At 38.6% G+C, this 139726-nt stretch overlaps 17 protein-coding genes and 2 pseudogenes across 17 annotated transcripts in view; 10 read left to right on the top strand and 9 right to left on the bottom strand.

The window, feature by feature from the left end:
- The window catches only part of LOC137129433 (extracellular calcium-sensing receptor-like), a 4978-nt gene extending 3276 nt beyond the window's left edge, over nt 1-1702 (bottom strand). The window contains exons 1-4 of the mRNA XM_067508571.1: nt 1491-1702; nt 878-1172; nt 454-743; nt 1-223 (exon numbers count right to left, since the gene is read on the bottom strand). The exon at nt 1-223 is cut by the window's left edge and continues 73 nt beyond it. Of these exons, the coding sequence (XP_067364672.1) occupies nt 1-223; nt 454-743; nt 878-1172; nt 1491-1597 (915 nt within the window). The 5' untranslated portion in view covers nt 1598-1702. The remainder of the gene's footprint in view (nt 224-453; nt 744-877; nt 1173-1490) is intronic.
- Nucleotides 1703-4504: 2802 nt separating this feature from the next.
- Nucleotides 4505-10084, bottom strand: LOC137129182 (extracellular calcium-sensing receptor-like). Its single transcript, XM_067508113.1, has 8 exons — nt 9963-10084; nt 9320-9614; nt 8906-9195; nt 8343-8638; nt 6217-6422; nt 5681-5902; nt 5490-5613; nt 4505-5409 (listed from the first exon to the last, which is right to left on the bottom strand). The coding sequence occupies exons 1-8, from the start codon at nt 10067-10069 to the stop codon at nt 4505-4507; spliced, it is 2445 nt and encodes an 814-aa protein (XP_067364214.1). The 5' UTR covers nt 10070-10084.
- Nucleotides 10085-13081: 2997 nt separating this feature from the next.
- Nucleotides 13082-19471, bottom strand: LOC137129329 (extracellular calcium-sensing receptor-like). Its single transcript, XM_067508348.1, has 8 exons — nt 19365-19471; nt 18718-19012; nt 18306-18595; nt 17743-18038; nt 15954-16159; nt 14273-14494; nt 14062-14185; nt 13082-13980 (listed from the first exon to the last, which is right to left on the bottom strand). Exons 1-8 carry the CDS (start codon nt 19469-19471, stop codon nt 13082-13084), a joined length of 2439 nt encoding a protein of 812 aa, XP_067364449.1.
- A 6331-nt stretch (nt 19472-25802) lies between these two features.
- Nucleotides 25803-30936, bottom strand: LOC137129018 (extracellular calcium-sensing receptor-like; annotated as a pseudogene).
- Nucleotides 30937-32007: 1071 nt separating this feature from the next.
- On the bottom strand, nt 32008-35927 carry LOC137129084 (extracellular calcium-sensing receptor-like). Its single transcript, XM_067507922.1, has 8 exons — nt 35788-35927; nt 35142-35436; nt 34745-35034; nt 34066-34364; nt 33739-33944; nt 33404-33625; nt 33191-33314; nt 32008-33109 (listed from the first exon to the last, which is right to left on the bottom strand). Exons 1-8 carry the CDS (start codon nt 35892-35894, stop codon nt 32205-32207), a joined length of 2448 nt encoding a protein of 815 aa, XP_067364023.1. The 5' UTR covers nt 35895-35927; the 3' UTR covers nt 32008-32204.
- Nucleotides 35928-38583: 2656 nt separating this feature from the next.
- Nucleotides 38584-43832, bottom strand: LOC137128996 (extracellular calcium-sensing receptor-like). The gene is made up of 8 exons (XM_067507745.1): nt 43614-43832; nt 43111-43405; nt 42724-43013; nt 42199-42494; nt 41570-41775; nt 40445-40666; nt 40236-40359; nt 38584-40052 (listed from the first exon to the last, which is right to left on the bottom strand). The coding sequence occupies exons 1-8, from the start codon at nt 43718-43720 to the stop codon at nt 39148-39150; spliced, it is 2445 nt and encodes an 814-aa protein (XP_067363846.1). The 5' UTR covers nt 43721-43832; the 3' UTR covers nt 38584-39147.
- A 1524-nt stretch (nt 43833-45356) lies between these two features.
- LOC137129432 (extracellular calcium-sensing receptor-like) lies at nt 45357-52122 on the bottom strand. The gene is made up of 8 exons (XM_067508570.1): nt 50010-52122; nt 49290-49584; nt 48911-49200; nt 48356-48651; nt 47503-47708; nt 46626-46847; nt 46420-46543; nt 45357-46341 (listed from the first exon to the last, which is right to left on the bottom strand). Exons 1-8 carry the CDS (start codon nt 50318-50320, stop codon nt 45431-45433), a joined length of 2655 nt encoding a protein of 884 aa, XP_067364671.1. The 5' UTR covers nt 50321-52122; the 3' UTR covers nt 45357-45430.
- Nucleotides 52123-52235: 113 nt separating this feature from the next.
- LOC137129181 (extracellular calcium-sensing receptor-like) lies at nt 52236-59975 on the bottom strand. Its single transcript, XM_067508112.1, has 8 exons — nt 59854-59975; nt 59237-59531; nt 58855-59144; nt 58314-58609; nt 54753-54958; nt 53433-53654; nt 53219-53342; nt 52236-53140 (listed from the first exon to the last, which is right to left on the bottom strand). Exons 1-8 carry the CDS (start codon nt 59958-59960, stop codon nt 52236-52238), a joined length of 2445 nt encoding a protein of 814 aa, XP_067364213.1. The 5' UTR covers nt 59961-59975.
- Nucleotides 59976-61785: 1810 nt separating this feature from the next.
- On the top strand, nt 61786-65432 carry LOC137129431 (extracellular calcium-sensing receptor-like). Its single transcript, XM_067508569.1, has 8 exons — nt 61786-61829; nt 62210-62504; nt 62590-62879; nt 63109-63404; nt 63697-63902; nt 64030-64251; nt 64327-64450; nt 64528-65432. The coding sequence occupies exons 1-8, from the start codon at nt 61801-61803 to the stop codon at nt 65430-65432; spliced, it is 2367 nt and encodes a 788-aa protein (XP_067364670.1). The 5' UTR covers nt 61786-61800.
- Nucleotides 65433-67992: 2560 nt separating this feature from the next.
- LOC137129180 (extracellular calcium-sensing receptor-like) lies at nt 67993-72957 on the top strand. Its single transcript, XM_067508110.1, has 9 exons — nt 67993-68006; nt 68143-68319; nt 68433-68766; nt 69208-69495; nt 70040-70591; nt 70699-70920; nt 71603-71726; nt 71849-72321; nt 72541-72957. Exons 1-9 carry the CDS (start codon nt 67993-67995, stop codon nt 72955-72957), a joined length of 2601 nt encoding a protein of 866 aa, XP_067364211.1.
- Nucleotides 72958-75339: 2382 nt separating this feature from the next.
- On the top strand, nt 75340-81346 carry LOC137129179 (extracellular calcium-sensing receptor-like). The gene is made up of 8 exons (XM_067508109.1): nt 75340-75482; nt 76159-76453; nt 76546-76835; nt 77080-77375; nt 77815-78020; nt 78123-78344; nt 80234-80357; nt 80442-81346. The coding sequence occupies exons 1-8, from the start codon at nt 75376-75378 to the stop codon at nt 81344-81346; spliced, it is 2445 nt and encodes an 814-aa protein (XP_067364210.1). The 5' UTR covers nt 75340-75375.
- Nucleotides 81347-85489: 4143 nt separating this feature from the next.
- On the top strand, nt 85490-89448 carry LOC137129178 (extracellular calcium-sensing receptor-like). Its single transcript, XM_067508108.1, has 8 exons — nt 85490-85596; nt 86143-86437; nt 86528-86817; nt 87075-87370; nt 87736-87944; nt 88038-88259; nt 88347-88470; nt 88544-89448. The coding sequence occupies exons 1-8, from the start codon at nt 85490-85492 to the stop codon at nt 89446-89448; spliced, it is 2448 nt and encodes an 815-aa protein (XP_067364209.1).
- A 3292-nt stretch (nt 89449-92740) lies between these two features.
- LOC137129177 (extracellular calcium-sensing receptor-like) lies at nt 92741-96703 on the top strand. Its single transcript, XM_067508107.1, has 8 exons — nt 92741-92862; nt 93384-93678; nt 93768-94057; nt 94334-94629; nt 94992-95216; nt 95318-95514; nt 95602-95725; nt 95799-96703. The coding sequence occupies exons 1-8, from the start codon at nt 92756-92758 to the stop codon at nt 96701-96703; spliced, it is 2439 nt and encodes an 812-aa protein (XP_067364208.1). The 5' UTR covers nt 92741-92755.
- A 3337-nt stretch (nt 96704-100040) lies between these two features.
- On the top strand, nt 100041-102417 carry LOC137129176 (extracellular calcium-sensing receptor-like). The gene is made up of 5 exons (XM_067508106.1): nt 100041-100293; nt 100644-100849; nt 101006-101227; nt 101315-101438; nt 101513-102417. Exons 1-5 carry the CDS (start codon nt 100041-100043, stop codon nt 102415-102417), a joined length of 1710 nt encoding a protein of 569 aa, XP_067364207.1.
- A 3105-nt stretch (nt 102418-105522) lies between these two features.
- On the top strand, nt 105523-109822 carry LOC137129175 (extracellular calcium-sensing receptor-like). Its single transcript, XM_067508105.1, has 8 exons — nt 105523-105823; nt 106364-106658; nt 106749-107038; nt 107345-107640; nt 108093-108298; nt 108416-108631; nt 108721-108844; nt 108918-109822. Exons 1-8 carry the CDS (start codon nt 105567-105569, stop codon nt 109820-109822), a joined length of 2589 nt encoding a protein of 862 aa, XP_067364206.1. The 5' UTR covers nt 105523-105566.
- A 3389-nt stretch (nt 109823-113211) lies between these two features.
- On the bottom strand, nt 113212-116978 carry LOC137129174 (extracellular calcium-sensing receptor-like). Its single transcript, XM_067508104.1, has 8 exons — nt 116935-116978; nt 116327-116621; nt 115954-116243; nt 115354-115649; nt 114741-114946; nt 114413-114634; nt 114197-114320; nt 113212-114116 (listed from the first exon to the last, which is right to left on the bottom strand). The coding sequence occupies exons 1-8, from the start codon at nt 116961-116963 to the stop codon at nt 113212-113214; spliced, it is 2367 nt and encodes a 788-aa protein (XP_067364205.1). The 5' UTR covers nt 116964-116978.
- Nucleotides 116979-120424: 3446 nt separating this feature from the next.
- Nucleotides 120425-124633, top strand: LOC137128891 (extracellular calcium-sensing receptor-like). The gene is made up of 8 exons (XM_067507560.1): nt 120425-120706; nt 120862-120948; nt 121104-121373; nt 121572-121775; nt 121862-122137; nt 122867-123091; nt 123190-123313; nt 123720-124633. Exons 1-8 carry the CDS (start codon nt 120440-120442, stop codon nt 124631-124633), a joined length of 2367 nt encoding a protein of 788 aa, XP_067363661.1. The 5' UTR covers nt 120425-120439.
- Nucleotides 124634-126277: 1644 nt separating this feature from the next.
- On the top strand, nt 126278-130671 carry LOC137128919 (extracellular calcium-sensing receptor-like). Its single transcript, XM_067507605.1, has 9 exons — nt 126278-126504; nt 126605-126899; nt 127122-127208; nt 127453-127722; nt 127966-128172; nt 128256-128531; nt 128824-129051; nt 129333-129456; nt 129758-130671. The coding sequence occupies exons 1-9, from the start codon at nt 126278-126280 to the stop codon at nt 130669-130671; spliced, it is 2628 nt and encodes an 875-aa protein (XP_067363706.1).
- Nucleotides 130672-131823: 1152 nt separating this feature from the next.
- LOC137129173 (extracellular calcium-sensing receptor-like) lies at nt 131824-136915 on the top strand (annotated as a pseudogene).
- The last annotated feature ends 2811 nt before the right edge of the window (nt 136916-139726 follow it).

The following is a 139726-nucleotide window of genomic DNA, read 5'->3' as shown; positions in this document are numbered from 1 at the left end:
AGACAGATCCAGCAGGAAGTCTCTCAGACCTGGGATCACAGACCGTGGAATACCAAATCCAATGGCTCCAACACATAATGTGAACCTTAACATGTCTGGGTCAGTCACCCAGCCCTCACTGCCTATCCACTGGCGAGGTGGAGAAGGTTCACGTGACAACTCCTCCATTAGTAACGTCATTTCTCCAAATGAAGCAAATGCCACAACAACCATAGCTGTTGACCTGGACAGTATTGATATAGACAAAGATAGATATATATCTCACAAAACACTCATTATGATGGTTTTGAATTTAAATTACTAGTATACTGAATATATTTACTGCATATGACATCAACAAAAATAATGGTGTCAGAATGGCAAATCTGACACCAAATAAAATTGTTTGACAATGGTTTTGTGTAAAGGAGAATAGTTTAAAGGATAGGAAACAAGAATAGGTGATGTAAAAACCTGCGGATCACATCAGCCACTCTCTGGATCCTGCTACGTGGGTGGGTACGGTAGAATGATTCAGAGTATTCAACACAGATTCCCTCTTTGTATGCTGCTTTAAGGAAAGATGCCATGCCATTATTTCCATAGTCTGAATCTGAACGAACTGCACCTATCCAAGTCCAGCCAAACTGTTTCACCAGCTTTGCCAGTGCAATAGCTTGGAACTGGTCACTGGGGATGGTTCTGAAGAAATTGGGATACTGCTGCTTATTGGACAAACAGGCACAAGTGGCAAAGTGACTCACCTAAAGAAAAAAAGAAAAAAATACACTCTATAAATCTTTAACAATCTTTGTCACAACCCAAAAATCTGCTCATGCACAATTTTACCACGGTTCACTAAAAACAAAACAAAAATAAATTATTTGAATATATTTACTTGAGGGATGGTAAAGGACCCAGTAATACGTGACATGCTGATAGATGACGTGGACCCAGAATCACCAACAACAGCCATCACCATACCAGATTGGGAGCAATTGTCACCAGTATAAAACACATGGTCCAGGCCATTTGTAAGCTGGAATGCTACTTTCACTGCCATGGGAACTGCAGAACATGAGTCATGGATCTGATAACCGAGTCTGATGCCTGGAAGCAGCTTTGAACTGTTGTTAATCTCCTCTATGGCAAAAATCATTGCTCGTGAGAAGCGGAGTTCACGGGAGTGAATTCTGTACAAAGACACTTGTACATATTTAAATGTGCATATCATCAGGAAAGTTAAGAAGTTCAATATAAATATGCAGTAAACAATAACTATTTTTATCCTCTCTGCAAAAAGCTGCACTGCTACTGAAATCGGACCACTAAAATGTATCTTTTAATTTAGTAAGTTAACACAAAAGTGCTTGTTTCAAATATTAATTTCACAAAAGGGATAAACTAATATTTTATGAACATTAATTGTCGCACAGAATCATTGCAACAAGTGTATAACATCAGGTTAATTTGAGTCAAACATTTGTCACCACAAACTCTTTCATACTGACCTTCCTGTGCACCTCAGTGGCTCAGGCATTGTGGTGTAGTTATGCTCTAGTGCCTGCGTGTTGTAGTGTATGAAGAAAGCACCACCGATTATGTAGTCACCATCCATTTGGAATGCAGGTAGATGAGCTGTACCTTGTAGTTTACATATGACAGATGAATCCTCAGTAGTAACTTTACCAGCAGCCCTGGCCTCTGTGCAGAGAGCCCTTTGTTTCAGACCATCCCCAGGATAATTCAATGCAAGACCCAAGTTCAGCTCAAAGAAACCTAGAGTTAATCTCAGACCAATAATTAGAATTGAGATCTCCATCCCTCAAGTGTAGGCATTGGAACACAAGTGTGATGGTTTTTATAGCTGTTCAGACAAAGGTTCCCTCCTCACTGTAGGCTGTCAGTACAATATACACCAAAATAAATGTGCCCTGCCCCGTGGCCTTTTTTTGGCACTAATGTGAATATAGTGACGTGTTGCACAAAGTTTTCTAATCTTAAAAAAGGGTCTTGTTTGTTGTTGCTTAAACATATTTTAATGAAGTCACCTTATTTGTATAAAAAGGTAAAATCTTGCTTAAACCTTTACACGTTAGGTTGGATCGACGCCTAGTATTGGCTAAAATTAACCTGATCATACTTCAGTGCTGTTTGAAGATTAAATACAATTAACAGCTATCTTTAGGCCATAAATAGGCCTCGTTTGCACGACTTTAACATTAGTATTACTAAACTTCCAATTTGTAATTTGGTTTAGCACGCTTACCTCTTTTACAACAATCTTTCTGATTATAGTGACCGGATATAGCTTGTGATCACCAGTTATACAGTGAATGTGGCTGTAAAGAGACACATACTGTAAAAACCAGCAAAAATAGCAGGAGTGGGGTTTTTGTTGATGAATTTTATGCTGCAGAATAAAATAACTAATTATGTTATTTTAGGAACTTAACCCAATACCATAAGATCACCACATTTCAGATCATTCATTGTTCTCACTTACCCCTAATTTTCAGCTCCACTTGGTTATTAAAGCACAACCTGTAAAGGGCTAGTTTTTAGGATTGGACCCAATAAGGTGCTTGACACAACTTCTCAGTTTTAATTACGTTTATTAAAGAAAGTTATTGTTGGCAACGCAGGATGGTGATGTGGTTGCCCTCCAACTCGCTAGGTGGCGCTGATCTCCAGTCTATGAGGGAGGACACACAGATGAGTACTTAATACTGACTTGTGGGGAAATGGAGTCTAAAACAAAAGGCAGGACTTACTGGGGTGCGTACGTGGGCAGAAGAGCTGAGTCTGGAGGGGAGATAAGGATCTGGTCCTGGCAGTGTAGCCGTGGTGGATCTCCAATCCCTGATGTGAAAAGAACTCTAAAAACCTCTTAGTGACACAATATCTAATAAATCCAAAATCCTTTTCAGTGAACATATACACTTAGTAACACTGAAGAAGTCCGTGATGCTTGGTTTAATACTCAGTGTTAATACACATGGGCACATAGACAAACACCAGTCTGAGCTTCACAGGTGGGAAATTGCATGGAGTCAAACATGGGCATAGAAGTCATTCTCTTCCTGACGGCATGGTTACAAGGGTCCGTAATGAACCTTGATTTCTTACTGGCATTTAGCAATACTCATAATCCTTAGCGTAAGTTACAAAGTCGGCAACAGAGGGAACAATAGGTAGCAGTTACTCACTAAACCAGAGCAGCAGGCAGAGTCAGGTCAATAAACGTCACGTGGTCCAAACCATAGATAGCAACGACGAATTCTCATGAAGGCTGGAAGGTCACAGTGATCAAGCAGACAACCTGGCAGCTTAGTGAGGGAACTGAGGAGGTATATAAGCAAAGTTATGAGAGCAGGTGAAACTGATTAACGGCGATTAGGAAAGTGAACAACGTGACGAAACCAGGAAACAGGAAGTGGGCGCAAAATAAAAGTCCTGAGGGAGGAAATGAAGTCGGGGATCCTGACACAACCCTCTGTTAGACTGGAGTTCTAGTAAGATTATGAGTTGCGGGAAGGAGTCCTGCTTATCAGCATGTCTTCGAGCAGCCGCTGTGCCATCCTACCTGCCCTGAGAAAATTTTCACCTGGATGGCTGATTGCCTGGCTACCTTCAGACCCCCTATTTGTCCACTACATCTGCTTTTTCTTCCGTCCTCAGGTTCAAAGTCTTTTGGGTCCTAGTTTCTCCCGTCACAGCCTTTGCATTCTATTGTTACAACAGCAGCTCCACATGTTACAGTAGATTTATTCTAGACAGTGATTTTTTAAAAGAGCTGAGCAGCATCAACTTATCATGACATACACACTTTAGACATGAAAAAAACCTTAACCAGCGACTGTAGTTATCAACTTAAAGGTAGGTGCATGGACTGAAGTGTATTAATATGCATCGGGTCATGTGATGGTGTGTATAGCAATGGGATTTAGTGGGAAATTGCGTGCCAAATTGAGAAAAGGAATTAAATGCTAGGTTTCAAAATGTTAAACAAAACAGCCACTGGGTAACTTGTTGCCTTGGTCTTTACAATCAAATGCATGGTCATATTTTGGTGGCCTATTATGATGTTGGCCTGTCATCATCTATCCAACAATTATATGTGATAAATACTTAATGAGCCTTCTGCTACAGTTATAAAAGTCTAAAAAGAAATCTGAAATGTTCTCAACTGGGAAATATGCATTTAATCAAAATATAACCAGCTTTTATTTGTATTGTCATACATATATATATATATATATATATATATATATATATATATAATTAAGCCCCCTTAACCTGGGGTGAACTACTATTACAATAGCAACTTCCAAAACTCATAACTTTGGTAAGAATTTTGACTTTATTTATTTTGACATTTTTAGTATGTGATAGAAAAAAATCTTTAAATGTAATGACATAAACATTCAAAAAATTCTCACATTAATTATACAATGTTAAAAAGTGTAATTTGTGTTATATGCACAAAGCAAAATCTGTATTTATCCTGTCATTTCCAGTAAACTTAATATTGATTTTTGTTCATCAAATGTTTCTTGGTGTTCTTCTCTGGTTTAAATAAGATGATAAAACACTTTGGAGCAAATATACACAGTATTAGTCCAAAACTAGAGGCCAGAATGGCAAAGATTTCTACAGCTACAGTAAATTTCCCAGGAGAGCTGACATAAGCTGGGATAAATGTGATCCAGACTGCACAGAATATCAACATGCTGAAGGTGATAAACTTGGCTTCATTAAAATTATCAGGCAGTTTTCGGGCCAGAACAGCTAACACAAAGCAAAACACAGCCAGTAGACCTATGTACCCAAGCACAGCCCAGAATCCAAGAGCTGAACCTAATGCACACTCCAGGATGATTCTATCTTTGTATGTGATGAGGTTTTTCATTGGAAAAGGAGGACTAACAACCAACCAAACTGTACATATTAGAACTTGGATGAGTGTGAAAGACACTACAGTCAGTCTTTGCTGTAGAGGACCAAACCATTTCATGATGTTACTACCTGGAAGTGTAGCTTTGAAGGCCATTAACACAACTATAGTTTTCCCAAGAACACAAGAGATGCAGAGGACAAAGGTGATCCCAAATGCTGTGTGGCGCAGCATGCAGGACCACTCAGAGGGTGCTCCAATGAAAGTTAATGAACATAAGAAACACAGAGTCAAGGAGAAGAGCAGCAGGAAGCTCAGCTCAGAGTTGTTGGCCTTAACAATCGGGGAGGTTCTGTGATGAAAGAATATGATTGCTATTGTAATGGAGAGAGAGGCACCACCAATTGAGAATGCAGCCAGGATGATTCCTAGTACTTCATCAATGAAAAGAAACTCTACGGGCTTCGGGAAACATGTGTCTCTTTCAGCATTAGGCCATAGTTCGTTGGGGCAAGGGAAACAATTAGGTGAATCTGAGAAAACAGATCACAAAAAAATGTTAGCAGTCTTATATTTTATGTATTACAGTTATGTGAAAAACAAGATATTTTACCTGTAGCATTGCTGATCTCTCTCTCAGGACATGGTATACAGTCATAACAGCAGATGGGTTTTCCTTTCTGCAGCACTTTATGAGTTCCTGGAGGACAGCTGTCACTGCACACTGACACTGGTACCTGCCATAAACAGTATATAAACACAAACTCACAGATATCAAGTTTTGGAAAAAGATTCCTTCTTTACCTGTGTCCTATCCTCCATCCAGGTGATGTTTGTGTTGATATGAAATTCCTGGCCCACCGGCAGTGACGCATCATAATATCCTACTGTCACAAACTCAAGGCTGCCACTTTTACTTTTCTGCCAGTTAACCAGCTCATATGTGGCTACAGGATCCCCATTAGCATCAAATGACACATGATAACCATTTTGAGAGAAATTTACTTTCTTCAGCTGAGTGAGAACCTGTGTTATAATCAGGGACAGAAATAAAGCATGTAGACTCACTGGCCACTTTATTAGGTACACCTTTACAATCTATAATATGATCTATAAGTATAATCCAATGCGATTCTACTCTTTGTTCTCTTTGGTGTTATCATAGACACTCATACACTTATCATAGACAGCTCCTAAATATTTTTACTTATTCTTGGTAAATTGCTAAGATGGACGCCTCGAACCTTCGTAGCCATTTACCAAGAATAAGTAAAGTGCTTTCTGAAAGTATGTATTGTTAAAAATATTTAGGAGCTATCCTAGTATTTATTACAACTGACCTGTTTGGACTCTGTCCTGGAGAGTTTGTCACACTGAGTTGTAGAATTTGTCTCCTGACACACAGCATTATGAATGGCATGAGCTACAGCATAAACAGCTTTGTACACCATATTGGTGATGCGGAGCTGAGATGTGTCAGTGTATGGGCTCTGGAGTTTTTTTATGTCTTCACCTCCATCACACAATCTCTTGTCTGTGACAGCACCTATAAATATAATAAAACAAATACAAGGCTTTTTAAAGGTCATGACTCACTAAACTGACATCAAAAACTAGCAGCAATGAAGACCAAGTGCTGTGTTGTCCAGTCAGCAAAGTGACACTTGAACACACAACAAAAACATAATCAATATGTAGCATTTAGTATCTCTACATGAGAAGAAGAGAAAACAACAGAGCTGGGACAAACTGTAAACAAACCAGCCATAGCCTATAAATTTCTCACCACACTTGCTCATCACAGATGGTTTAAAGCTTCTTTGATTTGAAAATATGAATTAGTTCCAAGTTACAAATTAGTTACAAAAGTTAAATTAGAAATTGTAGTCGCGTTGTTAATTCTTTGGTCTCTTCTCTTCCACCGATTCTCTGAGCTCATAGCTAATCAGTGTGGTCTTTGTCAATGAGGGGATCAACGCAATTTGAGATGTTGAATAAGTTAAAAAGCCACCGACAGGGGTCACACTAGTGCAGACGGTTGAAAACACACCTCCATGAGAAGGCAGATTGACAGGAATAGCCCGACACTGACCATCACATTGGTGTGTCACAGATGACAATAATGCATTTTTTAATTTCTTTGCTTTGACACGAAAAAATGGTCAGTAAATTCAACTTTGTGCAAATTATCCGACTTTTTGTGTGTCCTAATTTTTAAATTCTGTTTTTGTTTTACATCTATGTACATTTCAAAGCAATATTTTGCATATAACAAGAGTTTTAATTACATTTATTGCCATAGACCTGACCCTGGACTCTGCCCACCTTTTTTCTTTGGCCCTCCTTGCACCAGTCTTCCCACTCATGCAGCCAACACACTGTCTGTTTCTAGACTTGCACTTTCCCTCTCCACCTCTCCTCCTCGGTCCCTTTCTCCCTTTCCCTTAGTCTTTGCCCTTACTTCTCCCTCTTTCTGTGGCTCGCACTCTCCTGTCCTCTTTCACCCTGTTTCCCCAGTCCTGCTTCCTGTTTCCCGGCATTTGTTTTGTAGTTTCTTAGTCCTTCTTCCGGTCTGTAGTTACGTCGCTCACTTTACCATGATTGTTTGCACCTGTGCCCATCTACTTTACCCTCTGTTAGAGTCACTGCCTTCCGGATCCTCATCTAAACTTACACGACCTGGATCTTCTGTTCTGAGCCCAGCAATCCCACGTCCCATTTTCGTGGACTCTTAAAGTATCTTTTTGTGTAGTTACTTTTTTGTGTGTGTTTAGTCTTTGCTTAGTCCATTGTTGTATGTTAGCCTTTAAGTTCACTTCACTCAGGTGTATGCTTATTCCCCTAGTTCATTCTGCATGGGTCAAGCTTAGATTGTATAATTATTTATTTTGGTTAGTTTCTCTCTCTGTTTTTGTTTTAGTTAATGTAGCCATGATAAAAATGTCAAATTCTGTCTTCACTCTCCTTTTTTCCATACATATAAACTAAAATTGTAACATACCTATAGATGTTTTACTTAAATTACCAATTCAAATTATGTTGTATTTTGAAATAAAATGTAAAACATAAAATAAAGGGTCAGTTCAACATTATTAGCATTATTGTGCATATGTTAAGAGAAGGTAATGAGTGTCTAAGTACTGTCTGTGTGGGTGTTTAGGCTTAATTTTTTTGGCATTTTCTTATTTTATGGTTCATAAAATCTCTGCCACACCATCTTTATATTAAGTAAGACTAAGTGTTAAACTACTCATAATTCCATCATTCACCTATATCAACAGATAAAAATAAAACACGAATAGTGTTTGGTCTTGATGTTTTCGATTCATTTTTAAACACAGGAAACTCCACAACACCAACACAATGGCCCAACAATAAATCTATGTACATTAAGAATGCACTACAAGACAGCATCTTAATTTCAAGTAATTCCAGTGGTATTTAAGACTCAATACAAGTGTCTCACCTTTTTCCAGTCTGCAGTTAAATGCATCCTCCCAGAACTCAGTAAGTATTGGCGAGGCTGCCACTTCACTGAGAGAGAGACCCAGCAGGAAGTCTCTCAGACCTGGGATCACAGATCGTGGAATACCAAATCCAATGGCTCCAGCACAAAAGGTGAACTTCAGCATGTCTGGGTGAGTCACCCAGCCCTCACTGCCTATCCACTGGCGAGGTGGGAAAGGCTTGAGAGACAACTCCTCCATCAGTAATGTCATTTCTCCAAACGAAGCAAATGCCACAACAACGATAGCTGTTGACCTGGACAGATGTTATACAGTATTTATATAGACAAAGGTATGTATAAAGAATATATCAATCACCAAACACATATCATTCAACGTCATGAATATATATCACTAGTATACTGAATATATTTACTGCATATGACATGAACAAAAATGATGAAAAAGTATTAGAATGGGAAATCTGACACTAAATGAAATAATTCTTCTCCTTTTGACAGTGCTTTTGTATGTAGGAGAGTAGTTTAAAGACAGGAAATACAAGAATAAATGATTTAAAAACCTGCGGATCACATCAGCCACTCTCTGGATCCTGCTACGTGGGTGAGTACGGTAGAATGATTCAGAGTATTCAACACAGATTCCCTCTTTGTATGCTGCTTTAAGGAAAGATGCCATGCCATTATTTCCATAGTCTGAATCTGAACGAACTGCACCTATCCAAGTCCAGCCGAATTGTTTGACCAGCTTGGCCAGTGCATCAGCCTGGAACTGGTCACTGGGGATGGTTCTGAAGAAATTGGGATACTGCTGCTTATTGGACAAGCAGGCACAAGTGGCAAAGTGACTCACCTAATGAAAAAAAAACACTCTATAAATCTTTAACAATCTTTGTCACAACCCAAAAATAAGCTCATGCACATTTTTACCACGGTTCACTAAAAACATAACAAACAAAATATTTCAAAATATTTACTTGAGGGATGTTAAAGCGCCCAATAATACGTGACATGCTGATGGACGGTGTAGACCCAGAATCACCTACAACAGCCATCACCATACCAGACTGTGAACAATTGTCACCAGTATAAAACACGGGGTCCAGGCCATTTGTAAGCTGGAATGCTACTTTCACTGCCATGGGAACTGCAGCACATGAGTCATGGATCTGAAAACCAAGTCTGATGCCTGGAAGCAACTTTGAACTGTTGTTAATCTCCTCTACGGCAAAGATCATTGCTCGTGAGAAGCGAAGGTTACGGGAATCAATTCTGTACAAAAACATTGTTATGTGTGAATATTTAAGTGTACATATCATCAGTCAATTCGATAGAATCATGCAGTAAACAAGAAAAATGTATTTTTATTTTCTGGACAAAAAGCTGCACTGCATCTGTAAATTTTTTTATTGAAACCTAACCCAACGTTTTACAATGTATCTGTTCAATCTTAATGTAACAAATGGAGAAAAAAGAAAAGCAAATATTGATTTGATCATTAAAGTGAAAAAATAATATTTCATAAACATTAAATGTCACACAAATTCATTGCAACGAGTTTATAACATCAGGTTAATTTGAGTCAAACATTTGTCACCACAAACTCTTTTTCATACTGACCTTCCTGTGCACCTCAGTGGCTCAGGCACTGTGGTGTAGTTATGCTCTAGTGCCTGCATGTTATAGTGTATGAAGAAAGCACCACCAATAATGTAGTCACCATCCATTGAGAATGCAGGTAGATGAGCTGTACCTTGTAGTTTACATATGACAGATGAATCCTCAGTAGTAACTTTACCAGCAGCCCTGGCCTCTGTGCAGAGAGCCCTTTGTTTCAGACCATCCCCAGAATAATTCAATTTAAGACCTGAGTTCAGCTCAAAGAAACCTAGAGTTAATCTCAGGCCAATAAATAGAACTGAGATCTCCATCCCTCAAGTGTAGGCATGGGAACAAAAGTGTGATGGTTTTTATAGCTGTTCAGACAAAGGTTCCCTCCTCACTGTAGGCTGTCAGTACAATATACACCAAAATAAATGTGCCCTGCCCCGTGGCACTAGTGTGAATATAGTGACGTGTTGCACAAAGTTTTCTAATCTTAAAAAAGGATCTTGTTTGTTGTTGCTTAAACATATTTTATTAAAGTCTATTTACTTATGTCACTTTATTTGTATAAAAAGGTAAAATCTTGCTTAAACCTTTACACATTAGGTTGGATTGATGCTTAGTATTGGCTAAAATGAACCTGATCATACTTCAGTGCTGTTTGAAGATTAAATACAATCAACAGGTATTGTTGGGCCATAAACAGAACTCATTTGCACAACTTTAGAGTTACTAAACTTCCAATTTGTAATTTGGTTTAGCACTCTTCTACAAAAATATTTTTTCTTATAGTGCCCAGATACAGCTAGTGATCACCAGTTATAAAGTGAACGTGGCTGTAATGAGACACATACTGTAAAGGCCAACAAAAATAGCAGAAGTGGGATATTTTGTTGATGAATTTTATGCTCGATAATAAAATGACTACAGACGTTATTTCACGTATTTAACCAAATACCCATTAAAAAAATACAAATACAAAAAAAAAAACAGACTTTGCACTCCATTGTTACAACAGCACCTACAAATTTTACAGCAGAATAAATTCTAGACAGCTATTTTCTGATGGAGCTGAGCAGATACAAGTAGCATCAACTCGTCATGACATACACACTTCACACGACAAAAACATTATACATCCTGAATGTTTTTACCTTTATATGATCAAGGTGACATAACACACAAAGAGTTAGTCATCTGCAATTTGAAATAACCGGCCACTGTTATGCACCTAAAGGTAGATGCATGGACTGAAGTGTATTAATATGCATTGGGTCATGTGTTTGTGTGTATAGCAATGGGATTTAGTGGGAATAATGCGTGCGAAATTGAGAAAAGAAATTAAATGTTATGTTTCAAAATGTTAAACAAAACAGCCACTGGGTAACTTGTTGCCTTGGTCTTTACAATCGAATGCATGGTCATATTTTGGTGGCCTATTATGATGTTGGCCTTTCATCATCTATCCAACAGTGGCTTATGAATTTTATGCTTTGTAAGTCCACTAAAGATTTTGGTAATTGGTTATGGCACAGAGCAGCAGATACCAGACTGGAATTATATGTGATAAATACTTAATGAGCCTTCTGGCACAGTTCATAAAAGTCTAAAACGAAATCTGAAGTGTTCTCAACTGGGAAATACGCATTTAATCAAAATATAACCAGCTTTTCTTTGGATTGTACTGTATATATTAAATTATTACAGAGCCCCCTCAACCTCTCTTTACCTCAAACATAAAACAAATCTCTAGAACAGCTTCCACCTACGGAACATTGCCAAAATTAGGAGCATCCTGTCTCAAAGTGATGCCGAAAAACTGGTCCATGCATTTGTTACCTCTAGGTTGGACTGCTGTAATTCCCTACTTTCAGGATGCCCCAGTAACTCCCTAAAGAACCTGCAATTAATCCAAAATGATGCAGCAAGAGTGCTGACTGGAACTAGCAAGAGAGATCATATTTCACCTTCACTAGCTTCTCGCCATTGGCTTCCCATTAAATCCAGAATAGAATTTAAAACCCTGCTTCTTACATATAAAGCTCTGAAATGTCAGGCTCCATCATATATAGAAGACCTCATAGCACCATATCATCCCAGTAGACCACTTCGATTTCAGAATGCAAGCCTACTTGTGGTTCCCAGAATTTCCAAAGGTAGAATAGGAGGCAGAGCCTTTATATATCAAGCTCCTCTTGTGGGGAACCAGCTCCCAGCTCTGATTCAGGAAGCAGACACCCTCTCTACTTTTAAGTCTAGGCTTAAAACCTTCCTCTTTAATAAAGCTTATCGTTAGTTATAGTTATGCTGCTATAGGCTTAGACTCCTGGGGGACCCACCCCCCGATACACTTAGCTCCTTTCCTCCTTCCTTTTCCCCCTTCTTATCCCTTCCACTGCTCTCACACTAAGATTGTCAACACTGTATGTCATCAACTCTGTGTGTTTTCTCCCGTAGTTGTCTTTGTCCTTATCTGTCCCCCTCTCTCTGTCCCTTTCTGCAGGTGTCCCCGGCTTTGAAGCTGTGTGTCTTCCAGTGTGTAGCTACTGGTCTTACCAACCTGCCCGATGTTTTGTTGTTGCTTTTTTTCTTTTCTTTTCTCTATTTACATTCCACTTACCCCAACCGGTCAAGGCAGATGGCCGTCTACCCTGAGCCTGGTTCTGCTGGAGGTTTCTTCCGTTAAAGGAAGTTTTTCCTCTCAACTGTTGCCTAGGACTTGCTCAAGGGGGAATTGTTGGGTTCTCTCTATACATCTTTATAATCTTGACTTTATTCTGCAAAGTGCCCTGAGAAGACTTTGTTGTGAATTGGCGCTATATAAATAAAATTGAATTGAATTCAACCTGCCTTGAAATTCCATTCAAAGTTTTTTGCTAATTGTTGATTCATGAGAGAACTACTATTATCAGAAAAGCAACTTCCGTAAAATGCTGAGACAGAACTCATAGTTTTGGTGGGAATTTTGACTTTAATATCTTTGTATGTGATAGAAAATATCTTAATTAATTTGATGACATAATGAAAACATTCTCAAATTCACAATAAATGTTCAAAAGTGTTAAGTGTAATTTGTTTTTTATGCACAAAACAAAATCTGTATTTATCCTCAACCATTTCCAATAATCCTAGTATTAATTTTTGTTCATCAAATGTTTCTTGGTGTTCTTCTCTGGCTTAAATAAGATGATAAAACACTTTGGAGCAAATATACACAGTATTAGTCCAAAACTAGAGGCCAGAATGGCAAAGATTTCTACAGCTACAGTAAATTTCCCAGGAGAGCTGACATAATCTTGGATAAAGGTGATCCAGACTGCACAGAATATCAACATGCTAAAGGTGATAAACTTGGCTTCATTAAAATTATCAGGCAATTTTCGGGCTAGAACAGCTAACACAAAGCAAAACACAGCCAGTAGACCTATGTACCCAAGCACAGCCCAGAATCCAAGAGCTGAACCTAATGCACACTCCAGGATGATTCTATCTTTGTATGTGATGAGGTTTTTCATTGGAAAAGGAGGACTAACAACCAACCAAATTGTACATATTAGAACTTGGATGAATGTAAAAGACACTACAGTCAGTCTTTGCTGTAGAGGACCAAACCATTTCATGATGTTACTACCTGGAAGTGTAGCTTTGAAGGCCATTAACACAACTATAGTTTTCCCAAGAACACAAGAGATGCAGAGGACAAAGGTGATCCCAAATGCTGTGTGGCGCAGCATGCAGGACCACTCAGAGGGTGCTCCAATGAAAGTTAATGAGCATAAGAAACACAGAGTCAAGGAGAAGAGCAGCAGGAAGCTCAGCTCAGAGTTGTTGGCCTTAACAATCGGGGAGGTTCTGTGATGAAAGAATATGATTGCTATAGTAATGGAGAGAGAGGCACCACTAATTGAGAATGCAGCCAGGATGATTCCTAGTACTTCATCAATAAAAAGAAACTCTACGGGCTTCAGGAAACATGTGTCTTTTTCAGAATTAGGCCAGAATTCGTTGGGGCAAGGGAAACAATTAGGTGAATCTGAGAAAACAGATCACAAAAAAATGTTAGCAGTCTTATATTTTATGTATTACAGTTATGTGAGAAAACATGATATTTTACCTGTAGCATTGCTGATCTCTCCCTCAGGACATGGTATACAGTCATAACAGCAGATGGGTTTTCCTTTCTGCAGCACTTTATGAGTTCCTGGAGGACAGCTGTCACTGCACACTGACACTGGTACCTGCCATAAACAGTATATAAACACAAACTTACAGATATCAATTTTTTTAACAGCTGTTAAGAAAATGGGCAAAGATTCCATCTTTACCTGTGTCCTCTCCTCCATCCAGGTGATGTTTGTGTTCATGTGAAATTCCTGGCCCACCGGCAGTGACGCATCATAATATCCTACTGTCACAAACTCAAGTCTGCCACTTTTACTTTTCTGCCAGTTAACCAGCTCGTATGTGGCCACAGGATCCCCATTAGCATCAAATGACACATGATAACCATTTTGGGAAAAATGTACTTTCTTCAGTTGAGTGAGAACCTGTGTTATAGTCAGGGACAGAAATAAAGCATTTACACTCACTGGCTTCTTTATTAGCTACACCTGTACAATGTAATGCGATTCTAATATAGCAGTTCTGCCATGTATCTTTACTTTTATAATGTTATTATTTCAAAATCTTTTTGTTGAAAGGTGACAATTCACCTCTATTATTGAGGACATAGTGGTTGGTGGTGTCATAAAATAATATCTCATATATATACAGTATATGAATATATCAAGCCCCAATAACAACAGAAGAACCTAATGCAAGAGCAGCTGACATGAGATTGAAGGTCATGGCTAATATAGACACCTGGAACCTCCGTAGCCATTTACCAAAAATAAGTAAACTGGATTCTGAACGCCTACTAGGGGATGTGAACACAACACTACAAATAATCCAACCTACGACCATCACTGTGACCAAAAATCTGAAATACACCATAGCAACCGTGATCTTTGAGATGCTATCTAAACCTTACAATGCAGGGATGGTGTCACCCCAAATCCAGCATACTGAGACTTTACAATAAATAAAAGGAAGTATCAGAACCTCTATCCACGATGAAACAACCAAGGTCCATGAATACATCAGGATAATGGCCCCATTTGATGACATGCTGAGTGAATTCCTCAGGCAGAAGAAACCAGAGGAACAAGGGAAAGAAAAACAGGAATCCTCATGGAAGGACAAACCCCTGCATGGTAGGTCCCACCATCAGATAAAGGAAGCTGATATAAAAAAAAAAAACATACCAGTGGCTGGACAAAGATGTACTGAAAGAAAGCACAGAGCCACTAATACTAGTAGCACAGGAGCAGGCTCTAAGTACAAGATCAATAGAGGCTGGGGTCTACCATAACAGGCAGGTCTCCAGGTGCAAGCTATGAAAAGAAGCCCCTGAGACAATCCAGCGCATCACAGTGGGGTGCAGGATGCTAGCAGGCAGGGCATACATGGAACGCCATAACCAAGTGGTTGGCATATTGTACCAAAACATTTGTGCTAAGTACGGGCTGGAAGTCCCAAAGTCAAAATGGGACACACCTCCAAAGGTGGTGGAGAATGACAGAGCTAATATCCTGTGGGAATTCCAGATAAAGACTGACAAACTTGTAATGGTCAATGGTAGTTTTGGACAGCACAACAAAGCATGTAGTAATTGCAAGCTATAGCAACATCAGGAGGGAGGAACACGAGAAGTTTGAGAAATACCAAGGGCTGAAAGAGGAGTTAGAAAAGAAGTGGAAGGTGAAGGCACAAGTGGTACCCATGATATTAGGAATACTGGGAGCTGTGACCCCAAGACTGGGAGAATGGCTCCAGCAGATTCCAGGAACAACATCTGACATCTCTGTCCAGAAGTGTGCAGTATATGTATGTGTATATATGTATATGTATTTATGTATAATACTAAAATATTGAGTAGCTGTACTAGTATTCATTACAACTGACCTGTTTGGATTCTGTCCTGGAGAGTTTGTCACACTGAGTTGTAGAATTTGTCTCCTGACACACAGCATTATGAATGGCATGAGCTACAGCATAAACAGCTTTGTACACCATGTTGGTGATGCGGAGCTGGGATGTGTCAGTGTACGGACTCTGGAGCTTTGTTATGTCTTCACCTCCATCACACAATCTCTTATCTGTGACAGCACCTATAAATATAATAAAACAAATACAAGGCTTTTTAAAGGTCATGACTCACTAAGCTGACGTCAAAAACTTGCAGCAATGAAGACCAAGTGCTGTGTTGTCCAGTCAGCAAAGTGACACTTGAACACACAACAATAACAGAATCAGTATAATATGTAGCATTTAGTATCTCTACATGAGAAGAAGAGAAAACAACAGAGCTGGGACATCCGAAATGCAAACTGTAAAGAAAGCCACCTTGGCTTATAATTTTCTCACCACACTTGCTCATCACAGATGCTTTAAAGCTTCTTTGATTTGAGGATATGAATTATTTACATGATAAAAATTAGTTACAAAAGTTAAATTTGAAATTGTAGTCGCGTTGTTAATTCTTTGGTCTCTTCTCTTCCACCGATTCTCTGAGCTCATAGCTAATCAGTGTGGTCTTTGTCAATGAGGAGACCAACGCAATTTGAGATGTTGAATAAGTTAAAAAGCCACCGACAGGGGTCACACTAGTTCAGACGGTTGAAAACACACCTCCATGAGAAGGCAGATTGACAGCAATAGCCCGACACTGACCATCACATTGGTGTGTCACAGATGACAATAATGCATTTTTTAATTTCTTTGCTTTGACACGAAAAAATGGTCAGTAAATTCAACTTTGTGCAAATTATCCGACTTTTTGTGTATCGTAATTTTTAAATTCTGTTTTTGTTTTACATCTATGTACATTTCAAAGCAATATTTTGCATATAACAAGAGTTTTAATTACATTTATTGCCATAGACCTGACCCTGGACTCTGCCCACCTTTTTTCTTTGGCCCTCCTTGCACCAGTCTTCCCACTCATGCAGCCAACACACTGTCTGTTTCTAGACTTGCACTTTCCCTCTCCACCTCTCCTCCTCGGTCCCTTTCTCCCTTTCCCTTAGTCTTTGCCCTTACTTCTCCCTCTTTCTGTGGCTCGCACTCTCCTGTCCTCTTTCACCCTGTCTCCCCAGTCCTGCTTCCTGTTTCCCGGCATTTGTTTTTTAGTTTCTTAGTCCTTCTTCCGGTCTGTAGTTACGTCGCTCACTTTACTTACCTCATCTACCATGATTGTTTGCACCTGTGCCCATCTACTTTAACCCTCTGCTAGAGCCACTCCCTGCCGGATCCTCACCAGAACTCACGCAACCTGGATCTCCTGTTCTAACCCCAGCAAACCCACGTCCCCTTTTTCATGGACTGTTTGTGTATTACTATGCATATATTAAGAGGAAGTGTCTGAGGAATATCTATTTGCCGTGTACATGTTTAGGGCTTATTTTTTTGCTATTTTCATATTTTTATGGTTCATAAAAGCTTCTCTGCTACAGCACCTTTATATCAAATAAGATTAATTGTTAAACTATTCATAATTCCACCATTCATCTATATCAACAAATATACAAATAGTGTCTACACAAATAGATTAGTTTTAGATTAGATTAGAAACTACACAACATGACCTCAATGGCCCAACAATAAATCTATGTACCTTTGAAATCCACTACAAGACAGCATCTTAATTTCAAATAATTCAAGTGGTATTTAAGACTCAATACAAGTGTCTCACTTTTTTCCAGGCTGCAGTTGAATGCATCCTCCCAGAACTCAGTAAGTATTGGCGAAGCTGCCACTTCAGTGGGAGAGAGATCCAGCAGGAAGTCTCTCAGACCTGGGATCACAGATCGTTGAATACCAAATCCAATGGCTCCAGCACAAAAGGTGAACTTCAGCATGTCTGGGTCAGTCACCCAGCCCTCACTGCCTATCCACTGGCGAGGTGGGGAAGGCTCACGAGACAACTCCTCCATCAGTAATGTCATGTCTCCAAACGAAGCAAATGCCACAACAACCACTGCTGTTGACCTGGACAGATGTTATACAGTGTTATATTAATATAGACAAAAATATGGATGAAGAATATAACAATCACAAAACACACATGATTATGGTGTTGAATATAAATCACTAGTATACTGAATATATTTACTGGATATGACATCAACAAAAATTATGAAAAAGTGTCAGAATATCAAATCTGACACTAAATGAAATAATTCTTCTCCTTTTGACAGTGATTTTGTATGTAGGAGCTTAGTTTAAAGAAAGTAAATACTAGAATAAGTGAAAAACCTTCGGATCACATCAGCCACTCTCTGGATCCTGCTACGTGGGTGGGTACGGTAGAATGATTCAGAGTATTCAACACAGATTCCCTCTTTGTATGCTGCTTTAAGGAAAGAAGCCATGCCATTATTTCCATAGTCTGAATCTGAACGAACTGCACCTATCCAAGTCCAGCCAAATTGTTTGACCAGCTTGGCCAGTGCAATAGCTTGGAACTGGTCACTGGGGATGGTTCTGAAGAAATTGGGATACTGCTGCTTATTGGACAAGCAGGCACAAGTGGCAAAGTGACTCACCTAAAGAAAAAACAACACTATAAATCTTTAACAATCTTTGTAACAACCCAAAAATCAGCTCATGTACATTTTTACCACGGTTCACTAAAAATTAAACAAACAAAATATTTCTATATATTTACTTGAGGGATGTTAAAGCGCCCAATAATACGTGACATGCTGATGGATGGTGTAGACCCAGAATCACCTACAATGGCCATCACCATACCAGATTGGGAACAATTGTCACCAGTATAAAACACAGGGTCCAGGCCATTTGTAAGCTGGAATGCAACTTTCACTGCCATGGGAACTGCAGCACATGAGTCATGGATCTGAAAACCAAGTCTGATGCCTGGAAGCAGCTTTGAACTGTTGTTAATCTCTTCTATGGCAAAAATCATTGCACGTGAGAAGCGAAGTTCACGGGAATCAATTCTGTACAAAAAAAATTGTTATGTGTGAATATTTAAATGTATATATCATCAGTCAATTCGATAGAAACATGCAGTAAACAAGAAAAATGTATTTTTATGTTCTGGACAAAAAGCTGCACTGCGTCTGTAAATTTTTTAAATTGAAACCTGAACACCAACGTTTTACAATGTATCTGTTCAATATTAATGTAACAAATGGAGAAAAAAGAAAAGCAAATATTGATTTGATCATTAAAGTGAAAAACTAATATTTCATAAACATTAAATGTTGCACAAAATCATTGCAACGAGTTTATAACATCAGGTTAATTTGAGTCAAACATTTGTCACCACATACTCTTTTTCATACTGACCTTCCTGTGCACCTCAGTGGCTCAGGCATTGTGGTGTAGTTATGCTCTAGTGCCTGCATGTTGTAGTGTATGAAGAAAGCACCACCGATTATGTAGTCACCATCCATTGAGAATGCAGGTAGGTGAGCTGTACCTTGTAGTTTACATATGACAGATGAATCATCAGTAGTAACTTTAACAGCAGCCCTGGCCTCTGTGCAGAGAGCCCTTTGTTTCAGACCATCCCCAGAATAATTCAATTCAAGACCTGAGTTAAGCTCAAAGAAACCTAGAGTTAATCTCAGGCCAATAAATAGAACTGAGATCTCCATCCCTCAAGTGTAGGCATGGGAACAAAAGTGTGATGGTTTTTATAGCTTTTCAGACAAAGGTTCCCTCCTCACTGTAGGCTGTCAGTACACTATAAACCAAAAGGAGAGTGCCCTGCCTCGTTTTTTCTAATGTTTCAAAAAATATGTATGTTGTTGATGAAGTTAATTTAAGTATATAACCTTATTAGTACAAAAAGTAATATCTCACTGAAACGTTAACACAGTTAAAAATAAAAACAAACAGGAGCGGGGTATGTATTGCTTAGTTTTATTCTGAAGAATAAAATATATATGTATAGTATAGTATAATATGAAAATATATATTTATAACTTTGTATTAACCACGAACGTTATTTCCAAATTCTCATTCAAAAAAAAAAAAAAAAACAGACATTGGGACAAAGGAAGCAGAAATGCTAAAATGCAAAGTTTTGTCAAAGTTTTAGAAAACATTCCTTACTGGCATTATATTGTTACAACAGCAACTACATGTTATTGTAGCTTAACTCTAGGCTGCAATTTTCCGACAGAGCTGGGGCACTAATCAACTAATCAAAAAGTATTCTAGGTCCCAAATGCAGAACAGATACAATTACACAGAGTTGATTTAGGATTTGGTTTGCTGAAGTAAATAGCAGCTAATAGGTGGTGGGGAAACAAGAGGGTGACTTGCAAGGTGGCTGGGGAGTAAGGGGATGTGTCAGGAAGGTGAGGAGATGTGGTCGTCCAGCTGGCAAGTGACTGTAGAGGTAGTGGCTTGTCAGGCGGTTGAAAGGCATCCTTCTTGTCGATGATGAGGTGAGGTAGGCAGCAGGTGAACATTGAAAACAGCTCAACTATAACAAAAATCCAGCCCAAGGTGATACACACGAAAGCGACAAATCCAATAATCCTCTCCACTGAGCTAAAAACAACACGCAATCAGAGTTTGTAGTTTCAATACAAAGGTAAAAGCACCAAACTAGGACAAGAGATATACTCAACAAGTAAGTTCTATTTGAAATTTGTTTGTTGGTTTCAGAGGTAGCTGAGTCATTTTTCTTGAGTTTGCTGATTTAGCCTGTTTCTAATAGAGTTAAGAACTATAGGTAGAAAGTTTTTCTCTTCCGGTGAAGTGGATATTTGGTCTATTATTGGTGGTAGTTTCAGCTTAGTAATCACCGAGCGTTCACACCTTTGACCTAACAAAGGCTCATAAATTAGTTCGGTTTCAACGAGGGGGCGGTTTCGGCTGTAGCCAATTAAGACCATATATAAGGCACCTGTTGGCCTAATGCGTCAGCCCATGTGTTCAGCCCTCCTTGTGTGAAGACCGGCAGTGTAAAGATGAGCGAGTCTACCTGCACGAGTCCACCGAGCGAGGACATTAGGTCTGTTCTCCTCTGCAGACGCAGGACATGGCGTCCTACTAGAAGACGACATGTTTCTCACCTGCGCACTCTCACCCAGACCATTTTGATACCAGCCTCTTTTTTTCTAGGCCTGTGGAACTGCCAGTCTGCAGTGACTGCAGTGCACTTACAGAAACCTGGATCATGCCACAAAACACGGCCACCCCAGCTGCACTTTCCACCAATTTTTCATTCTCTCACACTCCTCGCTCATCAGGTCGGGGGGGTGGGACTGGAGTTCTCATTAATGATACCTGGAAGTTTTCCCCGACAGCACCCCTCAGCAATCTGTCATCTCTGGAATATCATGCCATTAGGATCACAGCAGCGATTGCAGTCCAGGTGATATCGACCACCAGGCCAGCTGGGGAACTTCTGCGATGATGTTGCTGTCCCACTTCCCGGAAGTGTCTTCATCGTGTCTGGATTGTCTCTGTCCCGTGTCTTCGAGAACCGCTTGTCCCTCAGCTTCTAATCCATGGCTTACTGACTGGATCCGTGAACAACGCACCACGCTCAGGCCGTCAGCCCTTGCTAAGTATAAGGATCTGCTTGGACATTTTTCTGACAGTGTCACCAGGGCAAAGATCAATTACTACCAAGAGACGTTCAGCAACACCTCGGACACCAGAAAGCTGTTCTCCACTCATCTTCCCACCTTCACCTCAGCCATCTACCTCTGTCACTGCTGACAACTTTGCCGACTTCTTTACCAACAAGGTGGCAGCTCACAGTTCTCTCGTCCAGATGATGACATCTGTCTAACTTCTTCCAACACTGCATTGCTCTCATCATTTGCAATTCTGAGGATGACGTATCCACCCTCCTCCTTTCTAACCCTCTGATCACCTGCTCTCTGGATCTAATCCCTTCCACTCTTCTTCAAGCAGTTACACTCGCTCTAATGCCAGCTATCACACAAGTCATCAACAAATCTCTCAAAGCAGGGACTTTTCCAACCTCTTTCAAGCAGGCCTTGATTACCCCACTGCTCAAAAAGCCTTCTCTTGATCCCTCTGTAGTGGAGAACTACCGACCTGTCTCCCTCCTTACTTTTCTAGCCAAAACAATGGAACAAGCGGTCTTCAACCAACTCTCATACTTCCTTTGCAAGAACCACTTCCTCGATGTCAACCAGTCTGGCTTCAAGAGGGGTCATTCCACGGAAACAGCACTCGTGGAATATCTTCGAGCTGCAAAAGCCACAGGTCAGTCTTCTGTCTTAATCCTACTTGATCTATCTTCAGCCTTTGACACTGAGAACCATCAGATCCTCTTGTCCACACTCTCTGACTTATACATCTCTGGATCAGCTCTAGACTGGCTTGGTTCTTACCTATCGGGAAGAACCTTCAAGGTATCCTGGCGGGGGCATCTTTCTCACTCTCATAGCCTCTCTACCGGTGTGCCACAGGGCTCAGTTCTTGGTCCTCTTCTTTTTTCTATCTATACTGCATCCGTAGGTGCCATCATTCACTCACATTGTCTTTCCTATCACTGCTACGCTGATGACTCACAGCTCTTCCTGTCCTTTCCACCGAATAACTCCACTGTCTCATCACGCATTTCTGCCTGTCTCTCAGACATCTCAGCCTAGATGAGTGAGAGACATCTTCACCTCAACCTCTCCAAGTCCAAAGTCCTTGTCTTCCCAGCCAGACCTTCGACACAACACAATTATGATCCAAAACACAGCAGCTCGCCTCATTTTAATCAGCCAAAAAAGACCCATGTCACACCGCTCTTTAGATCTCTGCACTGGCTTCCTGTAGCTGCTCGCATCAGGTTTAAAGCTCTGTCTCTTGCTCACTATGTGGTTAACTCAACAGCTCCCGCTTACCTTAACTGACTCATTGAAGTCTGCACAATCCTTCCCGTCCAATGCGGTCTGCCAACGAATGACGTCTGGTGGTCCCAGCACCGCACAGAAGACACCAAGCAAAACTTTTTAACGCAATGATCCCACGATGGTGGAATGAGCTACCAAACTCTGCACGCTCAGCAGATTCTCTCCCAATATTTAAAAAACTGCTGAAAACAGAAGTCTTCCGCATCTTTCTATGCACTTAAATGTATATATTTTTTAATACCTTTCTGCTCTTTCTCGCACTTGCATCTTGTGAACTGTGAACACATTTCTGATAGGATTTTGCTTTGATGTTTTCTCCTTGACTTAGATTTTTGCTTGCCTTGTACCTCACTTGTAAGTTGGTTTAGATAAAAGTGTCTGCTAAATGACTAAAAATGACTAAATGAGGTGACTGGGGAACAAAGTGTCAGCAGGTTAGGATGGATGTGCTCATATTTCCACACCCTCATAAGGATGCTGACAGGACTGTTTTGAATGCTTTAGAAGGCTCCTGCCAGAGATCCCAATGAGGAGTAGGAGTAGGAGTGCATTACAATAGTCTAGCTTGGAGGAGACAAAGACATGGCACAGCCTTTTAGCATCACACAGGGAGAGCAAGGGGAAGAGTTTGGCTATGTTGCTATGTCTGAGATGGAAGAATGCAATTTTACATAGGTGTTTGACATGTCTTTCAAATGACAGGTAGGGGTAAAACCTGACCCCCAGGTTGTTAACAGAGTAGGAGAGGGTAATGGTTTGGCCAGAAAAGGAAATACAGTTAATGGGGGAGGAATAAAGCTGGTTGAGGTGACCAATTAGAAGGGTTTTGTGCTGTTCAATTGAAGGAAGTTCTTTGATATCCATGCTCTCCTCCAGGCAGCAGGTGAGAGCTGATGAAAGTGTTGGAAAGGTCGGGTTCAATCTTACTTAGAGCTAAGTATCATCAGCATAGCAGTGGAATGAGACCTCGTGCTTGCTGAAGACATGGCCCTAAGCAGCATGTAGATGCTGAAAATGGTCGACCCAAGGACCTGTGGGTCACCACAGATGTCCGAATAGGATTGCAATTTGGCATCCTCCAGGACCACAAACACCACTTTATTTGTGAGATAGGACCCAAAGTACTTCAGAGAAGTGCCAGAAATCCAACCAAATGCTGGAGACAGTGAAGGAGAAGTTTGTGGTAGATCGTATCGAACACAGCTTTGAGATCCTGGATGAAAGATAAGAATTAGGAGTTGTTGGCAGCCTAGGTCAGCAGCCATCGGGGGGTCATTGGTGACCCTGACCAGAGTTGTCTCTGTGCTGTGGGAGGGGCAGAAGCCAATTTGAAAATGTTCAAACAGATTTTTTTATTTGACAGGAATGCAAGGTTTGGGACTGCACAAAAGCTTGCCATAACTTCAGAGTCCAGGGAGCATATTTTTAGATCTGGTCCAATTATCAACACCAAGGTGTCTACCTTGGTGTTAAAATGTACAATGAAACTATTGTACTGCCCCTTGAGCTGTCCCTGCCTGGGGCAGCTGGTGCGGCGTTGAGCCTGGGGTCTGAGGGGACAACAAGAAGGGCCCTCCGGGGGCGGGGAGGCCGGCTGGTACCAACCAGCAAAGGACCAGGGGGTGGGCCTAAAGGGATAGCAAATAGCTAAACGGGTGCCCTCAAAACTATTAAAGGGAGGGGGCTGAGGTTTGGTCTGAGTCTTGGGGTTTTCCTTGCGGCGGGGTCCCACACCTGGAGGACAAAAGGCTAACCAGTTAAGCCTCTGGCCCGGTTATGAGCCTGGGGTCTGTACCCCAAGAAGGACCAAAAAGAGAAGAAAAAAAAAGAAAAACCACTTGCACGTCCCTCAGTCCTATTCCTGGCCAGATTGTTATGTCACACTTACGAAGTGCTGTTAATTTTGGTAGAACCCAAAAAGGAGGAGACGGCAAGGGAAGTGGATGGAATCCACTGGAAAGGCTGCTTGTAGGAGTTAAGTTGGTGGAGGTGAGCAGCAATGTAGCTATTGTTCCAGATGAACCACCTAAAGTTGGCAAACCCCAGGAAATGTGTTGGTATATGTGCGGGACTCAGGAGTTGGCCACCCCTTGTCCCGCTTATCCTAATGCTGGTCTGGTCCAAAACACTTGCATAGAAACACATATAAGACAGGATGACAAACCATTAACCCCTATCCTCAAATACTCCCTGACACCCAGTCAATGTGAGGATTATGTTTCTTTAACCAAGAGTTACCAGAATCCTCCCACTCACTGCTGAGCTAGCCCTTTTAGTGGACAATAGCTAACCACATGTCCAGGTTTCTCGCAATAAAGTCAGAAATTATCTAAGAATCGCCATTCCCAAGGGAGATACAATGATGCTCAATCTATATAGACTTGCTGGAGTTGTGATACTGCCTCTTTACAGCTCGCGAAAGCCTGGGCTGCGAGGAAGATCAGGCTCACAACTGGAAGCTTTTGACCACAGTGACTAGAGTGAGGGGGGGAAACCAGTCCTTGGCCAGTAGCTAAAGCTTGATTTGTTCAACAAAAGTTGTGCAAGTCTAACTGCTGAGTTATCTGGTTTAGGTCAGTTAGTTGGTGTTGTATCCCTGCAAAAACCCCAGCCTGGTGCTCAACCTGCCTACAAAAGCCATCTGATTCTGTAGGGTCCATTCTTGCTAGATTGTCCTGTCAGAAAAAGTATTATAAGACCCAAATGGAGAACAGATACAATTACAAAGGGTAGGTTAGTTAGGAAGTGCCATGGCAAAAACTGTAAGGCAAGTTTAGGTGGCTCACAGTCTTGGTTATGACGAGTTTATTCAGCAAGAGGGAGAAACACACACGGAACAGAACTTCACTCTAGAGTGGGCCAAATCAGATTGACCGCGCTGTGTAGGTTGTTCAGCCTTTTTAAACATTTATCTCAACAGCTGGGTTTACACAAAGAATAAAGGGATGAGTAAATGCAAATTGACTTCATACAACATACATACTTGTGGTCAGGAGTCTAATTAGCAAGTTCTTGTCACTTTGTCCTTTTTATGCCTTTTAAGTCCTTGAGACTGATCACCTGAACTGGTTCTTGTGTGTTCCCTGCTACGAAGCAAATGTTCAGATGTAGGTAGTTTTATGGTTGAAGTAAAAATAATCTGAAGTAAAAAAAATCCAGAGAGCCTCAGACTTCCAGTACCGGTCATCAGTCAGGCTGGCTCAGACTATCAGGAACAGGAAATAAAAATTGGGTTAGGAGCCAAAAATATAAATGATTAGAAATAACCCAGAGATGGGAAGCTGAGCAGTCAGAGTAAGATGGTAAGTTGGATACTCCACAACAGGAAGTCAGGCAGAATCATGAGATGGGCTGTGTCTAAAATCACCCCCTACTCAATCATTCTCTATTTTATACATGTCATGTACGCTATTTTTATTGTTGCATTGTGGGATACTTTGAGTTCAATCCACATTCGGACACTGCTGCAAAATTAAACACACTATATAGTGAGTACGGGATGATTTCAGACACAGCAATGATCTTTACATTAGAATACATGGTCACATTTCGCTGGCCTATTATGAAGTGGTGTGTTATCATCTTACAGTTGCTTATGATTTTTGCATATTGCAAGTCCACTAAAAAGTTTGATAATTGAATATAGCACAGTCCAACACATACTAGACTGGAGTTACATTTAATAAATACTTAATAAACCTCCAAGCACTGTTCATAAAGTCGAAAATGACTCGGACAAATCTCAGACTTGCATTTAATGCATTTAATAGTAATGTAACCAGCTTGTCTTTTCAATTAGATTGTGTATTGTTACAGATCCCAATAAAACTGGCTCAAAATTACATTGAAAATTGTTTTCCTACTTGTTGTTCAGAATTCACGGGGAACTACTATTAGAATAGCAACTTTATGAAAATGTTGAGGCAGACTAAAATTTTTTGACGTTTTAAGCACTGACCACGGGGTCAGTGGTTCGATCTCCAGATCCGACACTGAACCCCAAGTTGCTCCCAGTTGGTCAGGTGAGCACCTTGCATGGCATCCACTGCCATTGGTGTGTGTGAATGGGAATCAACATTGTAGAGTGCATTTGGTAAAAGTGCTATATAAGTGGCCGTTTAACATTTATATGTAGACGGCATAAGCTGTATTTATCCCCCTTAACCATTTCCAAAGGTCCTAGTTTTTACTTTTGTTCATTAAATGTTTCTTTGTGTTCATTTCTGGTTTAAATAATATGATGAAACACTTTGGAGCAAATATACACAGTATTAGTCCAAAACTAGAGGCAAGAATGGCAAATATCTCCACAGCTACAGTAAATTTCCCAGGAGAGCTGACATAAGCTGGAATAAAGGTGATCCAGACTGCACAGAATATCAACATGCTGAAGGTGATAAACTTGGCTTCATTAAAATTATCAGGCAGTTTTCGGGCTAGAACAGCTAACACAAAGCAAAACACAGCCAGTAGACCTATGTACCCAAGCACAGCCCAGAATCCAACAGCTGAACCTAATGCACAGTCCAGGATGATTCTATCTTTGTATGTGATGAGGTTTTTCATTGGAAAAGGAGGACTAACAACCAACCAAACTGTACATATTAGAACTTGGATGAATGTAAAAGACACTACAGTCATTCTTTGCTGTAGAGGACCAAACCATTTCATGATGTTACTACCTGGAAGTGTAGCTTTGAAGGCCATTAACACAACTATAGTTTTCCCAAGAACACAAGAGATGCAGAGGACAAAGGTGATCCCAAATGCTGTGTGGCGCAGCATGCAGGACCACTCAGAGGGTGCTCCAATGAAAGTTAATGAACATAAGAAACACAGAGTCAAGGAGAAGAGCAGCAGGAAGCTCAGCTCAGAGTTGTTGGCCTTAACAATCGGGGAGGTTCTGTGACGCAAGAAAACAGTTCCTGTTATAATGGCCAAACAGGCTCCACCAACTGAGAATGCAGACAAGATGATTCCTAGAACATCATCAAAGGAAAGAAACTCTACAGGCTTTGGGAAGCAAGTGTCTCTTCTTGCATTAGGCCAAAATTCATTAGGGCATGGGAAACAATTTGGTAGATCTGAAAAAAAAAATACAAAGACATTTTAGCACTCGTGTATATATAATGTCTTAGAGTTATATGAGAAAACAAGATATTTTACCTGTAGCATTGCTGATCTCTCCTTCAGGACATGGTATACAGTCATAACAGCAGATGGGTTTTCCTTTCTGCAGCACTTTATGAGTTCCTGGAGGACAGCTGTCACTGCATACTGACACTCGTACCTGCCAAAAACAGTATATAAACACAAACTCACAGATTTTTTCAATTTTTTTAAAATGCTGTTAAGAAAATTAAAATTATTCCTTCTTTACCTGTGCCCCGCCCTCCATCCAAGTGAGGTTCTTGATGATATGGAAGTCCTGGCCCACTGTTAGCGATGCATCATAGTATCCTACTGTTACTATCTCAAGGCTGTCACTCATACTTTTCTGCCAGTTAACCAGCTCATATGTGGCCACAGGATCCCCATTAGCATCAAATGACACATGATAACCATTTTGGGAAAAATTTACATTTTTGAGCTGAATGAGAACCTGTGTCATAGTGAGGGACAGAAATAAAGCATGTACAAGAAGTGATTATTTAATATCATAAAAGGTATAAAGTAGCTAAGGAAAGTCACTGGAGTGTTTATTTATTCATTACAATTTACCTTTTTGGACTCTGTCCTGGAGAGTTTGTCACACTGAGTTGTAGAATTTGTCTCCTGACACACAGCATTATGAATGGCATGAGCTACAGCATAAACAGCTTTTTACACCATGTTGGTGATGCGGAGCTGAGATGTGTCAGTGTACGGAGTCTGGAGCTGTTGTATTTCTTCAGTTCCATCACACAATCTCTTGTCTGTAACGGCACCTAAAATATACAGAAAGACATAGCAACAATGACTGTATGTAACTTAGGAATCTTCTGCAAGACACAGACAATGCAGACAAGTTATTCAAGGTTTATTTAAGAATCAGCACACTTTTCTTACTTTTTTCCAGCCTGCAGTTAAATGCATCCTCCCAGAACTCAGCAAGTACTGGGGAGGCTGCAACTTTAGTGGGAGAAAGATCCAAAAGGAAGTCTCTCAGACCTGGGATCACAGATCGTGGAATACCAAATGCAATGGCTCCAGCACAGAAGGTGAACTTCAACATGTCTTGGTGAGACACCCAGCCCTCACTGCCTATCCACTGGCGAGGTGGGGAAGGCTCAAGAGACAACTCCTCCATCAGTAATGTCATTTCTCAAACTGAAGCAAATGCAACAACAACCATAGCTGTCGACCTGGAGAGACATTATACAGTATTGTATCAATATAGACAAATTTCCATCCCCAGCTGTGCAGTGCCGGTCCAAGCCTTGTAGAACTTGGCGAGGGTTGCGTCAGGAAGGGCATCCAGCATTAAAAACTGTGCCAAATCAACATGCGGACAATGATCTGCTCTGGTGAGCCTGAACTCACGGGATACGTCGAAAGGACAAAATAAATAAATAAATATATCAATATCGACAATGATATGTATAAAGAATATAACAAACAATAACAAAAACACATCATTATGATGCATTGAATTGACAATCTGACACTGAATAATTCCTATTTAGTCTTTTCTTTGGTTTTGTATAAAGTAGATTAGTTTCAAAACTGAAAACACATGAATAAGTGATGTAAAAACCTGCGGATGATATCAGCCACTCTCTGGATCCTGCTACATGGATGAGTACGATAGAATGATTCAGAGTATTCAACACAGATTCCCTCTTTGTATGCTGCTTTAAGGAAAGAAGCCATGCCATTACTTCCATAGTCTGAATCTGAGCGGACAGCACCTATCCAAGTCCAGCCAAACTGTTTCACCAGCTTGGCCAGTGCTTCAGCCTGGAACTGATCACTGGGGATGGTTCTGAAGAAACTGGGAAACTGCTGCTTATTGGACAAGCAGGCACAAGTGGCAAAATGACTCACCTAATGGAAAAAAAAACATAAATCTTCAATATCACAACAAGTAAGCTTGTGCATATTTCAAACAGTTCACAAATAAAGAAACAAACAAAATGCTTCACTATATTTACTTGAGGGATGTTAAAGGATCCAATAATGTGTGACATGCTGATGGATGGCGTGGACCCAGAATCACCAACAACAGCCATCACCATACCAGATCGGGAGCAATTGTCACCAGTATAAAACACATGGTCCAGGCCATTTGTAAGCTGGAATGCTATTTTCACTGCCATGGGAACTGAGGCACATGAGTCATGGATCTGATAACCAAGTCTGATGCCTGGAAGGAGCTTTGTACTGTTGTTGATCTCCTCAATGGCAAAGATCATTGCACGTGGGAAGCTCAATTCCTCTGAGTCAATTCTGCACAAAGACACACATCAGTGTTGAAATTTATATATAAAATGTACAAAATCGAAAAAACAAACAAACAAAATAAAAAAATCAATGAAACTACAATTAAGAGTTACGAACAATAACTGATCGCTGCACTGCTTTGGTAAGCTGAATGTACGAGTGTCCTGGCCAACAAAATGTAACAACATGACTAAGATTTAATGAAAGAAAAAAGTTCTCTTTTCCATATAATAACAATCTGCTCTTGGTCTATATCCTTTGTCATTCACACAGGCAAATACTTACAAATACAACATTAAAAAAATTTTTGTACCTGTTGTTTCACATTCTTACATTACCCACTTCTACTTACTAACCTCCCTGTGCACTTCAGTGCCTCAGGCATGGTGGTGTAGTTATGTTTCACTGTGTCCATGTACATGTGTATTGAAAAAACACCCCCAATAACATAATCACCATCCATTGAAAATGCCGGTAAACAGGCACTACCCTGCAGCTGACAAATAACAAATGAAGCTTCAGGACTGACCCCAGCACCGGTTGAAGCATGTGTGTCACCAGCACTTTGTTTCTCTAAATTGTTCACAGTTACAGCTAAGTGTATCTCAAACAAACATAGGACTAAGGTCAGACCAAAAAATAGAGCTAAAATCACCATCTCTTAGTTATGCTTATGTGTTTTAAAGTGTTTTTTTTGTCTGTTTTTTATTAGCTTTTCAGATAAAGACTTCCCTCCTTCTAAGAGAGCGAGAGAGAGAGAAGAGAGAGAGAGAGAGAGAGAGAGAGAGAGAGAGAGAGAGAGAGAGAGAGAGAAAGAGGACTGGGGAAACCAGTCCTTGGCCAGTAGCCAAAGCTTGATTTGTTCAACAAAAGTTGTGCAAGTCTAACTGCTGAGTTATCTGGGTTAGGTCAGTTAGTTGGTGTATCCCTGCAAAAACCCCAGCCAAGTGCTCAACCTGCCTACAAAAGCCACCTGATTCTGTAGGGTCCATTCTTGCTAGATTGTCCTCTGTCTGAAATCACCCCCTACTCAATGATTCCCTATTCCCTACATGTCATGTACGCTACTTTTATTGTTGCATTGTGGGATACTTTGAGTTCAATCAACATTTGGACACTACTGCAAAATTAAACACACTATATAGTGAGTACGGGATGATTTCAGATACAGCAATGATCTTTACATTAGAATACATGGTCACATTTCGCCGGCCTATTATGAAGCAGCGTGTTATCATCTTACAGTTGATTATGATTTTTGCGTATTGCAAGTCCAATAAAAACTTTGATAATTGAATATAGCACAGTCCAACACATACTAGACTGGAGTTACATTTAAAAAATACTTAATAAACCTCCAAGCACAGTTAATAAAGTCGAAAATGACTAAGACAAATCTCAGACTTGCATTTAATGCATTTAATAAAAATGTAACCAGCTTGTCTTTTCAATTAGATTGTATATATAACTATTACAGATCCCAATAAAACTGGCTCAAAATTACATTGAAAATTTTTTTACTAATTGTTGTTCAGAATTCAGGGGGAACTACTATTAGAATAGCGACTTTATGAAAATGTTGAGACAGACTTAATTGTTTTGACATTTTAAGCACTGACCAGGGTCAGTGTTTCGATCTCCAGATCCCGACTACGTGTTGAAGTGTCCTTGGGTGAGACACTGAACCCCAAGCTGCTCCCGGTGGTTCAGTTGAGCACCTTGCATGGCACCCACCGCCATTGGTGTGTGTGAATAGGAATCAAAATTGTAGAGTGCATTTGATAAAAGTGCTATATAGGTGGCCGTTTAACATTTATATGTAGACGGCATAAGCTGTATTTATCCCCCTTAACCATTTCCAAAGATCCTAGTTTTTACTTTTGTTCATTAAATGTTTCTTGGTGTTCTTTTCTGGTTTAAATAAGATGATAAAACACTTTGGAGCAAATATACACAGTATTAGTCCAAAACTAGAGGCCAGAATGGCAAATATCTCCACAGCCACAGTAAATTTCCCAGGAGAGCTGACATAAGCTGGGATAAAGGTGATCCAGACTGCACAGAATATCAACATGCTGAAGGTGATAAACTTGGCTTCATTAAAATTATCAGGCAGTTTTCGGGCTAGAACAGCTAACACAAAGCAAAACACAGCCAGTAGACCTATGTACCCAAGCACAGCCCAGAATCCAAGAGCTGAACCTAATGCACACTCCAGGATGATTCTATCTTTGTATGTGGTGAGGTTTTTCATTGGAAAAGGAGGACTAACAACCAACCAAACTGTACATATTAGAACTTGGATGAATGTGAAAGACACTACAGTCATTCTTTGCTGTAGAGGACCAAACCATTTCATGATGTTACTACCTGGAAGTGTAGCTTTGAAGGCCATTAACACAACTATAGTTTTCCCAAGAACACAAGAGATGCAGAGGACAAAGGTGATCCCAAATGCTGTGTGGCGCAGCATGCAGGACCACTCAGAGGGTGCTCCAATGAAAGTTAATGAACATAAGAAACACAGAGTCAAGGAGAAGAGCAGCAGGAAGCTCAGCTCAGAGTTGTTGGCCCTGACTATTGGGGAGGTTCTGTGACGAAAGAATACAATGGCTATTGTAATGGAGAGAAAAGCACCACAAACAGAGAATGCAGCCAGTATGATGCCCAGGACCTCACGGAAGGAAAGAAACTCTACAGGCTTTGGGATGCAAGTGTCTCTTCTTGCATTAGGCCAAAATTCATTAGGGCATGGGAAACAATTTGGTAGATCTGAAAAAAAAATACAAAGACATTTTAGCACTTGTGTATATATAATGTCTTAGAGTTATATGAGAAAACAAGATATTTTACCTGTAGCATTGCTGATCTCTCCTTCAGGACATGGTATACAGTCATAACAGCAGATGGGTTTTCCTTTCTGCAGCACTTTATGAGTTCCTGGAGGACAGCTGTCACTGCATACTGACGCTGGTACCTGCCATAAAAAGTATATAAACACAAACTCACAGATTTTTTCAATTTTTTAACAGCTGTTGTGAAAATTGAGAAAGATTCCTTTTTTACCTGTGTCCAGCCCTCCATCCAAGTGAGGTTCTTGTTGATATGGAACTCCTGGCCCACTGATAGCGATGCATCATAGTATCCTACTGTTACTATCTCAAGGCTGTCACTCTTACTTTTCTGCCAGTTAACCAGCTCATATGTGGCCACAGGATCCCCGTTAGCATCAAATGACACATGATAACCATTTTGGGAAAAATTTACATTTTTGAGCTGAATGAGAACCTGTGTCATAGTGAAAGACAGAAATAAAGCATGTACAAGAAGTGATTATTTAATATGATAAAAGGTATAAAGTAGCTAAAGAAAGTCACTGGAGTGTGTTCATTAGAATTGACCTGTTTGGACTCTATCCTGGATAGTTTGTCACACTGAGTTATAGAATTTGTCTCCTGACACACAGCATTATGAATGGCATGAGCTATTGCATAAACAGCTTTGTACACCATGTTGGTGATGCGGAGCTGAGATGTGTCAGTGTACGGAGTCTGGAGCTGTTGTATGTCTTCAGTTCCATCACACAATCTCTTGTCTGTAACGGCACCTAAAATATACAGAAAGACATAGCAACAATGATTGTATGTAACTTAAGAGTCTTCTGCAAGACACAGACAATGCAGACAAGTTATGCAAGGTTTATTTAAGAATCAACACAATTTTCTCACTTTTTTCCAGCCTGCAGTTAAATGCATCCTCCCAGAACTCAGCAAGTATCGGGGAAGATGCCACTTTAGTGGGAGAGAGATCCAAAAGGAAGTCTCTCAGACCTGGGATCACAGATCGTGGAATACCAAATCCAATGGCTCCAGCACAAAAGGTGTATTTCAACATGTCTCGGTCAGTCACCCAGCCCTCACTGCCTATCCACTGACGAGGTGGAGGTGAAGGTTCATGAGACAGCTCCTCCATCAGTAATGTCATATCTCCAAACGAAGCAAATGCCACAACAACGATAGCTGTTGACCTGGAGAGACATTAGACAATATTGTATCAATATAGACAAATATCCATCCCCAGCTGTGCAGTTCCGGTCCAAGCCTTGTAGAACTTGGCGAGGGTTGCGTCAGGAAGGGCATCCAGCATTAAAAATTGTGCCAAATCAACATGCAGACAATGATCTGCTCTGGTGAGCCTGAACTCACGGGATACGTCGAAAGGACAAAATAAATAAATAAATAAATAAATAAATATATCAATATAGGCAATGATATGTATAAAGAATATAACCAACAATCACAAAAAACACATCATTATGATGCCTTGAAGTGACAATCTGACACTGAATAATTCCTATTTAGTCTTTTCTTTGGTTTCAGAAAACACAAGAATAAGTGATGTAAAAACCTGCGGATGACATCAGCCACTCTCTGGATCCTGCTACGTGGATAAGTACGATAGAATGACTCAGAGTATTCAACACAGATTCCCTCTTTGTACGCTGCTTTCAAAAAAGATGCCATGCCATTATTTCCATAGTCTGAATCTGAGTGGACAGCACCTATCCAAGTCCAGCCAAACTGTTTCACCAGCTTGGCCAGTGCTTCAGCCTGGAACTGATCACTGGGGATGGTTCTGAAGAAACTGGGAAACTGCTGCTTATTGGACAAGCAGGCACAAGTGGCAAAATGACTCACCTAATGGAAAAAAAAACATAAATCTTCAATATCACAACAAGTAAGCTTGTGCATATTTCAAACAGTTCACAAATAAAGAAACAAACAAAATGCTTCACTATATTTACTTGAGGGATGTTAAAGGATCCAATAATGCGTGACATGCTGATGGATGGCGTGGACCCTGAATCACCAACTACAGCCATCACCATACCAGATCGGGAGCAATTGTCACCAGTATAAAACACATGGTCCAGGCCATTTGTAAGCTGGAATGCTATTTTCACTGCCATGGGAACTGCAGCACATGAGTCATGGATCTGATAACCAAGTCTGATGCCTGGAAGGAGCTTTGTACTGTTGTTGATCTCCTCAATGGCAAAGATCATTGCACGTGACGAGCCCAATTCCTCTGAGTCAATTCTGCACAAAGACACACATCAGTGTTGAAATGTATATATAAAATGTACAAAATCAGAAAAAACAAACAAACAAAATAAAAAAATCAATATAACTACAATTAAGAGTTATGGACAATAACTGATCGCTGCACTGCTATAGTAAGCTGAATGTACGAGTGTCCTGGCCAACAAAATGTAACAACACGACTAAGATTTAATGAAAGAAAAAAGTTCTCTTTTCCATATAATAACAATCTGCTCTTGGTCTACATCCTTTGTCATTCACACAGGCAAATACTTACAAATACAACATTAAAAACATTTTTGTACCTGTTGTTTCACATTCTTACATTACCCACTTCTACTTACTAACCTCCCTGTGCACTTCAGTGCCTCAGGCATGGTGGTGTAGTTATGTTTCACTGTGTCCATGTACATGTGTATTGAAAAAACACCCCCAATAACATAATCACCATCCATTGAAAATGCCGGTAAACAGGCACTCCCCTGCAGCTGACAAATAACAAATGAAGCTTCAGGACTGACCCCAGCACCGGTTGAAGCATGTGTGTCACCAGCACTTTGTTTCTCTAAATTGTTCACAGTTACAGCTAAGTGTATCTCAAACAAACATAGGACTAAGGTCAGACCAAAAAATAGAGATAAAATCCCCATCACTCAATAATGCTTATGTGTTTTAAAGTCTGTTTTTTGTCTGGTTTTTATTAGCTTTTCAGATAAAGACTTCCCTCCTTCTAAGAGAGCGAGAGAGAGGGAGAGAGAAAGAGAGAGAGAGAGAGAGCGAGAGAGAGAGCAAGAGAGAGAAAGAGAGAGAGAGAGAGAGAGAGAGAGAAAGAGAGAGAGAGAGAAAGAGAGAGAGAGAAAGAGAGAGAGAAAGAGAGAGAGAGAGAGAGAAAGAGAGAGAGAGAGAGAGAGAGAGAGAGAGAGCATTTGCCTAGTGGACTATGTTTAATTTCCGGTGTTTTAGTTCTTTGGGCTGTGTGTATTGTGTAATACTCTCTTCAATTTAATCTTTCGTTAATTTTGTTTTATGTTTTTGCAGTTAAAAACAAACATTGTGGTTGTCCAACTAAGCTATGGCAAAGTCATATCATTTAAATGATGACAGTATGGCTTATTGTATGCAGCACCAGTTTTTATTGTAATGCAGTACAGATCTGCAAGAGCACCTGACATATCCTCACATTTTTTAAGAAGAAGCAGAGACAAGGGGTAAGGTGGCCCATCAGTTTGAATCAATGTGTGTTTAGTATTTGAATTTTCTTTTTAGTAACAGAAACAAACAAAAAATATCTTGTTCAAAACAACAGACAGTCTTAAAATTAAACTTAAATTTTATTCTTCAATGTAATTGTAGTGGGAGATCGTCAGAATCAGAACAATTCTCATGGACGAAGCTTGGCTTAATAACAGTGATGGACTTTCTTTTTGGATTCTCAAAGTCAGGAGAATTTCAGGTTTCCAGTACATGTGTGAAAGAGATTTAAGGTTTCAAAAGAAATTTCAAATAAGACAAAACCTACAATCCATACCATCATTAAGATGGACATGATAATTAAACATTGAGTTAAACAGATCTGACTGATAGTTTTCCCACTAATGCTAAGGTTGGTGGTTCAATCGCTGCCTGCTGTTATTTAGTCTGTCCTTGGGTAAGACACGTTTCCCCCGTCGGGTCAGGCCAGCATGGATGGTGCTGGCCAGGTATAAAAAGCTATATTAGTGCAGATCATTTACCTTTTTTCAGCTTTACCATATTCCCATCTTAGATATAGATTGCAGTTATAAATTCCAGTTATTGGTCATAAATTATTTATCAATCATCTGTAACCGATTATCTTATTTAGGGTCAAGGGGGGGGTGGAGGGGAGCATGTCCCAACTGTCATGGGAAAGAGGCGGGGTAAACCCTGGACAGATCACCAGTTTATATCAGGGCCAACACAGAGAGACATACACAGACAGACAACCAGACAGCTGGCCAGGGATTTTAACAGGGGACCTCCTAGCTGTGAAGCAGCAGCATCTGCCACTACATCACCATGCTGCCTCATAGATTATCTAAACAACTTGTTCATTATATGGTTTGGTTGGGGAGAGGGGATGGAGAGTGGGCTACTGGAGCTGATGACAGGTTACCAAAGTATATCAAGGCTGACACACTCATACGGACACCTAAGAGCAATTTAGAGCATGGGAAGAAGTTGGAGTACCAAGGGAAAACCCATAGAAGCACAGAGAAAATGTACAACCTCCACACAGAAAATATCAGGCTGTTTCTACGTGGCAGTCTAAAAAGGTGGCAGTGTAATCCTACAGTTTTTCTTTCTTTTCTTTTTAAGGCATGGTAAACCAGAGAGTTGCTCTACTTATTCCTCAAATTCTGGCTCCTCCATATCATAGATTTGATAGTCCACATCCCTAGATACAGTTGTTGCAGCTTTGCAGCAGCACAGCATTATCCTCTCCTTCACCTGCTCCCCAAACAGAAACTCAGTACTAAAATGTAGACAAATTTACAGTCTACATTTAGATGAACTAAAGAACTGTAACCATGTATGTCAGCTGGCCCTCTGTTTCTGAAATAATGGCAATGATACATATGGTTACTGGATGTCTGCATATACAGTATATGCGATAGATGGGTAATCTAGTTTCTCTTGTACCTACAACTTATTTAGAAAAATGTTTAGCAGATTTCTTCTTAATATATAAGAGGAAATATATATTTATATATTTTGGCTTTGTTAAACCTTAATCTATATCACATCAAACCTCAGCAAAGTGTAACAAGAATGTAATAGCATTTTAACCAGTTTGCCTTTTAATCTTATTGTAATGTTTATAAAATACTATGACTGAGCTCTCTCAACCTGCCTCTACCTTGTTTACAATTTATTTTATTTATTAAAAAACATTAATTTATTACTAAACAAAATGTTTGGACAGAAGTCAGAAAGCATAGCTTTATTTTTAAAAACATTTTTAACAAAGAAATGTTTTATGAACATTATGACAATAACATAAATTATAATAAATAACTTAAATTCTAAAAAATACATAAAAAATATGTATTAAACAATTTTGACAAAGTCTTTACAGTAGTAGCTGGGCCAAAAAAGTCTACCACAAGCTCTTGATGTGTGGGGGAATAGAGTAAATTTAGTCATACAGTTGGATTATTAGCAAACAGTCAACCAATATCGGCTTATTGAAGAAGTCACAAAGAGGACAAGAAGTCACAGGGTGTGTCATGTATAGAAGACTGCTTAAGATGACAGGAGGCACTTTGTTGTTAAAAGGCCCAAAGCAATGTAGTAGATAATGAGTCCTGGGGTTCACAAGATCTACAAGAAGGTGCAATAAAAGGGTTTTAGTGCTTCTCAACTGACATCTTCAGATAACCTAGAAAGGGACAAGAGTGATGACTCTCAGGTTTCGTCATTCATGTTTTGTGAGGGTGGTTGCTTTCTTGAGTTTGAGTATAAATAGAAGGGGTTTGAGAGATACAAGTCACAAGAAGAAGACACCAACATCCATGTGTTCTTCTCCATGCCGGCATGTATTAAACTGAGATGGTTCATCACGCTGAGTTCTGTCTACAATTCTTCCAAGAGGGAAAATTTCTATCACAGATGTCAGCAGTTAAAGTGTACTTTCACTTGTTACTGTAGTCTGTCTGGCCATTTCCTTGCATGGGGGAGTTCTGGATCCTAGTATTGATTTTTGTTCATTAAATGTTTCTTGGTGTTCTTCTCTGGCTTTAACAAGATGATAAAACACTTTGGAGCAAATATACACAGTATTAGTCCAAAACTAGAGGCCAGAATGGCAAATATCTCCACAGCCACAGTAAATTTCCCAGGAGAGCTGACATAAGCTGGAATAAAGGTGATCCAGACTGCACAGAATATCAACATGCTGAAGGTGATAAACTTGGCTTCATTAAAATTATCAGGTAGTTTTCGGGCTAGAACAGCTAACACAAAGCAAAACACAGCCAGTAGACCTATGTACCCAAGCACAGCCCAGAATCCAAGAGCTGAACCTAATGCACACTCCAGGATGATTCTATCTTTGTATGTTATTAGGTTTTTCATTGGAAAAGGAGGACTAACAACCAACCAAATTGTACATATTAGAACTTGAATGACTGTGAAAGACACTACAGTCAGTCTTTGCTGTAGAGGACCAAACCATTTCATGATGTTACTACCTGGAAGTGTAGCTTTGAAGGCCATTAACACAACTATAGTTTTCCCAAGAACACAAGAGATGCAGAGGACAAAGGTGATCCCAAATGCTGTGTGGCGCAGCATGCAGGACCACTCAGAGGGTGCTCCAATGAAAGTTAATGAACATAAGAAACACAGAGTCAAGGAGAAGAGCAGCAGGAAGCTCAGCTCAGAGTTGTTGGCCTTAACAATCGGGGAGGTTCTGTGATGAAAGAATACGATTGCTATTGTAAGGGCCAGACAGGCACCACCAATGGAGAATGCAGCCAGCATGATTCCTAGGACCTCACTGAAGGAAAGAAACTCTACGGGCTTTGGGAAGCAAGTGTCTCTTTCTGCATTTGGCCAGAACTCTTTGGGGCAAAGGAAACAATTTGGGGAATCTGAAACAAACAAGCAAAATTACTTTTAGTGTTTATATGTTTATCGTCGTGGATACCCATCCATCTATTATCTGTAACCATTTATCATGGGGACATTTGAGCCTATCCCAGCTGCCATGGGGTGAGAAGCAGGGTGCACCCTGGACATGTGCTTTGATATGCATGAGAACATTTTTATTTTACCTGTAGCATTGCTGATCTCTCCCTCAGGACATGGTATACAGTCATAACAGCAGATGGGTTTTCCTTTCTGCAGCACTTTATGAGTTCCTGGAGGACAGCTGTCACTGCACACTGACACTGGTACCTGCCATAAACAGAATATAGACAAGTTCATACAGACATCCATCTTGACCACACAGCTTTTATGATGTTGAAACATTGCTTCTTACCTGCATCCTTTCATCCATCCAGGTGATGTTCTTGTTAATATGGAACTCCTGGCCCACTGGTAGTGATGCATCATAGTACCCTACTGTTACTATCTCAAGGCTGCCACTCTTACTTTTCTGCCAGTTAACCAGCTCATATGCGGCCACAGGATCCCCATTAGCATCAAATGACACAGGATATCCATTTTGGGAAATATTTACTTTCTTTAGCTGAGTGAGGACCTGTGAGGATGATATCAAGTCTGATAGTGAGGGAGGGAAAGGAACTAATTTAAAATAAAGTGATAGTTTAAAGCCAAAATATTTAGCTGAAGCCACCACTTGCGTTTTTCTTTTTTCCTTGTTATTACCTATTTATATTACAAACGGAAAAACATATAACTACTGGAACATCGATCCAATGGATAGTTCAACTTCTGCTCACTGTGGAATGTGGATAGCGTCAGTGTCAAGCAGACATTGAAAGGGGCAGTGGTGGCCTAAAGTTTAGAAAAACAAGCTTGTAGCCAGAAGGTCCACACTTCAATCCCTGGACAGACAGGGTGAAATACTCTTGTTTGTGGTGTAAGTATGTGTAACTATGTGAATTTACCATCCAACTTGTGCCTTGATTAAATCACATGCAAATGCTACCAGCTTATTTCAAAAAGACATATTACCAAGACTCATAAATCCCATGCCACAGACTTTTCTATCTTTGCAGTATTTTTGTTCACGATTTATATTGATTTATTCTCTTTACAGCAGTTTTGAAGATACGATATCAATTTTTTATAAGAGAATGAAGGACAGAGGCAGAACTTGAACTGTCTATTTGATGGATGTGTTCAGACTAAGAAAAACCTCAGAATAAAAAAACTGATGAAAAATGCCCTTTAGGTGGAAGTGGCACCTGCTTCTTTCTTTTCTTCTTAAATGCCTTTAGAAGTCTTTAAGTGACACTTAAGTGTCTCACTTAAGAAGAAATGAGTCTGTGTCACAGATAACTTTTACACCACCTCTCCACATAGTTAAAATAGGTAAAGATAAAAGTTTTTTATGTCGAAAAAATACATATTGATACACACTAGTAAAGGTACCATACAAAACAATAATTTCATGAAAGGTTCACCATAAGTAATTGACCTGTTTAGAGTCCATCCTGGAGAGTTTGTCACACTGAGTTGTAGAATTTGTCTCCTGACACACAGCATTATGAATGGCATGAGCTACAGCATAAATAGCTTTGTACACCATGTTGGTGATGCGGAGCTGAGATGTATCAGTGTACGGACTCCGGAGTTTTTGTATTTCTTCAGTTCCATCACACAATCTCTTCTCTGTAACGGCACCTAAAATATGCAGAAAGACATAGCAACAGTGAATGTATGCACTTCCATCACACAATCTCTTGTCTGTGGCCACACCTAGAAGTAAACAGAAACAGAAAACGTTAATGTTTTTTGGTTTTCTTCTGTTTAATTTTAACAAACAAAATAAATGCCAGTATCTTAAAAGTTTTGATATTTGTGTCTAATATATGTCTACTTTAAATTTCAAAGAACTACCAAACTAACATTTACATAAGTAAGTCATGAGAAACAAAGGGGTATTTAATAAAGAATCAATCAATGTTATAACCAAATGAATCTGTTCCCTGACTTAAAGCAGCTGATTACTTTTTAATACATGTATTCATTAAAACAACATCACAAAACCACAAAGATGAAAATTATACTATTACAATAATGTTCAAAATCAGCCTAATCTTTTACTTTTTTCCAGCCTGCAGTTGAATACATCCTCCCAGAACTCAGTAAGTATTGGGGAGGTTGCTACTTTAGTGGGAGAAAGATCCAGCAGGAAGTCTCTCAGACCTGGGATGACAGACTGAGGAATACCAAATCCAATGGCTCCACGACAAATGGGGAACCTTGGTACATCCAGGTGAGTTACCCAGCCCTCACTGCCTATCCACTGGCGAGGTGGCAAAAGCTCACGAGACAACTCCTCCAGCAGTAATCTCATGTCTCCAAAAGCTACAAATGCTACAATAACCATAGCTGTGGACCTGTAGAGACATTAAATAGTATATGTATGAATTTTACAACAACCATAGTTGTGTACAATGTACAGTACTGGTAAGTACAACCACAATACAAGCAAAAGGAAAGATGCTGCTTTACTCTTTGACAATAAAACAGTTTCCCACTGATCTTTGATTCATTATCTGTGTGGCTTTAGGTGAATAAGGTTGGTGTAAAGAAATAAAACACAAGTACAATGAGTGATTTAGAAACCTGCGAATAACATCAGCCACTCTCTGGATCCTGCTAGGTGGTTGATAACGATTGAAAGATTCAGAGTATTCAACACAGATCCCCTCTTTGTGCGCTGTGGCCAGAAAAGATGCCATGCCATTATTTCCATAGTCTGAATCTGAACGGACTGCACCTATCCATGTCCAGCCAAACTGCTTCACCAGCTTGGCCAGTGCTTCAGCCTGGAACTGGTCACTGGGGATAGTTCTGAAAAAATTGGGGTACTGCTGCTTATTGGACAAGCAGGCACAAGTGGCAAAGTGGCTCACCTAAGCAATAAAAAAAAAAACACAGGCAAATCATGTAATGACACAATCTAAAAATCTGCATGCAGAAATTTAAAATGCTATTTGTCAAGATATTTACTTGTGGAATATTAAAGGGTCCAATGATACGTGACATGCTGATGGAGGGTGTGGATGCAGAGCCACCAACAACAGCCATCACCATACGAGATTTCGAGCAATTGTTGCTGGTGTAAAACACTTGATCCAGACCATTTGTAAGCTGAAATGCTACTTTCACAGCCATTGGAACTGAGGCGCACGAGTCATGAATCTGATAACCAAGTCTGATGCCTGGCAGCAGCTTTGTACTGTTGTTAATCTCCTCTATAGCAAAGATCATTGCATGTGAGAAGTGCAGTTCCTCTGAGTTAATTCTGCACACAGACATTTTAGAAGTTAACATTTCTTTTTAATACAACCGCATTCTTCTCTTTTGTTAGCATTATCTGCCATTCATATGAGCAGAAATTTTTAAACTTTAAATGCTTGTTTGGCATTCACACAGGACAGTACTCATATAATACAAAATTCAAATAAAAATTTATAAACCCACACAGTTTCATTTATTTCCCACTTACTAACCTTCCTGTGCACCTCAGAAGCTCAGGCATGGTGCTGTAGTTATGTTTCACTGTGTCCATGTAGCTGTGTATGGAGAAAACCCCCCCAATAACATAGTCACCATCCATTGAAAATGCAGGTAGACGTGTGGTATCTTGCAGCTTACAAATGACAGATGAAGCTTCAGAATTAACCCCAACACCAGTCCTAGCCTGAGTGTATCCATCACTTTGTTTTAGACCATTCGCTGAATCATATAAAGTAACAGCTGAGGTGATCTCAAACAAACATAGAGCTAATGTCAGATCAATAAATAGAGCGAAAATCCCCATCCCTTCAGTAACTCCATGGGTTCTTAAATGTGTTTTTGTTTTCTTTATATAGATTATTTAGATAAAAATTCCCTCCTTCTGCTGTACGTCAATCTCTAATGCATCAGAGAATGAGAGAGAGAGAGAGAGAGAGAGAGAGAGTAAGAGAGAGAGAGAGAGAGCTTAACCATTGGACTAGGTTTAATTTCATGTGTTTTAGTTCTTTGGATTTCGTGTATAGTATAACATTTAGAAGTGCTCTTTTCTTTTCTGCTCTTTAATGCTGTATTTTAAAAACAAACTAACTATTTAAAACCTTTGCAACAACTATTGATTTAGCTCAGGTGCCTCCCATTTCTCTTGATTGTTGCTTAAATGTTTCTACATCTTAACTGGAGTCCACCTGTGTAAAGATTAAATTGACTGGACATGATTTGGAAAGGCACACACTTCTCTATTCTCTTAGAACCTGGCGTCCACATGCGTGTACATCACATTTTGGGTTATATTTCCATAGTAGTTAATTCTACTTAACTGAGACCTCCTGGCCACGTATATGGACACTTACACAAATTAGAGCTTGGGTCTTAAGAGGCTATAGATGTATCAGAACAAAAGCCATGAGTTTAGAGGAACTGTCTGGAGAGTTCAGAAACAGGATTATGGTAAGCACAGACCCAAAGAAGCTCCAGAAAAGTTCTGCTTAGGTTTGGCACAACCAGGACTGCTCTAACACCTGATCACTCAGCCTAACTGAACACTCAGTGGAGAAGGGCCTTAAGACTGGGAGACTGGGTCGAAGGTTCACCTTCCAACATGACCACAATCCCCGGCACATAGCAAAGACAACACAGGAGTGGCTTAAGGACAACTCTGTCTCCCAGAGTGGTCCAGTCTGATCCCTGACTTGAATCCTTTTGAACATCTCTGGAGAGGCCTGAAAATGGCTGTCTAGTGATGGAAAAAGCTGTTTCCTTACATACTTTTCTTCATTGGATTTCACTAATTCCTGCTGCTGTATGATGGCTTTGTTAATCCTAATCTGGTAACTCTTGAGATTTAGCTCAGGTGCCTCCCATTGATCATCCTCACCTCAGGTAAGTGCAACAAGAATCCTTTTTGTAAAAGTGATGTGTTTTTTTAATCAGTTTCTTTTATTCATATCGTAGTATTTATAATATGCTATGACTTAGCACTCTCAATCTGCATTAAACTATCTTACATTTGTTTTTTAATTGTGGAAAACAACTCTTTCATTAAAAACATATAATGGGTCAAAATTCAGAAGGCATAACTTTATTTTAAAAACAATTTAACAAAGAAATGTTTTTGTAAACTTTATGACAACCAAATATTTAACGTAAATTCACAGAAATAGAGTAAAAATATGTAATAAACTTTTGTGCCTGCCTGAGGGGCTGGGGGCAAAAAGAGATCTATAAATTGCACTTGATGTTAGCAGTTGAAAAGGTACTTTCACCTGTTTAAAGACATTTATTCTGGGCACTATATTGCATTGGGGAGGTATTAATCCCAGTGTGGATTTTTGCCCATTAAATGTTTCTTTGTGTTCATTTCTGGTTTAAATAATATGATAAAACACTTTGGAGCAAATATACACAGTATTAGTCCAAAACTAGAGGCCAGAATGGCAAATATCTCCACAGCTACAGTAAATTTCCCAGGAGAGCTGACATAAGCTGGGATAAAGGTGATCCAGACTGCACAGAATATCAACATGCTGAAGGTGATAAACTTGGCTTCATTAAAATTATCAGGCAGTTTTCGTGCTAGAACAGCTAACACAAAGCAAAACACAGCCAGTAGACCTATGTACCCAAGCACAGCCCAGAATCCAAGAGTTGAACCTAATGCACACTCCAGGATGATTCTATCTTTGTATGTGGTGAGGTTTTTCATTGGAAAAGGAGGACTAACAACCAACCAAACTGTACATATTAGAACTTGAATGAGTGTGAAAGACACTACAGTCATTCTTTGCTGTAAAGGACCAAACCATTTCATGATGTTACTACCTGGAAGTGTAGCTTTGAAGGCCATTAACACAACTATAGTTTTCCCAAGAACACAAGAGATGCAGAGGACAAAGGTGATCCCAAATGCTGTGTGGCGCAGCATGCAGGACCACTCAGAGGGTGCTCCAATGAAAGTTAATGAACATAAGAAACACAGAGTCAAGGAGAAGAGCAGCAGGAAGCTCAGCTCAGAGTTGTTGGCCCTGACAATCGGGGAGGTTCTGTGATGGAAGAATACAATGGCTATTATAATGGAGAGAAAAGCACCACAAACTGAGAATGCAGCCAGGATGATTCCTAGGACCTCACTGAAGGACAGAAACTCTACAGGCTTTGGAAAACATGTGTCTCTCTCTGCATTTGGCCAGAACTCCTTGGGACAAGGGAAACAATCAGTGGAATCTAAATAAATAAACCACAACAAACAGTTAGTTGTCATACACATGACGTGATAATTGTGCATAACAAAATATATTTTACCTGTATCATTGCTGATCTCTCCCTCAGGACATGGTATACAGTCATAACAGCAGATGGGTTTTCCTTTTTGCAGCACTTTATGAGTTCCTGGAGGACAGCTGTCACTGCACACTGACACTGGTACCTGCCACACACCGTTTATATAGACAAACCCATATAGATATGACTTTTTTCCACAGGTGTTATGGTTAGTGAAAAATTCTTACATGTGTTCTGCCCTCCAACCATGTGATCTTCTTGTTGATATTGAACTCCTGGCCCACTGGTAGTGATGCATCATAGTACCCTACTGTAACCAACTCAAGGCTTCCACTTTTACTTTTCGGCCAGTTAACCAGTTCATATTTTGCGACAGGATCCCCGTTAGCATCAAATGATACATGATAACCATTTTGGGAAAAGTTTACTTTCTTCAGCTGAGTGAGAACCTGTTGAGTGAGATTGGGAAATAAAGGAATTAACAATTGAATATACAAGTGTTTGATTAAATTTAAAATATACAACTTAAGCGTAAGCAGTGACAGAAGTGGAACCTTATGGACATTTCAGGAAGTTCCATAATATTGCCTGGGCTCTAAGGCCTTGGGCTGGGTAACCAAGGCTGGGAAGTGTGGGTTGGAGAAGTAGTGCTGACACTCTGGTGACTTTCCAACATCTCATTAACCCAGCTTATTCATTTTGGCTGACAAACAGGAACCTTTCCCTTGGTCTCCCTGCTCTACTCTGCTACACAAAGCTCTGTGCAGTGTTTCAGGGCGTCAATTATGAAACTACAATAAATGAGAATACTCCAAAACTTACTAACCAAGCAAAAATAACTGAATTCTCTCATTAGTTACAAGAGTGAGCCTAAAATAAAGACTTAGGAAGCAAGTGTCTCTGCACAAGTGGAAACTTTGACAACATTCCTCTGCCTTAAGTTATGTTTTAAAGCATACCACTGGTAAAAGAATGTGTGTGTCTGTGTGTGTGTAAAAAAACAACCTAACATCCTAGTGGTAGATGTACATAATTTTTTTCTTTTTTTTTTCAAATTTGAATCATAGCTAAATAAAGGTACAGAAGTGTTTATTGCTTACTGACCTGTTTGGACTCTGTCCTGGAGAGTTTGTCACACTGAGTTGCAGAATGTGTCTCCTGACATACAGCATTATGAATGGCATGAGCTACTGCATAAACACCCTTGTACACCAGGTTAGTGGCACGGAGCTGAGATGTGTCAGTGTACGGATTCTGCAGATTGTGGATGTCTTCAGTTCCATCACACAATCTCTTGTCTGTGGCAGAACCTAAATATTTATATAGAAAGAAAGATTGTTTTTAAATTGGTCATATAACCTATTTAAAAGTAATAACGTGCCAAAAACTTAGAACCACCTTTTCTTATAATTCACTTCAGTACAACTCCACTACCCACTTTGACCACAATAATAAACAGAGATTAGAATTATCACCTTTCTAATAGTTTCAGTTTAAAAACTAAGAAATTATAACATTGCCAAAGTAGAATTCATGGCAGAGCTGCCGTATTGGATTGCATTAGATTGTACAGATGGACCTAATTAAGTGGCAAGTGAGTATATACTGTGATTCATACATTCTAGTAAGTCCCTTTTTAATCATTTCCCCTAGTTTGTGGCCTGTAGACTATCTACTATGTGCTTTCAGGGTTCCATTATTAGCATTGTAAAACCAGATAGACCTGCTTCATGTAAAATCTCCAAGTCATGATTATATCAAGTGAAATTATTTACAAATAAACCTTATGTCCATTTCATGTCCAATATAAGCAGATCTGATTAGGCTTTGGTTTTGAAGCAGCTGGTGACTTTTGAACACAGGACCTACACCTCAGACAGGCAGTAAACAACATAAGAACACAAGAACCAAGCAATGACTATCATGGTAATGTTGAAAGTCAGCATAACTTTCTTACTTTTTCCCAGGCTGCAGTTGAATGCATCCTCCCAGAACTCAGTAAGTACTGGAGAAGCTGCCACTTCAGCGGGAGAGAGATCCAGCAGGAAGTCTCTAAGACCTGGAATGACAGATCTTGGAATACCAAATCCAATGGCTCCACCACAAATTGTAAATCTCCGAAGGTCTGGGTAAATTATCCAGCCCTCACTGCCTACCCACTGGCGAGGTGGAGAAGGTTGACGAGACAGCTCCTCCAGAAGTAACCTCATGTCTCCAAAGGATGAAAAAGCCACAACAACCATAGCTGTTGACCTGTAGAGACATTATACAGGATTATATGTATTGATATCATAACACCACCAAACACAAAAAGCACATTAGTTCTTTGTTGTCTTCAGTGTGTATTACTGGTCTCAGTAATGTATTTATTAAATGCAAAAGCAAAATACATGATTAAAGATGGCACTTTGCTACAAAGATAGAGAAAAATGTATTTTTTCTGATCTTTGTGATTTTATTTGAAGGTTAGTGTAAATAGAGGAAACACAAGTACAATATGTGATATAAAAACCTGCGGATCACATCAGCCACTCTCTGGATCCTGCTAAGTGGGTGATAACGATTGAAAGATTCAGAGTATTCAACACAGATTCCCTCTTTGTATGCTGCTTTCAAAAAAGATGCCATGCCATTATTTCCATAGTCTGAATCTGAGCGGACAGCACCTATCCAAGTCCAGCCAAATTGTTTCACCAGCTTGGCCAGTGCATCAGCCTGGAAGTGGTCACTGGGGATGGTTCTGAAGAAATTGGGATACTGCTGCTTATTGGACAAGCAGGCACAAGTGGCAAAGTGACTCACCTAAGGGAAAGGAAAACAGTGTGCTTTTTTTTTAGATCGATCACCTAAAGAACATCATGAGCAAATTTTAAACACAGCTTAATATTTACTTGCGAAATATTAAATAGTCCAATGATACGTGACATTGTAATGGATGGGGTTGACCCAGACCCCCCAACAATAGCCATCACCATATGAGAGGGTGAGCAATTGCTGTTGGTGTAAAACACCTTATCCAGGCCATTTGTAAGCTGGAATGCTACTTTCACTGTCATAGGTATTGAGGCACATGAGTCATGGATCTGATATCCGAGTCTGATCCCTGGAAGCAGCTTTGTACTGTTGTTAATCTCCTCTATGGCAAAGATCATTGCACGTGAGTAGCTCAATTCTTCTGAGTCAATTCTGCACACAGACACACATCAGTGTTGAAATGTATAATATACAGTTCAATTTTTATATATAAAAAAGATAAAAAACAGTAAAAGAAAAATGCAATTCACAGAAATGGACAATAACTATTTGCACTGCATTAGCAAGCCAACTATTCATGAGGGTCCTGATTAACAAAATTCAACAGCTGAATTTCTATTTCAGATAAAAAACAAACAACAATTTCTTTGCATATATCCATATTTTTGTCCATACTATCTGCCATTCACATGAGCAAATATTGATTTGACTTTAAAATAAAGGACAGATTAATACATTAATACATTTTCAATACCACAATAAAACATCTTAAAAAGACTGCTTTCATATCATACAATATTCAAACCTGTTTGCGCCTTCACAATTTTACATCCTTTTATTCCCCATAACTTACTTACCTTCCCGTGCACCTCAGCAGCTCAGGCATGGTGGTGTAGTTATTCATCACTGTGTACATGTAGGTGTGAATGGAGAAAATGCCCCCAATAACATAGTCACCATCATTTGAGAAAGCAGGTAGACGTGTGGTATCTTGCAGCTTACAAATGACAGATGAAGCATTAGGACTGACCCCAGCACTAGTTTTAGCCTGTGTGTAGCCAGCACTTTGTTTTAGACCATTCCCTGAATCATTCATAGTAACAGCTAAGTTCATCTCGAAAAAATACAGAGCTAAGATCAGATTAATGCAGAGGTCTGAAGTCTCCATCCCTAAACTATGTCCTTGTGTTCTAAAGGGTGCTTTATGTCATGTTTAAATAACATTTCAAAATAAACTTCCCTCCCTCTATTGTATTTCAGCTTCATATACATGAGAGAGAAAGAGAGAGAGAGAGAGAGCACTTACACAGTGGACTATGTTTAATTTCAATTATTTCAGTTTTGCATGTGTTGTATGACATCCTCTAATTGTTATTTTTATTTTATTTTCCCTTTAAAGTTATTAATATAAATATGAGAGATCTTCCCAATCTTGTGCTACATTGTTGTATAACAAAACATACTGTTGATGGGTTTTATGATTGTAAAACTGATGGCAAAGTTATACAGTTTAAATTATTATACCATAGCCATATCTATGCAGCAACAGTTTCCAGTTTATTACAATTTGAATTTGCATTACCACATAACATACCTCCAAACTTATGCGAAAAAAATGAGAAAAGTATTGAGGTGACCAATCAGTCTAGATACATTGAGTTTACTTTTATTAAATTTAAAAAACAATTCTCAGCTCCTCATCTAGGTTTCCAAGACATTCTGTGGCTGATGATGTATAATCTCTCCAGTATTTTCTTTTACTAGCTGGAAACACCGGTAAAACCTGCAGTAGGAGGCCTGAAGGAGGCATCCTTGCAATTAAGATTTAAATTAAATGAAATTTTTTGTATATAATGCCAATTCATGATAAAGTTAATGTGGCAGCACGGTGGGAGAGTGGTAAGTTCCTTCTTAACTTCAATGGTTTTGTACGATGTCTGCATTAGTGCTGATGCCGCACCAATCTGCCTTTCAATACAAAGCTCCATTTTATTCTTACTCATGAGGAATGGGAATAGGATGCTGGAGTAAATGAAAATACCTGGCTGTGGGGTAACAACAGGAACTGATTTTTCCTTCAGAGTCTCTCCTCCCTTCACCACATGTTCTGTAGAGCTTGCTCCTTCTCTGCAGTGGTCCTTCTCTTTTTTTCGTGGCCATACAATTCATTTATATTCAGAGTAAACACAGCACTTGAGTACTGAGAATTTATGCTTTGTTTTTTGTGTGGAGGAAACCTAATCATATTTAACAGTTATAGCCATGTGCTGGTAATCACCTGCCTTTGTTTAATTGATTGTCAGCAGGTCTGCAAACCTCTAAAAAAAAACAAAAAAACAATGTTTTGGCAGTTTACTGTTCTAGAGAATTTAGGCTTTTGGACACAAGCAATGTTCTTAGAGAAGCAACTGTTTGTGCACCTAAATCTGGGAAGGTTTATGAAACCATTTCCAAGGTTAGCAGGCCAACAGACAACTCGAGCATGTAAGCCAAAGTAAGTAAAAAACTTCATGAGCAATGGGCAGCATAAGCAGGTAAGTGAACAGAAGACAAGAAAAGAATTTTTTACCCTTAGCCAAGAGAAAAGTGAGGTCAAAGATAAACCAACAAGAAGCATGGCATGGAACTCGAGAGGGCTGCTGAATGAAGTTCTGGTTACAATCAAGCAGAGGGTGAAGGTGAGCAAGGAGCCTGAATGCTGTGGCTGATTCCTAAGGAGTTACAACTGGACATGGTAGTTGCGAAAAGGGACAGAGTTTGTTTGAAGATCAATATTGTGGGTATTTTTTAAAACTCTACATCATGTCACCTCACTTACTTTATACAAATGTGATCTGTTCCTAATCTGTTTGTTGGTGAATCACGATAAATTATAGGTCAATTGAAAGTGTAATCAAAACATTGGTACAGAGCTGAGATTTTTGTCATGAAGTTTAACTTTACTTGTTAAATATTTTCAAAAAATTAATAAAATGGATGAGTAAAATCTAATATAATAAAATGAAAAGAAAATTGCATAAAAAGTTACTTTTTAAAAAATTCTGTTTAATCTACACAGATGAATTATGCTACTTTTTAAGATCCTAGTATTGAGTTTTGTTCATTAAATGTTTCTTTGTGTTCATTTCTGGCTTAAACAATATAATAAAACATTTTGGAGCAAATATACACAGTATTAGTCCAAAACTAGAGGCCAGAATGGCAAATATCTCCACAGCCACAGTGAATTTCCCAGGAGAGCTGACATAAGCTGGGATAAAGGTGATCCAGACTGCACAGAATATCAACATGCTGAAGGTGATAAACTTGGCTTCATTAAAATTATCAGGCAGTTTTCGGGCTAGAACAGCTAACACAAAGCAAAACACAGCCAGTAGACCTATGTACCCAAGCACAGCCCAGAATCCAACAGCTGAACCTAATGCACACTCCAGGATGATTCTATCTTTGTATGTGGTGAGGTTTTTCATTGGAAAAGGAGGACTAACAACCAACCAAACTGTACATATTAGAACTTGGATGAGTGTGAAAGACACTACAGTCATTCTTTGCTGTAGAGGACCAAACCATTTCATGATGTTACTACCTGGAAGTGTAGCTTTGAAGGCCATTAACACAACTATAGTTTTCCCAAGAACACAAGAGATGCAGAGGACAAAGGTGATCCCAAATGCTGTGTGGCGCAGCATGCAGGACCACTCAGAGGGTGCTCCAATGAAAGTTAATGAACATAAGAAACACAGAGTCAAGGAGAAGAGCAGCAAGAAGCTCAGCTCAGAGTTGTTGGCCCTGACAATTGGGGAGGTTCTGTGACGGAAGAAAACAGTTGTAGTTATTGCGGCCAAACAGGCTCCACCACCTGAGAATGCAGCCAGGAGGATTCCCAGGACCTCACTGAAGGACAGAAACTCTACAGGCTTTGGGAAACAAGTGTCTCTCTCTGCATTTGGCCAGAACTCTTTGTGGCATGGGAAACAGTCAGTGGAATCTGAAAAAATAAATCACAAAATACACACAGTTTTTATATACACAATGTGGTAGTTGTGCATAACAAAATACATTATACCTGTAGCATTGCTGATCTCTCCCTCAGGACATGGAATACAGTCAAAACAGCAGATGGGTTTTCCTTTTAAGAGTATTCTATGAGTTCCTGGCGGACAGCTTTCAGTGCACACCGACATCGGCACCTGCAGACACAGTGTATATAGATAAATTCATATACATTTGCCTCTTTCAATATGGATAATTCAAGATTACAGTGAGTTATTGTTCCTCACTTGTGTCCTGCCCTCAACCCAGGTGATGTTCTTGTTGATACAGAGCTCCTGGCCCACTGGCAGTGATGCATCATAGTACCCTACTGACACCAACTCAATAATGCCACTCTTACTTTTCTGCCAGTTAACCAGCTCATATTTGGCCACAGGATCCCCGTTAGCATCAAATGACACATTGTAACCATTTAGGGAAAATTTTACTTTTTTAAGCTGAGTGAAAATCTGTAAAAAAAACAAGTCAGAGATAAGAGTAGTTTTAAGGGAAAGAATAAGGTGTTTGTTTAAAGTTAAGCTTAAACTAACACTAACATGATATTCAATTCAGATTACTCAATGCATTCTACTGAACCTTTTCTCTCCCTGTTCTACTTTATTTCACTCTACCACAATGTGCTCAGCATTTAGGCAGTAGACTATAGAAAATATGGAGAAATCAAGCAAGACTATTTTGAAATCTATGACTGGTGAACAGGGCAGGCCTAAACAAAAAGGTTTTTACATGTAATTATATGTAGTGCTATTTAATGTGTGTGTGTCATAACAAACTTTGATAGCACCTCTCCTTATGTCCCAGGGTCGAGATATGCTTGCTGTTAACTATACATACGACTATGTAACATTAATTTGGATCATCGGTTCTTAATGTCAGAAATTTAAGATACCTATGTGAGGCAGTATCAAATCATAGCTATAATACTGGAAAGTTTAGAAAAAAAACTGAGGCAGTCCACAACTACTCACATTTATGTTATTGCTGCTGTTTTCTTTGCAGTAATTTTGCAAAATTAACCTCTTTGAGTTTTGTCCTAGCTTTTGATTATGTTGTGGACAAGCTAATGTTAATGAGGAAAAAAATGCAGATTTCTCTCAGGGATGATTATGCCCGAGTCTGCCCCCCTGTGGGTAACCTTCTATAACCGCCACACATACGTACGTAATTACAAATATGTGATGCAGATGAGACTGTTGTTGTCTACACTTGGGTAAACAGGAAGCATATCTTGATGCTTTAAGTCCTTGTAAACCTGAGAAAAAATTGTTTTTAAACACTCAGTCAAATTTGACTGAGAAATTTGAAAAATTTGTTTTCAAAATAATCCCATTGCAAGCAGTACTCTCTGCTTTCTTTAGAAATAACTCTTGATTTTGTTTTAAATGGATATAAAGACTTTTATTATCAAAATTATTTTTGAATATATTTCTATTAAAAATGTTTGAAAAAATACATCCTGGTTATACCAGTATTGTATTTTTTAATTTTATGAACTGTACACCATAGCTAGAAAAAACACACTGAAGCATATTCTTGTTTCATATTACCTGTTTGGACTCTATCCTGGAGAGTTTGTCACACTGACTTGTAGAATTTGTCTCCTGACACACAGCATTATGAATGGCATGAGCTATTGCATAAACAGCATTGTACACCATAACAGTGACGCGGAGCTGAGATTTGTCAGTGTGCAGGCTCTGGAGCTTTTTTATGTCTTCAGTTCCATCACATAAACTCCGGTTTGTGGCAGCACCTGAGTAAACAGAGAGACACACACTTTTTAACATGGACGTAGTATAACATACTGTATTTTCATTCATAATTTATGTGAGGTAAGTGTTTTAAAGATTGTTAATGTAAGGCACAACACATGCTGATGACAAAAAGTCATGAAGTGTGTTCACCACATTGCACATGTGCAGCTTTGTACATATCGGGATAGAAACCTGGTTTTGCATGTAGATGGAAAGGAAAATTTTCTTGTCTAGGAGCAATCAGGAAAACTAGGTTTCCTGTTTACATGATGGTTAAATTGCTTTTCCAAGAAACCTGACTATAACCTGGTTAACTTGTCATAAGTTTTAAACTGAGTTAGTGGGGCAAGAACCATGTCAACATTCTTGACATTCATTCTTGTCGTTCAGACCACATTTTAATTCAAACTGATGTGAACTTCACCAACCCACAAAGCTGGCAACCACCTGATTCTCACTCAAAAGCCCAGGAAGGTAGAGTGGATGTCCTCCAATCTCGCAGTTGTTGGTTCAATCCCCGGCTCCTCTGGTCACATGTTGAAGTGTCCTTGAGCAAGACACTGAACCCCAACTTACTGAACTGAACCCCTTACTTAATGGGATTATGAGTGCCAATGGGTGAATAAGAAGCAGTGTGAAGCGCTTTGAGTGCCAATAGGTAGAAAAGCACTTTATAAGTGCAGATCCTTTACCATTTAGTGCTCTTATTATGGGGAAATTTCCCCCTGACACAGACACAGCCACTGACATCTTCTGAACCACACACTTTCAACCTGTCTGTATAGTCCTTTCCCACTGTCTTTCAGGTCTTCCCATTGCTCATCTCCTAATCCCTGGCTCTCTTATCTGATCTGTGAACTTTGCACTATACTCTGGAGTGATGAGAAGAACTGGTGCAAATCTGCTGCTTGCTACACCATGTAATAAAAAAATCCCAAGCAGAGCTCTTCAGCTCAGTGGTACCAAAACACTAGAGCTACATAACTCTGCAGGCTCACCAGCCTATCATCCACTCTTTTGCTGTCTAACCCAACTTGCACTTGGACTTGCACTGAACCGAAATGATTCTTCTCAGATTCCCAGTTATTGATGTAGTCTTAGTTGGGACTCACACACCAAGTAGGCACTGGGAGGTCTCGATTCAGTGCACGAGTGTAGACGGGATGACACCAATAGTAATATGAAGTAGTGATCTTCTCATGGCCTCAGATAATGGACTCGTCTCAAAACTTGTTCTGTTAGATCTTAGTTACTTCTAGGTTGGACTACTGTAATTTCCTACTTTCAGAATGTCCCAGTAACTCCCTAAAGAGCCTGCAATTAATCCAAAATGCTGCAGCAAGTGTGCTGACTGGAATTAGCAAGAGAGATCATATTTCACCTTCACTAGCTCCTCTCATGTGGAACCAACTCCCAGTTCAGATTCTGGAAGGCTTAAAACCTTCCTCTTTGTTATAGCTTATAGTTAGTTTTTGTCAAGCTGCTATAGGCTTAGACTGCTGGGGGACCCACCCCCTGATGCACTGAGCTCCTTTCCTCCTCTTGACCCTGTCTCTTCTCCTCTCACAATTGTCACCACTGAACTCTGTGTGTCTTTGTCTTTGTCCTTCTCTGTCTCCCCTCTCTCTATCCCTTTCTGCAGGTGTCCCTGGCATTGGAGCTGTTTGTTTTCCAGTGTGCAGCCACTGGTCCTACCAACCTGCCTTTGTTGTTGCTTTTCTTGCTCTTTTCTATTCTCTCTTCACTTTCCACTCACCCCAACCAGTCAAGGCAGATTGGCGCCCACCATTCTGCCGGAGGTTCTCTTCCGTTAAAGGGGGCTCATTTGTGATTAGAGAAAGTAATACCCCAGAGAATTCACCATGAGTGAGTGGGTGTGTTGATGACGTCCATTTCCTACAACTGCCATGAAACCGGGCAAAACACCCAAAAGTGAAGAACTCATTCATTCATACAACAATAATGTCGAACTGGAAGTATAAAGAAATTTTTGAAATTCTGCAAGTAAGGGCAGACCTGGAAATCGTCCAACACATACAAGGAGCAGCACGAGTTGTATACGACCACATTACAAAGCAAAACACTGTCACTCCCACGGCTTTGTTTTTGCATCATGTTCCACCCCCTGCTCGAAGTGTCCAAGAACCACCCCTCACCCAATTACACGTAGTACTTCCTCACAAGTAAGGATGCATCTTGCATAGACTATCTTTGATGTTGGCTACATGTCTGAAAGGGAAAGTCCTGAAAATTTCAGGACCTGATCCTCCAGGCATTCTCTTGAGTTCATGTCTGAAACAGGCCCATGTTGGGTCAACAGTCAAAGTGCACATAGTGCACATTCACCCTCTTTAAAAGGTACTGAAATTGAAAGGCAAATTCAACTGTTTTTGCTGTGTACTGAAAAGGTTTTAGGTTCAAAATCAAAAGATGGAAATGAAAGCTCATAATTTCAGCTTTCATTTGATGGTATTCACACTGATATATGTTAGACACTATGAAAAGTAGCACTTTTGTATCAAATGGTCTTAATTTTTTGATCAGAAAAAGTATTGAAATGTAACAAAAATGCACTGACAGGTGTTTTTTAACATTCCAAAACAACAATCTGCTAAATCATCAACAACCTCCACAACGTATCGGTGAGTACAGAAGCCATATCACAAGATACAAATATACCACATCAGCAGAAAGGGTCACAAAGCCTGCAGGATTTGCAAAAGTAGAAAAAAACAAATACTGGGATAAACCACTAAATTCTCTAACGTCGTTTTATGATGACACAAAGATTAATTTCATCAAAGTGATGAAAGAGACGAAGAGTGGAAAAGAAAAGAATCTGCTTATGAGCCAAACCACACATGTTTACACTGTCAACTCAGCAAAGGACTGTATCAGAGGGAAAGAGTGAAATATTTTAGACTCCTGAAGAGGAGATTAAGGGGAGACCACCCCACGCACAAAAAAAAAACCAAAACAACAACAGCAGGATAAGGCTGCAGTGGACATCTAGAAAAGCATACCAGAATAAGAAACAAACAATATGGTTTTGTAATATTATAATACTCATGTTTATATCTGTCAGTAAAGCCTATTTTTCAGTATACAGTGTGTTTGGGTTCAGGGCTTCATTTTTGGCTTTGTGAAATTACAATAACCTGCTTCATTAAAATAAAAAAAGAGAGCACTATCAAGTGGGATAATTTACAAAGACACACCTGATGACTACCTCATGTCTTAAGAATTTGTCAATGAATTTTAGTTTAACTAAAAGGCAAACAACATTACAAAACCATACGGACCAAAGTATGACTTGTCATGCAATTAACTCACAAATTACCACAACGTTCTCACTTTTTTCCAGCTTGCAGTTGAACGCGTCCTCCCAGAATTCAGTGAGTATTGGGGATGCTGCCACTTCACTGGGAGAGAGATCCAGCAGGAAGTCTCTCAGACCTGGGATGACAGATTGAGGAATACCAAATCCAATAGCTCCAGCACAGAATGTGAACTTCAGCATGTCTGGGTGAGTCACCCAGGACTCACTGCCTATCCACTGGCGAGATGGGGAAGGCTCACAAGACATTTCCTCCATTAGTAATGACATGTCTCCAAAGGATACAAACGCAACAACCACCTTAGCTGTTGACCTGTAGAGACATTAAACAGTATTATACGTATTAACATTACCAAAAAAAACAAAAATGCATTTTATCTTTTTGGCTTCATTCTATCTACAATATAGAAGGAAATGTGCCTTTTTGGTATTAAGATAATAAAACATGTTTTTTCTCATGTTTGTTTGTGATCTTGTGTTTTGACTTAATGTCTTTTGTGGTTTTATGTCAAGGAGGTCAGTGTCAAAAAATACAAGTACAAGCTGTGATCTAAAAACCTGCGGATCACATCAGCCACTCTCTGGATCCTGCTACGTGGATGAGTGCGATAGAATGATTCAGAGTATTCAACACAGATCCCCTCTTTGTATGCTGCTTTAAGGAAAGAAGCCATGCCATTATTTCCATAGTCTGAATCTGACCGGACTGCACCTATCCAAGTCCAGCCAAACTGTTTCACCAGCTTGGCCAGTGCTTCAGCCTGGAACTGGTCACTGGGGATGGTTCTGAAGAAATTGGGGTACTGCTGCTTATTGGACAAGCAGGCACAAGTGGCAAAGTGACTCACCTAAGGGAAACAAAACACTGTGATTGTTTAACTACAGTCAAAACTTCATCATGTGTGCATTTACAATTGCACAACACAAAAAAAATATTTACTTGGGGAATATTAAAGGGCGCAATGATCCGTGACATGCTGATTGACGGTGTTGATCCAGACTCCCCAACAACAGCCATCACCATACCAGATTGTGAACAGTTGTCAGGAATGTAAAACACAGGGTCCAGACCATTTGTAAGCTGAAATGCTACTTTCACTGTCATGGGAACTGAGGCACAGGAGTCATAGATCTGATAACCAAGTCTAATGCCTGGAAGCAGTTTTGTACTGTTGTTGATACTGTCGATAGCAAAGGTCATTGCACGTGAGAAGCCCAGTTCCTCTGAGTCAATTCTGCACACAAAAACAAATTTCAGTGTTGAAAAAGTGTAAACTTTCCATATTACATGAACATATATGGAAAGTTCCCCTTTTCTACAAACACACTGCAGTTAAGAGTTACCGAAAGATACTAATAGTGCATTAATAAGCCAAATGTGTATCAGTTTCTAGTTCTAGTTTCAGTAAAACTAAAGAGACATTGACTTTAGGCTTTCAATGCCACAAAAACATATCGCAGAAAAATAATGCAATTAAACTGTATTGACATTGTACAAACAACACAAGCATTTCTCTCAAACTATTTAACACTGTTACCCTTCTCCTAGTTACAAACCTCCCTGTGCACCTCAGTGGCTCAGGCATAGTGGTGTAGTTGTGCTTCACTGTGTGCATGTTGCTGTGTATGGAGAAAACACCCCCAATAACGTAGTCACCATCCATTGAGAACACAGATGGACGTTTGGAATACTGTAGCTTACATCTCAGGTTATAACTGACCGCATCACCACCTCTATCCTTTGTGTTGCTAGAATTTTGTTTTAAACTATCCCATGAATCATTCAAAGTAAGAGCTGAGTTTTTCTCTAGCAAATACAGAGCTAGTCTGAGACCAATAATAAAAGCTAAGATTGCCATCCCTCAAGTTTATACAGTACATGTGATCAAATTGTGTTTTTTTCTTGTTTATATAGTTTAGACAAAAACTAACCCTCCTACAGGACGTCAGCTTCTAATACATCAGAGACATGTTGCCCAGTGGTCTGTGTTTAATTTTAGGACTTTTAGTTCTTTGCGCTGCATTTACTGTGTAACTCAGGTTAGACTCCTTGTCCAATATGCTTCCTGAAGCACTTGAAGTACTTACATATGTTAACGTGATATGGTAGCTGCCCCATGAGAAACACAACACAGACAGCCATACTGTAGGATTTTTATGTGCAGAGGTGGTTGTATTGCACCGTATGTAAAGCTTGTATTTAAATGTCAATGAACTTATGAGATATACATTACTGTACAGTTTAAGTCTTAAACTATACAGACAAAAATATATGTTGAACATTTCCATTGTTCTAATATTGCACTGTGATTTCTATGACAGATTAGGTTAAGTGATGGAGTCATCATTACAACTGTTTTGTTATATAGATATTCTGTCTCCTTACTTGTGCTGGTTAAATAAAGACGTACTCCACGGATGTGTTAACTTGACACCAACCATAAAACTGCCTGCACCGCGTGCTTCTTAACATTTGTTTCCCAGTAGGGAAACCACAAGAAGCAGGACAATTTGTATTTGCAATACAGTAGGAAGCAAAAGGATAAGAAGTGACAAGGACTTACTAAATAGACTCCTGACCACAATGAATGATGGTTTATTTGCATTGACCCATTCCTTTGTTAAAAGGCCGAACATAACCCATAAGCCTTGTCAATATGAATGGCCCCCTTGAGTGAAACTGATCTGCGGTGTTTCTACTTTGCTGATGAAACTCACCCATAATCAATATTTGTGAGCTGCCTTTTGCCTCTTAACTTGTCTTGCATTTTGCCAAGACCCAATGGATCCATCATCAGTCACACCATTCACTCCCTATTTCTCCAGCATACACCGAGCATACACAAACAGTGGCACTATTTGCCCACCATCTGCCTCTGTTCTCTGTGTGATCGGTAGTGGGACTCAGTTCCTCTGCATAAACTTGCCTTGTCGAGGACTGTATAACAGGGTTCTCAATTCCAGCTCTCAAAGACCCCTTCTTTGTTTATTTTTTATTTTTTTTCAACTATCACTTCCCTACCCTACTACTGATTCTTTGCTTCAGATGTGTTCAGCTAATCAGAAGCTGGAAGATACCATTTTAGATGGGGGCGAAGTGCATGTCAAGGACTCCTTCTCTCTGATGTAATGCAAGCTGACGTACAAGAAGGAGGGAAACTGTTGTCTAAAAAGTTATATAAATCTGTGAAAAGACACACATGTACAAGTGTGTACACTTGCAGCATGGAGATCTCAGCTCTCTTTATTGGTCTGAAATTAATTGTGTATTTGTTTGAGATGAAATCAGCTCTTGCTCTGAATGGTTTATGTGATCTGAAACAAAGGGCTGTATCCACACAGACTAGTGTTTGTACTGAAGTAGGTACTGAGGATTCATCTGTCATATGTAAACTGCAGGGTACTGCTCGTCTGCCTGCATTCTCAGAGGATGGTGACTACATCATCGGTGGAGTTTTCTCCATACACTACAGTATGCAAACAGAGAAATACAACTACACCACCATGCCTGAGCCACTAAGGTGCACAGGGAGGTTAGTAAAAACGAGAAGTGGTTGATAAAATGTTAATTTAATATGAAAAAATTCTTACTGCAAAATGTGTGTCAAGAACAAAAGTAATTGGTCATATACATTTTATGTACTGACAAAAGTGCCAGTGTGACTATGGGTAAAAAATTTACTTTAAAGTAGCTGAAGTTGCTTAAGTGAAGATAGTTGTTTTGATGAATTTTGTTTGGTGAAATCATCATTTATATTTGACCTACAGATGCAGTCCAGCTATTCTGTTCAATGTACCTTACAGTTACCATACATTGCAGTTGTCCATTATAGGGTGATTTTCGTTGGGTTAAAAATGTGAACTGTCCACATTATCTATACACTTTAAAATGAATATTTTTTTCTGTGTGCAGAATTGAACCACGTGAACTGCACTTCTCATGTGCAATGATCTTTGCCATTGAGGAGATTAACAACAGTTCAAAGCTCCTTCCGGGCATCAGACTAGGTTATCAGATTCATGACTCGTGCTCATCAGTTCCCATGGCAGTGAAGGTAGCATTTCAGCTTACAAATGGTCTGGACCCTGTTTTTTACTTTGGGGACAACTGTTCACAATCTGGTATGGTGATGGCCATTGTGGGTGAGTCTGGGTCATCACCATCCATCAGCATGTCACGCATCATTGGATCCTTTAATATTCCTCAAGTAAATATCTGAAATTTTTAGTATATAAATTTGCTCAGACTTATCTTTAAATATGTCATGAAGCAATCACACTTTTTTCCTTTAGGTGAGTCACTTTGCCACTTGTGCCTGTTTGTCCAATAAGCAGCAGTATCCCAGTTTCTTCAGAACCATCCCCAGTGACCAGTTCCAGGCTGATGCACTGGCCAAGCTGGTGAAACAGTTTGGCTGGACTTGGATAGGTGCTGTCCGGTCAGATTCAGACTATGGAAATAATGGCATGGCATCTTTCCTTAAAGCAGCATACAAAGAGGGAATCTGTGTTGAATACTCTGAATCATTCAATCGTTTTCACCCACGCAGCAGGATCCAGAGAGTGGCTGATGTGATTCGCAGGTTTGCAAATTTTTCATTGTGTTATCAATGCTGACACCAACCATAACCATATTAAACAAATGTCAAACAGAATTATTCAAGCACAGGATTAATAAACCATTTTATTTCATTTAATGCACTTGTATTTAACATATTCAGTGTACAATAGTATACATTTAGCACACACACCAAGCAAGCAATCTTTAATTGTATTATAACACAAACCTACTTGTCTTTAATGTCTCTCCAGGTCAAAAGCTATGGTTATTGTTGCATTTGCAGGCTTTGGAGAAATGAAATTACTCATGGAGGAGCTGTCTCGTGACTCTTCCCCACCTCGACAGTGGATAGGCAGTGAGGCCTGGGTGACTCACCCAGACATGTTGAAGTTCACCTTCTGTGCTGGAGCCATTGGATTTGCCATTCCACGATCTGTGATCCCAGGTCTGAGAGACTTCCTGCTGGATCTCCCTCCCACTAAAGTGGCAGCCTCGCCAATACTTACTGAGTTCTGGGAGGATGCATTCAACTGCAGGCTGGAAAAAAGTGAGATTTTTTTGCTAATTTATAAATTAATGTAATTAAAGGTCAGAACTGGGTCTTTGTGTCTTTCTTTCCTTTTGTTGTTTTGTTGTCTGCCTGTAATTCAGATTAAATGTATTCAAGACCATAGCATTTTCTTACGTTGTTGAATTGAAATCTGTTGATATTGGAGAGATAAGGTCATCTATAAATATATAAATTTTGTTACTTAATGTAATAATACTGTCCTGTATAATATTCTGTATTAGTATTGTTTTCAAATTCAAGAAAATTAATATATTTTATATACTTTTAGGTGATGGAACAGACAAGAGATTGTGTGATGGAACTGAAGACCTGCAACAGCTCCAGAGTCCGTACACTGACACATCTGAGCTCCGCATCACCAACATGGTGTACAAAGCTATTTATGCAATAGCTCATGCCATTCATAATGCTGTGTGTCAGGAGACAAATTCTACAACTCAGTGTAACAAACTCTCCAGGGTAGAGTCCAAACAGGTAATTTAATGACTAAAGGAAAAATCCAGTGAGACTTCGTGGCTATGATGATCCTTAAAAAATAAATAAATAAATAATTAAAAATTACATTTATTTCTGACTTTCTTTCTTTACCTTATGTGCTCAGGTTCTCACTCATCTGAAGAAAGTAAATTTTTCCCAAAATGGTTATCACATGTCGTTTGATGCTAACGGGGATCCTGTGGCCACATATGAGCTGGTTAACTGGCAGAAAAGTAAGAGTGGCAGCCTTGAGTTGGTGACAGTAGGATACTATGATGCATCACTGGCGGTGGGCCAGGAGCTCCACATCTACAAGACCATCACCTGGGTGGACGGCAGGACAAAAGTTAGGAGCAATTACTTTACATCATAACAGCAATAATAGGTGTGTAAGACTGTCTGATAATATTGTATGTTGCAGGTGCCCATGTCAGTGTGCAGTGACAGCTGTCCTCCAGGAACTCATAAAGTGCTGCAGAAAGGAAAACCCATCTGCTGTTATGACTGTATACCATGTGCTGAGGGAGAGATCAGCAATACTACAGGTAAAATATCCTGTTTTCTTAGGTAGTTAAACACAATAAATATATATGACTGCTTAATGTTCTTTGTATTCTTTCAGATTCCTCTGACTGTTTCCCATGCCCCAAAGAATTCTGGCCAAATGCAGAGAGAGACACTTGTTTCTCAAAGCCTGTAGAGTTTCTTTCTTTCAGCGAGATCCTAGGAATCCTCCTGGCTGCATTCTCAGTTGGTGGAGCCTTTTTGGCCGCAATAACTGCGACTGTATTCTTTCATCACAGAACCTCCCCAATAGTCAGGGCCAACAACTCTGAGCTGAGCTTCCTGCTGCTCTTCTCCTTGACTCTGTGTTTCTTATGTTCATTAACTTTCATTGGAGCACCCTCTGAGTGGTCCTGCATGCTGCGCCACACAGCATTTGGGATCACCTTTGTCCTCTGCATCTCTTGTGTTCTTGGGAAAACTATAGTTGTGTTAATGGCCTTCAAAGCTACACTTCCAGGTAGTAACATCATGAAATGGTTTGGTCCTCCACAGCAAAGAATGACTGTAGTGTCTTTTACATTCATCCAAGTTCTAATATGTACAGTTTGGTTGGTTGTTAGTCCTCCTTTTCCAATGAAAAACCTCACCACATACAAAGATAGAATTATCCTGGAGTGTGCATTAGGTTCAGCTCTTGGATTCTGGGCTGTGCTTGGGTACATAGGTCTACTGGCTGTGTTTTGCTTTGTGTTAGCTGTTCTAGCCCGAAAATTGCCTGATAATTTTAATGAAGCCAAGTTTATCACCTTCAGCATGTTGATATTCTGTGCAGTCTGGATTACATTTATTCCAGCCTATATTAGCTCTCCCGGGAAATTTACTGTGGCTGTGGAAATATTTGCCATTCTGGCCTCTAGTTTTGCATTAATACTGTGCATATTTGCTCCAAAGTGTTTTATTATATTGTTTAAGCCAGAGAAGAACACCAAGAAACATTTGATGAACAAAAATCCATCATAAGATATGTTGTAGTAAAAGCCTACTAGCAAAATGAAACTTATGCACATTAAGCAAAGTTTACAAGAAATAATTTACAACATTCTTTAAATATTCTTTTACAATTTTATGTTCTTACTTTAGAAATAGTTTGCAACTATGTACTGAAAATTTGAAATAAATTAATACAACAATAGGAAGTCTATCATAACATTTCAGTAAACTGCTAATTGAAAAATAGTTCTATGTGCATGGAAAACAATACAGTCTACATGACATTTGAATTCATACAAAAGATTGTCTGAAACCAGTCCTGTGAATCAGCGGGCTACATTTCCATCAAGCATTTTGTCTCAATTTCTATGAATAAAACCACAGATTTATAGAACATTGATGAGATTTGGTAGTATGCACTTTAAGTACTAACTAAACAGTAGTATTCTGAATAATCAAGATTTCAGTTAAATAATTTCCAGTGCTTATCTCTAGATTAGTAAAACCACGTATGTGAGATATAAACATTTAAAACCGCTTCCAAGGTTAAGACTATGAAAAAAATGTAATTTGGACAATTTGCTGGATAAACTGAGCCTTTACTGTGGGAAAAAAGGCCCAGCGTATAAGGCAACATTTACATCTTGTATTTTCACTGGTACAGAGCCTTACATGTACACAAATCAGTTGCCCCAGATGTTATTTTCCCATGGTGTGAGCCTTTCATGTTATTGTAAATGGTTATATTTTGCATTTACTCAGAGACAGGTGTGGAAAATTATTAAAGAAAAGAAAGCACTATTGAAAGCAAACCAGCTGCTCAGCTATCTGCCGTTTAACACAATTGGTTGTTCCATAAATCTCAGAGGGCAGTGATAGCAAAATTAGCACTAGCTAAAAAGTCGCCATACCCATTTTTAGGAGAACTAAACAAGGTAAAAAATTAGCATATCCCAGCATGTTCATTTTGTGCTTTTTTCCAGAGTACTTCCACTTTAGTAGTTGCTGATACAGAATATAGTAATAAGTACTAAACTGTTTTGCTTCTAGTATATGTTACTGGACAGCAAAGTCCTCATCAATCTACTGCAGTAAACAAATCTAGCAACACAACACTCACAGAAATGTTCATGCGTTCTTCCGGCAAAAGAAATATGAGAGCAGTTTTCTAAAAACAAAACAACTTTTGCAGAAAAGAATAAAATTAACAAAAATGAAAAAGCACAGCTCCCAAATGTAGAAGCATGGTCAACATGAACTGTAGAGTCTACACAGGAATATGAAGGTTAAATAACTTTGGAAAATAAAGTAAACAGTTGCTGTTCCTGATGTCACTTACAAATATTGAACACAGTATGACTGTTAATAACTACATCTTCAGACTTTAGCATAGCACAGCTTGCATTCAGCTTTACATTTGTCATCATCAATTATTTTAAAATGTTTCCCCCTCTCCCTACCTGTGGAGGTTAACGTGGTATAGAGTGCAGTATCTTTTAAGTTTTATGAATACGACTACAAGTACACAAAGGCAGAATTGGGCCCGATGTCCAATAACATAAGCCCAGATAATAAAACAATTTCCCAAATGCTCCAACTAAGTGGTACATAGTTATTATGAATGCTACACAATCTTCATTTTCTTTTTTCAATGACTGGAAAGATGCTGTTTCCTCCATTTAAAACTATATCACATTTTCACTCTTTTCATCACAGTTGGCTCTCCTCTCCACAATCCAGTGTTGCTCAGATAGACTTTAAGCATTTGAACACATTAAATGCTTTTTAGTTCTGACAAACTAAATAATAACAATAAATATACAAACAATATTAATATGTTATAGTCTTAAAACAGAGTCCAATAAGTAGCAATTTTGCTTTACTTGAATATTTAAATGAACGTGGGCGGAGCGAGACGAGTGGCCTTGGTTGGCAATGGCCAACCCCAGAATCGGATTGGCCACCTTAAGTGCCACCCCCTGGCAGAGTGGCAGGGTGGTAGGTACCTGCTTTGGGACTTTCAGCCTAAGGAGAACTGACCAAATCTGAACCTGAAATACTATGTTAAAAAAAATATATATATATTATTATGTACATTTCAGGTAGTTTAATATATTTTTTCGCAATGGAATGTTTCTAGCAACCAGCCAGATTATTCATGCAAAGGATGGATTTTTACCTCTTCCCATCTGTTTATTATTTTTTATGAATAGTTGGACTTTTAAATTGATTGATCAGTTACGTCTTTGACATTTATTACATTGAGCAAACATTTCGTAAACACAACATTTGCCTAAATTGGTATACAGTTTATTTATCCTATAAAAGGTTTTTAAATTTGACTTTAAAACTTTAAAATCATTTTCTAAATGTGTCACCCTGTTTTGAGCATTTGCCCCAGTCATTACATAAAGAAAGCAATAAATCTTCATCTTCCATCAACTGAAGAGCTCATTATGAACATATCCCCATCCCAGCTTAGGCTACTGTAAACACATTGAACACAAGGTGTTATTTTTGATGATGTCACAACCATGTGAGGGGACCGCCCTCACATGGTTGTGACATCAATAAATGTTTACTAACTACAATGGATAACATCAGGTGCATCCTCAGATATATTTTAATTTGCATGTGGTCAGAAAGGGCAGCTTCTGACTGAAACATTTACCATTACAATGCTGGAGTTCACCATGGTCTTTATGGCCGTAAAGCTCCTTTTGTTTCTTCCTCTCTTTAGATGCACATTTGGCTCAGCACCTGCTCTGGATAACTGTGTTTTCTTGGGGGACAACGAGAAAAACAGTCTGTACGAAGATGGAGATGTAGTTATTGGAGGCTTATTCCCTCTGCACTATAGCCCAGTGTCTTTCCTTCCAACATTCAAAACAAAACCACCTAATAGTATCTATAAATAGTAAGTGATTATTTGGATACACACAGATTTTATTTTATTGAATTTAGGTTTAGTGTGTTGTATTGTTGTATATATTTGTGCTGTGTAATAATTTGCCTCTCACTTGTGTACAGTTTTAGCTCTCGTGCCTTGCGCTGGATGCAGACAATGACGTTTGCAATCAAAGAGATCAACCAGCGCAGTGACATTCTGCCACAGCTCAAGCTCGGTTTCCACATCCGTGATAGCTGTGATGACATTTCTGTCTCTCTGAGAGCATTGTTGCTGTTAGTGAATGGCCAGCCAGAGACTACCTCTACAGCCGGTAACAATGTAGAGAAAAAAATTGACTCTAATTTGGGCTGTGGTGCCGTACAAAGGACTGTGTCCCCAGTTGTTATAGGAGACGCTGGCTCTGGGGTGTCTATGGCTCTGTTAAGAAGCTTGGGTTCTTTCCATATCCCCCTGGTGAGACTTTCTGTTTCAGGACTCTTGTTTTATTAATAATAATATTATGTATTTTACTTAGTTAATCGGTCTTATTTAAGTTTACATAATTGTCATTGTACTTTCCAAAATGACTCAAATGTTTTTAAATATTTCATTTTAAAAACTTCAAAAGTGGAAAATTGCACCTTAGATAATTTCAAAATAATCCAATGTAAAGGTAACATAGTTTTCACTGGATAAAGTTAGAAACAGTTTGATTTCAAAATGTTTTTTTAGAGATGTATTGAGCATATAAAATGTCCACGAATCCTATAGACTCAGCTTTTTGATTTAGAGTTGAGCTCTTAGGTTTCTAGACTGGTTAAATCCATTCTGGAATGCTTATAATCAAAGTTCTAATGTTCAACAGCTTTTCTTAACAGTGCATGAGAGTTTAACCATTGTTTGCTGTAATACTAGGTGAGCTATTTTGCATCCTGCAGCTGTCTAAGTAACCAAATGGAGTTTCCAACCTTTATGCGCACAATGCCTAGTGATACTTTCCAGATCAGAGCCCTAGCCCAACTAATTAGCTATTTTGGCTGGACCTGGGTGGGAGTCATTGGTGTTGAATCGGATTACGCTCGCTTTGCAATCCAGCTCTTCCTCCAGGAGTCAGTGCAGTATGGTGTGTGTGCTGCTTACACTCATTTCTACCCTGTAAGCCTGAGTCAGCAGGCTCTAGACGAACTTATGGATGTTATTCAGGTACCTCTGCAACACTACTAATCTTTCAGGGTGAAGTCACCATAACATGAATAGAGAATTTGTGAGTGTTGAGTACACTTAGTGCAGCATTTTAGTTTTATTTATAATGTTATTGCATCATGCATATCTCTAACCACAAACAACAAAAGAAAAATTTAAATTGTAAATATGTAAATATTATTTTACATTGGTCATTAAAATTTATTTTTGTGTAATTGGGTTAAATACAAGCACAACACCTAGATTACCTTAGTATTGTAGCTCATTTGAAGCATTTTAAACCATTCAATAGTCTGTATTATTATTTAACATGATAATATGAATTCTATTGATTTGTTCACTACTTTTACATGTGGCTTGATAATAAACTGTATTTTAATTAGTGTAGCATTGTAAAATGCAAAAATATATATTATTATGGGTATTTAAATATATATTATACACCCTTAAAAATTAAACATTGTCCAACAAACCATTACTTATAAAACATCAAACTGTTAAAACTTCATTAGATAGTAACTACATCTACATTTTCACTGTTTAGATGGCATCTTCAAAGGTCATCATTAATTTTTCTAGTGAGTCAGAGATGCAGGGCATACTGAGAGAGATCAGCCAAAGGAATATAAATGGCCTGCAGTGGATTGCGAGTGAGGCTTGGGCCACTGCCAAAGTGCTCTGGGAAAAGTATGGAGATCTTCTGAAAGGAACGTTAGGTTTTGCCATCCGGAGAGCTGATGAAATTCCAGGTCTGAAACAGCATCTCCTCAGTTTCAGACCATCCTGCAATCTTCAGTCCGCTTTCTTGGCTGAATTTTGGGAAGAAACTTTTAACTGTCGACTTAACGAGTCAGTGAACAACCACTCTCATGGAATCGACAACTACCTTGACAGGTTTCCATGTAAAGGAACGGAGGACTTAAATGATGTTTACACTCCTTATTTAGATGTGACACAGCTAAGAGTATCATTTAATGTTTATAAGGCAGTGTATCTGGTAGCTCATGCCTTGCAAGAAATGAGTAACTGCAAAGTGGGAAAGGGGCCTTTCCTAAATGGCACTTGTGGAGACCCAAAGAATTTTGAACCATGGCAGGTGAGACTACCTGTAAATGTAATGTTATTTTAAAGAGAATTTTATAATATTTATAATTTAAATGCACCACAGTTTGTGTTTAGATTGTGTTTTCCTCTCTCCCTCAGCTTATCCATTACATGAAACATGTAAACTTTTCTGCAATGGGGGAGAAAGTGAACTTTGATCAAAATGGTGACCCCATTGCTTATTATGATCTGGTAAACTGGCAGAAGAGGCCTGATGGCTCACTACATTTGTTGAAAGTAGGTTTCTATGATGCTGCAACGCCCGCTGGACGCAGCCTCATCATAAATGACTCAGTAATTCAGTGGCCTATTGGAAAGCAGGTGTGTTCTCTGCAGACTGGCTTGAGGCCATGTTCACCTCTTAGACTGTTGTATCTGCTGCTGATTAACACATCTGCCAATTTACTTTTATTTGTGTGCAATATACTTTATTGTTAAACAGGCAGAGGAAAAAATTATCTTCAAATAGAATCTCAGTAGATTTGGGGGCTTATATCTTTTACTACAGTTAAAAGAAGTGGGCTGTTTGTAGGGATCTTTCTTATTGAGCTTTGGTCCTCTATGACGTGCCTCTTCACAATATGGCAGGATGACTCTTCAAAGTCTGTTAAGTCCAAATTAAAAATCCGACAATTAGATTTTATCTCCCGAAAGGTGTTTTATAAAAAAAAAAACTATTATTAAAAGCCAATGTAGTAACGTATAAAATGCAGTTACAAATGTAAATAATGAATGTAATAGTGTAAATAGTTTTAAATGTTTAATATAGCCCTTAATTTCATACAAATAACAAACCAGAAAACTACATTTTATGACAATCCTTTCCTCTTTTTGTAGTGTTACCACAGTGTTGTAATTATGTGATGTTTTCAGTTTTAGCTGAAACTGGATACAATTTGCAAAATTTTTTCAGCTTCTAGTCTGTATTTGAAATAGTTGCAACTGAGACCATTATACTGTAGCGAAGTCAGATCTTTCTGAGTGGCTGAACTTTGCCTCTCAGGCTCCTCGGTCTGTGTGCAGTGACAATTGTCCTCCAGGTTCGCGCATCGCCAGGAGAAAGGGTGAACCTATCTGCTGTTTTGACTGTGTCCCCTGTGCTGAGGGAGAAGTTAGTAATACGACTGGTGTGTTGTGTTCTATGACCTTCTATGACCCTTTCTCCTTTATTATGCAAATACAAACTATCTTGTTCGTATCTAAATGTGGCTTCCTTAAACTTAAATTTGTTTTCTCCCTCCATCTCCAGATTCTTTAGAGTGCTTACGCTGCTCTGAGGACACGTGGCCCAATAAAGCCAGAGATCTCTGCATTCCAAAGACTACTGAATACCTGTCTTACCATGATTTAATAGGTATTGTGCTATGTGTTGTATCAGTCCTTGGAGCCTGTATTTCCATCTCTATCCTTGGCGTATTCCTCATGTACAAAGACACACCACTGGTTCGGGCCAACAACAGGAAATTGAGCCTCCTTCTGTTAGTGTTCCTTGCTGTCTGTTTCCTTGTTAGTCTGTTGTTTATTGGTAAGCCTTCAGACTGGCTATGCCGTTTCAGGTATCCAGCATTTGGGATCAGTTTTGCCCTCTGCATTTCATGCCTTCTGGCGAAAACAGCAGTGGTTCTAATGGCTTTTAGGTCCACACTGCCAGGAAGTAATGTAATGAGGTGGTTTGGCCCCAAACAACAGAGAGCGAGTGTGGTTTTAGGAACAGCTGTCCAGGTAAAAAACACAACTCTCTGTATGTAAAAAGTATATATATATATATATATATATATATATATATATATATATATATATATATATATATATACTTTAATATATAATATAATAATAATATATAATATATATATATATATATATATATATAGACACACACACACACATACATAATGTTTGTATTTTAACTGTGTTGATGTAACTGTTTTCCCTTTCACTCAGGTAATAATCTGCCTTATCTGGCTGCTCACCAGTCCACCTCATGCCAAAAAAAATTACCACAGTGCTACCATCATCATTGAGTGTGTTACTGGTTCAGAAGTTGGCTTCTGGTGCGTTCTTGGATACATTGGCATTCTGGCTTGCATGTGCTTCATAATGGCTTTTTTGGCACGGAAACTGCCAGATAATTTTAATGAGGCAAAGCTCATTACCTTCAGCATGCTAATATTCTTTGCGGTTTGGATTACTTTTATCCCAGTGTATATGAGCACATCTGGGAAGTACACAGTGGCCGTGCATATTTTTGCCATTTTAGCTTCAACGTTTGGACTCCTATTGTGCATTTTTGCTCCAAAGTGCTATATCCTAATTATGAAACCTGAAAAGAACAACAAGAAAATCATGATGCAAAAATGATAGTATAGTATAGTATAGTACATGTGCCGATGAAAAGTTTAAAAGTAAATATGTGATTTGAGTATATATGCAGTTTAATTATTAATGCTATAAAAACAATAAAAATTACTGAAAATACTGAAACTAGCGTTGCCCTAGTCCTATCTTACACAGTGTTTTCATTTTTTGAGTTTTGGTCATATGTGTATATGCATATATGTATGTATATAAGGTAAATGTGATTATATTTAAATAAGGTTTATTAGTCAGTTTTATTATGTAGAAAACTGATTTTATAAATATTTAAATGTCAGTGATGGTACTTTTTAACTACTACTTTTTAACTACTTTAAGCACTTTTTAAAACCCATTTGACACTTCTGCAATTATGTTTTGCCAAGTCAAAAATACACACATTTCCAAGACGTCCCACTTTGAATGGAACAACATTTTCCACATAAGTGTTGGTAATAACGGTTTAAATAAAAGGCTGTGAGTCTTTGTAAATGGCCCGCCCAGGTGAGTAGCTGTTGCATCATTGCTCCTCTCCATCCCATCTCCAACTGGGCGGGAACAGGACAGAAAGAGAGAAAAACAACATCCGATACGCTCAGTAATTTTAGCAAGTAACGTGAAAGATGCACTTGATTTTTTTGGCCCATAAGCCTGGTGCCTGGTCAGCTGTATGTCCTCCTCCTTCCCTGCTCATTTGCCCAGTCTCATCTGAATCCTACATTCCTATTCCTCTCTCCTGAGTAAAGTACGCTGATTTAAAACTCTTCACTTTTCAGGTGTGGGTGAATCAAATTCAATACAGTCTCTGATACTGTGGCTTATCAGTGTATACTCCCATTTGTAAGCCAGTTTTAAAAGTTTTATGGATTTTTCTTGAATGATTGTAGCTTTTACATTTAAATGCATTAATGAGCCATGACAACAGCATTAGCTCTAAAAAAGGTCATCACCATGCAGGACACAATATTGTCATGTGTGTATCTAATGAAAATTGTAAATCAATATGCGTCCATATCCTCTTAAATCACTGGGCGTAAAAAGCTGATAATGTACGGGATGAAAGAGCAGCTAAACTTTACATAACAATTTAGTGTTGGCCTGCGGTTCAAGCCGAGGTGATTCGGTCTTACTTTAATTGGAAGAAACCACAGGAAGTCAAGAGGACAGGGAAACAACTCAAGCTGATCTTCTCAGAGTTGTTGGAAGAAACTGCATTCTTGTGAAGCATCTTGTGGCAGGCAGCTCCTGGAATCAATTGACACAGCTTCGTAACATTCCACTAGAACCAGTGGTGGCATCTTATTTCCCCCCGACAACGTCAGGGACAACGTCCCTGTCATCAGTCTTCTCTCCTGATGGAAGACCCAGCTGAGCTGGAGGAAGAAATTGTGGTTTTCCTGACTAGAGGAAGAGCCATAGAACTAGTGGTTTTACAGGAAATAGCTAGATGGCTAAATCTCACCACCCTGTTGACTAAAGAGAAGGACACACGCACTGGCACACAAACTGCAGCTTTTTTTGACACTAAAACCCACCCATGTGCCAGGGTTAAAGAAGATCTTCTGTCTAGGGAAAAACCCCTTTACCCCCTTTTTGTTTTCAGACAACTGACCCCCTCATGGAGGTGAAGTCTTTCCCCACTTTGACACTGACATGCTTAGTCTCAACCAGTCCTGGTTGGCAGAGTGCAAGAGGGCCATCTGAGGATTTCATGCATAAGGCTTTCCCAATGTGAGAAACTCACTTGTGCTACTTAGAGAACCGTGATTATATAGATAATCCAAAGTTTTGATGAGTAAAATGATTTGTTTGGCCAGAGTGGTTATCGCTGTTTGCCTGGAAACAGGGATATATTCAAAGGCTGGTGCTCTATCACACCTGTTTAACCTGCTGTCATAGCAAAATACTATTTTCTTAAAACATATTTTCTTATTTCAGGATGAGGTATATTCATTTTTCAAATTTGACCACATTAGGGGGACATCTTGTCCTCACAAAACTAAGGAGAAGAAAAGAAACAGGGACACCTAGGGGGAGATTATATTGTACACTATGCAGCTCATACCACGAAATACTTGGAGCTAAACAAAGACCACTGGGTAAGCACACCCCCTCTTGGATCTATACTATAAGCTGACAGGCATTAGAAGGAGGAGAGTTACTGTCTGAAAAGTTATATTAAGCAGCAAATATGCATCTATGAACACATACACTTGAGGGATGGAAATCTCAGCTCTCTTTACTGGTCTGACACTAGCTGTGTGTTTGTTTGAGATTAAGTCAGTTCTTGGTTTGAATAGTTCAGAGAATGGTCTAAAAAAATGGTCTGGCTGGACACAAGCTACGGCTGGGTCTGGGGTCACACCTGAAGAATCATCAGAGAGATGTAGACTGCAGGGTACCCCCCGTTTACCTGTGTTTACAATGGATGGTGACTACATTGTGGGGGGGATTTTCTCCATACACAACTATATGGATACAGTGAAGCATAACTACACCACCATTCCTGAGCCACTGAGGTGCACAGGGAGGTTAGTGAAAATATGAAGTGGTAGATTGTGTTGGGAAACAGGTGCATTCATTTGTGTTATGTTTTGTGGCCTCTTAAACTGTAAGTATATGAAAATTAAACATTTTTGTGATTCTCACCTGAAAATATTGGTGAGTTGCTTTATGCATTTAGAATGATGTGCATTTTAAAAATATTATTTGCAGCAGCAACAATATCTGAATATCTGATAAAACTACTTTACTGTATTTTAAAATGATGAAATGGACACACTCGGGTATTACACATACTTAAAAAGTGATCCACTCTGAGAAATTCTTACTTTATAAAAGGTTACAATATAATTTTTTTACTGTTTCATGTGTGCTGAATTAACAGTACACAGTGATCTGCTTGAACATTTATTTTCAAACCATGCTCTAATTTATAATTGCATACACGAGAAATGCTGGTAGCATAGGCTGCAGATGTGTCTGTAGATACTGAATAATTGAGATGGATGTCTTCTATTTAAATCATTAAATATATATATATATATATATATATATATATATATATATATATATATATATATATATTGTGTTCACTTGAAACTATCACAACATTGCAATTCTACTTTTCTGTGTGGTCCCTCTATGGCAATTATAAATTTTCCATATCAAATGTACATTAACAGTGGCATAATTGTCCATGTGCAGACTTGACCCCCGTGAACTTCGCTTCTCACGTGCAATGATCTTCGCCATAGAGGAGATTAACAACAGTACAAAGCTGCTTCCAGGCATCAGACTCGGTTATCAGATTCACGACTCATGCGCCTCAGGTCCTATGGCAGTAAAAGTGGCATTCCAGCTGACAAATGGCCTAGACCCACTGTTTTACAACCGTGACAACTGCTCACGATCTGGTATGGTGATGGCTATTGTTGGTGAGTCTGGATCTACGCCGTCTATCAGCATGTCACGTGTCATTGGGCCCTTTAACATCCCTCAAGTAAATATCTAAGGTTTCTGGCTAACTATGTTTTAAATATGTGCATGTACTATTTTGACAGTTATTAAAGTATTGTGTTGTTTTTCTTTTAGGTGAGTCACTTTGCCACTTGTGCCTGCTTGTCCAATAAACAGCAGTACCCCAGTTTCTTCAGAACCATCCCCAGTGACCAGTTCCAAGCGGAAGCACTGGCCAAGCTGGTGAAACAGTTTGGCTGGACTTGGATAGGTGCTATCCGGTCAGATTCAGACTATGGAAATAATGGCATGGCATCTTTCCTGAAAGCAGCGCACAAAGAGGGAATCTGTGTTGAATACTCTGAGTCGTTTTATCGTACTCACCCACGTAGCAGGATAAAGAGAGTGGCTGATGTGATTCGCAGGTTTCTGAATAACTCATTGCTTGTATTCCCTGTGCTGAGCCTTAGCCTTCTGCACACAAAAACACATTAACACAGTACTTAGGAATAATAGAATAATATGAAAAGGGTCATTAGTTGTGAGTTCAAAAGAAATATTTTGTTTACCAAGTCTATGGTCAAAAGTTTATGTCATAATGTTGATATATATTTCAAACCAATTTGTGTTTATAGTGGAATAAAATATCAGATTACAATCTCTCTTCAGGTCAACAGCTATGGTTGTTGTGGCATTTGCTGCTTCTGGAGACATGAGAATACTGATGGATGAGCTGTCTCGGGAGCCTACCCCACTTCGCCAGTGGATAGGGAGTGAGGCCTGGGTAACTGACCCAGACATGCTGAAGTTCACCTTCTGTGCTGGAGCCATTGGATTTGGTATTCCACGATCTGTGATCCCAGGTCTGAGAGACTTCCTGCTGAATCTAACTCACACTGAAGTGGCAGTATCCCACATACTTACTGAGTTCTGGGAGGATGCATTCGACTGCAGGCTGAAAAAAAGTGAGAAACCTGTGCTTATTTATACATTAGAATAATAGATTATAGTTTAGTGCATTTAGAAAAAACCCCAGATCAAACGCTTTTCAAACATTTACATTTTGTTGCCTATATCAAAGTATCCAAACAAACTCAAGGCTCTAATTAAAGCAAAAATTGTATCCAGTAAGTGTTATTGCAGGGGCATGATCAATTTCCAATTTGTTATTCCAGTTAATTTTTTCATTTTCTGAGCTTTTGCTATTTTTTCTAGTACTTGTATGTTGTAACCTGCATTGAGAAAATCAAACTGGGAAAAAAGTATGTAAAGTATGTAATGTCTGGAAAAAAAAGGTTTTAAAAGATTTTATAAGAAAAAATATTAACTCACTGACTATACTGTAATTAACAAATCATAACTAACCTAAAACAAATATCAGACTGAATGCCTACATATTTTTAGGTGCTGCCACAGACAAAGGTTTTTGTGAGGGAACTGAAGACATCCAAAACCTCCAGAGCCCGTACACTGACACGTCTCAGCTGCGCATAACTAACATGGTGTACAAGGCTGTTTACGCAGTAGCTCATGCCATTCATAATGTTATTTGTCAGGAGACAAATTCTACAACTCACTGTGACAAGCTCTCCAGGATAGAGTCCAAACAGGTAGTTAAAACAAATAAACACACAGTGTCTTTATATTATTTAAGTGTTATGAATCATGTCTTTGACCCTCCCTCAATGTCATTTTTTATTCCATCCTCACAGATTCTAAGTCAGCTGAAAAAAGTAAATTTTTCCCGAAATGGTTATCATGTGTCATTTGATAGTAACGGGGATCCCGCGGCCATATATGAGCTAGTAAATTGGCAGGAAAGTAAGAGTGGCAGCCTTGACATGGTGACAGTAGGGTATTACGATGCATCATTGCCAGCGGGCCAAGAGTTCCTCATCAACAAGAACCTCACCTGGATGGAGGGCAGGACACAAGTGAGGAACAATAATTTATAATTATGATTGATACAACTTTTTAACATAAGGTATTTTGTATTTGTGTTTAACTTCCTATAATTAACATCCATTATGTTAAATGCTTATCCTGTTAATGTCACACTTAGCGTGTACCGAGCAATTGGGAAGATAAGAATGGTTTATTGGGGAAGTTATGGGGGGGATTGCAGGCGGAGAGCGGTGTCCAGAGAGTTCGGTCGGAGGAGCTTGGAGACCCCGATGCAGGAGGGATCGATGGAGCGGTGATTCGCGAGAAGAGGACGGAAGGCTGGGGAATGGAGACGAGTAGTTGGGGGGGCGACCGGAGGTTCTGTAGGGAGGGAGACACAATGAACGAATAAGGAATTCTCTGATAGTTTCTATAATAAGCCTTGAGTACTCAAATACCGAGGTGGATACTGAGAAGACCTGGCAACTTGTGACGTGCAGGAAACCGGTATATGAACAGCTGTCATCAAGGTGAATAATTGCATGCAGGTGTGGCCGCCGCTGCAGTCCCAGGTGTGCTGAAGAGCAAAACAAACACACACACATACACAAAACAGGCAGGGAGATGGGGAAAAGGAGGAGAGAAAAGGATGGGGGAGTGGGTGCTGTGACAGTAAAGGGTCTTAGGGTAGCTGAAGTAAAGCTGTCATTGGACTCAGGGACACACATAGAAGGATAACCATTCATACTGACATTCGCACATATCGGAAATTTTAAAGTCACCAACTAACTTATCTGCATGTCTCTGGACTGTAGAGGAAACCAGAATACCTGATGGAAATATGCCTTGGCTTTTGCTCTTTTGGTTTTCTTTTCTCCTTGCAGCTCAAGATAAAATTATTAAAGCTGTAATTGGCCCTCTCATCGGTCTGAACCAGGTGTACTTAATTATGCCTTCATGCTCTGCATCATGCAGAGTTTTTGTTGCCTGAAGCCTGAAGGCGGCACCTAGCATCCAAAGTCTTGGATTAAAATATGTAACCAACATTCTGTTTCGACATTCCGTTGTCTATCCTCAGACAGACACAGTACTTTCCACACCGTGAGCAGCTTCAGCTCGTTCATTTGGGGAGACAAGCCTCCCGACCACTGTCCTTTGCCCCCACCCCAAAAAAGAAACCTGGGTCCGTCCATTTAGAGTTTAAGGTAGGTTGGAGCTCAGGCACAGATCTGGATAAGGGAGTTGTGAGGCTGCTGAGGCCCCCACGGTGTAGACAATAAAAATTTCAGCAGTACCTGAGCGCTTCTGTTGACAGCCATTTAAAGAAATAGTAGCAAGCCTAGTGGATCAGCGCTACTATGATAAATTCCCATACAATCCAGGAACCCAAATGCTGTCCAAACTGCCACTATATGTGATAAGCATGTGATTGAGCATTAGTGATTAAACATGGGCGATTTCTCTGCTTTATCGCTTTCTTTACCTGGTTCAGACAGATGATAGGGGACACTCTAGGTGGCTGCTTAGCTGGTAGTGCAAGAAGGGATGAGACCCAGTTTAGAGAAGGTCCAGGGAGCCACAAAGCAATGAAACAGAAAAACAGAATGGCAACAGCTGACAGGCTTAGCCTCCTGGCAGAGTCAAACCAGGGACCTTCTAGATGTCAGGTAATCATCATGCTGCTCATCTTCATTTACCAAGGAGCTCCAATTAGTTTTCCCAGTGGCCCACATTCTGCTGATGGAAGTGAAGGTAAGAGCGATTGGGCAGCTTTTTAAGTGGGATGTTCAGACATCAATACGTCAACATGATCTAGACCTGGTTGCACCTTCAGACATACCCTTTAAACTGGGTGCGGGTTAGGCCACATGGTCCATTATGAGTAAAAAAATATTTGGGGTTTTCATTTGGAGAACTCAAGTACACACTGTTGTGGCAGGTGCCCATGTCAGCTTGCAGTGACAGCTGTCCTCCAGGAACCCATAAAGTGCTGCAGAAAGGAAAACCCATCTGCTGTTATGACTGTATACCATGTCCTGAGGGAGAGATCAGCAATGCTACTGGTAATTCTCTTTTTCATGCATATCTACAACATTAAATATGATACTGCTTTAAGTTGTTTTTGTTTTTTGTGGTTGTTTTTTCAGATTCCTCTGACTGTTTCTCATGCCCAAAGGAGTTCTGGCCAAATGCAGAGAAAGACACTTGTTTCCCAAAGCCTGTGGAGTTTCTTTCCTTCACTGAGGTCCTAGGAATCATCTTGGCTACATTCTCACTTTGTGGTGCCTGTGTGGCTGCTTTGACAGCTGTTATATTCTTCCGTCACAGAACCTCCCCAATTGTCAGGGCCAACAACTCTGAGCTGAGCTTCCTGCTACTCTTCTCCTTGACTCTGTGTTTCTTATGTTCATTAACTTTCATTGGAGCACCCTCTGAGTGGTCCTGCATGCTGCGCCACACAGCATTTGGGATCACCTTTGTCCTCTGCATCTCTTGTGTTCTTGGGAAAACTATAGTTGTGTTAATGGCCTTCAAAGCTACACTTCCAGGTAGTAACATCATGAAATGGTTTGGTCCTCCACAGCAAAGACTGACTGTAGTGTCTTTTACAATCATCCAAGTTTTAATATGTACAGTTTGGTTGGTTGTTAGTCCTCCTTTTCCAATGAAAAACCTCACCACATACAAAGATAGAATCATCCTGGAGTGTGCATTAGGTTCAGCTGTTGGATTCTGGGCTGTGCTTGGGTACATAGGTCTACTGGCTGTGTTTTGCTTTGTTTTAGCTGTTCTAGCCCGAAAACTGCCTGATAATTTTAATGAAGCCAAGTTTATCACCTTCAGCATGTTGATATTCTGTGCAGTGTGGATCACCTTTATTCCAGCTTATGTCAGCTCTCCTGGGAAATTTACTGTGGCTGTGGAGATATTTGCCATTCTGGCCTCTAGTTTTGGACTAATACTGTGTATATTTGCTCCAAAGTGTTTTATCATCTTGTTAAAGCCAGAGAAGAACACCAAGAAACATTTAATGAACAAAAATCAATACTAGTATAAGTTCCATAGTTAACATTGTTACGAACAACAGGAGTTTATATTGTAGATGTTTAACACAATCAGCTGTTTATATTTATTTGTATTTTTACAAATTTTTGGGTGTCATTTTACTACTATTGTGTTATGTTACAAACGTTTCTAAAAGTTGTGGAAAACAGCAAATATGGTAAAAATCTTAATGCAATTGTGAGTTGTCTTGACATTTGGTTATAAATGCAATTTGAAAAATGTTATAAAAATTACTTAAAAATAAATACATGAAAATAAAAGTAAAGCTAGTCGTGCCAATATGATAGCAAGATGGAAACTAAAGTGACAGAGAAGTGGGCCTGATATTCTGGGCCGGCTATTCTGTGCAAGTAGTGCTTCTGGGATTTGTAGGGTTGTAGTGTGACTTGCAATTAGTTTTTTATTTGAGATGCCTTTTGAGATTAAATTAAAATTTAAATTATGATTATTTGCTCCTAAGCTGAAATACTTTGTTTGGGCTCTTTTGTGTGGTTATGGGACCATGCCATAGCTTGGCAACACACAGAGAGTGGAGAGATTGTAAACCTGAATGAGGGAGTTAAGGTAGGCCGGTGCTGTTGAGTTGACCACTCTGTAGTAGAGAGAGTCAGCGCATCGAACCTGATGGTCTTCAACCAACTCTCAGACTTCCTTTCCAAGAACAACTTCCTCAATGTCAACCAGTCTGGCTTCAAGAGGGGTCACTCCACAGAAACGGCACTCCTGACTGTTTTGGAATATCTTTGAGCTGCAAAAGCCACAGGTCAATCGTCTGTCTTAATTCTACTTCATCTATCATCAGCCTTTGACACTGTGAACCATCAGATCCTCTTGTCCACACTCTCTGACTTAGGCATCTCTGGATCAGCCCTAGACTGGCTTGGTTCTTACCTATCGGGACGAACCTTCAAGGTATCCTGGCAGGGTCATCTTTTTCAGCCTCATAGCCTCTCTACCGGTGTGCCGCAGGGCTCAGTTCTTGTTCCTCTTCTTTTTCTATCTATACTTCATCCCTAGGTGCCATTATTCATTCACATGGTCTTTCCTATCACTGCTACGCTGATGACACACAGCTCTTCCTGTCCTTTCCACCGGACGACTCTGTTTCATCACGCATCTCTGCCTGTCTCTCAGACATCTCAGCCTAGATGAGTGAGAAAAATCTTCAACTCAACCTCTCCAAGACCGAAGTCTTTGTCTTCCCAGCCAGACCCTCGACACAGCACATCAGCATCAACACTTGGATCTACAGTGATTGTCCGAACTAACTCGGCAAAAATCTGGGAGTCATCATTGACGACTAACTGAGCTTTAAGGACCGCATCTCCTCAGTCTCTAGGGCGTGCAGATTTACTCTCTACAACTTCAGAAAGATCAGACCCTACATTACGGAATATACAACCCAACTCATTGTACAGGTGCTGGTCATATCTCGTCTTGATTATTGCAATGCTTTGTTGATGGGGTTACCAGTATCCACAATCAAACCCTTGCAGATGATCCAAAACGCAGCAGCTCGCCTCATTTCTAATCAGCCAAAAAAGACCCATGTCACACCACTCTTCAGATCTCTACACTGGCTTCCTGTAGCTGCTCGCATCAGGTTAAAAGCTCTGTCTCTTGCTCACAGGGTGGTTAACTCAACAGCTCCCGCTTACCTCAGCTCACTCATTCAAGTCTACAATCCTTCCTGCCCGCTGCGGTCTGCCAACAAACGACGTCTGGTCGTCCCAGCACAGCACAGAAGACACCAAGCAAAACTTTTTAGCGCGATGATCCCATGATGGTGGAACGAGCTACCAAACTCTGCACGCTCAGCAGATTCTCACCCAATATTCAAAAAACTGCTGAAAACAGAACTTTTCCGCATCTTCCTATGCACTTAAATCTCTTTAAAAAAAAATAAAAATCCTTTCTGCACTTTTTCGCACTTGCATCTCTTCTACATGCCCTTAGACAGAGGAGGTGTGTTCAGTAAAGCTCAGATGATGACCCCTAGTTTTCTGGTAGACTTAGTGCGGACACTGAAGCCCTATGTTGATGCTTATATGTTTTATTGAAGGTTTAGCTGAGAAGACAAGAACTTCTGTCTTGGAGAGACATGAAATATGAAATATGTCCCCTACAACACATTAAATGTTTAGGTTATCCTGATGCTGGGTTGCCCATGGTACAAAGGCACAACCACCTAAGATATTTCAAAATTGCAAGAATCTATACCAAACATAACTCAACAAACTATACCTTGTTAGAAAGCAGAACACCTCACGATTCCAATTATTAATTATAGGATTAATTATAAAGCAATCTAAGATTGAAGAACCATGACAACAACAGTGTCTCAAAATGTAACAAGAGTTATTAAGTTGCGTATTGCAGTCCCTTAAATTTTAGGATATTTGCAGGGGCACAACATTATTGAATACTCTCGTGCTGCACACCATAGTGCTGCACACCAGCACTATGAAATTTGAAATTATTTGAAATTTTCTTTCATATGAAAAATAAACATTGCCTTCTGGATTCAAGCAAGCCCACATCTATATTTTCTGCGACATGGATTGGCCTTTCAGGGGACCTATAAACCAATCATGGTTACGGACGCACTTTACGTAGGGAGGGGAAAAAACTCAAATTGTCAGGAATGGATACATAAGCTAATATGATTCATTTTTTTCTAGTGTTGTATTAAAACATATGGTGTTTGCAGTTCTAAACATCAATAAAGCCATTCGCTTAACTGGTGTAATTTTAAAAGTTCAAATGGACTTCGGTTCCCCAGGCAGACCTCCATTTGACTGTTAGCATAAAAACACAAACAATTTGGGGGAGGATAAACCCAACATTTATACCAAATTTGTGCCTCTGTAAGTTTGATTCAGTATCACATAACAAGATTTTCTTTTTATTCTAAAGCTAAATAATGTCCCCTTTCCAATGACACACAGGCCATTAGTGTGGGCCTTACTATTTAGGAATTGCAATCATTTTATATTTAAAAAGAAATATAAAAAAATGACTCTAATTAAATTACTAATACGGCTTAGTCATGTGAAGGTGAGCATATATGATTAAACAACTGTTTCAATAAGTTGTTATTATTCACTTCCAACAGAGTATATGTCATTAATTAGTTTAGATGAAAAAAAGAACCTTGACTACTAATTAATTTTTTCATATCCTTGCCAAAAAGAGTATACATTCTTACTCCATCAACACTATTGGGAATATGTATTTGTAATTGAGGTAGTGATTAGTTTTAAGTACTTTCAACTCTAATCGACTTTACATACAGTGTTTGCTTTGCCCACAAAAATAGTGCACTACATTGATAAACATAAATAAAACAAGAAAAGAAAACCTGGTGTGATTTTCTTACATGTAAACAATCCGCTGACATCACAGATTAAGAAACAATGATGTGATTATATCACAGGAAAGCATCTGACCATTTCCAGCTCTAAAAAGTACACTTAAGTTAACACTTGTGAAATCAACACAGTTGCATCCTAAACCAAAAAGAAATAATTCTTAAAACACTGATATAACTGCAGGGCTATGGGGTTGATTACCTAACAGTGCTATATTAATTACACTGCAGTTACTGAAAGCATATGTATTAGGTATATGGGTATACTCAATTAACCAGTATATCAAAATGTACTTTTTAAGTATATGTCATTGTAAACCAGCCTAAATAGGGTAGGACAGACATATATATCTGGTATTAACAGTAGTTGCTTTACATGAGGAAAACGAAACAGGGACATTTACTGGAGGTTACAGAATAGACTTTAACTTTTGAAAGACATGTAAAAGGTAGGCTGGAGGGTAATCTGACGTACAGTAAGGTGGGAAGTTGCTGTATGAAAAGTTATAAAAACCAGTGAAAACACACCCATGAACACACTGATAGACTTGAGGGATGGCGATCTCAGCTGTCTGTATTGGTCTGGGATTAGCTCTGTGGTTGTTAGAGATGAACTCAGCTCTTGCTTTGAAATATGTTGTGGATGGTTTGAAACAAAGGACAGCCTACACACATGCTAAGGCTGCTGGTGAGGTCACTCATGAAGCTTCATCTGTGAAATGTACGCTACAGGATACCACACGTCTACCTGCATTCTCAATGGATGGTGACTATACAATTGGTGGGGTTTTCTCCATACATTACAATATGCAGAATATGATACATAACTACACCACTATGCCTGAGCCTCTACAGTGCACAGGGAGGTCAGTAAGAACAAGATGTATGAATTGACTGAGTATTAAAATGTTTATTTTGTATGATGTGAATATAATCTTGTTACAAAGTGTTTGTGCAATATTGAGAGCTTTGAATTTCTATTTTTGAATATTTAGGGATAAATTATAAATTGTCTGTATCACATTGACAAAAGCAGCATTTTGTGAAACATTAGCACTTTTGTTGCCCCTAATTAAAGTTATAGCGCAGATGTTGAATTGTGTTTTTCAGGCCACAGTATGATACACCAAATAGCCACAGCCAACTGATTTTTATAATGTTGCACTGCAAGCAATGGACTATTGCTTTCTCACACTCAAAAAACTTCCAATGCTGACCCCTGTCTATTGCATCATTCACACCACCAAATGGTATTTATGCTGTGGCCTTTGGTGTATTTTTGATTTATGAATGCAAAGCAGTTCATTTGTCCATTACAATGAATTTCATTGCTCTTTTACTTTTTAAAATTGTGACCAATCATGTAAATGTTATATTCACATTTCAACACTGATGTAATTGTCTGTGTGCAGAATGGACATAGAGGAATTAAGCTTCTCACGTGCAATGATCTTTGCCATAGAGGAGATTAACAACAGTATAAAGCTGCTTCCAGGCATCAGACTTGGTTATCAGATCCATGACTCATGCGGCTCAATTCCCATGACAGTGAAAGTGGCAACCCAGCTTACTAATGGCCTGGACCCTTATTTTTACACCAGTGACAATTGCTCACAATCTGGTATGGTGAAGGCTGTTATTGGTGCGTCTTCAACTGGTCAAACCATTGCCATGTTGCGTGTCAGTGGGTCCTTTGATATTCCACAAGTAACTATCCTAATTTTTTTGTTACACTTTTTTGGCAAAGTATCTGAATTATGCTGTTTACAAAATTTACAATGTGTTGTTTTCTTTTAGGTGAGTTACTTTGCCACGTGTGCCTGTTTGTCTAATAAGCAGCAGTACCCCAGTTTCTTCAGAACCATCCCCAGTGACCAGTTCCAGGCTAATGCACTGGCCAAGCTGGTGAAACAGTTTGGCTGGACTTGGATAGGTGCTGTCCGGGCAGATTCAGATTATGGAAATTATGGCATGGCATCTTTTCTGGCCGCAGCGCAAAAAGAGGGGATCTGTGTTGAATACTCTGAATCTTTCAATCGTCATCACCCACGTAGCAGAATCCAGAGGGTGGCTGATGTGATCCGCAGGTTACTAAATACCTGTATTTCTATTTCTTGTCTTGACACTGACTTTATGCAAAGAACACCACAAATATATTTAGTGAAAGTGAAAAATTATGCTTTTATCTTAGTCGCAAAAGTTTAACTTTCCTATCATGTTCATCGCTAACAAAAGGTGTTTTCATGTTTGTCTATTTTATAGATTTGATACATATCTCAGACATAATTGATTTTATATTGTATTTGTGTATGTTTATGAATATTACTGTATAATGTTTTTCCAGGTCAACAGCTATGGTTGTTGTGGCATTTGCAGGCATAGGAGAAATATTGTTATTGCTGGAGGAGCTGTCTCTTGAGCCTTCCCCACCTCGCCAGTGGATAGGCAGTGAGGCCTGGGTGACTAACCCAGATATGCTGAGGTTCACCTTCTGTGCTGGAGCCATTGGATTTGGTATTCCACGATCTGTGATCCCAGGTCTGAGAGACTTCCTGCTGGATCTCCCTCCCACTAAAGTGGCATCTTCTCCAATACTTACTGAGTTCTGGGAGGATGCATTCAACTGCAGCTTGGATGTTGGTAAAACCAATAACAGTTACCATTTGGTTCTTGTGGATATGTTGTCTTGTTTATTGCTTGTCTTAGTGGAGCTTCCTCATATAAAAATTCAACAGCTGTTTTAGGATGAAACTCAATTTTATTGAAATCTGTTGCTCTTAAACATGAGGACAAAGTATGTAGACAGGCACACTGGGTATAATATTATTGTCTTGTAGAGGATATATCAGGTTGGTGTTAAAAAAAATGCTATTTTTGCGTTTTTCTGCTGAGCCTGTGATATACAGTTATCTAAAAGTACTTTGAAAGCTAAATGTCAAATAAATTTGAAAAATATCAGTCACTGTCAGTTCTAATAATACATCTGTTTGATCGATGTATTTCAGGTGGTGAGACAAGAGACAAGAGATTATGTGATGGAAGTGAAGACATACAAAAGCTCCAGAGTCCATACACTGACACATCTCAGCTTCGTTCCACTAACCTGGTGTACAAAGCTGTTTATGCAATAGCTCATGCCATTCATAATGCTGTGTGTCAGGAGACAAATTCTACAACTCAGTGTGACAAACTCTCCATGATAGAGTCTAAACAGGTCAGCTTTAAAAATACATTGGCTTAAGAAAATTTATAACATTATTAATTTTCTGTCTCCCCATCACTGTTTCACTTGAATTACTCCTCACAGATTCTTGCTCAATTGAAGAAAGTCAATTTTTCCCGAAATGGTTATCCTGTGTCATTTGATACTAATGGGGATCCTGTGGCTGCATATGAGCTGGTTAACTGGCAGAAACGTAAAAGTGGCAGCCTTGAGATAGTAACAGTAGGATACTATGATGCATCACTACCAGTGGGTCAGGAGTTCCATATTAACAAGGACATCAGCTGGATGGAGGGCAGAACACAAGTGAGAAGTAATAAACTTTTATAATAATAGGTTAGTAGTGAAAGGGCCTCTCAGTGTGAGTTTGTCTGTATACACTATATATGGCAGGTACCAGTGTCAGTGTGCAGTGACAGCTGTCCTCCAGGAACTCATAAAGTGCTGCAGAAAGGAAAACCCATCTGCTGTTATGACTGTATACCATGTCCTGAGGGAGAGATCAGCAATGCTACAGGTAAAATATGTTTTTCTATCTAAAACTCGCCCACCAAATACGAAAGCTAAACGTTCTTTGTGATTTTTTTCAGATTCCACTGACTGTTTCTCATGCCCTAAGGAGTTCTGGCCAAATGCAAAGAGAGACGCTTGTTTTCCAAAACCTGTAGAGTTTCTTTCCTTTGATGATGTTCTAGGAATCATCCTGGCTTCATTCTCTGTTTCTGGTGCCTGTCTTGCCGTTATAATAACGGCTGTTTTCTTCCGTCACAGAACCTCCCCGATTGTTAAGGCCAACAACTCTGAGCTGAGCTTCCTGCTGCTCTTCTCCTTGACTCTGTGTTTCTTATGTTCATTAACTTTCATTGGAGCACCCTCTGAGTGGTCCTGCATGCTGCGCCACACAGCATTTGGGATCACCTTTGTCCTCTGCATCTCTTGTGTTCTTGGGAAAACTATAGTTGTGTTAATGGCCTTCAAAGCTACACTTCCAGGTAGTAACATCATGAAATGGTTTGGTCCTTTACAGCAAAGAATGACTGTAGTGTCTTTTACATTCATCCAACTTCTAATATGTACAGTTTGGTTGGTTGTTAGTCCTCCTTTTCCAATGAAAAACCTCACCACATACAAAGATAGAATCATCCTGGAGTGTGCATTAGGTTCACTTATTGGATTCTGGGCTGTGCTTGGGTACATAGGTCTACTGGCTGTGTTTTGCTTTGTGTTAGCTGTTCTAGCCCGAAAACTGCCTGATAATTTTAATGAAGCCAAGTTTATCACCTTCAGCATGTTGATATTCTGTGCAGTCTGGATCACCTTTATCCCAGCTTATGTCAGCTCTCCTGGGAAATTTACTGTGGCTGTGGAGATATTTGCCATTCTGGCCTCTAGTTTTGGACTAATACTGTGTATATTTGCTCCAAAGTGTTTTATCATCTTATTCAAGCCAGAGAAGAACACCAAGAAACATTTAATGAACAAAAGTCAATACTAGTATCAGTTGCATAGTTGTACACATTGACCACAATCAGTTATCTTTATATTTATTAGTATTTTTACTATATATTTTGGATGTCATTTTGCTAATGTTAAGAAAACAAACTCTTCCAGAGGGTTTAGATAATGGCAAATATGGCAATTGTTTATGAAATTGTAAGTTGTCTTGACTTTTGGATATAAATGCAATTTGAAAAATTTAATAAAATTGCTCAAAAATAAATACATGGAAATCAGGAAAATATAAGTAAAATCTGTGGAGTATAATTAAAGTAAAGCTAGTTGTGCCAATATGATAGCAATATGGCAACCAAAATGACAGAGAAGCGGGCCTGACACTAATGTTTTTGCTCAGTAGCCATTGTGGCCAGTGGTTTTCTAAAGTTAATAGCCATTTAGCTTAGTTGTTACAATTTATATAATTTAAGTTCGATTATGGTACGCTTAAATCTAGTTGAACTGTATTTACAACACTTTTAAATTTAAATGATGACTGCACACACCCAAATCAAGACTACAAAACATATATATCAGTGCAAGTTACTATCCAACATTTACTGCCATACCTCCTACAATACATGATTTTTTTTGGCTGGATCATGTACCAGCGATTCTGTGCAAGTAGTGCTCCTGGGAATTGTACTGTTGTAGTGTGACATTGGCATTAGTTTTTTATTTGAGCTGCTTTTTTAGATTAAATAAAAAATTGTTTTTGATTATTCGCAAATGAATCACTTGTTTTATTTGATCAGAATTTATTGTAGTGGGGCATTTTTCATGTGTCAATACTTTTACCAACATTGGAATTTAAACATAGTAGCTACTGATGTAGGCCTTGTGTATTACCCTCTGCCGCAATAACTGGGAACTTTTACCTTGGCCGCCCATCATTAAGCATGTTATTTAAATATATTGTCTATAAATGGCACCCAGCTTGCACTCAGGAGAAGCACAGCGATCTGTAGCATCATAATGTAGACCTGTTTCCTGTAACACTTACATTTTTATTGAGTCATTCAGCAGATTCTTTTATCCTAAGTGACTATATCAAGGCTAAAACATCAAAGTTAACTGCTATTAAAAGAGATATTTTCATTTTATGAGATGCAAGAGCAAGATAGAACAAATAGTATTTTGTTGTTGTTAATGATTTAGTTGCATTGGAAGTTGTGGAATAGCAGAGTTTGGTAGCTCTTTTGGTAGCTTGGGCTCTTTTGTGTGGTGATGGGACCATGCCGTTGCTTGGTAACGCACAGAGAGCAGGAGACATTGTAGACCTGAATGAGGGAGTTAAAGTAGGCTAGTGCTGTTGAGTTGACCACTCTGTAGGAGAGACTCAGCGCATTGAACCTGATTAGAGCAGCTACAGGAAGCCAGTGCAGAGTTTTGAAGAGTGGTGGGATGTGTTCTTTTTGGCTGAGTCTAAAAATGCTGCTGCATTTTGAAATATTTGGAAGGATGTGATTGTACATGCTGGTAGCCCTAATACCAGGGGTTTGCAGAAATCAAAACCATATATGACCAGTGCCTGCACAATGAGTTAAGTTGCATATCCTCAAGGTAGGGTGACATCTGCATGCCCTAGAAACAGAAGAAATGTGGTCAGTAAAGCTCAGATAATGACCCCTTGTTTTCTGGCAGACTTCGTGCGGACAATCACTGAATCCCTATGTTGATATGTTTTATTGACGGGTAGCTGACAAGACTAGAATTCCTGTCTTCTTTACGTTGGAAGTGACAATTCTCGGGAACCAATAATGTGCGTTTCATTTAATGATGTAACAATGTTCCATAGCCAATGAAATAATGGTTTCAGCTATGTATAGTTCGTTGGACTCTGTAAATGGCAGTGGCCCCTTATTCTCAGTAAAATGTGCCTATTTCTCTGACAATAAGGGGCATAAACAACTGAAGTGTGCATGCATTGAGTTTAGCACACAGGAAAAGATAGATAAGCTATCTGATAAACTAAAAGGATTATTTTTTTCTAGTTTTGTATTAAAACATATGGTCTTTTGCAGTTCTATACATCAATGAAGCCATTTAGTTAACTGGGGCAATTTTAAAAGTCCAATGGAAGGAAAGCTCATTTTCTGTTGTTGTTTTACATAATTTGGAAGATTTCTGGTCCACAAGTACATTTTGTTGTTTGGTTCACCTGGCACACCTCCATTTGACTATTTTCAGTCTAAAATACGCAAAAAATTGGGGGAGGATAAACCCAACATTTATAACAAATTTATGCCTCTGTAAGTTTGCTTCAGTATCACATATTAAGATTCTGTCTTTTTATTCTAAAACTAGTAAATGTTCCCTTTTCAATGACACTAAGCTCATTAGTGTGGGCCTTAGTTTTTAGGAATTGGCAACCAATTTGTTTAGAGTATGTTATTTTAATTTTAGAGGGGCAAAATCTAAAGATTTTATGCAGATACACTATATGTTTAAATGAATGCAGCACTACATTTATCTCTATACACAGTGGGTTGCTAAAGCAGTTTAGCTAAAATCTGCTAAATTCATGTAGAGATGCATTAAGTAATACTAAGTCCACTTTCTGGCTACGTGTATATTAAAAAAGTCACTCTTAATTACTGATACCGCTTAGTCATGTGAAGGTGAGCATATATGATTAAACAATTGTTTGAAGAAGTTCTTATTATTCACTTCCAACCGAGTATATGTCATTAATTAGTTTGGATTAAAAAAAACCTTGACTACTAGTAATTTTTTTCATATCCTTGCCAAAAAGAGTATAAATTCTTACTCCATCAACACTATTGGGAATATGTATTTGTAATTGAGGCAGTGATTAGTTTTAAGTACTTTAAATTCTACTGGACTTTACACATAGTGTTAGCTCACAAATATACAGTTCAGAGCCGTTTCAAATTTCTATAAATCACAAGTGTATTTTGATGCACTATATTGACAAAAACCTGGTCTGATTTTCTCACATCTAAACAATGTGCTGACATCACAGATTAAGAAATGATGATGAAAATGATTTCAAGACAATGTGATTATATCACAGGACAGTGTCTGAAAAGTTATAAAAACCAGTGAAGACACACCCATGCACACACTGATAGACTTGAGGGATGGAGATCTCAGCTGTCTGTATTGGTCTGGGATTAGCTCTGTGGTTGTTAGAGATGAACTCAGCTCTTGCTTTGAAATATGTTGTGGATGGTTTGAAACAAAGGACAGCCTACACACATGCTAGGGCTGCTGGTGAGGTCACTCATGAAGCTTCTTCTGTGAAATGTACGCTACAGGATACCACACGTCTACCTGCATTCTCAATGGATGGTGACTATACAATTGGTGGGGTTTTCGCCATACATTACAATATGCAGAATGTGATACATAACTACACCACTATGCCTGAGCCACTACAATGCACAGGGAGGTCAGTAAGAACAAGATGTATGAATTAACTGAGGATAAAACCATTTATTTTGTATGATGTGAATATAATCTTGATGCAAAGTGTTTGTGCAATATTAAAAGCTTTGAATTTCTATTTTTAACATTTAAGGAAAAATTATAAATTGTCCGTATTACATTGATAACAGCAGAGTTATGTGAAACATTAACACTTTTGTTGAATTGTGTTTTTCAGGCCACAGTATGATACACCAAATAGCCACAGCCAACTGATTATTATAATGTTGCACTGCAAGCCGCAATGGACTTTTGCTTTCTCACACTCAAAAAACTTCCAATGCTGACCCCTGTCCATTGCACCATTCACACCACCAAATGGTGTTTATTGCTGTGGCCGTTGGTGTATTTTTGATTAGGAATGTGAAGCAGTTCATTGTCCATTACAATGAATTTCATTGCTCCTTTACTTTTTTGTTAAAAGTGTGACCAATCATGTAAATGTTATATTCACATTTTAACAATGACATGATTGTCTGTGTGCAGAATGGACTCAGAGGAACTGGGATTCTCAAGTGCAATGATCTTTGCAATTGATGAAATTAACAACAGTACAAAGCTGCTTCCAGGCATCAGACTCGGTTATCAGATCCATGACTCATGTGCCTCAGTTCCCATGGCAGTGAAAGTGGCATTTCAGCTTACTAATGGCCTGGACCCTTATTTTTACACCAGTGACAATTGCTCACAATCTGGTATGGTGATGGCTGTTATTGGTGCGTCTTCAACTGGTCAAACCATTGCCATGTTGCGTGTCAGTGGGTCCTTTGATATTCCACAAGTAACTATTTTAATTTTTTTGTTACACTTTTTTTGCAAAGTATCTGAATTCTGCTGTTTACAAAAATTACAATGTGTTTTTTTCCTCAGGTTAGTCACTTCGCCACTTGTGCCTGCTTGTCCAATAAGCATGAGTACCCCAGTTTCTTCAGAACCATCCCCAGTGACCAGTTCCAGGCTGACGCACTGGCAAAGCTTGTGAAACAGTTTGGCTGGACTTGGATAGGTGCTGTCCGTTCAGATTCAGATTATGGAAATAATGGCATGGCATCTTTTCTGGCCACAGCGCACAAAGAGGGAATCTGTGTTGAATACTCTGTGTCATTCTATCGTTATCACCCACGTAGCAGGATCCAGAGGGTGGCTGATGTGATCCGCAGGTTATTAAATACCTGTATTTCTATTTCTTGTCTTGACACTGACTTTATGGAAAAAACACCACAAATATATTTAGTGAAAGTGAAAATGGTTTTATCTTAGTAGCAAAATTGCAAATTTCCTATTATGTTTATTGCTATTACATTAAGTATTGTATTCAAAAAACCTCAAAAAGTGTTTTTGTGTTTGTCCATTTTATAGATTTATAGATTTTATAGATCTCCAACATAGTTTATATTGTCTGTGTGAATGAATATTAGTGTATAATGTTTTTCCAGGTCAACAGCAGTGGTTGTTGTGGCATTTGTATCATTTGGAGACATGAAAACACTGCTGGAGGAGCTGTCTCTTGAGCCTTCCCCACCTCGCCAGTGGATAGGCAGTGAGGCCTGGGTGACTCACACAGACATGCTAAAGTTCACCTTTTTTGCTGGAGCCATTGGATTTGGTATTCCACGATCTGTGATCCCAGGTCTGAGAGACTTCCTGCTGGATCTCCCTCCCACTAAAGTGGCATCTTCCCCAATACTTACTGAGTTCTGGGAGGATGCATTCAACTGCAGCCTGGTTTTTGGTAACTGACAAACCACAAATAGTTACCATTTGGTTCTGATTTTGGTTTTTGTGGATCTGTTATCTTGCTTCCTCATATAATAATTCAACAGCTGTTTCTCACTGGGTATAATAATAATGCTGTCTTGTAGAGGATATATAAGGTTGGTGTTAAAAAATTTGATATTTTATGTTTTTCTGCTGAGCCTGTCATACACAGTTATCTAAAAATACTTTAAAAAGTAAATGTCAAATAAATTAGAAAACAAAGTACTTGAATTTCTGAAAGGTCTATTTTTGGGGTTTAAACACATCTTCTAATAAAGGGGTACTCATGTCTCTCTTAGTTGTAATATTGCATCTGTTTTTATCCTTGAATTTCAGGTGGTGCCACAGACAAGAGATTATGTAATGGAAGTGAAGACATACAAAAGCTCCAGAGTCCGTACACTGACACATCTCAGCTCCGAATCACCAACATGGTGTACAAAGCTGTTTATGCTGTAGCTCATGCCATTCATAATGCTGTGTGTCAGGAGACAAATTCTACAACTCAGTGTGACAAACTCTCCAGGATAGAGTCCAAACAGGTCAGCTTTAAAAAAATACATTGGCATTAGAAAATATTTAACATTATGGATTCTCTGTCACCCATCACTGTTTCATTTTAATTTATATATATAATTATATATATATATATATATATATATATTTTTCCCGAAATGGTTATCCTGTGTCATTTGATGCTAATGGGGATCCTGTGGCTGCATATGAGCTGGTTAACTGGCAGAAAAGTGAGAGTGGCAGCCTGGAGATAGTAACAGTAGGATACTATGATGCATCACTACCAGTGGGTCAGGAGTTCCATATTAACAAGGACATCAGCTGGATGGAGGGGAGAACACAAGTGAGAAGTAATAAACTTTTATAATAATAGGATTGTAGTGAAAGGGCCTATCAGTGTGAGTTTGTCTATATATTCTGTTTATGTTAGGTACCAGTGTCAGTGTGCAGTGACAGCTGTCCTCCAGGAACTCATAAAGTGCTGCAGAAAGGAAAACCCATCTGCTGTTATGACTGTATACCATGTCCTGAAGGAGAGATCAGCAATGATACAGGTAAAATATGTTTTTCTATCTAAAACTCGCCCACCAAATACAACAGCTGAAAGTTCTTTGTGATTTTTTTCAGATTCCACTGACTGTTTCCCATGCCCTAAGGAGTTCTGGCCAAGTGCAAAGAGAGATGCTTGTTTTCCAAAACCTGTAGAGTTTCTTTCCTTTGATGATGTTCTAGGAATCATCTTGTCTGCATTCTCAGTTGGTGGAGCCTGTTTGGCCATTATAACAGGAACTGTTTTCTTGCGTCACAGAACCTCCCCGATTGTTAAGGCCAACAACTCTGAGCTGAGCTTCCTGCTGCTCTTCTCCTTGACTCTGTGTTTCTTATGTTCATTAACTTTCATTGGAGCACCCTCTGAGTGGTCCTGCATGCTGCGCCACACAGCATTTGGGATCACCTTTGTCCTCTGCATTTCTTGTGTCCTTGGGAAAACTATAGTTGTGTTAATGGCCTTCAAAGCTACACTTCCAGGTAGTAACATCATGAAATGGTTTGGTCCTTTACAGCAAAGAATGACTGTAGTATCTTTCACTCTCATCCAAGTTCTAATATGTACAGTTTGGTTGGTTGTTAGTCCTCCTTTTCCAATGAAAAACCTCACCACATACAAAGATAGAATCATCCTGGAGTGTGCATTAGGTTCACTTATTGGATTCTGGGCTGTGCTTGGGTACATAGGTCTACTGGCTGTGTTTTGCTTTGTGTTAGCTGTTCTAGCTCGAAAACTGCCTGATAATTTTAATGAAGCCAAGTTTATCACCTTCAGCATGTTGATATTCTGTGCAGTCTGGATCACATTTATTCCAGCTTATGTCAGCTCTCCTGGGAAATTTACTGTGGCTGTGGAGATATTTGCCATTCTGGCCTCTAGTTTTGGACTAATATTGTGTATATTTGCTCCAAAGTGTTTTATCATCTTGTTAAAGTCAGAGAAGAACACCAAGAAACATTTGATGAACAAAAGTCAATACTAGTATCAGTTGCATAGTTGTTACCCACAACGTGGAGTTTATATTGTACACGTTGAACACAATCAGCTATCTTCATATTTTTTTGTATTTTAATATATTTTTTGGATGTCAATTTACTAATGTTGTGTTAATAAAACAAACTCTTCCAGAGGGTGTAGATAATGGCAAATATGGTAATTTTTTATCAAATTGTAAGTTGTCTTGACATTTGGATATAAACGCAATTTGAAAAATTTTATAAAATTGCTCAAAAAAAATACATAAAAATTACTAAAATATAAGTAAAATCTGTGGAGTATAATTAAAGTAAAGCTAGTTGTGCCAATATGATAGCAATATGGCAACCAAAATGACAGAGAAGCGGGCTTGACACTAATGTTTTTGCTCACTAGCCATTGTGGCCAGTGGTTTTCTAAAGTTAATAGCCATTTAGCTTAGTTGTTACAATTTATATAATTTAAGTTCGATTATGGTACGCTTAAATCTAGTTGAACTGTATTTACAATACTTTTAAATGTAAATGATGACTGCACACACCCAAATCAATACTACAAAACATATATATCAGTGCAAGTTACTATCCAACATTTACTGCCATACCTCCTACAATACATGATTTTTTTTTTGGCTGGATCATGTACCAGCGATTCTGTGCAAGTAGTGCTCCTGGGAATTGTACTGTTGTAGTTTGACATTGGCATTAGTTTTTTATTTGAGATGCTTTTGAAGATTAAATAAAAAATTGTTTTTGATTATTCGCAAATGAATCACTTGTTTTATTTGATCAGAATTTACTGTAGTGGGGCATTTTTCATGTGTTAATACTTTTACCAACATTGGAATTTAAACATAGTAGCTACTGATGTAAACCTTGTGTATCACCCTCCGACACAATAACTGGGAACTTTTACCTTGACCGCCCATCATTAAGCATGTTATTTGAATATATTGTCTATAAATGGCACCCAGCTTGCACTCACGAGAAGCACAGCGATCTGTAGCATCATAATGTAGACCTGTTTCCTGTAACACTTACATTTTTATTGAGTCATTCAGCAGATTCTTTTATCCTAAGTGACTATATCAAGGCTAAAACATCAAAGCAAACTGCTATTAAAAGAGGTGTTTTAATTTCATGAGATGCAAAAGAAAGAAAGAACAAATAGTATTTTTTTGTTGTTAATGATTTAGGTGCATCGGAAGTTGTGAAATAGCAGAGTTTGGTAGCTCATTCCACTATTGTAGGTCCTAAGTTGAAATATTTTTGCTTGGGCTCTTTTGTGTGGTGATGGGACCATGCCATTGCTTGGTAACGCACAGAGAGCGGGAGACATTGTAGACCTGAAAGAGGGAGTTAAAGTAGGCTAGTGCTGTTGAGTTGACCACTCTGTAAGAGAGAGTTGGCGCATTGAACCTGATTAGAGCAGCTACAGGAAGCCAGTGCAGAGTTTTGAAGAGTGGTGGGATATGTTCTTTTTGGCTGAGTCTAAAAATGAGACATGCTGCTAATCATTTTTTCATATCCTTGCCAAAAAGAGTATAAATTCTTACTCCATCAACACTATTGGGAATATTTATTTGTAATTGAGGCATTGATTAGCTTAAGTACTTTAAATTCCACTGGACTTTACATACAGTGTTTGGTTAGCCCACAAATATACAGTTCAGAGCCGTTTCAAATTTCTATAAATCACAAGTGTATTTTGATGCACTATATTGACAAAAACCTGGTCTGATTTTCTCACATCTAAACAATGTGCTGACATCACAGATTAAGAAATGATGATGAAAATGATTTCAAGACAATGTGATTATATCACAGGACAGTGTCTGAAAAGTTATAAAAACCAGTGAAGACACACCCATGCACACACTGATAGACTTGAGGGATGGCGATCTCAGCTGTCTGTATTGGTCTGGGATTAGCTCTGTGGTTGTTAGAGATGAACTCAGCTCTTGCTTTGAAATATGTTGTGGATGGTTTGAAACAAAGGACAGCCTACACACATGCTAAGGCTGCTGGTGAGGTCACTGATGAAGCTTCATCTGTGAAATGTACACTACAGGATACCACACGTCTACCTGCATTCTCAATGGATGGTGACTATACAATTGGTGGGGTTTTCTCCATACATTACAATATGCAGAATATGATACATAACTACACCACTATGCCTGAGCCACTACAGTGCACAGGGAGGTCAGTGAGAACAAGATGTATGAATTGATTGAGGATAAAACCATTTATTTTGTATGATTTGAATATAATCTTGTTGCAAAGTGTTTGTGCAATATTGAAAGCTTTAAATTTCTAGTTTTAACATTTAGGGAAAAATTATAAATTGTCTGTATTACATTGATAACAGCAGAGTTATGTGAAACATTAGCACTTTTGTTGAATTGCGTTTTTCAGGCCACAGTATGATACACGAAATAGCCACAGCCAACTGATTTTTATAATGTTGCACTGCAAGCTGCAATGGACTTTAGCTTTCTCACATTCAAAAAACATTCATTGCTGACCCCTGTCTATTGCATCATTCACACCACCAAATGGTATTGCTGTGGCCATTAGTGTATTTTTGATTAGGAATGCAAAGCAGTTCATTGTCCATTACAATAAATTTCATTGCTCCTTTACTTGTTTGTTAAAATTGTGACCAATCATGTAAATGGTATATTCACATTTTAACACTGACATGATTGTCTGTGTGCAGAATTGACTCAGAGGAACTGGGATTTTCACGTGCAATGATCTTTGCAATTGAGGAGATTAACAACAGTACAAAGCTCCTTCCAGGCATCAGACTCGGTTATCAGATCCATGACTCATGTGCCTCAGTCCCCATGGCAGTGAAAGTAGCATTTCAGCTTACAAATGGTCTGGACTCTTATTTTTATACCAGTGACAATTGCTCACAATCTGGTATGGTGATGGCTGTTGTTGGTGAGTCTTCAACTGGTCAAAGCATTGCCATGTTGCGTCTCACTGGGTCCTTTGATATTCCGCAAGTAAGTATCCTAATTTTTTGTTACACTTTTTTTTGGCAAAGTATCTGAATTCTGCTGTTTACAAAAAAGTGTTGTTTTCTATTAGGTGAGTCACTTTGCCACTTGTGCCTGCTTGTCCAATAAGCAGCAGTACCCCAGTTTCTTCAGAACCATCCCCAGTGACCAGTTTCAGGCTAATGCACTGGCCAAGTTGGTGAAATAGATTTATAGATTTTATAGATCTCCAACATATTTTATATTGTCTGTTTGTATGTTTATGAATATTACTGTATAATGTTTTTCCAGGTCAACAGCAGTGGTTGTTGTGGCATTTGTATCATTTGGAGATATGAAAACACTGCTGGAGGAGCTGTCTCGTGAGCCTTCCCCACCTCGCCAGTGGATAGGCAGTGAGGCCTGGGTGACTCACCCAGACATGCTGAAGTTCACCTTTTGTGCTGGAGCCATTGGATTTGGTATTCCACGATCTGTGATCCCAGGTCTGAGAGACTTCCTGCTGGATCTCCCTCCCACTAAAGTGGCATCTTCCCCAATTCTTACTGAGTTCTGGGAGGATGCATTCAACTGCAGCCTGGATTTTGGTAACTGACGAAACCCCAAATAGTTACCATTTGTTTTTTGTGGATTTGTTGTCTTGCTTCCTCATATAATAATTCAACAGCTGTTTCTCACATGGTATAATAATAATGTTATCTTGTAGAGGATAAAACGGTTGGTGTTAAAAAACTTGATATTTTATGTTTTTCTGCTGAGCCTGTGATATACAGTTATCTAAAAGTACTTTAAAAGGTTAATGTCAAATAAATTACAAAAAAAAAGTACTTGAATTTCTGAAAGGTCTATTTTTGGGGTTTAAGCTTTCTTTTAATAAAGGGGTACTCATGTCTCTCTTAGTTGTAATATTGCATCTGTTTTTATCCTTGTATTTCAGATGGTGCCACAGACAAGAGATTATGTGATGGAAGTGAAGACATACAAAAGCTCCAGAGTCCGTACACTGACACATCTCAGCTCCGAATCACCAACATGGTGTACAAAGCTGTTTATGCAATAGCTCATGCTGTTCATAATGCTGTGTGTCAGGAGACAAATTCTACAACTCAGTGTGACAAACTCTCCAGGATAGAGTCCAAACAGGTCAGCTTTAAAAAAATACATTGGCATTAGAAAATATTTAACATTATGGATTCTCTGTCACCCATCACTGTTTCATTTTAATTTATATATATATATAACATTATTGTTAACTATTATTCATGTCCCCCCCATCACTGTTCCAATGAATCCTCACAGATTCTTGCTCAATTGAAGAAAGTAAATTTTTCCCGAAATGGTTATCCTGTGTCATTTGATGCTAATGGGGATCCTGTGGCTGCATATGAGCTGGTTAACTGGCAGAAAAGTGAGAGTAGCAGCCTTGAGATAGTAACAGTAGGATACTATGATGCATCACTACCAGTGGGCCAGGAGTTCCATATTAACAAGGACATCAGCTGGATGGAGGGGAGAACACAAGTGAGAAGCAATAAACCTTTATAATAATAGGTTTGTAGTTAAAGGGCCTATCAGTGTGAGTTTGTCTATATATTCTGTTTATGTTAGGTACCAGTGTCAGTGTGCAGTGACAGCTGTCCTCCAGGAACTCATAAAGTGCTGCAGAAAGGAAAACCCATCTGCTGTTATGACTGTATACCATGTCCTGAGGGAGAGATCAGCAATGATACAGGTAAAATATGTTTTTCTATCTAAAACTCGCCCACCAAATACGACAGCTAAAAGTTCTTTGTGATTTTCTTTCAGATTCCACTGACTGTTTCCCATGCCCTAAGGAGTTCTGGCCAAATGCAAAGAGAGACGCTTGTTTTCCAAAACCTGTAGAGTTTCTTTTCTTCAGTGAGGTCCTGGGAATCATCTTGGCTGCATTCTCAGTTGGTGGAGCCTGTTTGGCCATTATAACAGGAACTGTTTTCTTCCGCCACAGAACTTCTCCCATTGTCCGGGCCAACAACTCTGAACTGAGCTTCCTGCTGCTCTTCTCCTTGACTCTGTGTTTCTTATGTTCATTAACTTTCATTGGAGCACCCTCTGAGTGGTCCTGCATGCTGCGCCACACAGCATTTGGGATCACCTTTGTCCTCTGCATCTCTTGTGTTCTTGGGAAAACTATAGTTGTGTTAATGGCCTTCAAAGCTACACTCCCACGTAGTAACATCATGAAATGGTTTGGTCCTCTACAGCAAAGAATGACTGTAGTGTCTTTTACATTCATCCAAGTTCTAATATGTACAGTTTGGTTGGTTGTCAGTCCTCCTTTTCCAATGAAAAATCTCACCACATATAAAGATAGAATCATCCTGGAGTGTGCATTAGGTTCACTTGTTGGATTCTGGGCTGTGCTGGGGTACATAGGTCTACTGGCTGTGTTTTGCTTTGTGTTAGCTCTTCTAGCCCGAAAACTGCCTGATAATTTTAATGAAGCCAAGTTTATCACCTTCAGCATGTTGATATTCTGTGCAGTGTGGATCACATTTATTCCAGCTTATGTCAGCTCTCCTGGGAAATTCACTGTGGCTGTGGAGATATTTGCCATTCTGGCCTCTAGTTTTGGACTAATACTGTGTATATTTGCTCCAAAGTGTTTTATCATCTTATTTAAACCAGAGAAGAACACCAAGAAACATTTGATGAACAAAAATCAATACTAATATAAGTTGTATAGTTAAAATTGAGATAAACAAAGTTGAGTTTATATTGTATGTTTAACACAATCACCAATATTTATAGTGTTTTTCATGTAAGGGGATGTCATTTTTCCACTATTTTGTTATACTACAAATGTTTTCAAAAGAAAAATGTTCATCTAAAAAAAATCTAATTGTAATCAAATTTAGATTTAGATGCAATTTTTAAAAACATTTTTTAAAATAAATAAACTAAAACGAAAACGCACATACACTCTGTATTTACGTTCTTTAACAGTTCTTCATACATTGAAAGTACCGCTAATCATACCAGCATGATATCAAGATTGAAACCAAAATTACAGAGAAGCAGGCCTGACACTAATGTTTTTGCTCTCTAGCCACTGTGGTTAGTGGTTTTCCAAAGTTAATAGCCATTTAGCTTTTACAATTTATATTATTTAAGTTGATTATTGTACGCTTAAATCTAGTTGAACCAGACTTACAACACTTTTAAATGTAAATGATGACTGCACACACCCCAATGAAGACTACAAAACATATATAAGTTAGAGTTACTATCAAACATTTACTGCCATACCTCCTACAATCGGTGCAGTTTATGATTTTCTCGACTAGATCATGTACCAGCCATTCTGTGCAAGTGGTGCTCCTGGGATTTCTGGGACATATTTTATATGACCAGAATTTACTGCACTGGGGTATTTTTGTGTTTTAATACTTTTATCAAAATAGGAGTGTTAGCCAGTAATGTAGCGACAATGATAATCGGCCACTTTATCATCAGCCATCATTTGCGCACATCATGTTATTTCAGTATATTGCCTGCAGGTGGCACTCTTACTTACATTCATAAAAAGCCCAGCAACCTTTTGAAACATGATGTAGACCTGCTTCTACTTGCATTTACATTCATTCATTTGGTTGATTCTTTTATCCAAAGCTACTTTGTCAAGGAAAAACCACTATAGCAAAGTGCTATAAAAAAAGTTTTTGTTTTCCTTTCATGAGATGCAAGTGCAAGATAGAGCAGATAATTTTTCAGGTTTTAAAGACTAAATAAATAGGAAAATAAGGTTTGAGCCATGTTCTGAATAGTGGAAGGGAGAATGCTGAGCATGTGGAGTTTGGTAGCTCATTCCACTAGGTCCACCAAGTTGAAGAATTTTGCTTGGGCTCTTTTGTGTGGTGATGGGACCACCTGACACCGTTGTTCTTCAACGCACAGAGAGCAGGAGAGACTGTAGACCTGAATGGGGGAGTTAAGGTAGGTAGGTGCTGTTGAGTTGAACTGTCTGTAGGAGAGACTCAGAGCTTAGAACCTGATGTGGGCAGCTAGAGGTAGCCAGTGCAGAGATTTAGAGAGTGGTGTGATGTGTGTCCTTTTTGGTTAATTAAAATTGACAGATACTGCAGCATTTTGGATTATCTGGTTTGACTGTGCATGCTGGTGGCCCCATCACCAGGGGTTTACAGTAATCAATACCAGCTGTGACCAGTGACAGCACAATTAATTAAGTTTCATATGAGTTAAGTTTCATCTGCATCCTTCTTCATGCCCTAGAGACAAAGGAGATGTGGTCAGTAAAGCTGATTTGGTTTTCGGTTGGTTTGATTTTATTAGTTTTTTTAATTCACCGTCTGGCTGGGAAGAACTTCCGTCTTGGAGTAACATGAAACATCAAATATGTCCCCTACAATATTTTGTAGGGAACATACTATATTTGACGCTTGGGTTATGTCATTTAACCAAGAGCTGTGATAATAATGCATTGCGTGCCCTTTAGCTGTGTAAATCACATTTGGAGATGATCCTGCTGCTATTTAACAAAATATCGAAGAACTGGGAGACGGCACTGATCTCATCGGCCTGTAGCATGACTCTCAAAAGCACTGCCCATTCTCTTCCCAAGGCAGAGCAGGCAAGCAGCAGTAACCACTGATTAATGCTGAAACCTGTTGTAAACCTGCTGCTTTAGTAAGTTTAGATTTTTTCAAGTGAGAAAGTCACAATTCATATTTAGAAGATATGGTCAATTTATCTAAACCTGCCAGATGTTGTGCTGGTTTTTTTATATTTAAATTAAGTCATCACTGCAATCCGCTTCTGTCAGGTGTGAGGCCAACTTCGTTGTAGACTACCCTGCCCCTTGCCGAGCAGCTTTGTAAAGGTTAGTTAGGTCTTTAGGTGGTTTCCTGGCTACACTCATTTTGTCCATCGCAACAAAACCCTGAGGGGTGTGACTGGGAGGAAAAACATGCCTGTTCAAAATGAAAAGTTGTGTCTTGTTTTTTGACTAATGTAAAGGTCATGGTTTGTCCATTACAAACAACTTTAACTACAAGGTGGTTTGGGTGTGTACCTAAAAGCAGAATACCGTAGGGAAACAATTACCAACTATTTAATAATGTTATCAAATCTGCCACTATACAGTGTGTTTTAAGACCTAGTAAACCCAAAGATGTATTAAAAAAGAAATCAAAATCTTTGGGCTGTAGGCCTGTTTAAAAAAAAAACAAAAAACTGTAGCGCCAAGCCAAAACTGTAATTGTGTGCAATTAAACTCATAGTATATAGTATAAAAATATATAATTACATTGATTACAATGTAGCCATTAGCCATTTCAATGGTTTTCCTTTAAAAAGTAAATTAAAAGACCTTACTAGTTTATAAACAGAGCATACTATAATTTTAAATGGAATTACTTTCTCATAGCTTAGTTTAACATTTATTAGACATACCTTATGTTGTTCAGGCAATATATATTGCAATAATATATATGTGTGTGTGTGTGTGTGTGTGTGTGTGTGTTTTAAATCAGCCAAGATAGGGTAAGACACAGAGAGTTTTCTGGTGTTTACAATAGTACCTTTACACGAAGTAAGAAAAACAGGGAGATATATTGGATGTTACACAATAGATGTAGATCAAAGGCCTTAATTAACTTTTAAAAGACCTGTAAAAGGTAATCAATCACTGAGAAAGGGCTCCCTCTCTTTAATAGAAGCTAGGCTGATGTAAGAAGGGAAGTTGTTGTCTGAAAAGTTATAAAAACCAGTGAAGACACACCCATGCACACACTGATAGATTTGAGGGATGGAGATCTCAGCTGTCTGTATTGGTCTGAGATTAGCTCTGTGGTTGTTAGAGATGAACTCAGCTCTTGCTTTGAAATATGTTGTGGATGGTTTGAAACAAAGGACAGCCTACACACATGCTAAGGCTGCTGGTGAGGTGACTGATGAAGCTTCATCTGTGAAATGTACGCTACAGGATACCACACGTCTACCTGCATTCTCAATGGATGGTGACTATACAATTGGTGGGGTTTTCTCCATACATTACAATATGCAGAATATGAAACATAACTACACCACTATGCCTGAGCCACTACAGTGCACAGGGAGGTCAGTGAGAACAAGATATATGAATTGACTGAGGATAAAAATGTTTATTTTGTATGATGTGAATATAATCTTGTTGCAATCTGTTTAATTTTGAAAGCTCTGAATTTCTTTTTTTTCTTTTTTTTTGACACTTAAGGACAAATTATTAATTTCTCTTATAAACTGTGTTATCTTGACAACAAGAGTGTTATTTGCAACTGAATAATTTTTGTGTTTCTTAACTGAAAGTATAGTTGAGATGTTGAATTGTGTCGTTCAGGCAGCAGTTTGATACATCAACTGCCAACTGGTAGTTTTAATGCTGCAAAAACTTTACCAATTGCTTTACCCTTTTCCATCATATTCAGACCAACAAATGGTATTTATGCTGTGGCTGTGTATTTTTGATTAGGATTATTTTTGATTATTTTTGATTAATGGAATGCCGTTCCTTGTCCATTACAATGAATTTCATTGCTCCTTTACTTTTTGTTAAAATTGTGACCAATCATGTAAATGTTATATTCACATTTCAACACTGGCATGATTGTCTGTGTGCAGAATTGAACCACGCGAACTACGCTTTTCACGTGCAATGATCTTTGCTATTGAGGAGATCAACAAAAGTTCAAAGCTGCTTCCAGGCATCAGACTCGGTTATCAGATTCATGACTCATGTGCCTCAGTTCCCATGGCAGTGAAAGTGGCATTTCAGCTTACAAATGGTCTGGACCCTTATTTTTATACCAGTCACAATTGTTCGCAATCTGGTATGGTGATGGCTGTTGTTGGTGAGTCTTCAACAGGTCAATCCATTGCCATATCGCGTGTCATTGGGTCCTTTAATATTCCACAAGTAAATATTAAAAAAAATATTCTTACACTTTTTGAGAAACTGTATGTTAATTATGCTGTTTAAAAATTACAATGTGTTGTTTTCTATTAGGTGAGTCACTTTTCCACTTGTGCCTGCTTGTCCAATAAGCAGCAGTACCCCAGTTTCTTCAGAACCATTCCTAGTGACCAGTTTCAGGCCAATGCACTGGCTAAGCTGGTGAAACAATTTGGCTGGACTTGGATAGGTGCTGTCCGTTCAGAGTCAGATTATGGAAATAATGGCATGGCATCTTTCCTGGCCACAGCGCACAAAGAGGGAATCTGTGTTGAATACTCTGAATCTTTTAATCGTTATCATCCACGTAGCAGGATCCAGAGGGTGGCTGATGTGATCCGCAGGTTACTAAGTACCTGTATTTCTATTTTTTATCTTGACACTGACTTTATGCAAAAAACCACAAATATATTTAGTGAAAGTGAATATGTCTGATTTTATCTTTGATACTAAATTGCAAATTTCGTATTATGTTTATTGCTATTACATTAAGTAACCAAAGTGATTTGGATTAGTTTTGTATTCAAAAAACATCAAAAAGTGTTTTTGTGTTTGTCCATTTTATAGATTTATAGATTTTATAGATCTCCAACATAGTTTATATTGTCTGTGTGTATGTTTATGAATATTAGTGTATAATGTTTTTCCAGGTCAACAGCAGTGGTTGTTGTGGCATTTGTATCATTTGGAGATATGAAAACACTGCTGGAGGAGCTGTCTCGTGAGCCTTCCCCACCTCGCCAGTGGATAGGCAGTGAGGCCTGGGTGACTCACCCAGACATGCTGAAGTTCACCTTTTGTGCTGGAGCCATTGGATTTGGTATTCCACGATCTGTGATCCCAGGGCTGAGAGACTTCCTGCTGGATCTCCCTCCCATTAAAGTGGCATCTTCCCCAATACTTACTGAGTTCTGGGAGGATGCATTCAACTGCAGCCTGGATTTTGGTAACTGATGAAACCCCAAACAGTTACCATTTGGTTCTTGTGGATATGTCTTGTTTATTGCTTGTCTTACTGGAGCTTCCTCATATAAAAATTCAACAGCTGTTTTAGGATGAAACAAAATTTTATTGAAATCTGTTGCTCTTGAACATGTGGACAAGGTATGTAGACAGGCACACTGGGTATATTAACGCTGTCTTGTAGATGATCTATCAGGTTGGTGATAACAATTTTTATATTTTTGCGTTTTTCTGCTGAGCCTGTGATATACAGTTATCTAAAAGTACATTGTAACATAAATGTGAAATAACTAACGTGATTAAAAACTAAATTCTTGAGTTTCCATAAGGCACATTTTTTGAGGTAAATCAAACAACACATACAAAATTATATCTTCAAATAAAAGAGTACTGATACATCTGTCGGTTCTAAAAATGCAACTGTATATATTTCAGATGGTGCCACAGACAAGAGATTATGTGATGGAACTGAAGACATACAAAAGCTCCAGAGTCCGTACACTGACACATCTCAGCTCCGAATCACCAACATGGTTTACAAAGCTGTTTATGCTGTAGCTCATGCCATTCATAATGCTGTGTGTCAGGAGACAAATTCTACAACTCAGTGTGACAAACTCTCCAGGACAGAATCTAAACAGGTCAGCTTTAATAAATACAATGGATATGATGAACTTACAGAAATTAAATTTAACATTATTTTTAACTATTATTCATGTCTCCCCCCCTCACTGTTCCACTTTAATGAATCCTCACAGATACTTGCTCAGTTGAAGAAAGTAAATTTTTCCCAAAATGGATATCCTGTGTCATTTGATGCTAACGGGGATCCTGTGGCTGCATATGAGCTGGTTAACTGGCAGAAGAGTGGAAGTCTAGAATTTGTGACAGTAGGATACTATGATGCATCAATGCCAGTGGGCCAGGAGTTCCATATCAACAGAGACCTCACCTGGATGGAGGAGAGGACACAGGTAAAGAGCAATCATAGTATTAGTATAATAACAATAGTATTACTATAATTGCTTTGCAGTAAAATGGTTGTATATACTGTTTATGGCAGGTACCAGTGTCAGTGTGCAGTGACAGCTGTCCTCCAGGAACTCATAAAGTGCTGCAGAAAGGAAAACCCATCTGCTGTTTTGACTGTATACCATGTCCTGAGGGAGAGATCAGCAATAGTACAGGTAAAATATGTTTTCTTATCTGAAACTACCCCCCCAAATACGACAGCTAAAAGTGCTTTGTGATTATTTTCAGATTCCACTGACTGTTTCCCATGCCCTAAGGAGTTCTGGCCAAATGCAAAGAGAGACTCTTGTTTACCAAAACCTGTAGAGTTTCTTTCCTTTGACGAGGTTCTAGGAATCATCTTGGCTGCATTCTCAGTTGGTGGAGCCTGTTTGGCCATTATAACAGGAACTGTTTTCTTCCGTCACAGAACTTCTCCCATTGTCAGGGCCAACAACTCTGAGCTAAGCTTCCTGCTGCTCTTCTCCTTGACTCTGTGTTTCTTATGTTCATTAACTTTCATTGGAGCACCCTCTGAGTGGTCCTGCATGCTGCGCCACACAGCATTTGGGATCACCTTTGTCCTCTGCATCTCTTGTGTTCTTGGGAAAACTATAGTTGTGTTAATGGCCTTCAAAGCTACACTTCCAGGTAGTAACATCATGAAATGGTTTGGTCCTCTACAGCAAAGAATGACTGTAGTGTCTTTTACATTCATTCAAGTTCTAATTTGTACAGTTTGGTTGGTTGTTAGTCCTCCTTTTCCAATGAAAAACCTCACCACATACAAAGATAGAATCATCCTGGAGTGTGCATTAGGTTCAGCTGTTGGATTCTGGGCTGTGCTTGGGTACATAGGTCTACTGGCTGTGTTTTGCTTTGTGTTAGCTGTTCTAGCCCGAAAACTGCCTGATAATTTTAATGAAGCAAAGCTCATCACCTTCAGCATGTTAATATTCTGTGCAGTCTGGATCACTTTCATCCCAGCTTATGTCAGCTCTCCTGGGAAATTTACTGTAGCTGTGGAGATATTTGCCATTCTGGCCTCTAGTTTTGGACTAATATTGTGTATATTTGCTCCAAAGTGTTTTATCATCTTGTTAAAGCCAGAGAAGAACACCAAGAAACATTTGATGAACAAAAATCAATACTAGTATCAGTTATATAGTTAATATTGTTACAATGTGGAGTTTGTTTATAATGTGGAGAATGTTTATAATTAATAGTATTTTTCATTTAGTTTTGTGGATATCTTTTTACTGCTATTGTGTTACATTACAAACTTTTTATTTGGTGACTAATAAAGGTTTTGTATGTAAAGAGGAGAATTTAAAATTTAATTTGGATTTCATAGAGGAAGGTTATTATCATACTAATTATGATGCTATTTTCTTTCTCATTGTTATACTTTTGCTGTAACGTTTTGGATTAGCTCGATGTGTTTTAGAGAAATATTGTGACATTCAAATAGCAGCAATCAAGTAATCCATTGTTTAAGCAACAAATGCATTTTAATTTGTGAAGCAAAAGGGTTAGAATCTGTAAATCTGTAAACCATTATAAAAAAGAATGCATGACCAGTTTTTCAGCATTACTTTGACAGGATGTTTATCTAAAAGTGAAAAGTGTCAGTTGTATCACAGAGCCCTGTAGAAATTAATACATAACTTTTATCATAACTGGATAACTGAAAGACTCATATTGAACATGAACAGAAGATTTAAACCAACCAACTAAAATGTCTTTCATTAATAACTTTTAGTCTCTGGAATAAAATGTGATCAATGGCTCCCATGATCCTTGTTCATCACAGATTCGGGATTGGAATTCTTATTTTTAATAAGTGGAAGTTTTTCCTTACAGCATATCTCATCAGTATTACATTACATTGTGATGTGTCACCCAGTTGGTCTGGGTGACTTCTGTGACAAATTCAACATAGTGCTGTTTCACTTCCCTGAATAGATAACAATGAAAAGATGGCAATTCTTTTATCTTTTTGGGAGAGATAATGATCCACCTTGACATGCTGATTTCCTTACATTTCTGAACACTTACACATCAACATTCCTCCTCTCAAGCCCTCACACCACCTGTCATCTAGACCCTCATCTCCTTCAATTTGCAGTGAAAGTTCATTCTACAGAAATGACCCTTCTGATGGTTGTGGGATGTCTGCAGTCTGTAAAAGCAAAGGCCCAGTCATTTGCCTTAATCCTATTCTTTCTGCAGCCTGTAAACTGGACCCACTTTTAAACACCAGATTAACTGTCTGTGCATTTTAGGCAATTGGGCACCATTGTTACAGCTCCCTAACTCAGGTCCTACTTATCTAGAAAGATCTTCAATATATTTTGGTAGGGCCAGATATCCATCTCTCATTTTCTTTCCAATGGGGTGCCCAAGTTCTGTTCTTGGCCCACTATTATTGCTATACTGATGACAAGCAGCTATTTCTCTTCTTTTCCAGCTGTTTTAACCAACACAGCATTAGCATTGCTTAGTATATTCAGTTGTTGTTCCCACAAAGTCTGTTGATATTTGGGGGTCATCACTGATAACCAACCCTTACTGACCTCACTTCAAGACTCATCACCTGCTCGAACTATCACTGTTTGCACACCATGTTTAGAAACACACAGCACACCCTCCTCCGACGTCCTATTCCCTCTCTCCCTGTCTGTTTTTGTGTAAGTGTGTGCGAGTCTTTGTGTTTTAATGCACCTGAAACTGCAGTGGCGGCCACACCTGCACGCAATCACTCACCTTGATGACAGACTACATTACAGGTATGATATAACCGCTCTCTAAACAAGCTAAAATTATCCAGAATGTTCGCTTCTGAACTTGGCTTTTTTAAGAGCTATTTTTCAAACAGTAAACGTAACATAATGACATAATGATACGTGCTTTCCCTCACTCCCAATTCATAGCTAAACCAGCAAAACAGTCTTTAAATACCAAAAGTTAGCAGTTTTTTAGCTTCAGAGGTGAACAGTGCAGCAACAAAACTCTAACTTAACTAACTAAACCAAATCAAATCACAAAATAAGAGACATGTTGTATAACGTAACCATCTAACCCAAAACAGGTGAAAATTCATAAAATAAAATACGTTCAATAGTTACAGTGGATATATTTACAAAATAAATTGACAGATTCCACAATCACTATTCTAAAAAACTAAGCAAAGTTGGCTTCTATTTAACACACAGACTGCTGGGTTGTTGGGAGTTGCAGAGGTGGAAAGAGAGGATGCTGTCACCTGGGGCATAAAAGGCTTTTAGTCTCAGCTTGTCCAATCCTGGGGCACCAATTAATTCCAACAGGCCAGTTCATGGACACCACCTGTGGCCCATCCCTCAGACACACCCACACACTAAGCCTCCGAGGAGGAGGAGTTGTCTAATAAACTAAGCCATATTTCTTCTAATTCTCCTCATTGTTCTACTTCTTTCAGTGAGATAACATCCACAGGGGGGAGACAATGGGCTTATACTGGCACAATAACATAGACTGGTTCCTCTGGTTTTGATTCCAACAAAACTAGAAGACACAATAACATAGATTGTGTCCTCTGGTTTTGATTCTAACAAAACTAGAGGACACAATAACATAGATTGTGTCCTCTGGTTTTGATTAATTTGATGAGTGGAAGTAACTCATGGTTTTTAGAGAAAGAAATCACAGTTCTATTTAATATCAATAGACTGTAGACTGTGTTATGTATTATTATAGTCGTTCAAAACATGCAGTGCTAAAAAGTGGTGGATGTTCCTGCATGATACATATTTGACACATCTGGTTCATGCATACAGTATTTGCCATTTGTATTAGAGTATTTGACCATATTCAATTATTCCGAAATACACAACATTACCCTACATTGAGATTCAATGTAAGGGCTGCAAACTTAACCCTGAACCTAGCATAATAACAATGAATATTAGGCTAGTACTAATTTTCTTTTATTATCAGTAGTTTAAAAATGGTCTACAAAAATATTAAAAAAAAAAAAAAACACTTACAGTAAAAATAGGAAATACAAATAGGAAGAATGAGGATGTAAACCTTTGCACTAAACTTCATTTAGACTAAAGGTTTGCATCCTCCATAATAAATTAATTAAAATGGAAATGTAATTAATCTTAGATAAAGGAACATTTATAATAGCTAATAATGCTTCAAATATTAAGCTAATGAAAAAAATCTTTGATTTCTTCTGAGTTTGTATCCCCTTATTTTAAAAAGGAAAAAGACTAAAACAAAGTCCATACTTTGATGTTTTTAGGACATGATGGAAAATATTTGTATAACACTAACAAATAAGGAAACTCACATACCAACATGAAAATAAATATTTAATGCAAAATTATTGCCAAATGTTTTTAATGCGGACAACATATTTCCATATGATCTACCTTCAAGTATAGCTACAAATGTTAGTATTGGTATATATTCATTAAACATTTAATTGTGATTGATTGTTTTTAACGTGTACAATATAAACTCCACATTGTGCGTAACAACTATGCAACTGATACTAGTATTGACTTTTGTTCATTAAATGTTTCTTGGTGTTCTTCTCTGGCTTAAATACGATGATAAAACACTTTGGAGCAAATATACACAGTATTAGTCCAAAACTAGAGGCCAGAATGGCAAAGATCTCTACAGCCACAGTAAATTTCCCAGGAGAGCTGACATAAGCTGGGATAAAGGTGATCCAGACTGCACAGAATATCAACATGCTGAAGGTGATAAACTTGGCTTCATTAAAATTATCAGGCAGTTTTCGGGCCAGAACAGCTAACACAAAGCAAAACACAGCCAGTAGACCTATGTAACCAAGCACAGCCCAGAATCCAACAGCTGAACCTAATGCACACTCCAGGATGATTCTATCTTTGTATGTGGTGAGGTTTTTCATTGGAAAAGGAGGACTAACAACCAACCAAACTGTACATATTAGAACTTGAATGAATGTAAAAGACACTACAGTCATTCTTTGCTGTAGAGGACCAAACCATTTCATGATGTTACTACCTGGAAGTGTAGCCTTGAAGGCCATTAACACAACTATAGTTTTCCCAAGAACACAAGAGATGCAGAGGACAAAGGTGATCCCAAATGCTGTGTGGCGCAGCATGCAGGACCACTCAGAGGGTGCTCCAATGAAAGTTAATGAACATAAGAAACACAGAGTCAAGGAGAAGAGCAGCAGGAAGCTCAGCTCAGAGTTGTTGGCCCTGACTATTGGGGAGGTTCTGTGACGGAAGAATATAACAGCTGTCAAAGCAGCCACACAGGCACCACAAAGTGAGAATGCAGACAAGACAATTCCTAAGACCTCGCTGAAAGAAAGAAACTCCACAGGCTTTGGGAAACATGTGTCCCTCTCTGCATTAGGCCACAGTTCCTTTGGGCAAAGGAAACAATTTAGTGAATCTGAAAAAAAAAAGGAAATTATAATAATAACCATTAACGTTAGAGTGTGATGTTAATATTAATGAGAAAACATATTTTACCTGTAGCATTGCTGATCTCTCCCTCAGGACATGGTATACAGTCATAACAGCAGATGGGTTTTCCTTTCTGCAGCACTTTATGAGTTCCTGGAGGACAGCTGTCACTGCACACTGACACTGGCACCTGCCATTAACACCAAAGAGAGATAAATGTACACAGATATAGCATCTGCTGCAGAGCCGTAGCAATGATGATGTAAAATTCTTTGTTCCTACATGTGTCTTGTCCTCCACCCAAGTGATGTTCTTGCTGATACGGAGCTCTTGGCCCATTGGCAATGATGCATCATAGTACCCTACTGTCACAAATTCAAGGCTGCCACTTTTACTTTTCTGCCAGTTAACCAGCTCATATGTGGCCACAGGATCCCCATTTGTATCAAACGACACTTTATAACCATTTTGTGAAAAATGTACTTTCCTCAGCTGAGTAAAAACCTGTGAGGAATAAAAATAATAATAATATGAAGTAAACCATAACTTATTCGGTTAATCATAGCTAAAGAAAATAATCTGGAGTGTCAACAGATCTATTACAACCAACCTGTCTGGAATTTATCTTGGAGAGTTTGTCACACTGAGTTGTAGAATTTGTCTCCTGACACACAGCATTATGAATGGCATAAGCTATTGCATAAACAGCTTTGTACACCATGTTGGTGACACGAAGCTGAGATGTGTCAGTGTACGGACTCTGGACCTTTTGTATGTCTTCATTTCCATCACACAATTTCTTGTCTGAAGCAGAACCTAAGAACAAACAAAACTGTAGGATTTTCTGTAGGATAAGTTAAAAGACACTACATACATTTATACATTATATTTTATTATTCATCTTGTAAAACAAAATATGTTTATTATTTTTTTTCCCCTTTTTGTGGGATTTACTGTTACTGTATTTACTGTTACTTACACTGTTTGGAAAGATGCAAAAACACAAATGAAACTTAATTATACAACATATTTATTATAAGTAATACATTTTGCACACTGTGTACATACTCTGCACTTGTTGTTAGGACTTTATTGTTGGACCTGTAACAGTGCTATAGCCTCTTCTAAAAGACACTCAGCGAGTTAGCAAAGCATCAAAATATAACCACATGGAACAAATAGTGACTCTCATGTTAATGTTTAAATCAGCACAAATATCTCACTTTTTTCCAGGCTACAGTTGAATGCATCCTCCCAGAATTCAGTCAGTATTGGGGAGGCTGCCACTTTAGTTGGAGAGAGATCCAGCAGGAAGTCTCTCAGACCTGGGATCACAGATCGTGGAATGGCAAATCCAATGGCTCCAGCACAGAAGGTGAACTTCAGCATGTCTGGGTGAGTCACCCAGGCCTCACTGCCTATCCACTGGCGAGGTGGGGAAGGCTCACGAGACAGCTCCTCCAGCAATAACCTCAGGTCTCCAGAAGCTGCAAATGCCACAATAACCTTAGCTGTTGACCTTCAGAGAGATTAAATATGATATATTGTAACAATAAATATATAAATTGGCTTTAAGTGTACATCAATTTTAAACAATCAAATCGTAACAATTGTTGAAAGAAATTATTTTTATTAGTGCTAACATTTGTAATAAACCAGTAAGAAGACAATACATAGAAATAAACTTCCAATTTGCTATTATTATAATGACATAAACCTTGCTCAAATCTTTTCTTTGACTTGTATTGCTGCTGTGTAGTTTATGTTTGCAGAAAGTTAGTGTCAGCTCAGGAAACACAAGCAATATTGATTAATTTATAAACCTGCGGATCACATCAGCCACTCTCTGTATCCTGCTGCGTGGATGAGTGCGATAGAAGGATTCAGAGTATTCAACACAGATTCCCTCTTTGTGTGCTGCATCCAGGAAAGATGCCATGCCATTATTTCCATAGTCTGAATCTGAACGGACAGCACCTATCCAAGTCCAGCCAAATTGTTTCACCAGCTTGGCCAGTCCTTCAGCCTGGAACTGGTCACTGGGGATGGTTCTGAAGAAACTGGGGTACTGCTGCTTATCGGACAAGCAGGCACATGTGGCAGAGTGGCTTACCTAAAAAAAAAAACAACATTCCTTTTTATGGTAGATACGGACCAGTCTGTGCTTACCATTAGACAGATATTTAAGATATTTACTTGAGGAATATCAAAGGATCCGATGATGCGTGACATACTGATAGATGGTGTGGATCCAGACTCACCAACAACGGCCATCACCATACCAGATTGCGAGCAATTGTCACCAGTGTAAAACACCTCATCCAGACCATTTGTAAGCTGGAATGCTACTTTCACTGTCATGGAAACTGAGGCACATGAATCATGGATCTGATAACCAAGTCTGATGCCTGGAAGCAGCTTTCTACTGTTGTTAATCTCCTCAATGGCAAAGATCATTGCACATGAGGTCCGCAGTTCATTGGAGTCAATTCTGCACACAGACACTCATGTCAGTGTTGAAATGTGCATATGATATGGACAGTTTAATTAATTACAATTATAGTAATCATAGAGTAAAGAAGAGTTGCAATTCATAGGAAGAGAGGACAACTAATAGCTCCATGACATTTGTATGCCAAATGTACATATACACATAAATATATACATATTAAACAACTCATACAAATGTTCAGTTTAGACAGAAAATGCTTCTTTTTTTTGTAAAGCTACACATTTACATTTTATGATGGCAAAGTGAAGCCACAACACATTACACAAATTAAACATTAGCGTCAACTACCAACCTTCCTGTGCACCTTAGTGGTTCAGGCATGATGGTGTAGTTATGTTTCATTGTCTGCATGTAGCTATGTAAAGAAAAAACACCCCCAATAATGTAGTCACCATCTTTTGAGAATGCTGGGAAAGGAGGAGTATCCTGCACTTTACATTTCACAGATGTACTGTCCTCAGCCCTAGACTCTGTAAAGCCAGCCCTTGGTTTCAGACCATCCCCTGAATCGTTCCAGACAAGAGCTGAGTTCATGTCAAACAAGCCCAGAGCTAATCTCAGACCAATAAAGAGAGCTAGGATCTCCATGTCTCAAGTGTGTGCATATGAGCACACATGCTTTTTCACTGGTTTATAAAGCTTTTCAGACAGATGCATCCCTCTTTCTACTATACGTCAGCTTACCCTACATCAGACAGAGGGTGCATTTACCCAGTGGACTTTAACTCCCAAGCCTTTCAGTTCCTTGAGCTGCATGTGCTGTATAATCTCCGATTGTCTATGTTTATATTTTCATGTTGTAAAATTATCATTGTAAATCCTGATATTTCTCCCAGTCCCTCCTTTAGTTGGGTTTTTGTTCTGGTTTAATTTGTTCAGGTTTAGTTTAACACCTATATACAAAATGCACACCTAAATGGTGATTAGATTTTTCAGGATTAAATCAGTGGTAAATAGCTTTTGTTCCCAAACATTAAAACATTATCTAGGAACACCAATAATGCTTTAATACTTCTTTTTAACCAACCTCTTTTGGGAACTGATTTATCTGCAAACAAGTTGAGAATGGAAGATATACTGTGAAAGATCGGACAGATAACAGTATTAGTTGGAACTAAAGCGTAAGCAATTAATATTTAGCGTGATATACTACAGCACATCTGCATCTGAAAAAGTAGTGTTGTTGACTAGTACAGTTTTAATTGATGAAGAGACAGCCTAAACTGAAGCTAACAAAGCAGAACTGCCCCTATTAAGCTAAGCCAGAAACATACTAACATACAGTACCTGTGGTACATGAAGGGGATCCAACATTTTTTTTTACTAGATTTAATTTAGGGCTATGCAGTTTGGCCCAAAAATATATATATATTTTTCACTGATGTGGGTGATTCATGATTTGAATATTTTTTTCTGTCTACAGCGTTATGTAAATTATTCAAACTGTTCCCTAGTAACTATAGGCCATACTTACCATATTGGTGTAGAAAAACATGAGTAGAAAGGCTGTAACAATTATTTTTAAGATAAGTGTGCGACAATAATGAAAAAAATAATTGATCAGCCCCAGTTTTGTTTTACAGCATGGAGTTTTGAAATCAAGAACTAAAGACAGAGCTGAGTTAAAGCTGCAGTGAATAAACATGGATGAAGGTGCCAGCAGATAATACAATTTATAGTGTCTATCTAAGGCCCAAAATGTGGTGGTAAACCCCCAGGCTTACATTACAGAAAGTCCAAACCATCCATCTGTTTTATCCTCTTTAGGGTTGCGGGGGGCCAGGAGCCTATCCTAGCTGTCATAGGATGAAAGGTGGAGTACTCTGGACAAAATTTATGTCCAGAGTACTATCAATCTATGAAAACCTAAATCAAAAGAAACTTCATCAAGATCAGCTGATGGCTTTGCGCATAACTCATAGATCATCATAATTTGTATCACTACCTTTCACAATCACAACTTTAAAGTTCTTTATTGCGTTATTGGCATGCTTCCTGTTCTTTTGGGACTTAAAAGTAGCATAAACTGTATGTTTGTCTGAAAGGAACAGTTCTGAAACATACAAGTCACTGTTTCATATTGCTTCAGTGTATTGTTGTTATGTGAAAATTACTCTCTACTGGACAATAAAGCACTTTCAGGACACAAAGCGCATGGAAATGTTAAAGCATTCCATGTTTTGAAAGAGCGTGGACATTAATAGTGTACGCATAGAGTGTCATGCTTTAATTTGTAGTGCCTTAATAACTGGTATCTAGTCTATGCATTTTCAGAACACTGGTTGCACTTCCATATTAAAGCCTATAAAGAGGTGCAGGCATGAGTGGTGAGCATTGATTACAATTATAATATGATTCGATTCTCAAACAGTTTGCCCATTCATGTGTTTCATGCAGCAAATGTTCCAGTGTACCTTCTATCTATAGCAATTACAGGGTTTGTATTAGGAAAAACAAAATACTTACAACATTTAAGAACTCTGCATCCATTAGAATAACTTAGATGAGCTTCTAGGCAAATCTAAAATCCAACATTTACAATTAGAACCACAATATAAACAAAGCCAATCATTTTAATTGAATTAAAAATATGCATATATACCCACAATGTAGAAATGTAATGAGCATCAAGACCAAATAGTAAGAATAAAAGTTCAAGGATTACACCAGTAATTTTCCAAGCAGTGGTTAAATAAACTGCCACGGATGACTTTAGAACATAAAAAAAACAATAAGTTAACATTATGACTATACTATTACAACAAAACAAATTTTGTTGTTCTGGAAAGTGTTTTTAAGACACTATATAACTTATATTTAATTATTACATTTGCATTATGAAATCTTGCCAGTGAAACGATATAGTGTGTATTATGTTTTGCCAATACTGCTGGTTGTTTCCTCATGTGTGAAGCATGTAAAAAAAAAAAAAAAAAACACCTCCTCATCAAAAACAGGCAAAGAGGATGATACAGCCCTGCATATAAAATGAAGACACATTGCATCAAGATCACAAACAAGTATGAGGGTGAAGGAATGAGTGCAGGCATGGGAGGTGTTTTTTACTTATGCTTTAGCGTCTACCTGCTTTTGTCCCTCTTTTTGTTCTCTGTTTCTTCCTCTGTTTCCTCACCTTGTAAATTATGGAGGCAGTTTCATCTCAATGGGTTGCACAAAGCTGGGGATGTGAATTTGGGTGGGTTGTTTGAGGTTCACTACACCTCTGTTTTCCCTGAGTGGACATTCACTTCAGAGCCACGTCAGCCTACTTGCACTGGGTAAGTTTTGCATAGCCTAAATGTTTGCAGATTATTCTTGTCTGCTTAGATTGTTCAAGATATTTAGAAGGTAACATGAATTATGCTGATGCTATTTTGTTATATGCATTTTATATAGCTGTGATTCTCAATCCTGTTCACAGCTTGTTTTCTTGTTTTCTAACTATGCACCTTTTCACACACTATTCACTTTGGCTTTCCCCTCTCCACCCTCATCTAAAATGACATCTTCCAGCTTCTGACTGAGTGAACACACCCAATGCAAGTTAACAACAGTGGGTAAGGTAAGGATAGTTGGAAAACAAGCAGAGAATGGGACTGAGAATCACCAATGTATTGTAAAATGTGTAATTGCAAAATATTGAGATATTTCTAAACATTAAAATTAAAACTGTAGAGACATGTTCAGATAATGTGAACATGTGGAGAAGGTTTTTGTATGCTGATTTTTTTATTTTTTTTTGATTCATACTGACATTTTTGTGTTTTAGCTTTGATACTCAAGGTTTCAGACATGCCATGATGATGGTCTTTGCTGTTGAGGAGATCAACACAAACTCCAATCTGCTGCCTAATGTGACTCTGGGTTACAGTCTTTATGATAACTGTGGTGCACTTGTTATTGGATTTCGAGCAGCTTTGGTTCTGGCCAGTGGTCAAGAGGAGCAGTTTCTGTTTCTGGAGAACTGTTTAGGAAACCCACCAGTCCTGGGGATTGTGGGAGATTCCTACTCAACATTTTCTATTGCTTCCTCGAATGTGTTAGGTTTATTCAGATTACCTATGGTAAGCTTAAATGTGTTTCTATGCTTTTGACATTTAGTTTATAGATTTATTTTATATTAAATGTTATCTAAATGGGACAAATATTTCAAAAGAGACCATTGACTTGCTGGAGATATGTTGTAGAACCTGTTTGCATCTTATATCTGCCATTTCAGGTGAGTCACTTTGCCACGTGTTCCTGCCTGAGTAATCGGCAGAGGTTTCCATCTTTCTTTAGGACAATCCCAAGTGATGCTTTTCAGGTAAAAGTATTGTTGTTCAGGAAGTATTGCAAATATACATAAAAATTAGTTTCCTACCCACAAACACTAAACATTGAGATAGTAATGCTGCTTTATCTCTGATTCTAATTCTGTGAATAAATGAGATGGTGAAACAATATTCTTTATCAAATTAGGTGGGTGCTATGATTCAGATTCTAAAACACTTTGGCTGGACTTGGGTAGGATTACTGGTTATTGATGATGACTATGGACTACATGTTGCACGCTCTTTCAAATCAGACTTGGATAAGTCTGGTGTGGGTTGTCTTGCCTACACAGAGGTTTTACCTTGGGGTGATGATCCAGTTGAATACAGTAGAATTGTGGATGTGATGAAAAAATCAACAGCTCGTGTGGTCATGGTGTTTGCACATGAAATACAGATTTATCGACTAATGGAGGAGGTATTCATGAATCTATGTCTTTAAACAATTCAACATGTTTTCTGTAATTTTATTGTATCAGCAGATAACACTTAATCTTATGTTCTAAAACAGAAGAATTGCATATTTTATCATGTTACAATAAATTATTTGTGGTTGACCACATACCACAAAGCATATAATATTAGTAACCTACAGGTTTTATAATGCACTACACAGGTGGTGAGACAGAAAGTAACAGGCTTGCAGTGGATGGCCAGTGAAGCATGGGCATCAGTTGATGTACTCCAGACGCCTGACTTTATGCCATATCTGGCTGGCACACTGGGCATTGCCATCCGTCGAGGAGAAATAGCAGGGTTCAAGGACTTCCTCTTAAGAATACACCCTGACCAACACCATAACAACTATGGAAACAGTATTGTGAGTCTTTAATCTTGCACTTTGACCAGTAATTTTGCAAAAAATTTAAACCTGTTTGTTAATGATTTTTTTTCTTTACATTTTAGGTAAGTCAGTTTTGGGAAGATATATTCCAGTGCAGATTTGCTCCACCTCCAGTGGGTTGGGTGGAAGCTGGGGGAGCACTATGCACTAGACAGGAGGGTCTACAAAATGTAGAGAGTGAGTTGTTTGATGTTTCAAACCTTCGGCCAGAATACAATGTCTATAAAGCTGTGTATGCTCTGGCATATGCCCTTGATGATATGCTGCGCTGTGAACCAGGGCAAGGACCTTTCAATGGACATGACTGTGCTAGTTTGCAAAGACTGGAACCATGGCAGGTGTGATGTCAATTTGTACTTAATCTTTTTGCTTCCAAATACAGCTGCTATAAAACAATGTATTAACTCAGTGCAGTTTAACTTTAATTACCCCCCATTAATTTAAAAAAAGTTCTTATTTCTTTCTTATTCTACAGTTCTTATTTTACAAAAGTAAGAAATCAGTGGTAAGAAATCAGTGGTAATCAAGGGATCATATCAACAAATCATGGTGCCTATTTTATTGTTGATTCATTTTTGTTTCAGTTTCAAATGTTTAGTTTGCTCCAAGATGAAACAGAGTTAACACTTGTAACCATAGAGTGGAGTAAAACATTCCTTCATTTTCACCCTGGTTTTAAACTAAGATCTTTGCACTTTAGAACTATTGCAAATAAATGATATAAAAAACAAAATGTACCACAAATATGCAAGTAGATTATAAAATGGAACGCCAAAAAAATTCAGACGTTGACCTCAGGGTGAAAACACATTTTTTCATTCAACAGAAATTGTCCTTAATGTAAAATCACTCACTGACAGGTAATTGGTATTAGGAATATTTCTGATGTGCAAGTTGCTTTGGAAATTTGCCCCTAGTTTGTAAAGACCTTTACATTTTTAACATCCCAATTGCAGCTAAGCCATAGTAGAGAAATACTTTTATGATAATAGAAAAAACATATGTACCAGGCACACATTTTAATGGGATATGTTAAAAATATGTTATTTTCTGTCACCCATCTGAAGCTGGTGTATTATTTGGATAGAGTAAACTTCACCACACCTTTTGGGGATCAAGTATCATTTGATGAGAACGGCGATGCCATACCTATTTATGACATAATGAACTGGCTGTGGCTTCCTGATGGCAAAACTGAGATCCAGAATGTGGGTGATGTTAAAAAGTCATCGAATGGTGAAGAACTCAACCTTTATGAAGAAAGAATTTTCTGGAACTTTGACTCTAAACAGGTTACCGCTGCGTATTGATTTTTATGGATATTTGCCTGCTGATAACTCAACAAATTCAAACAAGTCTCCAACACTGCTAATTCTTACAATCCCTACAGCCACCCCGGTCCATTTGCAGTGAGAGCTGCCCTCAAGGTACCCGCATGGCTAGAAAAAAGGGGAAACCTGTGTGCTGTTTTGACTGCATACCTTGTTCTGAAGGAAAAATCAGCAATAAAACAAGTTGGTATTTATTAGTATTTATTATTATAAAGAATTATGATTCATGAATTGTACAATTCTGAATCAATTTAAAAATGTTAAAAGTTGATTTTTATAATGTTAAAGTGAAAAGGGGGGAACTCAACCGCAAAAGCATGTGCAACATATAATGGCTCTCTCTGATACTCTCTGACACTGCAGGTCTTTTTCTGTCAGAATTCTTAGAGAAGAAGCAGAGTATGTGTCAACTACATGCTCTCTCAAGTGAATAATACAATAAAGAAAAGTGTATAAAATATTGGCAGTGCCACATTTGGGCCAAGTTGAACAATTTGATTATCCTTTTCCTTAAATATCAAACTTAATAATGGTTGGCATATGTTTTAATAAGAAATATATTTTTATTAAAGAAATCTCCCTTTTTTAGACTCCATGGAGTGCACCAGTTGTCCGGAGGATTTCTGGTCCAATTCCCAACGTGACCAATGTGTTCCTAAGATAACAGAGTTCCTCTCATACCAAGAACCTCTGGGTATCTGCTTGACAACTGCGTCATTGCTGGGAACATTCATCTGTGCTGTTGTTCTGGGCATATTTACCCATCATCGCAGTACACCAGTGGTACGAGCCAACAATTCAGAACTCAGTTTCCTTCTTTTGCTGTCACTTAAGTTATGTTTCCTTTGTTCATTGCTGTTCATTGGAGAACCCAGATTATGGACATGTCAGTTGAGACATGCAGCATTTGGGATCAGCTTTGTGCTTTGTGTCTCCTGTATTCTGGTAAAAACAATGGTTGTTCTGGCTGTTTTTAAGGCCTCCAAGCCAGGAGGTGGAGCCAGTCTGAAGTGGTTTGGGTCTGTGCAGCAGAGAGGGACAGTTATGGTTCTTACCTCTGTTCAGGCAGCAGTCTGTACCACTTGGCTTGTATCTGCATCGCCAGCTCCTCATAAGAACACTCAATACTACAATGACAAAATAGTTTATGAGTGTGTAGTTGGGTCCACAATTGGTTTTGTGGTGTTACTTGGATATATTGGCTTACTGGCTGTTGTCAGTTTCCTGTTGGCATTTTTGGCAAGGAATCTTCCAGACAACTTCAATGAAGCTAAACTCATCACATTCAGCATGCTGATATTTTGTGCTGTGTGGGTGGCTTTTGTTCCTGCTTATATCAACTCCCCAGGCAAATATGCAGATGCAGTGGAGGTATTTGCCATCCTGGCCTCCAGTTTTGGTCTCTTGGTGGCCCTGTTTGGACCCAAATGTTACATAATCCTGTTCAGACCAGAAAGAAACACAAAGAGAGCAATTATGGGTCGAGGCAGCGCCAATACATAAACCACAAGTTACATAATGTCATTGCCTGCTTTTTATATTTACTTAAGATTATTTATTAGTAAATTATCAACTTTAAGATGTAGTTATTTTCTTTTATCTTTTAAAATCAAAATAAAAAAATAATGAAAGGGAATAAAATTTTGAATCAAATGATTTCCATCATACTTAATTGCAGAAATGTATAACATAAATTTGCACTGATTTGAAGCTGTCAATACTGTCAACAAAATGTATGTAGTTTTATCTATGTAAAACAAAATAAACACATACATACAGGTGGGTGAAAAAGTTTGCATTTCCTTTTTTTAAAATGGTAGTTTCAAGTTTGCACACCAAACGTACACATAGGAACTATGCACCATCAGCTAGTACAGATGCTCAGAAATATGAAAACTTACCTCAGTGTATAAGTAATATATAATACAATAATTAAGATTACGTAAACATTTCTTTATTTTACTGTTTTTGCATTTCAAATGAAGAGAATGCAAACCTTTTCCCCCAATTCTGCATACATACACATCTATATACACAAAAAATACATGTACCATAGGTAATTTGACAACTGGCAACATGGATAGAGGAGAACTACACAGTCTTCAAATCCACAAATCCAAATTCACAACAAGGTCCATTTGGTCCAGGGTCTTAGCACAAGAGTCAGTCACAAATTGATTGTTTCCAGGTGAACAGACTAATTTATATAAAATTCTAATAGAATGTTCAAATGCTAGCTAGGTCCCCATCCAAACATCCAAATCCCAGAAACTCTAATCCAACTGTGAAACTTTAATCCAAAATCCAGAAAACAGTAAGTGGCAAACTTATGAAAAGGCAGAGACAGAGTCAGGCAGGAAGTAAGAGGCAGGGCAGGTTGAACAGGGTCAAGTAAACAGGAACCAGAGACTCTGTCCAAACAAGCAGATTGTGTAAATATATATATATATATATATATATATATATATATATATATATATATATATATATATATATATATATATATACACACAGATATGTACTTCTATCTTTATGAGGACATCAGTTTATTCTAAACCTAACCATCCCAACTGAATACCTAATCCTAACCCTACCATACATCCAATTCTAACTAGGTCTTAATTCTCAAACTGCCCTATACAGATGCAAGGACCAGCCCTACTCTATGTCCTCACTGTCCTAAACATTGGTAACTTTGTAAGGAAAATATTTCTTTTGGTCCTCACTAAGCATGTAAACAGACACACATACAAATATACATACATTCCCACAGAGATGAAGGCTTTTAACCAGTCAGAATTTCAATCATTTCTTTTTCATTAGTAAGTTTTGGTAAGGTTTGGTTTTTCTTGTTTAATATAATTTCATGACCACTACAGTATCTAAATAGACAATTGTTTGTGTTTGACAGGCAGGTGTTTGACTGATTTCCAACTTTAAGTCATGACCACAAACTAAAGCATGTGAATGATTTAATACTGTTCACAGAGCTAATATTGTTTGTGTTTGCCCTGCCCCAACACGGCTTGGCTCCTGATAGGTAGTGTGAAACTATGATGAAAACCACCAAAGGAGATGACATTACCCTGCGTATAAAACTAACTGTACAGGAAGAGAAGGAATAGGGATAAAGGGATGACGGCAGCTATGGAGTCATTTCTGGACACAATTTTTTTGATGACGTTTGTGTTGTTTTCTTCCTCCTTAATATCTCCCTCTCTTTTCTCACCTTGTAAGTTACGGAGGAAGTTTATGCTTAATGGGATGCACCAGCCTGGTGATGTGATTCTGGGTGGGTTGTTTGAGGTCCACTACACCTCTGTGTTTCCAGAGTTGACATTCACTACAGAACCAAATCAGCTCATGTGCCTAGGGTAAGTTTTACACACATACTCTAGACAAAATACTAAATATATGCCCATTATTATACAGACTATGTTGTTTTTTTAATGATTGTGATGTTGTATGTGTTAGCTTTGATCCTCCAGGGTTCAGGCATGCTATGACCATGGCTTTTGCTATTGATGAAATCAACAAAAGCTCCAACCTGCTCCCTAATGTAACTCTAGGATACAGTTTGTATGACAATTGTGCCACACTTGTTATTGGATTCAGCGCAGCTTTGTCATTGGCCAGTGGTCGAGAAGAGCAGTTTCTGGCTCACGAGAACTGTTTGGGAACACCTCCAGTACTGGGGATTGTGGGTGATTCATTCTCAACTTTTTCTATTGCTACTTCTGATGTCATAGGTCTATTCAAATTGCCCATAGTAAGTTTTACTTTCTTCAGTCATAGCTGTCAGTCCTAAACTTTAAAATTATTAGAACATATAAATTGCATCTTAGTCCAAGCTTCTCCAACAAGCATTTATTTGGTAATCAATGATTTTTAAAATTTTAAAAACCATGGCTTATTAAAGTTCATACAAACATTTAATTGTTTTTACAATCTTCTTTGAGGAGCAAATCCTGTCTGCATATTGTTTTCCTAGGTGAGTTATTTTGCCACATGTTCCTGTCTGAGTGATCGGCGAAGGTTTCCATCCTTCTTTAGAACAATCCCAAGTGATATTTTCCAGGTGAAATACTATTTAAAGCATGAAGAACCTGTTGTATGAACAACAAATTCAAAAAATGTTTCTAGTAAATTTCAACAATGCCAATCAAACAGTAGTTTTGTCTTGGACATAAACGTTCTCTATATGCTGTAATTTGTAATCTGATACACTGTGTTTCAGATAAGGAGAATATTTGCATAAGTTAATTTAGATTATATTGAAATATAAATAGGTTCACTAATCTTTTATCTCTGTATTTTCTTAGGTCCGTGCTGTGATTCAGATTCTAAAACACTTTGGCTGGACTTGGGTAGGTCTACTGGTCAGTGATGATGATTATGGACTCCATGTTGCCCGTTTCTTTGACTCTGACTTAACTCAGTCTGGTGGAGGCTGCCTAGCCTACACAGAGATTTTGCCATGGGGTAACAACCCAGAGGAACTGATGAGGATTGTGGAAGTCATGAAGAAATCCACAGCTCGTGTGGTTATTGTGTTTGCACATCAGATCCACATGATTCAACTAATGGAAGAGGTATTTTTATATAATGACATGTTCCTAAACCTAATTTACACTGAGCAACTGTTTGTGGTTATTGTCATAAGAGCTGCATCCTAAAATCAACTGTTAAATGCTTTATGATTGTTTTATATATATCAGTATTGTATTATTTATCTTTATCTAAGACTATGATTAGTTTTAACCTTACAAACCTGACCATAGTTGTTTTACATATATCTAAATATAAAGAATCAGTTAATCATTTGCAATGAACAGGTGGTAAGTCAAAATGTGACAGGCCTGCAGTGGATTGCCAGTGAAGCATGGACATCAGCTGCTGTGCTCCAGATCCCACATCTTATGCCATACCTGGGAGGTACACTAGGCATTGCCATCCGGCGGGGAGAAATACCAGGACTTAGGGATTTTCTGTTAAAAGTACGTCCTGACCTGTGCCAAGGCAGCAGCTGTGGTAATAGCCTGGTGAGACGTTAATCCTATTATTTTCTATTATTCGATACTATATTATTATGGCCCTTAAAATTTTGTTTAAAAATACATTTCAGGTGATGCAGTTTTGGGAACACACATTTCAGTGTAGATTTGCACCAACTCCAGCAGGTTGGGTGGAAGCTGGGGGAGCACTTTGCACTGGAGAGGAGGATCTACAAAATGTAGAAACTGAGTTCCTGGATGTTTCCAACCTTAGGCCAGAGTACAATATTTACAAGGCTGTGTATGCTCTGGCGTATGCTCTTGATGAGATGCTGCACTGTTTGCCAGGGAGGGGGCCTTTCAGTGGCCACAGCTGTGCTTCATTACAACAACTGGAGCCATGGCAGGTGTGATACCAGTTTATACTTCACTAGTTTAGTTTTATTGGGCAAAAGACAAAATCTGTAAACCCAGACAAAATAAAATAATAATATTTCTGACTGTGAATTTACTGACTGTGACAATAATAATAATTAATGACAATACTGGTTGATAAAGGTTAGTCAACTACGATTTTCATGTCATTGGTGGACTATTTAAACACAAACAAACAAAATCTTGCAAATCTACAACAGAAAATCTGAAAGCATGCAGTGTGGCCTTCAAAGAATAATTTTTTGAGTTTCCCTGTCATTGTAGCTTATGCATTACTTGGAGAAAGTGAACTTCACCACATCATTTGGTGATCAAGTGTCATTCGATGAGAATGGGGATGCCTTACCAATCTATGATATCATGAACTGGCATTGGCTTCCTGATGGAAGAACTAAAGTTCAAAGTGTGGGCGTCGTCAGGAAGCCACCTTTCAAAGGAGAAGAACTCACAATTTATGAAGACAAAATCTTCTGGAACTTTGAATCTAAAAAGGTTATTTCTCTTTAATGATGTATCTTTAGAGGCACAATCTGAATCTAGTTTGTTAGCAGTGTATGCAAGTGTAGAAATAATGTGACTTGGTGTTTTATTCTTCTTTTGGTGTAATTTAAAAGAGGAATGAAAGAATAAAAACAGCAAAATAATGAATGAAAACCTTTTTTTTAAAGACGGCAATTGTAATTAAAAGCTAAAATCTACTAGCATTGTATTTCAAAACATCATCATCATCAAACACTCTAGAATAATACCAATGTATTGTACAATCCTTACAGCCTCCCTGGTCAGTGTGCAGTATCAGCTGCCTTCCAGGAACCCGTATGGCTAGAAAAAAGGGGTACCCTGTGTGTTGTTTCGACTGTGTTCCTTGTTCTGAGGGAAAGTTCAGCAATAAAACAGGTTGGTACAATATATAATATTTGTCATGCATTATGAAATATGCATTTCTTGTCAAGAGCAAAAACCACAAGTCCATCACTACATTCCTTCTTCTTCGGAATTGTGGGCACATAACACCAGCGGCCCATCAAACATAACTGCAGGCATGAGGGACATTAGTCTTTAGTGCAGCACACTATAAACCTCTGCCTGGCTCCAGCACTGGCAGTAAATTAAAAATCTGCCATGCTGAAATCCAACAATAAAAAAAAACAAAGAGGAAAAAAATACAGCAACTATTATAACTTTTCCTTTTTGTCAGACTCCATGGAGTGCACCAGTTGTGCAGAAGATTTCTGGTCAAATCCCCAGCGTGACCACTGTGTTCCTAAGGAAACACAGTTCCTCTCCTACCACGAACCTCTGGGTATCTGCTTCACAACTACATCATTGTTGGGCACACTTATTTGTGCTGTTGTCTTAGGGATCTTCATTTATCACCGCAACACACCGATGGTACGAGCCAACAATTCAGAACTAAGTTTTATGATCTTGGTATCACTTAAGTTGTGTTTCCTTTGTTCACTACTGTTTATTGGACAACCCAGACTATGGACATGCCAGTTGAGACATGCAGCATTTGGGATCAGTTTTGTGCTTTGTGTCTCTTGTATTCTGGTAAAAACCATGGTTGTTCTGGCTGTGTTCAAAGCCTCCAAGCCAGGAGGTGGAGCCAGTCTGAAGTGGTTTGGTGCTGTGCAGCAAAGAGGGACAGTTCTGGTTCTTACATCAATCCAAGCAGCAATCTGCACTGCTTGGCTTGTCTCTTCTTCTCCAGCTCCTCATAAAAACACTCAATACCACAATGACAAGGTAGTTTACGAGTGTGTTGTTGGATCAGTGATTGGTTTTGTGGTACTAATGGGGTATATTGGCTTGCTGGCTATTCTCAGTTTCCTGTTAGCATTTTTGGCAAGGAATCTTCCAGACAACTTCAATGAGGCCAAACTTATCACATTCAGCATGCTGATATTCTGTGCTGTGTGGGTGGCATTTGTCCCAGCTTATGTCAACTCCCCCGGTAAATATGCAGATGCAGTGGAGGTATTTGCCATCCTGGCCTCAAGTTTTGGCCTCTTGGTGGCCCTGTTTGGACCCAAATGTTACATAATTCTCCTGAGACCAGAAAGAAACACAAAGAAAGCAATTATGGGTCGAGACATCACCAAAACATAACAATGAACTCAAACATAAATATTTTTTTTCTATTGATAATATAATTTCTAGAAATGCCAAATTTTTTTTGATTTGAAATTACTCAATGGTGAACTGTCTGACCAACATGTCTGTGATGAGTGAATCATATAAACAATATACCCTTAAAGTCTAATGTAGCAAACTACCACATCTTAACCATTAGTACTGTAAGTCTAAACTAGCCTTGTCGATCCTTTGTTAGGAAAATTTAATCTAAATTGAAAATACAATTTTGTTAAACTGCTGAAATGTATTGTGTTTGTATGTAATATTTATTCTGAATGTTTCATGCATTAGGAGAAGATGCAAAATTAAAAGGGACAAAAAAGACATTTTGATCCAAAGTGACTAGGAAGACAAATTAAACACAACAGGAGGATGTTGTAGTTGTATTTATTCCAAGGACATTTCAGCAAATGGACAAGAGGACATGGGAATTCCATTGACCTTGGGACTCATAGATGATCAAACCTTACTCAAGATCAACAGCAAACCTAAGAGTGCATATGTTCAAGAGAAGTGAGCTGTTACGGTTATTCTTAGGTCCCAAGTGCAGATCACATTAATTTAAGAATTTTATTTTAGATGGGGCAGGGGGACAATGGAAGTGGATTTTGCTTTAGATCAGACTTTAATGCGTTTACATTTCAGATGTACACCCGCCTGTCAAAGTGTTGGACTGAACAACAGAGGCAGGGAGGCTAAAAAACGTGCACTTAGAGGAAGAGTAGTTTGAAGATTGGTTACTGATTGTTACTGAAGTTTACTGTGATAAGAAAAAACGTTTTATAAAATTATAGATTATTAAATTAATTAAATTATTAAATTATTTCCCACACATTCAGCAGCGTAATATTATTTCTAAACAATTCAGAAACCACAATACATATTAAACAAGGCTATTTAAAGAATTTATGCTTTGTCAATTAGTGGACAAATTTATGTCATGTTACAATATTTTATATCAACATAATTAATTTGATATTATGTCCTGACCCCATAACATCTTTTTTTTTCTGCTTGTCCTACCCTGACTGGTAGTGAGAAATATTAAACAATGACATAAAGCTTGCAAAGGGATGATGTAGCCTTGCATATATAAAATCAAGGAACCTTGTCTGAAGAAGAGAAATGTGTGAAGTAAGTAAGGCCGTCATGCGGGGTTTTCTTGATACATATTTGCTCTTCTATCTCTACATTATCTGCTGTTTTTGCGCTTCTTTCTTTTTTTGTTCAGTCTTGTCCTCTCTCAAATTATCTTGTAAATTAAAAAAAAAGTGGAATATTAATGAACTCCGTAAACCTGGCAATGTGGTTCTGGGTGGACTGTTTGCGGTCTACCCCAACTCCGTCTTTCCTGAGTGGACATTTACATCAGAGCCACAGCAGCCCACTTGCAAAGGGTAAGGTGACTATAAGAAAATCTACACTTCAAGTTACTCAGTCTGTACTAAAACAATTATCACATTCAAATAATATTTCAGTATTAAAACATATTTTTAAAATATGTAATTTATGATGTAATTATGTAATTGTTAAGAGTTATATTTTGTATTAGATTTGACATTTTAGGCTTCCGGGAAGCCATGACCATGGCATTTGCTATTGATGAGATCAACAAGAACTCCAACCTGCTGCCTAATGTGACTCTGGGATACACTCTTTATGACACTTGTGGTGCACTTATTATTGGACTTAGCGGTGCATTGTCATTAGCCAGTGGCCAAGAGGAGCAGTTTATGCTTCAGGAGAACTGTTCAGGGACTCCTCCAGTCTTGGGGATTGTGGGTGATTCATACTCAACAAATACTATTGCCATCTCCCATGTGCTAAGTTTATACAAAATGCCTATTGTGAGTTTTTTGTCTTTTGTATTGGTCACTGTTTTTAAGTTATCATCATCCTGAAAAGTGATACATTGTTAACATTAAAATGTTTGAGGATGTCTGACTTAACAGCACTAAATGAGTAACTTCAGTGCATTTTGTATGGTTTTTTTTCCAGGTGAGTTATTTTGCAACATGTTCCTGTCTGACAAATCGGCAACATTTTCCATCCTTCTTCAGAACAATTCCAAGTGATGCTTTCCAGGTGAAACATGATTACCAATTAATGGACGATGAAAAAATGTGTGTTTACAGCAGTACGCTGAGTTTTTAAAAATTGTTTATATGACACAAATAGTTTACTCTTATTAATGATATTGATTATTTTCTGAAATGTATATTAACAATACAGTTTATATAAAAATTGCAGTGTCCACAAAAATAATTTTTACTTCTTTAATTCTTCTTTAACTTAGTAAGGTTAAAAAAAAAACGAAATGCTCGCTTTCATAAGCTTATTGCAGGACTTTTTTAGACATTTTTAGTCTTAAGGTCAGTGAATCCACTAGCCTGATAAAATGCCCATATAAGCTGACAATTTCTCCAGTGTATCCTGCAACTATCTGATGTTAGATGTTAATAATCTTGGTAGAATGTAATATGCATTATTGGAAAGACCCCATCAGCCCCCCTTTCTCCACATTTCCACTAAATGCACTCCGCAGCATCAATTATCAATTAGGGTATTTCACACTTTGCCACATGCTACTCAGCCTCTACACCCCCTTGGATCTCACTGAAAACAACCTATTCTTTCTTCAATGTAAATTCATATTGTCTGATAATCCAAACACTAGTTAGTCATCTATTATCTTGATGTGCTAGCCACACATGTACATTGTACACTTCACCTCTATCAAGTCCTCCCCACAAACAGGGGCGACTGTGGCGCAGGAAGGTAGAGCGGTTGGCCACCAATCTCACAGTTGTTGGTTCAATCCCCGGCTCCTCCGGTCACATGTCGAAGTGTCCTTGAGCAAGACACTGAACCCCAACTTAGTTGCTCCCGGTGAGTGTTGGCCAGCTGCATAGCAGCTCCCCCATCGGTGTATGAATGTGTGTGTGATTGTGAGTGTGATTGGGTAAATAAGAAGCAGTGTAAAGCGCTTTGAGTGCCAATAGGTAGAAAAGCGCTATATAAGTGCAGACCATTTACCATTTACAAATAGTGTATTTGTGCTATAAAGAAGTTCAGTTTGCTGAGAATATGTTTATAAAAGAACGGTGTGTTCAATAAACCTTCATTAATATATCCAAATTCAAATTCAAATTCTTAAACACTTCAGCTGGACTTGGGTAGGCCTGGTTGTCACTGGTGATGATTATGGACTCCATGTTGCCCAGTCTTTTCAGTCAGGCCTGGTTCAGTCGGGAGGAGGATGTTTGGCCTATCTAGAGGTTTTGCCCCGGGACAATGACCCAAATGAACTTAAGAGGATTGTGCATTTGATAAAGCTGTCAACAGCTCGTGTAGTCATGATGTTTGTGCACAAGATCCACATTATTGAACTAATGGAAGAGGTCAGTATTATCATTTAAAAATCTATCAACTTAAACTTTTTTACATCCAATTATATATGCAGAGAAATGCTGTCATATTGTACATTTATCTGAACTGAAATTTAGTAACCACAATCTTGTCAACATCCATAGAATTTTGTAGATAACTGGGATTTACTATGATAAAAAATTGTTTGAAATAGCTGAAAATGTTTAAAAGTTGCCATTAGCATGCAAGCATGAAAGAACTATACCCTAACAAACACTGAATTAAGTGGTTCCAGCCACTGGATTAGATCGCTTATATTTTAGAAAAAATTTAATCTGCTTGTTCACATTCAAAGAAATACATTTTTTATATGGGTCCTTTTACTGTCCTGTCCTAAACAGAAGTTGTAGAAAAATCTATGTTTCATATGAAGAACAATGTATTTATTTAAAAGAATTGTGAAAAAGATATTTGATATGATGTAATGCACAGGTGGTGCAGCAGAATGTCACTGGTCTTCAGTGGATTGCAAGTGAAGCCTGGACTACAGCTGCTATACTCCAAACCCCTCGCCTCATGCCCTACCTGGGTGGCACACTGGGCATTGCCATCCGTCGAGGAGAAATACCAGGACTCAAAGATTTTTTGTTACTTATACACCCTGACCGAAATGCCAACAACAAATATGAAAATAACATTGTAAGAATTAGAAATAACATAGTACCGATGAATAAGTTATAAAAATTATAATTATTGTAAATACTGTTAATGATGTTTTAATATGTTTCGGGTGAAACAATTTTGGGAACACACATTTAAGTGTAGATTTGATTCACCAGGCAGGGTTGAAACTGGAGGAGCTTTATGCACTGGACAAGAAGATATTGAAAATGTGGATACTGAGCTGTTTGATCTTTCTAATCTCAGGCCTGAGTACAATGTTTACAAGGCTGTGTATGCACTGGCGTATGCCCTTAATGACATGTTACAGTGTAAACCAGGGAGAGGACCTTTCAGAGGGAACAGCTGTGCAATTTTGCAAAGACTGGAGCCATGGCAGGTGTGGTATCATTTTACACATAAATGCTAGATTATACGGCAATAAATAAACTGTGTTTCATCAGTAAAGAATAGTAAAATTCACAATATATGATCATGACATTATTGGCTATTATTTATTCTCTTAGAAAAATAAAAAATAAATATTAGTTACAGGATTATTATTTTATATTGGTGATGACTAATGACACTAAACCAGTCAGACAATTTTAGGTTTCCTCAATAGTTACAGTAATTTTCTAAAAATAAAAATGTCATGATTTTGATGCAGAAAAATGAAATATCTTCAAAATCTCTGAAGGAATGGAGTTATGTCACACACATTTCATCTTTTTGCAGCTTGTACATTATTTACAAAAGGTCAACTTCACCACATCATTCGGAGATCAAGTATCATTCGATGAGAATGGAGACGTCTTACCAATCTATGATATCATGAACTGGTTGTGGCTTCCTGATGGAACAATTAAAGTTCAGCATGTTGGTGAGGTTAAAAGGTTGGCTTTCAAAGGTGAAGAACTCACAATTTATGAAGACCAAATCTTCTGGAACTTTGAGTCAAGAAAGGTTATTTTTTGCTTTTTCAGATAGTTCTCCTTTGTAGTATACTGAAACATAAATGCTCAAAATAATAGTGTATTTCTTTCCCTCAAGCCACCGCGGTCAGTGTGCAGTGAGAGCTGTCCTCCAGGTACTCGTATGGCCAGAAAGAAGGGGCAGCCTGTTTGCTGTTTTGACTGCATTCCCTGTTCTGAGGGAAAGATCAGCAATGAGACTGGTTGGTTTTCATGTTTTGAGAATTTCCTTTTTCATTAAGCACATTACTGTAACTATTGGTGAGATAAATTCTTACTATCCATCTTTGGGTTTTTGCAGACTCCATGGAGTGCACCAGGTGTCCAGAGGATTTCTGGTCTAATCCCCAGCGTGACCACTGTGTTCCTAAGAAAATAGAGTTTCTTTCCTACAGTGAGCCACTTGGTATCTGTTTGACATCAGCCTCATTGTTGGGCACTTTTATCTGTGCTGTTGTCCTGGGGATCTTCATCTATCATCGCAGCACACCCATGGTACGAGCCAACAATTCTGAACTGAGTTTTTTGATCTTGGTTTCACTCAAACTTTGCTTTCTGTGTTCACTGCTTTTTATTGGACATCCTAAACTGTGGACATGCCAGTTGAGACATGCAGCATTTGGGATCAGCTTTGTGCTTTGTGTCTCGTGTATTCTGGTAAAAACCATGGTGGTACTGGCTGTTTTTAAGGCCTCCAAGCCAGGAGGTGGGGCCAGCTTGAAGTGGTTTGGTGCTGTGCAGCAAAGAGGGACAGTTCTGGTTCTTACTTCAATCCAAGCAGCAATCTGCACTGCGTGGATTGTCTCTGCCTCTCAACTCCTCACAAAAACACTCAATACCACAATGACAAGATAGTTTATGAATGTGATGTTGGATCCACAACTGGTTTTGCAGTGTTACTGAGTTACATTGGCTTGCTAGCTATTCTCAGTTTTCTATTAGCATTTCTGGCAAGGAATCTTCCCGACAACTTCAACGAGGCCAAACTCATCACTTTCAGTATACTGATATTTTGTATCGTATGGGTGGCTTTTGTTCCTGCTTATATCAACTCCCCAGGTAAATATGCAGATGCCGTTGAGGTTTTTGCCATCCTGGTCTCCAGTTTTGGCCTCCTGGTGGCCCTGTTTGGACCCAAATGCTATATAATTTTGCTTAGACCCGAGAAAAATACAAAGAGAGCAATAATGGGCAGAGCCACTGATAAGATATAAAAATAGATTCTAGTAAAGATAAATCCTTTTCATTTTAGTTATATTTTATACTATTTCAACAGTGATCTGCTGAGGTTATGCACAATATCAGACATCATTTTTTTATATCACTGAAAAAAGTTATAATTTAGAGATAAATAAAAAAAAGAATCTAGAAACATTTTTGTTTTGATTATATAATTTCTATCACTGCCTTATTGCATACCCTATCATTTGTAATCCTTAAAATACACCGATCTCTCTGAATAAACTGCAAATGAGCTTCTAATATTCTATGTAAACACATGTCTGATACATATGAAGATATATAAAAAGAAGCTCTTGTTAATTAGCTTGCAGGTTTTAGTGGGATTCCTTATTCCTAAGTTATCTGCATTCCCTTTCAAAAGTACTGGAATGACTACAATCACTAATTTCTTTTTGATGTGCAACATCACATGAAAATTTAGATTTTTTAAAACTTTAAAAAACATACGACTAGTAAGAATTTGATGTGAAGGGCAGACACAGGCAGAGTTTGAAGTTCTCTTAGAATATATGATTAGGATAGTGACGAGGCATGATCCCATACAACAAGTGCAGAATTAATACAGAAACTAAAGTAAGGCTGAAATGATAGAGGATGCAGTTAAGCTGATTGTGGATAGACTTTGTTGGGCCAAGTAATTGAATATGGAAACAAAGAAATGGGCACAATGGGCTGAGTCATTGTGCATGTGTGTGTATGTGAGAAAGAGACAGATGGCAAGAAGAGGGAGAAACAGGAGCTGGATTGGATGTGAAGCCAGGGACTAAGGGCAGAGAGGAAGAAAAGAGGAACGAAAAGACTGAAATACTCACATCCTGCAAGAACTCACTGATATTAAATGAAATGTGATCAGATATTTATTAAAGATTATGAACTTAATCTTTGACATTTCTCTGCTTGTTCTTCTATTTGACAGAGAAACAATCTGTGTTTATGGTTTGACCTCCATATGACCCATGTATTTTACATGTAATGGATTAAAGTTCTCATACTCAGCATGTCAGTTTTACTGCTGTACATAATGATCTGATCATTGCATGAGCTGATCTAAAATAAATTAATGAATTTTCAGTAGTTTTTCAGTTAAGTAGCTTCACCAACTCATTACCACCAGTACCATCCACTCCAGCACACTGTCGTTGTAAAGATGTAGAGTCTACCTAGTTTCTACCTGTTTGTGATTGCCAACCCTGGTCCTCAGGGACCCCCTGCCCTGCATGTTTTCCAAATATCCCTGCCCTTCTAGTGCCCTAACCACTAATGATTAGCTGGATCAGGTGTGTTCAGTCAATCAGAAGCTGGAAGGCACCAATTTGCTTTGTATTCCCCCACTGCTAGCTCTTGCATAAACAAACACCTGATCCAGGTGATCAAGATCCCCCCTGTCTGATATACAACATAGATTAAACACACATTAAGTAAAATGTATATAAGAATTTATTACTAGCCATTAGTCTTGTAGAATAACCATCAGAAGCTATATAATAACAAACCCACATCCCTAACAGACCTGTTTCTGAACCAAGTCCTCCACTGTTTTCTACTTGTCTGAACTCTAGCATGTTTTTATACTGAAAACTGCACGTCACTTTAGGTCCACACTGTGTGTTAATGGCTTTTTCTTGAGGATATATTCTGGGAATAGATGGCACCTGATTGATTATGAGTCTGATTAAATTAAATGTAGAATATATTTTGTTATGTTAATACCCCCCACCCCCAAAAAAAGAGAAAAAATTAACAGGCATACATGGTATATGTATACAACAAAGAGCAAGACATCTGGCCTCTAAATAGGCATTACCTTAAAAAGTACAGTATATCTTTGTGAGGGTTAGATGGCATTTCCTGCAACTTTACTCTAAGTGTCCCCTAGGGGACACTTTATTGTATTTGTTTTATTGTAGGGCCACCTTAGAGGGCACCTGATCATGTTTGCTACTACTACTAAGGGCAGGGACAGACTGAATGTGCACTTAAGTGGGGGTGAGATCATAGAAATTCCAGTTCAATGTGGGAAAAGTAATGTGAGCCACATAATTGAAGAGGGAAACCAGTACAAAGAAATGGGTGGGACTGAGTGATTGTGCATGTGTTCTCATGAAAAAGAGAAAGACAGGTGGCAGAGAGAGGGGAGGAACAGGAGCTGGTTGTGGATGCTAAGTTAGAGACTGAGGGCAAATGATCAGGCCTTTGTTTGTGTGAGGTTGGTTCTTATTCTTACTTCTTTCAGACACTTGTAAGTTACAGATAAAACCTAATTTTAATTCTATGCATAATGGTAGCAATGTAGTTCTGTGTGGGCTGCTTGAAGTATTACTCTAATCATACTCTGTTACAATTTGATAGTCGTATATTGAGTGTTCACTCTGGCCATCTAGAGTACAGTTATGCATCAACCATGATTTTTATTGAGGAGATAAAGAAAAATTAATTCCAGGTTACTACGTGTAATGTAACTCTGAGAAACAGACTTTATTACGACAGTGCTACACTTGGTATGGTGTTTAGTGCTGCTTCATCAGTGGTCAGTGGCCAAGAGGAAAAGTCTTTGTTTCAGTAAAACTGTTTAGGGACTCAGTACTGGGGATTGTGAATGATCCAATCTCAACCTTCTAATCCACCAATGTTTTTATTTTAAATAATCTCATACTAAAAAGGGGGTGAAATACATTGAAACTAACGACTCCATAGCATGACTCCTCAAATGTGGTTTGCGAAGAGAGTTCTATTGAAACTACAATAACCGGAATAGGTCCGTACCTTTTTGTGAAGTCAGTTTC

Source organism: Channa argus, chromosome 6 (genome assembly GCF_033026475.1).
Source record: "Channa argus isolate prfri chromosome 6, Channa argus male v1.0, whole genome shotgun sequence".
NCBI classification, from domain to species: domain Eukaryota; kingdom Metazoa; phylum Chordata; class Actinopteri; order Anabantiformes; family Channidae; genus Channa; species Channa argus.
The sequence above is the reverse complement of the archived record's forward strand: the minus strand, read 5'-3'. Positions and strand labels throughout refer to the sequence as shown.

Coding starts and splice junctions, on each gene's coding strand:
- LOC137129084 (XM_067507922.1), bottom strand. CDS start 35,894: ATGGATGGTGATTATGTTATTGGGGGTGTTTTTTCAATACACATGTAC. Junction 35,035..35,141: donor GATCCTTTAACATCCCTCAA/GTAAATATAGTG, acceptor TTTTTCCATTAG/GTGAGTCATTTTGCCACTTG. Junction 33,315..33,403: donor GGATGGAGGGCTGGACACAG/GTAAAAAAGGAA, acceptor TTTTTATGGCAG/GTACCAGCGTCAGTATGCAG.
- LOC137129431 (XM_067508569.1), top strand. CDS start 61,801: ATGCCTGAGCCACTAAGGTGCACAGGGAG. Junction 62,505..62,589: donor GATCCTTTAATATTCCTCAA/GTAAATATCTGA, acceptor TTTTTCCTTTAG/GTGAGTCACTTTGCCACTTG. Junction 64,252..64,326: donor GGGTGGACGGCAGGACAAAA/GTTAGGAGCAAT, acceptor TGTATGTTGCAG/GTGCCCATGTCAGTGTGCAG.
- LOC137129180 (XM_067508110.1), top strand. Junction 69,496..70,039: donor AACTTATGGATGTTATTCAG/GTACCTCTGCAA, acceptor TTCACTGTTTAG/ATGGCATCTTCAAAGGTCAT. Junction 70,921..71,602: donor AGTGGCCTATTGGAAAGCAG/GTGTGTTCTCTG, acceptor TTTGCCTCTCAG/GCTCCTCGGTCTGTGTGCAG.
- LOC137129432 (XM_067508570.1), bottom strand. CDS start 50,320: ATGGAGACTTCAGACCTCTGCATTAATCTGATCTTAGCTCTGTATTTT. Junction 46,848..47,502: donor CCAGGACAGAGTCCAAACAG/GTCAGTAAGCAA, acceptor CTCACTCAACAG/GTTCTCACTCAGCTGAAGAA. Junction 46,544..46,625: donor GGTTGGAGGGCAGAACACAT/GTAAGAATTTTT, acceptor GGTGTGTGGCAG/GTACCAGTGTCAGTGTGCAG.
- LOC137129177 (XM_067508107.1), top strand. CDS start 92,756: ATGGATGGTGACTATACAATTGGTGGGGTTTTCGCCATACATTACAAT. Junction 92,863..93,383: donor CCACTACAATGCACAGGGAG/GTCAGTAAGAAC, acceptor GTCTGTGTGCAG/AATGGACTCAGAGGAACTGG. Junction 93,679..93,767: donor GGTCCTTTGATATTCCACAA/GTAACTATTTTA, acceptor TTTTTTCCTCAG/GTTAGTCACTTCGCCACTTG.
- LOC137129176 (XM_067508106.1), top strand. CDS start 100,041: ATGAAAACACTGCTGGAGGAGCTGTCTCGTGAGCCTTCCCCACCTCGC. Junction 100,294..100,643: donor CAACTGCAGCCTGGATTTTG/GTAACTGACGAA, acceptor CTTGTATTTCAG/ATGGTGCCACAGACAAGAGA. Junction 101,439..101,512: donor AGAGATCAGCAATGATACAG/GTAAAATATGTT, acceptor ATTTTCTTTCAG/ATTCCACTGACTGTTTCCCA.
- LOC137129329 (XM_067508348.1), bottom strand. CDS start 19,471: ATGGATGGTGACTACATAATCGGTGGTGCTTTCTTCATACACTACAAC. Junction 18,039..18,305: donor GTGGCTGATGTGATCCGAAG/GTTTTTCACTTA, acceptor ACATCTGTCCAG/GTCAACAGCAGTGGTTGTTG. Junction 14,495..15,953: donor CCAGGACAGAATCCAAACAG/GTCAGTTGTAAT, acceptor ACTATAACACAG/GTTCTCACTCAACTGAAGAA.
- LOC137128919 (XM_067507605.1), top strand. CDS start 126,278: ATGGAGTCATTTCTGGACACAATTTTTTTGATGACGTTTGTGTTGTTT. Junction 127,723..127,965: donor TGATTCAACTAATGGAAGAG/GTATTTTTATAT, acceptor TGCAATGAACAG/GTGGTAAGTCAAAATGTGAC. Junction 129,052..129,332: donor GGAACTTTGAATCTAAAAAG/GTTATTTCTCTT, acceptor CAATCCTTACAG/CCTCCCTGGTCAGTGTGCAG.
- LOC137129178 (XM_067508108.1), top strand. CDS start 85,490: ATGGATGGTGACTATACAATTGGTGGGGTTTTCTCCATACATTACAAT. Junction 86,438..86,527: donor GGTCCTTTGATATTCCACAA/GTAACTATCCTA, acceptor GTTTTCTTTTAG/GTGAGTTACTTTGCCACGTG. Junction 87,945..88,037: donor CCATGATAGAGTCTAAACAG/GTCAGCTTTAAA, acceptor TACTCCTCACAG/ATTCTTGCTCAATTGAAGAA.
- LOC137128996 (XM_067507745.1), bottom strand. CDS start 43,720: ATGGATGGTGACTATGTTATTGGGGGGGTTTTCTCCATACACAGCTAC. Junction 43,406..43,613: donor CTTCTGAGGTGCACAGGAAG/GTTAGTAAGTGG, acceptor GTCTGTGTGCAG/AATTAACTCAGAGGAACTGC. Junction 42,495..42,723: donor GTGGCTGATGTTATTCGCAG/GTTTCTAAATCA, acceptor ATGTCTCTACAG/GTCCACAGCTATGGTTATTG.
- LOC137128891 (XM_067507560.1), top strand. CDS start 120,440: ATGATGATGGTCTTTGCTGTTGAGGAGATCAACACAAACTCCAATCTG. Junction 120,707..120,861: donor GTTTATTCAGATTACCTATG/GTAAGCTTAAAT, acceptor CTGCCATTTCAG/GTGAGTCACTTTGCCACGTG. Junction 121,374..121,571: donor TTTATCGACTAATGGAGGAG/GTATTCATGAAT, acceptor TGCACTACACAG/GTGGTGAGACAGAAAGTAAC.
- LOC137129182 (XM_067508113.1), bottom strand. CDS start 10,069: ATGGATGGTGACTACATTATTGGTGGTGCTTTCTTCATACACTATAAC. Junction 9,196..9,319: donor GGCGCTTTAACATCCCTCAA/GTAAATATTTTG, acceptor TTTTTTCATTAG/GTGAGTCACTTTGCCACTTG. Junction 5,614..5,680: donor GGATGGAGGATAGGACACAG/GTAAAGAAGGAA, acceptor TGTTTATGGCAG/GTACCAGTGTCAGTGTGCAG.
- LOC137129179 (XM_067508109.1), top strand. CDS start 75,376: ATGGATGGTGACTACATTGTGGGGGGGATTTTCTCCATACACAACTAT. Junction 76,454..76,545: donor GGCCCTTTAACATCCCTCAA/GTAAATATCTAA, acceptor TTTTTCTTTTAG/GTGAGTCACTTTGCCACTTG. Junction 78,345..80,233: donor GGATGGAGGGCAGGACACAA/GTGAGGAACAAT, acceptor CTGTTGTGGCAG/GTGCCCATGTCAGCTTGCAG.
- LOC137129175 (XM_067508105.1), top strand. CDS start 105,567: ATGAACTCAGCTCTTGCTTTGAAATATGTTGTGGATGGTTTGAAACAA. Junction 105,824..106,363: donor CCACTACAGTGCACAGGGAG/GTCAGTGAGAAC, acceptor GTCTGTGTGCAG/AATTGAACCACGCGAACTAC. Junction 108,632..108,720: donor GGATGGAGGAGAGGACACAG/GTAAAGAGCAAT, acceptor TGTTTATGGCAG/GTACCAGTGTCAGTGTGCAG.
- LOC137129174 (XM_067508104.1), bottom strand. CDS start 116,963: ATGCCTGAACCACTAAGGTGCACAGGAAG. Junction 115,650..115,953: donor GTGGCTGATGTGATCCGCAG/GTTTATAAATTA, acceptor ATCTCTCTGAAG/GTCAACAGCTAAGGTTATTG. Junction 114,947..115,353: donor CAACTGTAGCCTGGAAAAAA/GTGAGATATTTG, acceptor GTTTGTTCTTAG/GTTCTGCTTCAGACAAGAAA.
- LOC137129181 (XM_067508112.1), bottom strand. CDS start 59,960: ATGGATGGTGACTACGTTATTGGGGGTGTTTTCTCCATACACAGCAAC. Junction 53,655..54,752: donor CCAGGATAGAGTCCAAACAG/GTAATATGAAAC, acceptor TTTTTTTTACAG/ATTTTCACTCAGCTTAAAAA. Junction 53,343..53,432: donor GGGTTGAGGGCAGGACACAA/GTGAGGAACAAT, acceptor CTGTGTCTGCAG/GTGCCGATGTCGGTGTGCAC.